Source organism: Sycon ciliatum, chromosome 1 (assembly GCF_964019385.1).
Source record: "Sycon ciliatum chromosome 1, ocSycCili1.1, whole genome shotgun sequence".
Lineage (NCBI taxonomy): Eukaryota > Metazoa > Porifera > Calcarea > Leucosolenida > Sycettidae > Sycon > Sycon ciliatum.
In genome coordinates, this window is record NC_088643.1 from 92,751,799 (window position 1) to 92,861,870 (window position 110,072).

The 110,072-nt window shown below is 47.0% G+C and overlaps 3 protein-coding genes and 1 long non-coding RNA gene across 5 annotated transcripts; 2 read left to right on the top strand and 2 right to left on the bottom strand.

The window, feature by feature from the left end:
* The first annotated feature begins 589 nt into the window (after window positions 1–589).
* LOC135806539 (protein transport protein Sec16A-like) lies at window positions 590–24,893 on the top strand. 2 transcript variants are annotated; one of them, XM_065320735.1, is made up of 28 exons: window positions 590–829; window positions 2,414–5,328; window positions 5,947–6,086; window positions 6,565–6,617; window positions 7,337–7,460; window positions 8,022–8,168; window positions 8,741–8,835; window positions 8,989–9,070; window positions 9,929–10,040; window positions 10,237–10,339; window positions 10,595–10,643; window positions 11,466–11,519; window positions 11,792–11,845; window positions 12,187–12,273; window positions 13,059–13,154; window positions 13,628–14,240; window positions 14,482–14,549; window positions 14,908–14,959; window positions 15,187–15,281; window positions 16,013–16,114; window positions 16,607–16,660; window positions 17,238–17,316; window positions 20,178–20,288; window positions 20,863–21,006; window positions 21,303–21,413; window positions 21,709–21,902; window positions 23,086–23,124; window positions 23,631–24,893. In XM_065320735.1, exons 2-27 carry the CDS (start codon window positions 2,430–2,432, stop codon window positions 23,089–23,091), a joined length of 5,724 nt encoding a protein of 1,907 aa, XP_065176807.1. In that variant the 5' UTR covers window positions 590–829; window positions 2,414–2,429; the 3' UTR covers window positions 23,092–23,124; window positions 23,631–24,893. The 2 variants fall into 2 exon arrangements, with proteins under 2 accessions (XP_065176807.1, XP_065176808.1); XM_065320736.1 differs by having other exon boundaries at window positions 2,417–5,328.
* A 3,328-nt stretch (window positions 24,894–28,221) lies between these two features.
* LOC135808769 (proteasome activator complex subunit 3-like) lies at window positions 28,222–28,893 on the top strand. The gene has a single exon (XM_065321998.1). The coding sequence runs from the start codon at window positions 28,222–28,224 to the stop codon at window positions 28,891–28,893; it is 672 nt and encodes a 223-aa protein (XP_065178070.1).
* A 3,201-nt stretch (window positions 28,894–32,094) lies between these two features.
* Window positions 32,095–75,078, bottom strand: LOC135806540 (1-phosphatidylinositol 4,5-bisphosphate phosphodiesterase eta-2-like). Its single transcript, XM_065320737.1, has 28 exons — window positions 74,737–75,078; window positions 70,939–71,076; window positions 67,981–68,187; window positions 66,207–66,339; window positions 64,546–64,609; window positions 63,931–64,021; window positions 63,548–63,665; window positions 61,911–61,996; window positions 61,094–61,214; window positions 60,103–60,188; window positions 55,972–56,057; window positions 55,358–55,573; window positions 54,855–55,014; window positions 53,316–53,495; window positions 52,799–52,962; window positions 52,353–52,491; window positions 51,507–51,653; window positions 50,525–50,610; window positions 50,268–50,318; window positions 46,159–46,209; window positions 42,187–42,258; window positions 41,016–41,240; window positions 40,081–40,134; window positions 39,053–39,088; window positions 38,123–38,179; window positions 37,783–37,878; window positions 37,407–37,475; window positions 32,095–34,121 (listed from the first exon to the last, which is right to left on the bottom strand). Exons 1-28 carry the CDS (start codon window positions 74,804–74,806, stop codon window positions 34,116–34,118), a joined length of 3,009 nt encoding a protein of 1,002 aa, XP_065176809.1. The 5' UTR covers window positions 74,807–75,078; the 3' UTR covers window positions 32,095–34,115.
* Window positions 75,079–103,985: 28,907 nt separating this feature from the next.
* On the bottom strand, window positions 103,986–105,753 carry LOC135807170 (uncharacterized). The gene is made up of 3 exons (XR_010551496.1): window positions 105,343–105,753; window positions 105,085–105,250; window positions 103,986–104,548 (listed from the first exon to the last, which is right to left on the bottom strand). It is a non-coding gene; the product is annotated as an uncharacterized LOC135807170 (long non-coding RNA).
* Window positions 105,754–110,072: the final 4,319 nt, after the last annotated feature.

Sequence of the window (110,072 nt, forward strand, 5' to 3'; positions counted from 1 at the left end):
TGGTTAACTTACCTGTACATGTACTTGGGCCTTGAACTTGAAGTACTACACTTTTTTGTAGTATTGTTGAACAGATGTCTACCGTTGATGGGGAGTCCCTGACTTGGCAGGTAATTATTGATTGACCACGTAGTTCCCACATTTTCTTTTATTCACTGCTCACATTGAGTTTTCACATTACATTTACAGAGTTGACATGCAGATTTTGACAGTATTACCAGCAGTACTGAGTGCAATGACAGATTGACAGTTATCATGACCAGATGCATGACTGAGTCTGTATTGTTGATGCACGTGGGTGTACCTGGTACGAGATCTGTCGAGATGCATTTACGTTATGTTACGTTGTTTGCAATGACGTAAGGACAACGTAAGACAAGGTTCCGTGACACGTCACACCAAGAGTTCACAATAATTTTGCAGTTTTGAACGGATACTGTGCAAGTAATGTTTTTGAGGAGGTACCATCTGAGCATGTTGCCATGACCATACGTGCGACGCGATATCGCCACTCCAGCTGGGATTTCACCTCTACAAAAGGCTCCACGTACTGTAGCGTAGCGCGTTTACCATGTTTACGTCGTAGCAAACTGTCGAGATGTCCTTGTTCGACTTGAACTAGCTTTTCTGCTGCAATCAGATTTCAGTCATTTTGCCATTGAACAAGTAAGTTGAAGTAACTTTGAGTTGAAGATAGTTGAGTAATTACTTTCAGAATACCAAATCTCCGTTGAGAAGAATAGATCCAGTTAGTTGTCTTTCTGTCTAGCGGATGGATCTTTGACAAGTTCGAAGGTGGCTCGTCCGTCCAGTTCTGCGACGGATGACTGTAAGTTGTTGTATCTTCTTCATTTGTTCAGAAGAGAGATGGACACGTCGTTTGCGAATACCACATCATAATCGGAGGTTTCTGCATAGAGCAAGGGATAATGACCTACAGTAGTGACGTAATGGACATCTTTATAGTTGATATCATATTGAAATTTGATACCGCGCACCGGTCTGCTTTCGTTTTGTATTCAACCTACTTCTAAGTACATGTAGTTCAATTTGAAATAACAGTTTCCTTATATACATGCAATTACTCTGGACTCCGCAGTGCGTGTTCTCGTACACAGACTGGGGGGATGGGGGGATGATAATGATCAAGCTGGAAACTGAGGCCATAGCATGTTCTGGGAATTTTCCTAGAGGGCACTATTGTGCATGCACCGCCACATAGGCATGCGGCGGGCTGAGTGCTGTGTGCACGCACAGGAGAGACCTGCCTCGAAGTGTTGCCATGTTCTCCGCGTCATTCTCCTCAGAGAGTGCAGTCGTAGCTGCTGATGATGATGTAGTGCAACGGTCGAGTAGATAATGACTGCATGCCTACATTATCATGTTGTAATGCTACTTTACTCAATGTGTGCAGCAATGCACATTTATAAAACAATGCAAGAGATGACCACAATAGTGCAGTTCACCAGCCTTACACTGTTCGATGTGTAGAGCTTAGGCACAGAGTAGAGGGCGCACAGTTATACAGTATTCATAGCTCTGAGTTTCACGAAAGAACGATTATCAGACGATTGACAGTGACTCATATGCGGTTTAATGTATGTTGGCAAAACGTGGAAAAGAAAGTAACACAGCGTGCGAGGTGAGGCATAGCTTCTCACACAGTTGCTAGATACAGCATTCGTAAGGATATAGTCACACAACAGCGCGGTAAGATGTCAGCATCTAGCAGTCAGTAACAGGCGAGGGATTATCACGCACAATACGAAAGGTGCGTGTAAGAGCTGACCCATGGTTGTATATTCAGCCCGGTTGAGGGGCATAGTTGCACACATGGTGGGTACTCACTCTTGTGTTACTTTCCACTTGGTGAAGGATGCTGATGATCAGTTTGCACCATGGATTTCCAGGCCAGCCTGGCTGATTAGACTACACCTACACAAGTCAACTCTGTGTGGAAGTTTATCAAATGTAGGCTAAATGCATTGTGTAATGCTCTACCTGCGTTGGCCACTTTGGTCCAGTACCTGCGAAGGGGAGGGTTGAACCAACACGAGCTGTGTAATAATTATGATATTTACACAGCTTGTGTACTGTCTGAATTGAAACTTCACACCTTTTTTATTATGTACAATATCAAACTTAGTCGGAAGGAAAGATATTTGCACACAAAGAGACGAAGCCAGTTGTAAATCTGATGAGACCTTTCGTACCATTACTTCTCAAATCAGTACATCAGGTACATGGCGATCGTGTACTGATTTGAGAAGTAATGGTACGAAAGGCCTCATCAGATTTACAACTGTGTACGATATCATGTGCATTCCACTGGAATGTAGATTGTAGAGAGTTCATTCAACTTTGATTACTAGTACACGTCTTTGTATTGGCTGTTTCTGTGTACAACCTTCAGCAGCGCTAGCAGCATCATGGACTTTCCAGGATCAGCGCAGCCCCCGGCGACGGATGGTGTATCAGCACAACCCCCAGTGACGGGGGATGTGTCAACTCAGCCTGTGCCTATGCCATCAGGGTTTTTCACCTCGACGCAGCCATCAGCAATGGCATCAGGGTTTTTCACCTCAACGCAGCCATCAGCAATGCCATCGGACTTTTTCGCGTCAACGCAGCCATCAGCAATGCAATCAGAATTGTTCACCTCAACACAGCCGTCAACGCAGCCATCAGGGTTTTTCACGTCTGCGCAGCCATCGGCAATGCCATCAGGGTTGTTCACGTCTGCGCAGCCACCAGCAATGCCATCAGGGTTTGTCACGCAGCCATCAGCAATGTCTGTATCAGCAGTAACCGGACCAGCAATGTCAACAACAATAGCAGCAGCACCAACGATGCAAACAACAGCAGCACCACCGCCTTTGCAAACAACAGCAGCACCACCGCCGTTGCAAACAACAGCAGCATCACCAATGCAAGCAACAACAGCAGCACCAGCAGCGATGCAAGCAACAGCAGCAGCACCACCAATGCAAACAACAGCAGCAGCACCACCACCAATGCAAACAACAGCAGCACCGCCGATGCAAACAACAACAGCAGTGCCAGAATCAGCATTGCCAGAACCCGTGGTGACAGTTCCAGCAGTGCCGGCAACCGCAGCAATGCCATCACTAGCAATGGCAGCAACAGCAGCGGAAGCACCAACATTTCCAACAACAGCAGTGATGGAACCAGCAATGCCAAGAACAGGAGCAGCACCATCAGCAATGCTCACAACAGCAGTGATGGAGCCAGCAATGCCAAGAACAGGAGCAGCACCATCAGCAATGCCAACAACAGCAGTGATGGAACCAGCAATGCCAAGAACAGGAGCAACACCACCAGCAATGCCAACAACAGCAATGATGGCACCAGCAATGCCAACAACAGCAATGATGGAACCAGCAACGCCAACAACAGCAGCTGCACCACCAACATTCCCAACAGCAGCAATGATGGAACCAGGAATGCCAACAACAGCAATGATGGAACCAGCAATGCCAACAACAGCAATGATGGAACCAACAACAACAGCTGCACCACCAACATTCCCAACAGCAGCAATGGTGGAACCAGCAATGCCAACAACAACAGCTGCACCACCGGCAATGCCAACAACAGCAGCTGCAACACCGCTAATACCAACAACAGCAGCGGCAATGCCAGCAACAGCAGTGATGGAACCAGCAATGCCAACAACAGTAGCGGCAACACCATCAATGCCAACAATAGCACAGACAGTGCCACCACCAGCAACTGCAGCACATGTCATGCAACCACCAGCAACTGCAGCGCATGTCATGCAACCACCAGCCACTGCAGCGCATGCCATGCAACCACCAGCAACTGCAGCGCATGACATGCAACCACCAGCAACTGCAGCGCATGTCATGCAACCACCAGCAACTGCAGCGCATGTCATGCAACCACCAGCAACTGCAGCGCATGCCATGCAACCACCAGCAACTGCAGCGCATGTCATGCAACCACCAGCAACTGCAGCGCATGTCATGCAACCACCAGCAATGCCGGCAACAGCAGTGATGGAACCAGCAATGCCAACAACAGTAGCGGCACTGGCACCAGCACCGTCAATGCCAACAGTAGCACAGACAGTGCAACCACCAGCCACTGCAGTGCATGTCATGCAACCACCAGCAACTGCAGCGCATGTCATACAACCACCAGCAATGCCAGCAACAGGAATTCAGCCTACACCCATGGTAGCACCATTAGCCGCCGGGCCAGTAGCAGCTCCAATACCACCAGCAGCAGCATTTCCACCAGCGCAGCAGCAGCAGCAGCATTATGAGAGCGAGGAGCAAATCACGAGGCAACGCATTGAGGCATGGCGTAAGGATGCTGCAAGCACAGCAGGTACAACACCAGCTGCTGATGCTATGACACCTCTCGCTGAGCAGCAACAGCTGACTAGTGCCAAGGATGGGTTTGAAGTACAGCAGCCACCAGAGGACTACCCAAATCGACCATCATCGCCGAGCACCGTATCTCAAATTCCGTCTTATCGCCATGATCCACGCTATAACAAAACACTGCCAGCCGCACACCATCCACCTCATCCAGGTGCTGGCTATCCACCTGGTGCTGGTGCTCCAGGAATGTATGGTGCCTATGGTGCTGCTGCTGCTCCTGGTTATGGACATCATGCTATGGGATATCCTATGTATCCCGGTGGACCTCCAACAGCACCCATGCACCATTACCCAACCATGTACAATGCGTATGGTCACATGTACCCTGGTATGCATCCAGCTGCTCAACAGCATCACCACCACCACCAGCAGCAGCAGCAGCAGCCTGCTGCTCATGCTCCTGGTAATCCTGGCCAGGCATCTAGCGTGTATGGGGGAAATGCGTCTGCTGTCGGCCCTGCCGATTTTCAGTCACAACACCAATACTATCAACAGCAGCCGCAGCATCATCATCATCAGCAGCAGCAGCAGCAACACCAGGCGGCGAATCATGGCGGAGGTTCTTTTGCTCCAGGTTATGGTATGAATCCAGCAGCTCAAGCCGCCAACAATGGCGTGTTTTATGGTGTAGGAATGTATGGGCCTGGCTACTATGATCACAGTGGTCAGTTCTATGGCTATGAGGACCCGACTGCCAACCAATATCAGCAGCAACAGCAAGAGCCACAGCAAGAGCAACAGCTTGCATCACAACCGCAGCAAGCCGCCTCTGAGTTTGATGCCACTGTGGGTTCGATTGGCAATCTGGGTGCTGAGAACACGCAGTATCCTGTTGCTGAATCCACGCGTCACCTGTTCCCTGATGGGCTGATGTCAAGTCCGCCACCTGTAGCAGAAGGTGAGTTGCATAGAAATTGAATTCCCACTTCTCGTATATTTCTCCAAAGGTTGTTTGTCTAGGTTGCTTTCCTGGGACATCACACCCAAATATTCTTTGTGTCATTTCGACACACTTCCCTGTACTATAGATGTACACTGTGCATTCAGCTGTGTTTGAAAGTCAGTCATGACTGCATGTACTGGCATACATGTATGGACTTGCAACCTTGGACACAGTCCCTTCCCTGCATATACTGGCATACATGTATGGACTTGCAACCTTGGACACAGTCCCTTCCCTGCATGTACTGGCATACATGTATGGACTTGCAACCTTGGACACAGTCCCTTCCCTGCATGTACTGGCATACATGTATGGACTTGCAACCTTGGACACAGTCCCTTCCCTGCATGTACGAGTATGCACTACCACCACCATGTAGTTTGTGTGTGCAGCGTGGTTGCGCAGAATGGTTTGTATCTTGGCAATGTGCAGCACTTCGCCCATGTTTCTTTCATGCCCTGGCCACACTATCAAACTATGAAGTATGTGCACCGAACGTACAGTGAATCCCATCTCGCGACAAACTGACGCCACCATCCATCTCTTGTGTGTATGTGTTTGCATTCTTCTCAGAAATCACACGAACGGACCCGATGGATCGTTTCAAGACTGTCTGCAGACCGTGTGTCCGGTTTGGATTTGGTGGTCAGCTGACAGTGGTGCGGCATGATTCACTGACAGCGCGTCCACATGTCTGCGTCATGTCTGTGCCAGTAAGCCAACCACAGTACAGTACAGTACTTGTAGTACATCTACTCTACTGTGTTGCCTAATATAGCCAGGCATGTCTTTTGGTAGCATTCCTCGTATAAACATACTTGTTCACTCATGTGTGAAAGGGATAAAGTTGAATGAGTGGGGCAAGTGTTGTGGATAGTATATAGTACCCTAGTCAGAACACTCACTCACGTATGGTCTCTAAAATTCTCTCTATATTGAATCACCAAATATCGGGCATCACTGTTTTTTAACCACATCTCAATCCTGGGGCTTATTGCAGGGCATCACTGATGAATCGGTAGTCGACATGGAAATGGGTAAGGTACTAGAGTTATGGTCATAGCGTGAAACTGCTGTAGTTTCTATCTTATGAGGTGCTTGTCTGTGTTGTGGCCACACATGCATGTACTACTTGTAGTATGCTGATTCTTGCTGTGTGTATGTGTGTGATTGCTCTTGTTTGCTACATAGGCTACAGCCACAAGGCAAGAAGAGCTGGAGGGTTTCCCTGGACCGCTGACCCAGTAAGTCTTCCTGACCTGATTTGTGTCAACCCAGACCGTACCATTCTCCCCCAGAGCACACTCATCCTCACTGCTCATTAAGACTTTGCTCTAGCCACTACTGAAAGCTTCTGTAACTACACTCAAGTACGTAGAAATACAGGATGCTGCATGGTTGTGTGTATTTCTCATATATGATCAGGTCTCTATTTTGAAACTCCCTTGTTTGTTTGTGTACTCTTGAGTTGGTACTCTCTGTGTAGCAACTGATTGCTTAGGGATCTCATTCTGGATCCTAAAAAACAATAGATAGGTCAGGTGGAGCAAAGAGACCACCTCCCCCTGGCCCCAGTAAATCGTCAGACAATGCCTGGCTTGAGTGGTGTTGCAGGTGAGCGGAAACATAGGAGTAAACACTGCACTGCACCCCTGGCCACTCAGTGACAACAGTTCCGGGATGGAATTGGGGAAGTTGGCATATACTGTAATTTCACAAATTTTCGGTGTACTTTTATTTTCGGTACTTTCGGTGCGTCTGTTTCATACCTAAAATTTCAATACACCGAACAAACACTAACACACATAATCCAATAGGGAACTGCTTGTCTGTACCGAAAATTTCTGTTCACCTAACCTAGCCTGTTGCCCTCATACCGAAAATATTGAGCACCGAAAATTTCTGAAATTAGAGTACTTGGAAGTCAATTTGTTGTTGCTGCTGCATTGCTGTCTCTCTGTAGTGAGTCAACTGCTGCAAGTGTCGCGGAGTTCACATCTGCTCGGGCTTCTTGCTGTGCGTCTGAAGATCGTGCAGATGAAGATATCTTTTGGCGTATTTTGGGAGTTTTGGCAAAGGAGAAGGAGGTAGGACTAAGCACGATACTGAGATTGTGCAATGTACATGACATTGCACCAGGATTACTTCTTGATTGTGTGCTTTCCACATTTTTGGGGGCTGGTAAAACAGTGTTTGCACGAGGATTCAAAGCCAGCATAGCATGACTGCATACGTATCTGGAGCAAACGTTTATCTACTACTTCAGAGTGTGACACTGTGAAGAAGCCAATGTGCCCGAAGTCTAATCAAACTGCAGAAGCAGAGGTCACTGATGTGCTCATGTATCGCCCGTACTGTGTACTCTTCCTACATGCGTGCAGTCTATATACTTAGTAGATTATTTAAAGCACTGTGCATGACTTGTGGAGCTCCTCTTCCAAACTGGTACAGTACTCCCTAACCAGGTCACTGACCGGCTGGCCTGGCTCTGGAAAAGACACTACGACGGTCTAGGAGAGCATGAGATGTATCATGTGTGCACTGTGTCCGTGCATACCAAAAACGATTCTTTGCTTGCAACATGTGGCATATATGTGCGTCGGAAGATGTGTGTGCGGCTTGTTTGTCTGTGTGTTGGTCTAATCTAGTCCCCTGTATCCGATAACATGGCAAACAGCAAGGTGTTGAAAGTTCTCCGTGCTCAGTCGGAGTGTAAGGAATCGCCAGAGCCATCGCGTGACTATGCAACCGCTGTTTCTTCCATACGGCAACTCCTATTGGATGGAGACAAAGAGGTAAGACGCTATGGTTATTTTACACTGTTTGTGACCTTGTTCCTGCCCTCTTTTGTTTATTTTACTTTGTTCACAACCACGTGGCATTTGCCAAGGAGGAGCTGATAGGGGCGATAGCCAGCCGTTGTGACCAAGGGGAAAAAGGAAAGTGGGAACAGATTTGTACGAGAAGCACGGGGAGCTAAGGCAGAGCAGAATATCAACTAGTATGTTGCATTCTGCAGTAGCTGTACGAATGTCTTGCAGCATTGGCAGGATTTTAGATCTTGTAGCAAGAAAGATCAGTGACGGTAAGTAAGAATAGAGTTGATGTTCGCATAGAGGCAGACTGCGCAATAGGGAAGCAGAGAGATGCATATGTGCACTGGAAGATGATGAAGCGCACTTCCTCTGCATTGTAGCTGTTGTACTATTGTACTTGTACTTTGAAGTAGCTACCGGTATGTGTGGATATCACGTGTGTTTCCTAAGCTTTCCTTTTGGCTTTGTGGCTGTGCTCCTTGTCTACTATTGTGCTATATACCCCCGCTAACTGTCACTGCTTGTGTTTGTTTTTCTGCCACACTGCTCAGGGTGCATTTGATCAGGCTATCTACTCTGGCCTGTGGGGCCATGCATTCTTCCTAGCTCGATACATTCCCGACGGTTCAGAGCGTGTTGCCAGAAAGTAAGTTTGGCGTGGCCACCATGTGCTCCTGCTTTGAAATACTTGTACTAATAGATAGTTTCGCCTGGTATATGCTTGCTGGGCCACTGCTTGTTTGTTTGTTGACTTGGCCCGTGCATCGTGAATTAAGCCACCTGTTGTCTCTCTCTGCAGGTTCTCGGAAAGCCTCTCAAGTAGTGATGTTATGCACACCCTCTTTCAGCTCATGGACAAGAGAACTGCAAGCGGCTTGGCGGTAAGGTCACCACACACTCTAGATTCTGCTGTCTGTTGCTTAGTGCAGTGACTTGTGTTGTGGCTGTCCACCTGTTGATGTTGCCACGCTGCAAGGGCTGGTCAATGGCTGCTGGTCGAGTTCGTAGAGTTTAGGGCGCTGAGTCGAATGGTCTTGGTCCAAGTTGACTACTTCGAAGCACGATGCACCGTTCATCAGAGGCTCCCAATTGAACTTGCACGCATAGTGCACCGCCGCATTATGGTGATGTAGTCAATGAGGAAAGGCAAAGATTCACACGTAAATTTTGCATTCAAAAATGGCTGGTTTCAGCGCCTGCCCGATAGAGGAACAATGCATTTCACAGCTCTCGGAGCGAGATCATTCAACTCACTACATCAAGGACCACATCTTCTTTAAAAAAGTATTATTGTTCAGAGGAGGCAGCGACATGCACTGCTGAGATGTTTGAGTGTACCGTGGTCTTTTGAGGCAATGACTTACACACACATGCAATGTTTTGCCAAGTTTGAACAGTTTGAAAGAGGGCTACTGACATTCTAGAACTTGTAGATGCGTAGTCTTTGAGTTACTGAATCGAATGGACTTGGTCCGAAGAGGCTTCAGTGCACTGTTCCCCAAACATGCTCCGAAACCGGCCATCTTTGCACTCTAAATGTATGTATGGACGTCTGGCCTCTCCCAGTGGTGTCATCACTGGAAACGTGTGGAAGTTTTGCAACATGCTGCTTGTGAGGAACCTGAAACTTGTACATTTTCATTTTCACACATTGCCATTGTGACCAAAGGAGTGTAGTTTCTGATGTCTATACTGCTGTATCTGTTATTTTCATGTGTGTGTGTGTGCATTTCTGACAGGTGTGTGGAGAGCAACCAGATATGGAATGGTGCAATCAACTAGCAGTCATCATTGCAAACTTTTCCATTGCTGCTCGCTACAAGGCTGTCACGGAGCTAGCTCGTTCACTCGGTATGTAAATCATTTGTGTCATCTCTTTGGTCCCCCCCCCCCCCCACTCCCACACACACACGTACACACAATATACAATCTACAGTACTTGATTAGTTCACTGCTCTGCTGCTTTCAAGCCTCTGCACTGTTTGCAGTCTATAGATTTGCTGAGAGAATGCACTGTGTTTTCTGTGCTATGTGTTCTGTATTGCAGAAAGCTGTGGTCGTGTGCATGCTGCACATCTGTGCTACCTACTCGCCGGTGAAGTTCCTCGATCGACCGGTGGACGTCTACATCTGCTTGGTGCTAATCACAGGTGAGTGAATGGTCGTTGATTATGCTGATTTACTTCATGCATGTTGGTGCTGCATGTCGCACAATGGCATTAATTGGGATTGTTTCTGTTCTACGCCCTACGTAGATGACAGCATGTGTCTACATGACAGTATTGTATTACTACTTGTAGCTTTCCTCTTGGTGAGACAGAAGATGTAAGAATAATTGACTATTGTCATTTTCTATTTGTTGCTGCTGCTGCTGTTGTTGTTTTTGTTGTGCCTATGCCTTGCAGGTTACGGTCTTCTGAATTTGTAACACCATTGGTGTTGCAAGCAACGGAGGTAAGTATTGCTAGTCTCCTTCTTCTGTATATCTCCGTTACGTTTCATTGATCTCGTTTTCAAGAAACAAGCAGAAACTTCAACAGCTTCCCTGGGTTTATACTGTTCAGGCTGATGGACCATGCCCGAAATTTGGTGAATCTGAAGTAAAGTGACTTTTGCAGCAGAGAGACCATGTTTGGACTGTGTAAACGAATGTGTAAATGGCTTCCCCTGTGTAATCGAATGTGTAAATGGCTTCCCCTGTGTAATCGAATGTGTAAATGGCTTCCCCTGTGTAAACGAATGTGTAAATGGCTTCCCCTGTGTAATCGAATGTGTAAATGGCTTCCCCTGTGTAATCGAATGTGTAAATGGCTTCCCCTGTGTAATCGAATGTGTAAATGGCCTCCCCTGTGTAATCGAATGTGTAAATGGCTTCCCCTGTGTAATTGAATGTGTAAATGGCCTCCCCTCCATAAATGTAGTACAGTCAACTTCGCTAATAACGACTGCGGATATAACAACAATTCGCGAATAACGACACTTTTCTGGTGCCCCGCCGGGTGTCGTTATAAGCGAAGTTGACTGTACAGCTTTCAAATGGTGCGGACCTTAGACCGAGCACTCTGAAGTTACCTATGCCTCGCTTAGTGCGACTAAATCTTCACGCAGTGACTGTTGTACTTTGGACTACATGTATTAGATTCTCATGACACCTATGCAGGACTTTGAGGTACACGGTGTGCTTTGATGGCTCCAGTAATTGTATCCAGCTTTGTTGAGCATGTGTATGTGTGTCTGTCTCTGTCTGTGGGTTTACACATGTGTGCAATCTTGCAGGTATATGAGTACAGTTGCCTTCGAGCCACTGGTCGCATTCATACATTCTACCAGGTTAGTGTGAAGAAGTGTCTCACCCATGCCAATTAACGATGGCTTCTAACCTTCATGATCTCACTGCTTTGGTTTTGTTCACTTTCTTCATCTTATGTGCATTTGAAACTCATGTCTTCCTTTTTGGATGATGATTTTAAAATCATTGTCCCTGATTGAGGTGTGTGTGTGTGTGTGCGCGTGTGCGCGCGTGTGTATGTGTGTGCGTTCTTGCATGTGTGTATGCTTGTGCACACGTTGCTAATGTTTTTTCTTCTTCTTTTTCTTGGCAGACATATCGTCTCCTGTATGCACACTGGCTGACGGATGCACACATGACAACACAGGTGTGTACTGTAGGTGTGAATCACCTCCACCTCTCGACTGTTGTCTGGCTCAGTTTTACTCAAGTACTAGTAGCCATGACTGATGTAGTTTTGTGAAGTACATGCATGTAGTTGATTTGCAATGCTAGTGGTGAGTACCGCTTTTAAAATGCACTGGTACAGACAGTATGTATCCAAGTATAATACAATGTCATGTAGTTTTGTTGGTGATAGGCTGTCCTGAAATCACTCTGGTTCCACAAGTACTGCAAGAAGCAGCAGTACAGCATAGCTCTCTTTGAATGCTGGACTGTGCATGAGTATGCTGCATGTGTTTGGTCGTGTTTTCTATATTCACCTAGGCACTCGACTACTGCAGGAGCATTAGCAAGTATGTCATCAGCAAGCCACAGGCCTTCTCTGCGTCGTTTAGCCAGCACCTGACAACGGTTAGTCACAATACCATTCCATTCAGATCTGCAGTCTTTAGAATAGTTTCTACATGCTGTTTAGACTTGTGCTTCATATATATTTCTTCGGTCATTCTTTGATCTGTCATTTTACTGGTGTCCTGGTCTGCCTTCCAGTTTAGGTTCTACAGTGAAACCTGTCTAAGGCGACCCCTCAAGGGACGAGAAAAAGTGGTCGCTGTGGCCAGGTGGTCTTCTTATCCAGGTTCAGTGGGTCACGTGACCATATCCACATGTGACACATCATGTTGATCAGTGTATCACAGTGCACCCACCTATGGCTACTCCAGCACGACTCATGTGCCTGGGGTGACTGGGGTCCTCAGACCTGTCGTGCATGCACCATGTACATCTACACTTCCTGCACTGATGTGTAGATCTACCATGCATAGTGCACCATGCAATGCATACATTTACATGTACTAGCACTGTGCAACGCGGTTGTGGGTGGGTGGTCGCCGGTCGCGTTGAGCGAGTGGTCGCCTTATCCGAGGTGTTTTGAATGTGAATGCGTCCGTGACAAGGAAAAGTGGTCGCCATATCCGAGTGGTCGCCATGGTCGAGCGGTCGCCATTACAGGTTTTACTGTACCCTGATCTGATGAGTCACGATTTATGGATGATTTTGTTTTGATCTAGCAGGGCATGTGGTGGCACTGGTTAGATATTCACTATGGTACTGAGTCCTCAGTGAGTGGAGTCTGCTAACACTGTACAGTGTGTGTATCTGTGTGTCCATGTGTGCTGGTTGACGGTGATGTGCAGTTATCAACACGTCTTGTGCATCATTGCGCCAAGGATCTTGGTAGTGACACTAGGATGCCTGCATGGTTGGAGAAGCTGAGCTCCGCCGTACCCACGGTTAGTATTGTACTGTACTGCCACTGTACTGCCACACTTGCTCCAATGTTCTCACAACAGCAACGGAACATGCACGTAGGGGCCAAGGTAATATGCACTTTGGGGCCAAGGTATTATGCACTTTAGGGCCAAGGTATTATGCACTTTGGGCCGGACTTCACCTAGCACAACTATACATGCATACATGAACAGTTCTGCTGGGTGATATCCGGCCCAAAGTGCATGTTTGGCACCCTAGACTTGCACGGCTCTTGATGCCCTGGAAGTGGTGTGAATGCTGCTGGACATGCACACGTACAATGGTGACAGTGATGTACCTAATCGAAACTGGTGCCAGCTTTGCACTCCATATTCTACCCTACCCTCAGCCCATCTCGCTCTGGTGCCTCATTTTACTACTTGCACCGTGTTGCTGCTTTGCTTACTGCTGTCTGATTGTCTGATGATGCATACATTGTGCTGTGTGTACACAGACTAGTCATGGGGACAGCGGATTGGCCATGGCCACAGGAAGAGTATCTGTGATGAGTGGTGCGGTGGGTAGCAATGGTAGTGCGTGCGGCAGCACAGCCAGTCCGGCATTCAGAGATACCCAGCATGCACAGGCATTGATGTCTGGCAGAACGCAACAGGAGTCTGATGCTGGCTACACGAGCTCACTTGCCATGCATGGCAGCGGTACAACTGCAGATTACTCCGAAGCCGTCCAAGAACCTGCATACTCCACCTCACTAGCATCGCAGCAGAACCAGGCTGTATCAGCTTTCACAGATGTTGGAAGTTCTAGTAACACTACTGCTCACCAGTATGGAGGTGAGGATCAACCAGATTGGGCGCAACGGGATGATCAGAACGATCAGAACGTAGCTTATGCAACCCAGCAAGCCAATTCCATTGCTGGCAGCTGGCAGCCTACACAGGAAGAATCAACTCGTCACCAGCAACAGCAACAACAAGAGCAGGGGCAATGGCAGCAGCATCAACAGCAACAACAAGAGCAGGGGCAATGGCAGCAGCATCAACATCAACAGCAGCAGTGGCAACACCATCAACAACAACAACAGTGGCCGCAACAGCACACTTCTGGTATGTTCATTATAAGAAAACATGGAACTATTTGAAGTATAACTACTTTGGTTATCAATGGCGCTGACTACAGACATCTTGTCTGTTACACTATTTCTGTATAGCCGTTCTTTATAGTATGACTGTGTTTCGGATTTAAATGTGCTCTGGCGAAATTCCTTGAAGTGTACACTTATGACATGTTGTCAGTGGGACTCAATATCGCTCTGTAACCACATTCTGCATCATTTGTTTTCTGCAGACGAGAACGCTGGATCTTTGGATAGTGCAGACCCTGGTGATGACCCATTCGGCGTTGGCCAACGTGCTGTAAGACAACATGACTTTCGCAGAGTTCACAAATTGTGTGTGTGTGTGTGTGTGTGCACGTGTGTGTGCACGTGTGTGTGTACGTGTGTGTGTGTACGTGTGTGTGTGTGCGTGCGTGTGTGCGTGTGTGTGTGCGTGTTGCTTGATGGATGTACCTACTCATAGGTTGCATCACTTACATTGTCAAGGGCTTTGGTGAAGACTCTTTTAGTTTGAAGATGCTGCATGTACACGTATATGCATCAATGTATCTGGCAGACTGCAGTACCTGCAAAAAAAGACTGCAGTACCTGCTACAAGAAATAATAGTGAACTGTTGAGCCGTGTACTGACTTTCTTCTCTTTCTCTTTTGCAAAGGTGGACCAGGGGTCCTCTCATCCCAACCACTCCACTGGATGGGATCAGAGCAGTAAGTTGCCATGATTAGATGATTCACAAACTATGGTTCGCATTCTACTTCCAAATCTAGGGTGGAGACACCTGGCTATGGGTGGGAGGGTAGCGTGTCGTTTTTCTGCATGCTGACTCCCTGCTATATACTTGTACTTACATAGTATGCACCAGAAATCATGCTTTTGTACCTACGCACTTAATATTTTCTCTCACTCCTCGGTTTGTGTATGCGTTTGTTTACAGATCAACAGCAAACCAGAGCGCCTGTTCAAGAGGACTCTGTTGAGGATGAATCACCACCAGCTGCTGCTGAGAACAAGTCAGAGCCAAAGAAAGAGGTATGCCCGCATGCTGCTGATGCTGATGCATAAGTAAAATGATCTAGCTGTGCGTGTGGTGCAATTGTTGTCAATGGCCAGTCATTCACAGTTCTTGGTTTCAAGAGTGTCTAGTTGACTACAAGTATGTGCACACAATGTACTGCTGTAACAATGTGCTGTGTCAGCTAAAGCTGCAAAGACTTAGCACGTACCGATATTCGAATGGAGTAGTGTGATTACTGCACTCGCAGATCAGTGCTTGGTCATACTGTACCAACCAAATACTTTGGAGTGCATGTATTTGACATTTGTGTAAGTCAGTCACCAACAATACATGAAAGAGGTTCTGCGAAGTATCAAGTCAAGTAAACATTCACCTTATTTCTGGAAGCATTGCACCTTGTCCAAACTGTCGGATTTCTGAATAAGGCACGAACTGTCTCTTGTCTTTTCACAAACTCAAGTGCCTATACTGTAATTAGTTCATCGCATGGTAAGGACTGCCCTGTGCTTTCTTACGGTGACATAGGACAGCGTTTTTGTGAGAGGCATCGCATTGTTTTGAAGTTTCTGGTACCGATATTTCTGCAGAACCTCTCCACTGTACCTGTGTATGCGTGTGCGCGCACGCGTGTGTATTGTTTGTTGTGTTATGGTTTTCATTATTTGGTGATGTCTTATTGAGTTGCTCTCTTTCATTGTCACCTTTGTGTATGTGTGTTTCATCTTTGTGTATGTCCTTTATGTAGTCTAAGTCAGGACTGTTCAGTTTCCTCGGCTGGGGTAGTAAGAAGAACGAAGGGGGAGCTGGACCAAAAAATATGATTCTTCCTGACGACAAAGATCCGCCGGTAGGGAACAGTAAACTACTGTTGTCACAACCTTGCCTGTGTTAATCTGAGCAGCAGGGTTCTCTCTTTCTCTCTCTCTCTCTTTCTCCTTCTCTCTCTCTCCTTCTCTCTCCCTCTATCTCTCTCTCTGTCTCTCTCTGTCTGTGTGTGTGTGTGTGTGTGTGTGTGTGTGTGTGTGTGTGTGTGTGTGTGTGTGTGTGTGTGTGTGTCTCTCTCTCTCTCTCTCTCTCTCTCTCTTTATCTTTATCTTTCTCCTGGATTATTGCAATCAAAATCAATCGCGCTCCTCTCTATCTCCTGCTTAGACCTTAGAAATGGAGCAATCTTTATACCTACCATAGCCTCTTGAAACATCTTCTTTTGCAGCACTACCTGAATCCTCCAGGAATCTGAGGTGTTTCCACAATTTGTCACTACCATGACTGCATGACTGCATGACTGCATGTGTTTTGTTTGTCTTTTCTACTTGTTTCCCGTGTCTGTACTTTGCAGCTGGTGTATGATGAGAAGAAGGGAATGTGGATTGACAAGAATGAGCCAGACAAAGTATGTATTGAAATTGTTGCTCTACCAACATGAGCGTATGCACTACCGCCATGCTCAATGGTATCCATTGCCATGGAGAAGTTAGCTTGCGCCCTGTAGACCCGGCTGCAGAGCCCAGTGTTCACTGGCCAGGGGCTGCACAGCGCACGCTGATAATTGACTCATGCAATTAGATTCACTGAACACTCAATACTCAATAGCCATGTACATGTAGTGCAATACTTTCAAGTACATGTAATAATGGTGTCCTGTGCAACTCTTGGAAAGTGAGAGACATTTTGTCTGGTAGAGCAGCACCAAGCTGTATTCTCCACCATCTGAGGACTAGTAGATTTGCGCTAGCATATTCCCCAAGTCTACTGATACTTCCATACTGGAAATTTACCACTACAGTATTTGAACATTCTTTTAAAAATTGTTGCTGGATCGAATAAATTCACATGATTCAATATTGGCAACATCCCTACTATTCCCTAGTTGGTGTTTACTCCATCCCTCTTTCTACTTGCTCCCGTGCTTTGCAGAGACGGGGCTTTTGTGATCATTTAGTCTGTGAATGTGTTGTGTTGTTCTTTAGCTACCCCCTGGAGCTGAGCCACCACCTCCAGATGCATCATTCCACCAACCAGGGCCTACTTCATCGCAGATGCATCCTGGTAGGCCCTTCAGCAGTGTTACAGCTCTCGTACCTATCTCTTTCTGAGTTTCTTATAACAGTTACCTGCTGTGTACTCGAGCTCTGGCACCTGAAGGGCACAGAAATCTGTCCTGCTGTAACTCTGTGTTTCGCGCAAATTGATCATCAGACTGTGTCGTCTGATGAAAGTTAGAGTTTCAGCAAAACAAATTTCTTTGCCCTTCTAGGTGTGTGTGTGCGTGCGTGTGTGTGTGTGTGTGTGTGTATGGCTTTGCACCCAGGTGTGTTCAGCACTCTCTCTCTCTCTCTCTCTCTCTCTCTCTCTCTCTCTCTTTCTCTCTAGCTGCCACAACTCACTCCGAGGGTAGGCTTTGCAATGCACGTGTAGATGAAGATGCTGTAGCTCCCAACGCATTCAACCTGTGTAATGGTGTGAGCACTGCAGAGTGCAGACACTGAGTCTTACACGAGAGGACACTAGTGTGAGCACTGCAGACGCTGAGCCTTACACGAGAGGACACTAGTGTGAGCACTGCAGACGCTGAGCCTTACACGAGAGAACACTAGTGTGAGCACTGCAGACGCTGAGCCTTACACGAGAGAACACTAGTGTGAGCACTGCAGACACTGAGTCTTACACGAGAGAACACTAGTGTGAGCACTGCAGACGCTGAGTCTTACACGAGAGAACACTAGTGTGAGCACTGCAGACGCTGAGCCTTACACGAGAGAACACTAGTGTGAGCACTGCAGACACTGAGTCTTACACGAGAGAACACTAGTGTGAGCACTGCAGACGCTGAGTCTTACACGAGAGAACACTAGTGTGAGCACTGCAGACACTGAGCCTTACACGAGAGAACACTAGTGTGAGCACTGCAGACGCTGAGTCTTACACGAGAGAACACTAGTGTGAGCACTGCAGACGCTGAGCCTTACACGAGAGAACACTAGGGTGAGCACTGCAGACGCTGAGCCTTACACGAGAGAACACTAGTGTGAGCACTGCAGACGCTGAGTCTTACACGAGAGAACACTAGTGTGAGCACTGCAGACACTGAGCCTTACACGAGAAAACACTAGTGTGAGCACTGCAGACGCTGAGTCTTACACGAGAGAACACTAGTGTGAGCACTGCAGACACTGAGTCTTACACGAGAGAACACTAGTGTGAGCACTGCAGACACTGAGCCTTACACGAGAGGACACTAGTGTGAGCACTGCAGACACTGAGTCTTACACGAGAGAACACTAGTGTGAGCACTGCAGACGCTGAGCCTTACACGAGAGAACACTAGTGTGAGCACTGCAGACACTGAGCCTTACACGAGAGGACACTAGTGTGAGCACTGCAGACACTGAGTCTTACACGAGAGAACACTAGTGTGAGCACTGCAGACACTGAGTCTTACACGAGAGAACACTAGTGTGAGCACTGCAGACACTGAGTCTTACACGAGAGAACACTAGTGTGAGCACTGCAGACGCTGAGCCTTACACGAGAGAACACTAGTGTGAGCACTGCAGACACTGAGTCTTACACGAGAGAACACTAGTGTGAGCACTGCAGACGCTGAGCCTTACACGAGAGAACACTAGTGTGAGCACTGCAGACACTGAGCCTTACACGAGAGGACACTAGTGTGAGCACTGCAGACACTGAGTCTTACACGAGAGAACACTAGTGTGAGCACTGCAGACGCTGAGTCTTACACGAGAGAACACTAGTGTGAGCACTGCAGACACTGAGTCTTACACGAGAGAACACTAGTGTGAGCACTGCAGACACTGAGTCTTACACGAGAGAACACTAGTGTGAGCACTGCAGACACTGAGTCTTACACGAGAGAACACTAGTGTGAGCACTGCAGACACTGAGTCTTACACGAGAGGACACTAGTGTGAGCACTGCAGACACTGAGTCTTACACGAGAGAACACTAGTGTGAGCACTGCAGACACTGAGTCTTACACGAGAGAACACTAGTGTGAGCACTGCAGACACTGAGTCTTACACGAGAGAACACTAGTGTGAGCACTGCAGACACTGAGTCTTACACGAGAGAACACTAGTGTGAGCACTGCAGACACTGAGCCTTACACGAGAGAACACTAGTGTGAGCACTGCAGACACTGAGCCTTACACGAGAGAACACTAGTGTGAGCACTGCAGACACTGAGCCTTACACGAGAGAACACTAGTGTGAGCACTGCAGACACTGAGCCTTACACGAGAGAACACTAGTGTGAGCACTGCAGACACTGAGTCTTACACGAGAGAACACTAGTGTGAGCACTGCAGACGCTGAGTCTTACACGAGAGAACACTAGTGTGAGCACTGCAGACACTGAGTCTTACACGAGAGAACACTAGTGTGAGCACTGCAGACACTGAGTCTTACACGAGAGGACACAACTAACCTACTGTAGTAGTGTTGGCAATGTCACCCGTCGCTTGTGACAACTGTAGAATCAAGAGATGTGTATGGGGACTGTAGAGTGTGTAATGGCTGCTCTATTCTAAACCATGTACATGTAGCTATTTGCTATCCCCATGCTATGTCCAAGTTTGTTGCTCAACATTGCATGGTGCTCACTGTGCTGAAACAGCCATACAGTGTAACTCTGATAAGACATACCCCCATGCATGGAGAGCAGGAAAGTGTACTTAGTATCCAAGGTACATATTACCTGATCATATTGCAATATGGAGGAATACAACAGCCACCCGGACAATATCCATACTTGTACTAAGTGAGTTCTACTGTATGTAGTGTGCATTGAGCAGTGCTGTACACTTGTGTGTGTGTCTGTGTGTGTCTGTGTGTCTGCGTGTATGTGTGTGTGTGCTATGCTATGTACCTGTACTGTGTTGTCACAGCTTCTTCTGGTCCTACACCTAGCAGTAGTGCTAGTGTGCCTTCAGAGCAGTCTTCTAAACCCGGTGCTGCCGCTGGTGCTACTGCAGCAAGACCATCTAAAGGCCGGCTAGGTGAGTGAGAATTGCTTGATCGAATGTCTGAGTTTTCTAGAAACACATGTACGACTCGGGATGTTATTTCCACTGTCTTTGAGTGTACTTACTGCTGGCTGAGAATAAGTGTATTGCTGAGCATTCAGCTGTACGTATACTATACTGCTGCCAAGTTGTTTTCTACTGCATCCAGTCTACTAGTACACTGTACTCTGCTCCTCAATGAAATCCGATGGAGTGAGTCAGCTTTGCACCCTGCACCAGTGAACACCCCAGTGTTCGCAGATCTAGGTCTGCACAGCCAGCGCCCCGCTCGTACTTGACTCGCACAATCAAATTTCATTGAACAGCACTGTACATTTCCTGATGAAAAGGTGGGCGTTTGCTAATACGCGCATTGTGCATTTTGGGGATGCGTTCTTCCCTGGATGATGGAAGACTAGATGTTGTAAGTAATAGCTTTTACCCATCCCTTGCCTGGCCACCCATCCCCTGTCTTGCTTGTCCTGGCCCGTTTACTAGTAGTTTGTGACAACTGATACCAGTATGTGCTGTGCTGCTATCTGTTCTTCTATTTTCTCTCTCTCTATAGCGAATAAATACGTTGATACATTTGGTAGTGGGAGTACACAGACGGATTCAGCAGCCTCAATACCACCTCCTGCCTTGCCCGCACTCCCACCAATGGGTGCAGCTCCTACTGCAGCCGTGTTTGCACCTCCTATGCCTGCTCCAGGTATGGTGCTGCTGCCTATGCCATCACTGGCACTGCTGCTACTGCTGCTACTGCTGCTGTTGCCACTCCTGCTGCCGAAACTGTTGTGGTAACTCCAGGCAGGGATTTTGTGTTGCTCTCTCTCTCTCTCTCCCTCTCTCTCTCGGTGTGTGGTGTATTTCGTGTCATATTTGGTTGTCTGACTGTGTGAGTCCTAGTACAGCATGCTTGCTGCTATTGTGCACGTGAAAGATTGACGTCGACCCTGTCTCTGCGCATGTGCATGCTTGCTTCTTCTGTGTCCGGTGCATGCATAGGCGGTGCTGGTTCTGCGGAGAATGATAGCGGAAACTCACTGCCTGTAGCAGCAGCAGCAGCTCCTCCAGCCACCGGTGCGGCTGGCCCTGGAGTATTCAACCCGTCAAACAGTAAGTTGTGTGCTGTCCAGAGAACAGTAAGTTGTGTGCTGTCCAGAGAACAGTAAGTTGTGTGCTGTCCAGAGAACAGTAAGTTGTGTGCTGTCCAGAGAACAGTAAGTTGTGTGCTGTCCAGAGTTACCATACTTACCATACTTGCCTTGTTATTGATTGTTGTGCAAAACATTAGCATTAACAATGCCTATTTGGCATGCATTGTTGCATAATATTGTGTCATCCCAGTAGGAGTGTGTTTAGTAAATGCTAACTTGAAAATGATGGCTGTGCACACTCTTGTCTGCTGTAGTCACTGGGGACTCTGCTGCTGGCCAGACAAAGACATTTGCAGAGGAACAAGCACTTTGGCAGCAGAAGAGAGAGCAACACAAGAGAGAACAAATGGAGAAGAAGCGCTTGCGCACTGAGCGTATGAAAGCACAGCGTCAAGCACATGGTGGGCAAGGTGCTAGCGGACTTGAAGACGGTTTCGCTAACATGCAGGTATGGTCAACACGCAGTCAATTTCAGTGTTGCTGCTTTGTGATATGTACGGTGCATGACGATACCGTCATTGTCCATTGTTGGTCGCTTGCGGCACAAGTGTACTTTAATACTTGTTTTTGGCTTGATTGATTACAGTCAACTTCGCTAATAACGACTTCGGATATAACGACAATTCGCGAATAACGACAGAATTTCCATGCCCAGAGCAAAGTCCCATCCAACTGTAATTAATGAGACTTCGGGTATAACGACACTTCGCGAATAAGGACACTTTTCTGATGCCCCGCCGAGTGTCGTTATACGCGAAGTTGACTTTATATTTGGAGAGTGATGACTACACAAACACCTGCCTTGCTAATAGACTAGACCCACTCAAGGAAGAGGAAAAGTGATTGCATGAAAAATCAAGAACAACACCAATGAATGAATGGGGAGCAACGGAGTTACCACAAACATAAATGACTGTTGAAGACTCACCTGCAAGGTGCTCTGACAGTTGAGGGAGGTTATTATCAGGACCTCCCTATCTGGAAAACTCCATCAACTGCAGATACCTTGCGGGCAGATACCTACAGGCAGGTCTTCGACATTTTTTTCTTCCTTTCTGTGGAAGTCGGTGGGGTGACTTCCCAGTATATAAGACCATGGCCCTCAGCTCCTACGGTGTATACTTTTTTGAATGGCATTGTGTGTTGGTTTGGCGAGGCGAACTGCATCCACTGTAGTCGCAGTGTGTTTCTGAGTGAGGCTACAGGTGTAAGAAAGGTTCTAGTGCAGTTCAAAGTACATACACTGCATACAGGAATGATTGGCAATATGCAAGTTGAGAAACTGAGCACTTGGACTCTATTAGAGGTAGCGCTGTTGAATGAACACCAGGTTTTGAGGCAATGATTTCCTCTAACACACAGCATTATATATGCAATGATGTGTGCAGAGTGAAGTAGTCTGGTTTACACATTAGCAGAGTACACTAAGACGACGAGCAAGAGCCACATTTACAACAGTATTTGAATTTTTTTACCAAAGGACATTTAGGCATGTACTGCATGCTGTCCTGTGTTTTGAACGTTGGCATCAGTACATGTACTTGGAAGACACTGCTTTCTTTGTATAGTGCAATATTGTGCGTCACTCGCTCTCTATCCTGTTGGTTGTTTCATGCTCTCGCCCGCTACAGTTCTAAGTGGATCATCCAGTGAGAGTTTCCTTATTATTGGTAAGACATAGTGAGCATTCAAACAAGTTTTGTACAACACTCATCAGGAATCTTTGCTGTACTAATGGACAAAGCAACACAAATGAACTCTTATTGAAATCCGAAGTAAGATTAGTGTCACGTAATAGCCGCACTGAAATATACAAAATGTGACTTGTAACAATGAAAATGGGATACAACCAACATGCAGTATTGCTAGCGCTCTTTTTCTCTGCATTGCAGTTTGGGTCTGGGACTGCTTAACGTGAATGACTTGTACGAGTGTCGTTTCCTTCTTGAAACTTTGGAGCCATTCCTGGCGTTCTTATTGACCACTCGCATGTTGCTTGTTTGCTGCGGTTGCTCAAAATATGCTTTCTTGCCCGGTAAATTGTCGATGTCCTCTTTCGGCTTTCGTTGCAGTGATGCTGCTGTCAGTGCAATCTCCCATGATCCACTTACACAGTGCTTGTATTCTGTGCTCTCTCTCTCTCTCTCTCTCTCTCTCTCTCTGTGCGTATGTGCAGCGTATCAATGACTAGTGTGTACACTAGCATGCACTGTATTTATCTATCTATATACCGGTCCGCTGGTCGGGATCGTACTGGTAGCGCTCATCTCTCTGCAATTTAGCCCACATTATCATTGTTGAAGCTCACTGAGTGAGTCATTGTGCCACAGAATGCGTCCGCTGTGCCTCTGCTCCCACCACCTTGTCAGGACATGGTGTAGGCGGTGGTTGTGACAGCTCTTCTACACGTACGTGTGTTCTAGTGCAGGTATGTACACTGGCACCTGCTGCTGCTGCGGCTTGTACATGTACATTGTATTCTGGTATATGCCGGGTGCTACTGCGTTGATTTATATTTTATGTTTCCTATCCAATTTAGCATCATCTTGACTGCTGTTCACAATTCACACTGCTGCTCCCGCTGTTCACTATTGCTTTCAATGGCCAAGCACTGTTCCCGAGCCATCCTCTCTCGTTTACTTGTACATTGTTTTACGCTGTTTTATGCATGGAAATCCATCATGCATGTGTGATATGTGTGATATGTGTGATTTGCTGACAATATACTGTGCTGCTGTAGTCCTCGGTGGCTGGGGCAGATTTGCTTGGGACCGTTCCCTGCACACGCAGTACTGCCTCCAACAATGCTGGGTGCTGTCATTCTGCTGTTTAGACGGTGATGATTATTAGCATCGGCTTGTTCATCTAGGTCAGCTCATCAGTACAAGCTACCCATTTCTTAGTCTGCGCTCTGTTGTTGCTGCTGCTGCTGCCAATTTTTAAGTATTTATGTCTGTGACTTTTTTGATATTACTTCTTTTCCCAAGTACGTTTAACAAAAGTATTCAATTTCCAAGAACTGCTACAACATCCCTCTAGCCCACACTAAGATCATTTTAGCAATTCCTACAAGTAGTTGTATTTTGTTACAGTACTCATTCATCATTATCGACGTTTTAACTGGTGAAAAAGCCGGCCACCTACATCGTACTTCTGTTGTTTGATTATGGACTGCTGAGTGCTGACACTGATGTCTTCCTGCCTTATACATACAGTAGACCCTCTGTAGTAGTGTTGCTTGGGCTCTTTGGTAGCATTTTGCCGCTAATGAAGTGTGTGCAGCTCTCAATACAATCAGGGAATGTTATTACTAATATTAAAATAGCAGAAGTTTTTTTTAGTACTCCCCGATTTCAAAGCACCGGCTGTTAAGTTCACCAGTTTCTTGTTTTGGAATGTTTCAATTTCTTTTTTTCTGAATTCTAAACCATGTACATGTGCACATTGGTCATTGCTCTCTGCAGTGCAAGTGCCAGTGTGCATGTTTGCAAGTACATGTCTTTTTCGTATGTGCTGCTGCTGCTGCTGCTGCTGCTGCTGCTGCTGCTGCTGCTGCTGCTGCTGCTGCTGCTGCTGCTGCTGCTGCTGCTGCTGCTGCTGCTGCTGCTGCTGCTGCTGCTGCTGCTGCTGCTGCTGCAGATGTACAGGGCACAGCTTCTTTGAAAGTACCCGTTTCTCATTCATGTACACCGTCACAGTTATGCATAGCACATCAATTGAAATGGGTGTAGTAGATCAGTGCTGGATCGCTTCATACCGGTATGGTCCCAAGAGCTACACGGGTGGAAGATCTACTGGCACTGCTACTGGCACTGCTACTGGCACTGCTACTGGCACTGCTAGCTAAGAAGGAGCTTATGTACATGTACTCTGTGTAGTAGATCAAGTTTTCACAACACCCAATTGCGTGAAGCCATAAAGTAAGAGTCAACTCAAAGCAAAAAGACAACCCAAATTCGAAAATACATAGAAAGCTAGTAGTAGTAGTAGATCTACCGAGAGGGCGGTTATAATCACGGAGTCGTAAAATACTTTACGACTCCCTGGTTGTAATCAGGGGGTATTTTTGGATCATCAGCTTGCATACTGCTGTAGTACCAAGACTCAAGAGCAAAACAAATACTAGTACCAAGCTGGGAGCTTATCATTACATGTACCATGATGACTGATAGACTCTACAATGGATATGGTGCATGCATGGCCATAGCTAGTACAGCAGCATTCAGGGAGTAGCACTTTTTTTAAATGTATTTTATGTTGCAAAAGAAGGATTTCCTCTGCAGAGGGTATACGGTACCACACAAGGTGACCCTCTGTCAATGGTTTTCTATGCCCTCGCTACATTACCATTCGCACAGCACCTCCGCACTACCCACGCCAACATCCGTCAATTGTGGTATGCCGATGATTCAAGTGGTGCAGACAAGCTACAGGCCATTCGACGCTGGTGGGATGATGTGGACGAGACCGGGAAACCTTACGGTTACCATGTCAACGCCTCGAAGACTCTCCTCCTCGTCAAGCCGGACCTGCTCAACCTGGCCCACAGTGTCTTTGCAGGAACTGGCATTGAAGTGGTCACGGATGGAGCACGCTACCTGGGTGCCGCTATAGGGACACCGGATTTCATCGCTGGCTATACAGCTTGGAAAGTTCAAGACTGGCAGCAGGAGCTTATGCGACTGCCCGAGATTGCCACTACCGAACCTCATGCGGCGTATGCCGCCCTCACACACGGATGGCGTGGTCGATGGACATATATCCTTTGTACACTGGAGTTCTCAGCTGAACAGCTGCAGCGCCTGGATGACACGGTCACGGAGCACTTCCTTCCGGCTCTGACAGGGAAACGCACGTTCACGGCGGATGACCTCTCTCTTCTACGGCTACCTTGCCGGCTCGGTAGAATCGGTCTGCCATACTTCAAAGAAATCGCTACCTCCCAACTGCAGGCTTCCCAAGTCATCACGAGCAGCCAGGTTGACGAGATCATCCACCAGCACGATAGAGAGTGACAGCATCATTCCTGCGACTTTGTGGATCAGCTAGCCCGACGTGAGAGAGCATCTGCTGCCAAGTCCTCCAAGAAAGCTAGTGCTGCCTCTTTCGCTGCTCTCCGAGAAGCTGCGGACCGCCCCTTGGCCCGTCGTATGGATGAGCTGTCCCGCAAAGGTCCCTCTTCCTGGCTCACTGCTCTTCCTTTCAAGGAACATGGTTTCCACCTCTCGAAGCAGGAGTTCAGGGACGGCCTTGCATTGCGGTATGACTGGCCTCTCCTCGATGTCCCCACGAAGTGTGCCTGCGGAGTTCTGTTCTCCACTGCTCATGCCATGTGTTGCCCCCGGGGTGGCTTCCCTACAATCCGCCGATGATAACGAAGTCTGTGACATGGTAGGGGAGCTACTCACGGAGGTCTGCCACGCAGCGGCAATCGAGCCTCAGCTAGACCCACTCTCTGGAGAGGTGTTTACTGCTGCATCGGCAAACACCGCCGAGGATGCCCGCGCTGATGTCCGTGCCCGTGGCTTCTGGACCCGAGCACAGGATGCTTTCTTTGACGTACGCGTCTCCTGATGCGGCGTCCTACTCGGCCCAACCACTGGATGCCCTACTGCTTCAGCACGAGCGCCAGAAGAAGCTGCAGTACGGAGAGCGAATCCTCAATGTGGATCGTGGCACATTCAGCCCGCTGGTGTTGTCTACTTCTGGTGTTGCCTCCCCTGAATGTGAAAGGTTCCTTTTAAGCGCCTCTGTGGCTTGCTTGCCAGGGCTGACTTCAGCATGCCCTATGCACACCATGTTGCATATGTGCGCTGCAGGCTGTCTTTCGCGCTGCTCCGGCGCTGTCATGTGTATCCGTGGGTCTCGGTCGGCATACCATCGTCCAGCTAACAGGCGTCGGAGCTCAGGGAGCTGGCGGTGGTTGAAAGCCGGATCTAAACCAGTTGTGTTTTAGTGTCATTGAAAACTCTCGCCACTCCGGAGACATATTTTCCACATCTGTGTACAGTCAGACCTCAGTCGCTTATCCGGTCCTCTTTTATCCGGATCCCTCGCCATCCGGACGAAAATCGTTGGTTACCGATTTACAGCATATGTCATGTATACATACAGTATGCGTGTTCGATTATCCGGTTCCCTCGCCTATCCGGATATTTTTGTGGAAAACGGTTGTGTGCGGTTATGCAAGGTCTGACTGTACTATTTTATATTATTAATAATATTATCTTCCTATCATACCCTGGTTTCTCATCATTGCCAACGGTGTTGCTTTTGCCCGTTAGTAAAAGAGGCAGTTCTTCATCATCAAAAAGAAGGATAGTCGACCGGTCCTTCATATCATGCTCAGCTGCGTTGTCATAGAGAATAAAATGGCGTCGCCACAATCGCCAGAAGATCTGAAAGTTTATTTTGAACTTTTTGCTTGCTTTTCCTACATGTAGTGATTTGAAGCCAGAAATTAGCTACATGTAGAGGAGAGATTGTACTACTGAGCTAGCGCAAACCTTCTCTGCAGGACTCCCTGGTCTAGTAATAGTATCTACTACTAGGCTACAGCTTCCTAAACAAGTCCCGTAGTCAAGCAAGGTGGGCAAAACTTCCTTCATTCCGATATCGATAGGACCAGTCCTAAAGAATTTTTGCTTTATTCCCTTTGTTGTATAGCCGTTGCGAATTTTAGTGCAGACTACACCTTGCTGTATAGCACAGCTACAAGTACTGTCTGCCATTAGCGGTTCCTGTCTAACTCAGTGTTACTGGTGAATATGTCGAGTGAAACGGCGGAGAAATTCAAAGCTTTTAAGGCTGCTATATCCGAATCTGCTGAATCGCACCTTCGTGAGCTGTTTCCTCGGAAAACATTGGAACTGGAGAAACTGTTAAGAGAAATTTCGTCTACAGACTTCTCCTCAACTCAGACTGAAGATGTTATCCGTGGAGCTCATAAAGCCAAGGAAAGTCAGAGCGTAACAGGAGTTAGCCTTCCTGCCATTCGTCCTCCATGCAATGTAGCAGTAGTGAAGATGATGGAGAAATTGAAGCCTGAACTGATTGATGTCCTTGAACAGCTGAATGGTCTCAAGATGTGGATTAATATGAATATTCCCAAGACTCAGGATGGTAACAATTTTGGTGCAGCCATTCAGTCAGAAACGTTCTCGGAGCTAGCACGGATCGAAGGAGATGTTGCAGCTCTTTACGAGAGCATCCCATGGTACTATGCTAACAGGGCAAAGTTGATCGCACGCTGTATGAAATACCCGCAAGTGGAGGACCACCTTCACACTGTTAGCGAGCTGGACAACAAGCAAAAAGAAGCCCTGTACATGATGTGTGCGGAGCTTCGGAATATCTACTGCTGTCTCAATGACATGGTACTGAAAAACCTGGACAAGTTGCAGAAACCTACATCTACAGGACCGAACATGATGTACTGAGCTACTGAGTACGTCTGAGTACTAGCTCTAGGCTTATCACCACCATAGCAGTGCATTGATGTTGTCATGACAGTATAGCACTGTTTTTTTTAGCTACACTGCGTTCATAAAATTGTATGATACACATTACTTTATGATACACATTAGCCATTCTTGTGTATCAGTGTGGAGTATGTCAGTGTATCCGTGTGTCCGAGTGTCAGTGTGTCAGTACAGTGTGGAGTATTGGAGTGTGTCCGTGTGGATACAGGTATATTAGTGTCACCATAAGAGCGACTTCATCTAGTTCTTGTTCCTATTGTTCTATTTCATGTGCTATCCGCACCTGTATATTGTACATGCTGGTTGGTGTGTCAATGACAATGTCTCGGGCAAGGCTTACAAGAAGTTACATCATTTTAATACATATACCGTTGTGCTTTCTGTAGTCCTTTTATTTTGATCTTTTTGTTTGTTCAATAATGTACTTGCATTGAAAAATTGAATGAGATGAGAAGAAGAAAACGGTGTGAAATTGGCGTAGTCACAATGCGTAGTCGCAATGCCTCATTTCAAGCCATTTGTTTCCTTAGTACGTGATGGGAGTTGTGGAGCCAGCGGTTACCCAAAGTTTATTTCAAACGTCATGCGCGAGTCCGCTTGTTCCGTGATTTGGAACATGTGCACACACTTCTTCACACACTTGTGCTAGCCTGCACCCACCCTGTTGTGCACAATAACATTTAAAAAGTCATGCATATACTGGTACAATACAAAGGTCAAAAAGAATGGTTTCACCAATTATAGAAACATACGTTGTAACGCTGCGTTTCATGCACGTAGCTAAATGCTAAGGCAATCATCAGACAACTAATGCTTTTGTCGCGGGATAGCTTGTTCTTATTGTGGGGGATACGCATGGGCATGTAGAGGAGGTGTGAGTTATCAATGCAGGGCATGCATGGGAATATATAGCGAGTGATAATAATTACATCACTGGATGGGCATGCGCAGTAGGCGCGAACTATGCATGGCAGGCGCGTGCTTGGCGATGGGCACGGGGGGGGGGGGGCACGTGCACCCCCCAAAAATTTTCAATCTGGGTAATTGCAATTGCAATGTATGCAAATATGCTCTAAAATTCAAGAAAGGTTGCAAACAAATTGCAGAAAATTGCCGGGGGGGGGCTCCCCTCGGCTCCCGTGCACCCCCCTAGTTGGGGGGCCGAGCACGCCCCTGCATGGAGCGTGCGGAGGCGGAGAAACCACCAGGCAGGACAAGGGTATGCCATGGGGGCACTGGGCAGGGGGTGTGATGTGTGGCGGTGGAAGCACACTGTGGTGTCCACATTCAACAGCCGCGGGTATTCAGAGGATGTGGCGGTGATAGTGGTAGCACGCGGTGGCTATGTCACTGCAGAGTAGGTGGAGAGGTAGAACTTGTTTTGGTGTCTGCACTTTGATACCAACTCCGACCTCTTGTTGAGCAGAGTGTGAGGCGTCTTGAAGGTGATGATGCGCAACTTTTCTGCTAAACACAAGCAGCACCTTTTGGATATGTTGCTGTAGGACTTGACCCGATCTATGACTGCCCATTTGATACTGTATTCCTCACCTTGGTCAGCCAGCGCCCATGTGTGCTTGGATAGCTCGGTCTTGGTACGGTACTTTTCATGCCGCATACTGGTTAGATGGTTGCCATAGCGCACCTTGAAGGGCGTCTCGCACAGGCCGATGTATTGCCTTTCCTGGTACAATACATATGTTCTAAGTAATATTAGAGCAGAAATATTGTTATCACCAATAAATCGGATGTGGTGATAATAATAATAATACTGTATCGGATATTGCAAAGGTTGCCAGAATCAAAACATGCGTTACACACTACAATGATAACGCCAATGATGGTATGTAATATTGCCATATTTATATGTGGAAAAGCAGACTGCAGGGCAAGAACTAACCACACAGATCCCCACCACCACACCATATGCACCCACCACGCACACGCACATACACACTTGAATTGCTTACTGCCCTTGGGAGAGGGGAGAGAGATCAAAAGGAATCTTATTTTCTTGGAAAGATGACTGAATTGGCTATTGAACCGCTCCAACAGCCGGCACCCCAAACTCTGAGTGAACTTGGAAATGATCCCACTTATGAGATCACCGTATGCACTGCAAGTGGGTCAGGACCAGGGAGGGGTAACAGGGCAGGGGTCACAGTTGCAATCAGTGTGGGTGGCTAAATCAGAGAAGGATATGATGCAGGCTTCATAGTTCATACACACGCACACACACGCACACACACACACACACGCAAGCGCGCACACACACTTGTTCTTGTTGCTCACTGCCAATACTGGTCACGTGGGTCTCCCCAGGAGAGGGGAGAAAGACTCAAAAGGAATCTTGGAATGATGACTCAATTGGCTATTGAACCGCACAACGGCCGACACCCCCTGAAATCCCCCAAACTCTGGGTGGACTTGAAAATGATCCCACTTATGTTATGGGCTCACCACACCTCAGTAAGTAGGTGAGGACAAGGTGCAGAAAAAAGATTGACGGCATCAGGGTATCCGTCAAGGGATCCCAGGCGCGTGCGCCGCGCCGGTGCCCTTCAAGGGGGGTTCCGGGGGCCTCCCCGGGGAAAAATTTAAAAAAATGAAGCAAAAGCCTGCATTTTGAGCGAAAAAAGGGGGGTTCCGGGCACCCAGGAACCCGTACGGGGCACGCGCCTGGATCCAACTGCAGTTACCCCTGCCCCCAGTGAAGGTAATACTTGCTACTAGTGTGGGTGGCTAAATCAGAGCGCACACACACACACATACACACACACGCACACACACACACACACACACACACACACACACACACACACACACACACACACACACACACACACACCATTGGACCATTGGACGCCCATCGCCAGAGGCGATGATAGCGATGCTACAGCAGAAGCCATAGCAGCTTGTGCTGGGATTGCACCATTCAACAGCTTGCAAAGCTGAAGAATTGACCGCCACAATTCAGCCTGGTCTACACCACACAGCTATGAAGTGGATTTATTCTGGCCACACACACACACACACACACACACACACACACACACACACACACACACACACACACACGCACACACACACACGCACACACACACACACCACACCACACCACACGCATGCACTGCAGCCCAACTCTGCAAGTGTTAGGAGTTCAGCTGAACAGATTCTTTCTCTTCGCACAAGATAGGACAAGGTTGGAGGCATACACAAATCAGAATACACAGGCACAAGCAGCAAGTGAGGAGTAAAAATGATGATAAAAGTGCTTTCAAACACAAGCGACTTTGAAACACCTAAAGTCATCAAAAAATTGGCGGGAAGCTGATAACAAAATGGCGAGGATAGCCATCATAGAGCAGCTGGTTAGCAGTGAGGAAAAGAAGTTGGTGTAAGGTAAAACAATCAGCCACTTAAAAGCTGCACACCTGAGACCATATTCAAAGGAGAATATCCAAAGGAGAAAGAAAGAGAACCCCTAGAAGAAAGTACTGGCAAACATGAGAAAAAAGACATAGCATCTTTTGCGATCTTGACGCAGAGTGCCTAGAGATATGTTGGGTAGTCTTCTTGTAGTGTAGCGTGTGAGCCACGAACATACAGATCGAGGTAAGCTGCCATAAAATAGTATCATATACGGCCTCTAGCTATGGTGCTGCACAATAAATTAGTGTGTAGCAGTACATGTACTATGGTGATAAAAAAAAGCTGTACCGGTAAGAAAGTATTGGAAAGTGTTGTCTGACAACTAGTACAGGAATATTGCCTGAAAAATCAAAAGGGAACAGCTGAGGACTTCACGGCAGAGAAAGCCATGTCCCGCTCAACCAAAGACTTGCACATTCGAGTGAAATCAGATGAATAGTAAAAACAATCGAGCACTGAAAGAAAAAATAGCCCTTGAACGAACATAGACCTCAATATGCAGAAACACACACACACACACACACACACACACACACACACACACACACACACACACACACACACACACACACACACACATGCTCATACACTCAAGCATACGTGTACACACACAGGCACGCGAAACGTCAGTGTCTAGTTGGTTGTGGAGGTGAGAGCGGGTACGAATGGGCATACACGGGGGCAGCAAAAAAACAGGCAAGGGAGTGTGTGTGTGGGGGGGGGGGGGAGGAAAATGCAGAGTAAGGCTAGCACAGCTAGCGTGTACGACCAGAGCATCGGGCCTAAGTGACGTTATTCAGTCAAGGTTAAGAGAGGCTAGATGCACATGCGCACATGCATACATGCACACATACACACAGATACACTAAACAGCATAGACGTATAGATGTATAAGTAATGGTCCGGTAAATGAACAACAATGTTCTTGCCTTGGAGTCCAGGGAGTGAGGTCGGCTGTTAGCACTAACAGGGTCAGAACACACTGTACACAGCCTGCACAGGGCTAGGGAAGCAGATGGGTGTTGTCGTGACAATGTCCAACGTCCAACGCTAGTAGCACTATTACTCTGCTGCTACGCTATAGGCTGGCACCACAATGTACAACTGTAAACACAAACATGCCATCACGCAGGCTGTTGTGTTGTGTTGCAGAGCACGATAGAGTACAGTGTTACAGGACACGATAGAGTGCAGCGTTGAAGGGCACGGCGAAGCACGGTGCTATATGGCACGATGTTGCAGGGCACGGTATGGTAGCACAGTGTGTGTTATACGGCACGGTGTGGTAAAGTGTTGCAGGGCGCTATGGTAAGGTACAGCAGAGCACAGTGAAATAGTGCACGGTGTGGCAAACCGAGTTGTAGGACATCGTGTCGTAGCACAGTGCTATATGGCACGGTATTGCGGTATTGTAGGGCACAGTGCACAGGTAGCAGTAGCCGAAAGTATCAAGAGCGACGAGACAGGATGAGAACACTGCAGAAAACTGGCATACTATGCCATGTCCTCAGCGGTGTTCTCCCACCCGGCGGCTTGCAGCAGCTAAAAGTATTAGCCATCCACAGGACTAGCAGTGAGTCTGCAGTGAGCCTGCTGGGGTCAACTAACCAGACATCACTGTGTAGCAGGGTAGCGATGCAGCCATGCAGCAGCCATGGTTGTGAGTGAGTATTGTGCACATGTCCAGTGGCACGTAGCATTGATATGCAGGTGATAGGCAGGTGATAGGCAGGTGGAATTAGCCGACATTAACTCTGCAGTGATGACAAGTAAGTACATACACACATGTACACATGTTGTCATCAGAGACTGCATACTTACATACAGCAGTGGCCAGGTGAAGGAATCGAATGATGGAATCGACCCCAGCTGCTGTGGAGTCAGCAACTATGGTATACGGATCAGTGCCAAGCCACCTCGGAGGTGGGGTGGGTGAAAAAGGCCCAGGTGCCTTGGTGAGAAATTGTGAAGATAGGTAATACATCTATAAAACTGTGAACGTTACCATTTGGCCGTTAAATAATGCAACCCTGTGTCGCATTGTTCATGAGTTTGGTTTCCATTGGCCAGTATTGAACCTACATGAGTAGGTGGCCTAGTGACCCATTGGGCCACTGGTCCACTGACCCGCGATGTACTCATCATATCCGTAATATGATGGCCTCACATCAGAATTCGTCAGAAGACTGCATAGTGTGACATATGCATGGACGACTCACTTTACCTCCCTAGGCCCTGCTTCGCGTTAAAGCAATAACTACTTAACGCACTCTCCACATACAGGCATGCACCCGGCTCAGAACACATTGTTTTCTGGTTGGCATATCAGGGATATTGGGCGGAGCAGCTGGCGTGCATGAGAAAGACAGGTCGGCCTGCTCTGCGCAGGAGCTGAGACCCGGTGCACACATACTGTGTGTGAGAGAGAGAGAGACAGACAGGTTGGCCTGCTCTGCGCAGGAGCTGTGACCTGGAGCACACAGAGTGTGAACGAGAGACGGTCGGCCTGCCGTGGGCAGGAGCTGCGACCGGTAGTGATTGAAATGAGCCAGCTGCGGAGATAGACAGCCCTCACCCGATATAAGTATATTGACAAGAGTTGTACTGACACTGTTATTGAGGAAATTATGGTGACAGTGACGGAGAGATAGTGATCCCCAGTCGAATGGGGTTGGGAGGGAAGGGGAAATTGACAACTGACGGACAAACCAGTGAACAGTCAAGTCGTCGGAAAGCAAAAGTGACAAAGGAGTCTCTCTTTTCTCTTTCTCTCTCTCTAAAGCAAGATTTGGAAAGCACGCGTGGGAGAGTGGCGCGCGCTGCGCATGCGCATGTATAGCAATGACATCATAATCAGATGCATGATCATCAGACTAAGTATGAGTGGTAGATGTTCCACGTTCGTTAACAGGGCTTAGCGCACACGCTAAACCACCAATAATCATAATCTTGACTAGTTTGAGGGAAAGACACAAACGGGAAAAGTCTGAAGAAAAAATTGACTGTCACCACCAGGACTCGAACCAGGGATCCTCGCTTGTATAATCATAATCATAATCATAATCATGTGACTAAAGCTGTGTTCACAACTGGCGCGTGGACGCGGTACGCTTGCGGTTCAGGCGCCCCCAAACGCGCGCTCAGCCGTTCACAAAAAACAGCAATCCGAGTCGTATTTAGCGCGTGCGACACCTTCGAGTACTAATTTTTTGACCCCGCCAGTCAAAGTGACTGGCATGTACGCTGATACGCGCGCGTACGCGCCTGATACGCGCTGAAAATTCCAACATGTTGGAAGTTCCATTTCGGCGCGTTTCCGTACGCATGGCGCCCCAAAAGCTAGCAAAAATACGCACAAATGCGTGGTTTCACGCGTACACGCGCCAGTTGTGAACACAGCTTAAGCCTTCGAGAGTACAGTACTGTCGGGCGCCGAAGAACGGCCAGTCTAGAATGCCACCAATTTGTAAGAACGGTTTAGGCTGGATTTTGTGTAGGTAAGAACGGAACTATGATGTACACTAAGCAGCATAAGTCTGCATAGGCTTGGATGATACATTTCCGTAGTTTCATGGCAAGTCAAAATATGCGAAGTGGCAGGTGTGCATTATTTTTATCAACAGTCATGTACCAGTACAGATACATGCATGTACTGTTTTGTAGACTTTCGTACATACCTAGGGGTGAAACGATTAAGGGATATTCCTTAACGGTTAATCCAAAACTTATCGATTACTTATCGACTATTATCGATTAAGCACCACTGACGACAAAACTCACCATTTTGCATCAACTACAATCAATTTTGAAACTTCAAAGAGAACAAAAATAATGGAAACATCGACCGTCGCACAGGCACAAACTGATTCTGAAGGCTACTTCTCCAGCACAATGAGTTCCGTGAAGCAACCGGAACGGAAGTTCGCGGGTACGAATCAGTGCGCGGTGCAGAGAAAAGAGCCGCGTGTCACACAACAGATCTAAAGTACATCAGGTAGATCTACCAGGTACGCATGTAGTGTGTATCCAGAGCATGAGCAACTCGCTGTGCGTGCTGCACGCGTTGATTGACACCTCCGTTCACGCGTGCATCGACTCGTACTCTGGTACATGTGCTGCATGCAGTAAAGTGACTAAAGTCATGTAGACACACTGCACCTGCCGGATATTTCGTCGTACCGTATAGTATGTCGTACGAAAATGCTGTAGCGACTAGAAAAATCGTAATCGACGAGATTTTTTCGACTAATTAATCGACTAAACCACATAATCCTTTCACCCCTAAGGCCATCATTTTTTATAGCTATGTTTCGCGTCGTCCGCACGCATACGTTTTGACTTTTTTTCGGAAAAAAAAATCGAACATGCACAGTGAGTGTACGATCGTGCGAGTCATCAGTGTGGACTGGTTGCGATACGGCGAAGATGGGATTCATAAATGGCCTCTAGGCCAGCGTTGGTAAATCGTTTGTTCGGCATCTGGGAGCAATATTCTATGAGCTTACACCAGACCGCATTGATCGCCTCAAGCTGAGAGGATGCGTTGTTCCGGAGCTCTTTGCACCGCTGCTGAAGTCTCAGTACAATAATCCAGCGAAGCATGGGCACCAACGGTTGCCTCCTCTGTCCAAAGTGAATATTTACTCATGCTGATAACCCAGATGTTGTGCTTCGATGTACGATTTTTCTCTCGAATGTACACCATGCACGAGCTATTGTGCTATGTACAGTGCATACACCTCTGATGGGCCTTTTTTATTATTTTGCAACTTTTTATTTTTTTCCACCTCTCGCATATGATTCTGGAAGTTGAACTGACGCGAAACATAGATATAAAAAATGATGGCCTAATACATATACAATGTCATGTACTTCAGTTCTGTCCGCAGATTGAGTACATGTACACGTACTTCAAAAGTATGACTGTACATTCATTGAATAAGAACGAAATTGCTGTGTTCGTTAAATTTAAGAACGGGCTAGGCTAGAACCCTGACCCCCAGTTCTTCGGCGTACGACAGTACTGTAGGCAAACTTACCCCATCTTCCACAGCAGGTTTGTCTTCTTCCCAGTCGGCCAGTCCTTCCACAAGCAGGCATTCGCCAATCTGTGTACATGTACATAAAATAGCAGAAGCAATGAAGACGGCACTGCCATTGTTACAACATTCAGTTTCTTTAGGAATTGTGTGCTGCTCCCTACGTGGGAGCTCGCGCTTTTCCTGTCGACTTGAATCTCACTTGACTGACTCGCGACTGCAAACCAGAGCACACGAGATGTCCATCAAACCTTCCACTCGGCAACCTGCAAGAAAGCAGCACTCCCTGCTCAATACACAGTGTATTGAGAAAGCTGATGCAAGTCATAAACTGTGGTGGTAATCAGTGTGGCAAGTTGGGGAGAAAGACACTTACCAAATTCATAGCAACTTGCAGCCGATACACAGTGTCTTTGATTTCTCCAGCTTCCATTTCTAGCAGGCCCACATTCCAATAGAATGCTACCAATGCCTGTTAGGACAAGCACGCAGGAAAGGGAAAAGACAAGAACACATACAAATCACAAACTAATGAAATGTGCCAAACACATATGCTGAGTGTCAAGATGTGATTATGACTGAGATCTGCAACTCCAACAACCCTCCAGCGCTTCTTAGAGCTAAGTCCTGAGCATGCACGCAAGCACGTACATATGCATGCACCCCCCCCCCCCCCCCACACACACAAATACATACAAAAGCATCATCTTAATTACCTTCTTCTGGTGTTTAACTTTTAAATCTGTACTTCCCACTGTCTGCTTGATACATGGCTACGAACAAATGTAAATACAACAGCAGACAGACAGAAGCAGAGACAGACAGACAGACAGACAGACAGACAGACAGACAGACAGACAGACAGACACCCAGACAGGCAGATACACACACACATACATGTAGTTAAACATACATAATGTGCATGCACACACAGAAGCCAAGTTGAATACAAGTCACTGTCAAACCTGCCCCACTTCATGTCTTCTCTGCTGCAAACACTTTCCATGATGGATCAGATTATCAAGCACGATTCAAGTTCATGCGAACCTATTAGGCATTACCAGCCGAAGGGGAAAAAAACGATGCCTACACACAACATGTTCACCCACTTGTCCCCTACCCTGCGGTCTGACTCTACAGTCATGGTTGCAAGAGACATTGTAGAACAGCAGCAAGTACCGTAGAATCCCCCCCCCCCCCCCGTCTAATTTCCGCCCCTGCTTGAACTTCTATCTGTGAGGAGACTTCAACGTATACGTCGAAATATGGAGTTGAGCCAGCCTATGCACTGCTGTACACAATAATTGCCAGCACAGACAATATGTCTGCAGATGAAAATGAGCACAATCTAGGTAAATCTGATCTTTCATGTCATTGTACATCGCACTGCACTTGACAGCCTTGATCTAATTCCTGCCCCCTGCCCCCCCCCCCGACCAAGGGGGGGGGGAGGTATTGTTTGGTATCTATGACTACCATGGATGGGTGGTGCATAGCTTCATATCTGGCCACACTTAGAGAAAAAGATCCCGGCCGACCAACCCTGTTACCAACCCTGTTGCAGCTGAGAGATTGTGGCCCAAAATCAAGGAATAATTCTGGGTGGCCAAATCGTACTACAGTCAAACTTGCGAAAAGAAACCTACCCATTTTGCAGACGTTTCTTCTAGCAATGTTTCAATCTGCAACAACAGCAAGTCAGACATGCAAACACATGTATTGACACACACACACACACACATGTACCTGAAGCGCAGTCCTGGCCAGAGAAACTCGACCTCATGAATATAATACCGCCGGGGGTGGGGGCTACGCAAAGCAAAGCCTAATAACGAAGTTCACTGTACACGGTATACACGTCAGTTGAGTGTGCATGAGCAGGCTGTACTGGCCAGTTCAGTGTTTGTGGAATCTGCGTGCAAACCGCGTGACAACGTGCGAGCATTTCGACATACATGTATGGTCGGTACATGTTTGGATAATTAGAAGTTTTCCAGGCATTTTGAGGTTCGAATTACAGTGAAACCTGTCTAAGGCGACCCCTCAAGGGACGAGAAAAAGTGGTTGCCGTGGCCAGGTGGTCTTCTTATCCAGGTTCAGTGGGTCATGTGACCATATCCACATGTGAGACATCATTTTGATCAGTGCATCACAGTGCACACACCTATGCTACTCTAGCACGACTCATGTGCCTGGGGTCCTCAGACCTGTCAAATGTCGTGCATGCACCATGTACATCTACACTTCCTGCGCTGATGTGTAGATCTACCATGCCTGGTGCACCATGCAATGCATACATTTACATGACTAGCACTGTGCAACGCGGTCGCGGGTGGAAGGTCGTCGGTCGCGTTGAGCGAGTGGTCGCCTTATCCGAGGTGTTTTGAACGTGAATGCGTCCGTGACAAGGAAAAGTGGTCGCCATGGTCGAGTGGTCGCCATATCCGAGTGGTCGCCATTACAGGTTTTACTGTATCAGGATTCTACCTGCAGTGTGAGCACTGCCTTCATACCTACAACGCTATAGCAACTATGGTGAAGACAGCACTAGCATACCCAACATACAGCAAAAGTGATGAAACTTTCTGCATCTCTGAGCATAGCACTAAGAACAGCAAGACAGGCAGAACAGAGTATCAAGCTGAGATAGAGATGAATGGGTGGCAGCCTGTACCTCTTCCAGTAGTGCCGGGGCGTTGAGAAGACAATGACGAATAGCTACCAAGCTCTGTATAGGCCATAAACACGAACAAACAAACAAACAAGGAGCATTGATGCACAGATTGCTACACAAATTGCAGCAGTACATTGTACATGATCAGGGTAGACTGTGAAGAGAGAGAGAGAGAGAGAGAGAGAGAGAGAGAGAGAGAGAGAGAGAGAGAGAGAGAGAGAGAGAGAGAGAGAGAGAGAGAGAGAGAGAGAGAGAGAGAGAGAGAGACACACACACACACACACACACAGAGAGACAGAGAGAGAGAGAGAGAGAGAGAGAGAGAGAGAGAGAGAGAGAGAGAGAGAGAGAGAGAGAGAGAGAGACACACAGAGAGAGACAGAGAGAGAGAGAGACAGACAGACAGAGAGAGAGAGAGAGAGAGAGAGAGAGAGAGAGAGAGAGAGAGAGAGAGAGAGAGAGAGAGACAGACAGACAGACAGACAGACAGACAGACAGAGAGAGAGAGAGAGAGAGAGAGAGAGAGAGAGAGAGAGAGAGAGAGAGAGAGAGAGAGAGAGAGAGAGAGAGAGAGAGAGAGAGAGAGAGAGAGAGAGAGAGAAAGAGTGAGTGAGTGAGAGAGAGAGATAGAGAGAGAGAGAGATAGAGAGATAGAGAGAGAGAGTGAGAGAGATAAGAGAGAGAGAGATAGAGAGAGAGAGAGAGAGAGAGAGAGAGAGACAGACAGACAGAGAGACAGACAGAGAGAGACAGAGAGAAAGAGAAGAAAGACAGACAGAGAAAGGGAGAGAGGGGAAGGGGGTGGGGGAAGAGACCACTGAACAATAGCATACATATCAGCATTCAAAGCCAGTTCACTGCACACAAAACACAACAGGGAGGAAACTACTAAAACTGACTGCGAAACAGGAAACAAAGAACACCGATATACTCACTTTGTTCAGGTTTATTACGAAGTTCTTAAAAAAGTCTGATGCAGTGTCCTGGCAAACTTCGACGATCGGAAATAGTCCATGCTCAATCGACAGTTTGGATACAGGCTGCTGCTGGTCCTTCTTGCCACCACCAGCAGCAGCATAGTGAGCAGCAGCATTGTTATGAGCAGCCAGACTATGCACTAAGTTAGGTATTGAAGTCTTGCCGGAGAAATGGCAAGAGTGCTGGGAACAAAGCAAGGCAAACGCAGATACAGATAGACACACACACACACACACACACACACACACACACACACACACACACACACACACACACACACACACACACACACACACACACACACACACACACACACACACACACACACACACACACACACACACACACACACACACACACACACACACACACACACACACACACACACACACACACACACACACACACACACACACACACACACACACACACACACACACACACACACACACACACACACACACACAAGCATGCTTAATCAACAAGAGAGAGAGAGAGAGAGAGAGAGAGAGAGAGAGAGAGAGAGAGAGAGAGAGAGAGAGAGAGAGAGAGAGAGAGAGAGAGAGAGAGAGAGAGAGAGAGAGAGAGAGAGAGAGAGAGAGAGAGAGAGAGAGAGAGAGAGAGAGAGAGAGAGAGAGAGAGAGAGAGAGAGAGAGAGAGAGAGAGAGAGAGAGAGAATGCAGTTACACATACGCATGCTTGATCAACGAGACAGGCATAGGCTGTGTTTACGTTGGGATTTTCCACTCGGGTTGAAAGTCTGCACTGCGGAAAATTAGGTGAGAGTTTGAATGAAGAGAGTTGATCCAGGTTGACTACTGATACGCCGACAGAAGTCCATTTCTAGTGTCCAGTGCTGTGCTAACCTGGTGGGAAAGACGCAATTACGTACGGTAGTAAGATTTCTTGATTTCTTGAATCAACCCAGGCCAAGCGTAATGTGTCATGTTAACGCTCCAGTCAATCCGTATTCATGGCATGTTGAAACTCGACCCAGGTAGGTCTCATCCCCAGTTCACAACGGCCTTTGGTGTAGCAGATTACGTTGCATTGAGCACCCATGCATGTGCACTACATGTAGTACATGAGTGCGTGTACAGCCAAACAATGTGGATAATGCACACCTACCTTCAAGTCATGAAGTGCAGCCTCAGCAGGGTAACACAGATCAACTGCATTGTTCAGCAACATGTTACATTTCTGTGTGCAAATCACAAACACACATACCACCAGCAAGTCAAGAATTACTCCTTTTTTAAAGGATGTCGGGACAGTTTTCGGCCTAGATTTCATCAATAAAATCTTCTCCTCAAATTCAGTAGATGCGTAGATAATCGTGTCTTTCTGTGAAAAAAACAAAAAACAGGGTCACCATGTTTTACTACTGTACTGGATTTCCAGTACAGTTGTCCAAAGGTCGTAAATGTTGCTATTTTGCCCAAAATTCCAATGCTTGAACCTCACAAGGAACGGATATGAGGACTCCCAAATTTTATTGCAGAATTCAGAATCAGCATGATTTTCTTTGCTAGTCCACCAAAAGTGAGCAAATTATCACATTGATTTTGGTGAAAACTGAAAAGTGGCTACAAAACTGCGTGGCAATGGCTGAAACTGTAATGAACTACCTAATATCCCGCACACGATACACAAACCCACAAGCACCAAAGAAGACCACCGCAACAGCACCTACAACACCAAGATCAACAGCGCCAGAAGCATCAGCAGCAGCAACAACAACACCACCAACACCAGCAACATCAGCAACACGACGAGCAATGGACTACAGTTACCAGCCGCAAACTGAGAGGTTCTCTTGGTTCCCTGCGAAAAGTATACTTTGTTGGAAATATTGATGACAGTTGCGACGCAGACTCCATAACGTCACACTGTGTGCAGAATGGCATCACACCCACAGCGTGCCGCACCTTTCCTTCTCGCAAGCATGTACGCACAAAAGCTGCAAGGCTTACAGTCCGAGAAGACCAATGTGCAGCCATCGAGGCAGATGGGTTCTGGCCAGCGCCCATTCAGGTTCGGCCATGGGACTTCAGCGAGGCAAATAGGCCCACAGCCACCAACTAATCGACCGTGTTCCCACTCAATCCCCATGCACCAGTCTTCATACCTCGCACCTATCGTGCCCAACCCCAGAGCACCCACAGAAGTAAACATAGGTCACATTAACATCAGAAGTCTTCGGAGTAAGGTTCTTGATATTCATAAAATTCTGCATGATCATAAAATCTACGTCCTCTCTGTCAATGAGACCCACTTGGACAGCAGCATTAGTGATTCTAATTTGAGCATACCAGGGTACAGGATCTACCGCAGCGACAGAAACCTCCATGGGGGCGGTGTATGCTTCAATATAACCAACCAGTTCCATGCAACAGCACTCCCCACTCCTAGGTATCCAGATCTTGAGAGTCTGCATGTAGTACTTCAGCCAAGCAACAACATCCGTTCCAGTAAACCCGTTATCAGCACTGTGTACCGTCCCCCCAGCGCGACAGTTGAATTCTGGGAGCGTCCCTCGCAACAGCTGGACACTCAAGTTACACGCATTGGAAGGCGTGTTGTTCTTGGCGACTTCAACACCAATGTACTCCAGCCCCGATCACACAACTACGCCCACCTGCAACAGCTTTGCTCCAGCCACTGATTGTCGAATGTCGTTAAAGTGGTTACACGAACCCCGTCCAACACCTGTCTCGACTTAGCCCTCGTAGAAGATGTCCTCACAGTCGGCCATGTATCTGCCACGTCACTGCACGCTATTACTGATCACCACCTAGTTAAAGTGACTGGAACCCCCCACCTGAGCATAGCTATCGCCTCGTTCGAAAGCCGGGAATTTCCAGTATTGACTATGCCCAGTTCGACAGAAGGCTGCAGGCCAGGTTGGAACGGAATCCTCCAGATTGTGCGTCTCTAAACAGATACACTGAACATGTGATCGCATCCATCACCACCACTACTGATGAGCTAGCACCCATCCAACGTATCCGTGTGTCCAATTGTCCCAAACCTAAGCCTCACCCATGGGTCACACCTCAGCTAAAGCATTTGACGCAACAGAGAGCAACTCTGCATCGTAAGCTAAAGCGACAACCTGACAGCGCTGTTGTCAAACAGCAGTACAGAGCAATACGTAGGGAAGGAAAACTCCTCAACCGAAAGCTGAAGTCGAATTACCTGATCCAGAGATTTACTGCACTGAAGCTCGACCCTCGTGGGCAGTGGGCACTGCTGAATGCCCTCTCCGGTAGACGTAAAGTGAAGAACCAGCCTACTGCATCTCTCGATAATCTGACAGCAACATTTTGTCAATATTGTACATGATCCAACCCGCCCCACCAGTATATGTCTCCGTCCGAGCACTCATCAGCCATACCATGCTGCTCAACTTTCCCAGTTCCGACCTGTTACTGTAGAGTGCATTACTAAACTGCTTAAGTCAATCAACACAAGCAAATCACCTGGCTCTGACAACGTGCTACCGGCAGTGCTGTAACATGGCCGGGAGTCCATCACTGCTTCTATCACGGATATAATCAACCAATCGCTCCGCACTGGCCATGTTCCGGACTTATTTAAGAATGCTACGGTAAGCCCGATTTTCAAATCTGGTGATTCCAATTGCTCTACCAATTACCGCCCAGTTTCGTTGCTGCCTCTTTGTAGCAAAATATTAGAGCGTGTTGTCTTGGAGCAGCTCAATGCATTTTTCAAGTCTAATGACATTCTGCATGTGCCGGACAACCAGTTCGCTTATCGTGCCAACAGCTCCTGTGAGGACTGCCTGGTCCTAGTTGTTGATGAATGGCTGAAGGCTCTTGATGAGAATGAGTACTGTGGCGTAGTATGTGCCCACATGAGCAAAGCATTTGACAGAGTGAACCATCAAGGCCTAATCAATGAACTGCAGAATGTTGGGATAGCTGGCACCGCCCTCGCATGGTTTGCAACATACCTAACAAACCGCATTCAGAGAGTTCGAGTAGGACAGGCACTCGGTGATGCCCGTCCGTGCACAAGAGGCGTCCCTCAAGGCTCTGTCCTTGGGCCACTGCTCTTTTGTATATACATCCGCGATGCACCACAATGCTTCAGGCATTCATCTAACAAACTCTTCGCAGATGATATAACCTTCCATATCCGTAGCCATTCGTGTCAAACAGTAACTACTCGACTGAGTGAGGACCTGGCTGCTCTCGATGGCTATCTTGAAAGAAAAGGACTGCTATTGAATCCATCTAAGACCCAGGTTTTAATACTTCGCCGCCCTGGTAAAGAGCTGCCACCTGGTACAGCAGTTCTCTGTCATGACACCCCCATTGCCCACCTCTGCTTCCGGCCGCTATTTAGGAATATTAGTTGATGAGCATCTATCCTTTTCAGACCAAGTGGCAGCGGTGTGTACATCTGTTAACAAGAAAGTAGGAGCCATTGTGCATGCAAAACAGAACATCAGTATCTTTGGCAAGCGACTGTTCTACCTCTCTATAATTCAGTCTACGCTTGAGTATGGCAGCACGGCATACGTACACTGTCGCAAGCTCTTTATAACAAACTTCTTGCTGCCAGCCGCTTGGCGCTAAAGAGAATTTTTTCCTTGGATAGAATGACCCCAACTGCCCTTCTCTACAGTAACACCAATGTATACACCCTTGAACAACGCCTCAATTTCAAGACCTATGTATTTGTGTATCGCTGCCTGAATGGCCTTGCTTGCTCTCTCCTACAAGACCGCTTTACTCTTCGTGCTCACACTGCTGCCCTTATCCGTGGTCAGGTGTCTGTCGCGCTTGTTTTACCCCCTGCTAGCACACGCTATGGTTTCAGTGCAATTTCTTACGTAGGCGCTGACCGGTGGAATGCACTGCCACCTGCTCACCGCCTTTCTAATTCACCTGCTGAATTTAGTTCATCCATCAAGACTTTCTTAGGGTTCCCTGTAAGAAGGCGATGACGACTGTTGGGAATTCCCTAATAAAATAAAAATAAAATAAAAAGTTGAGCAAGAATCCAAATTTATGTTTGTTTCCTCATTTCCCCACACATCTGAATAGCGATAATAACAAAGAGTCCACTTACTTTGAAATGCGAGTCCAACTCATGTAGTAAGGTCAGTTGACTCGTCAATGCCTGGCCAATAGCACATAGAGCAAAGACATTACACAGGAATTACACAGGAATTACACAGGAACATCATGTTACGCTCTATGTGATGTCATGGCACTACACACACATGATGTCAAGCAACCACTACACACACATGATGTCAAGCAACCACTACACACACATGATGTCAAGCAACCACTATAGGAAGTTCATTCAATGTGTGCCAACTACAAGATACCTGCAGTGAGAAATCTTGACTTCCATAAGTCACGTTTCTCTGTTTCTTCTTCGTTCGTGATTTGTCATCTGTGTATGCTGGTTCTTTTTCCAGCTTCTCTTTTGTTCACCTCCCATTCGCTTCTCATTCTACCTAACAGGCGAAGCGCCAGCACCCCAAATCAAGACTTTTTTTATTTTCCGTGGCGGGAAATCGAGCTTTTCCAGGTATCTACAGCCCGTAGAAATTCAACGCTGAGAATTTCCAACTATTGTCCGGCTTTGGTCCTCTGCCACCGACCTATCCTTTGAAGGAGAATGCTGAAACCAGTTGATTGCTCTTCAGTAGTTTTTTTCCCTATCGTACACATATTTTTGTATGTCGACACATGCCGTGTGCGACGACGTAGACACTTCTCAACACTTGAGTGACTTGAATTTGGCCATGATGACCGAATGTCATTGGACCGTGGAGTCGAGTAGAGGGCTCAGGCTCGATCGGCACAACGGGTACGTATAGCACAAGGGTAGGGCTAATGATATATCAAGTTGTTTGCTGTGCACAACCTTGGGGCGGAATTCGGCACGAAATTCTCTGCTCGCCAACTGTTGAGTATACCATGCAATACGTAGGTTTAAACTCATGTTGCAGTGCTATCACGGTTGCAACCCTCTTTCAAATGTTGACATAGCCAACAACCACATAATCCATATCAAATCTTGCCCCTTGTTTTCTTTCTAAGTGTGAAAAATAGAAATAATACCAGTCCTAATCATTGGAAAATGCAAATCACAATGCAAATCACAGTCTATATGGTGTTACTCCTCGTCGAGGTGGTAACAATGTAACTTAATTTGCTCACTATGTTGTTGTCACTATTATTATTTTCCTTCGAGTTTTGTGTCGTGCTTAACTTGATAATTTTCCACCTTGTCACGAGTGTTGTTATCTAATTATCTTTACGCTATATAAGTTTTAGTCTTTCCAGCTTGAGCCATTCCCTGTATAATCCTTGATGAGAAGGGGCCGAAAACGTTCGGATACTTATGACAAGTGCCTTATTATGACTGGATGTGTGTTTGCGTGGATATTTGCGACCCATAACTTACCTTCGTTTTAAAGTATTATCCGCCTCCGACCTCTTTTAAAAAAAAATAATAATAATAATAATTTTTGAAAGGATTGGGAGAACTTCAAATACAAAAGATAAGCAGGGTCCCAGGTTTGAGTCCTGGTGGGTCTGGCGTTCTTTTTCTCTTTTCAGGCAGTTCACTTCTCCAACTGATCCTTTAATAATAATAATATTAACTGGTTTGAGGGAAAGAGACAAACGGGAAAAGTCTGAAGAAAAAATTGACTGTCACCACCAGGACTCGAACCAGGGACCCTCGCTTGTAGCCAGCGATGCTCTAACCACTGAGCTATGGTGTAGTCGTCATCCCAGCAGAGGCCGTTCAACATTTTCTTCAGACTTCGTAATAATAATAATAATAATAATAATAATATTAACTGGTTTGAGGGAAAGAGACAAACGGGAAAAGTCTGAAGAAAAAATTGACTGTCACCACCAGGACTCGAACCAGGGACCCTCGCTTGTAGCCAGCGATGCTCTAACCACTGAGCTATGGTGTAGTCGTCATCCCAGCAGAGACCGTTCAACGTTTTCTTCAGACTTCGTAACTCACACTTCCTGTGAATCCACACAGGCGGGTGGGACGCAGCCCTCACTGTAACCCACACACTTCACGTACAAACTAGCACGCGGGGAGCCCAAAGTCATAAAATATTAACTGGTTTGAGGGAAAGAGACAAACGGGAAAAGTCTGAAGAAAAAATTGACTGTCACCACCAGGACTCGAACCAGGGACCCTCGCTTGTAGCCAGCGATGCTCTAACCACTGAGCTATGGTGTAGTCGTCATCCCAGCAGAGACCGTTCAACGTTTTCTTCAGACTTCGTAACTCACACTTCCTGTGAATCCACACAGGCGGGTGGGACGCAGCCCTCACTGTAACCCACACACTTCACGTACAAACTAGCACGCGGGGAGCCCCAAGTCATAAAATATTAACTGGTTTGAGGGAAAGAGACAAACGGGAAAAGTCTGAAGAAAAAATTGACTGTCACCACCAGGACTCGAACCAGGGACCCTCGCTTGTAGCCAGCGATGCTCTAACCACTGAGCTATGGTGTAGTCGTCATCCCAGCAGAGACCGTTCAACGTTTTCTTCAGACTTCGTAACTCACAATAATAATAATAATAATAATAATAATAATCAACGCAATAAATAGAGTAAGCTGCGCACTCAGTACAAACACCATAAGCAAAACTTGTTTTCATGTAAATAAAGAAGCTTGTTCCTAAACGTTTTCGTCGCCATCTCATCAGAGGATTACTGGCAAATCAACAAAAGCTCTTAACTCAATATATATACGCACAATGCAAGTAATAATTTAGACCCTAACTAGCGCGATAAAATGAGAGCTGAAAGAAACATTACACCATTCAACGATATCAGGTGACAACAGATGCGATAAATTCACCACTAGAAAGTTACCATGCAACCACAAACGAGAACTACTGATCTAAATTCACAAACAATTTCAATTCATTGCATTCCCAACTCCTCACAACCACGCGCTCTTCAGCCGAACCATACAGACACCAGCAAGGACACTTCCGTTGAGAGATAATATTCCTCCACGCCTCTAGACAGCTGTTTCGCTCCCTGTAGAAAGTTACCATGCAACCACAAACGAGAACTACTGATCTAAATTCACAAACAATTTCAACGTAAACAAATTCTTTTCTGCCTACACAAAATCGGCTTAGTGGTAAAAATGTAAATAGACTCCAATACACGCAAATACCTTTGACCTCTCCCTCCTCCTCTTCATCAACATCAACAGCCATTGGAACGTCAAAGGGAGCATCATCGCAGCAGGCAGTGCCAGTAACGGACGTGCCTTTGGTACTGACATCTACATCGGCCTCGTCTGGATTGGCAGTAGCGGCAAGGAATGTCAGGTCGGTTACATTGTCACGTAATTCCAAAGTATGTACTGGTTCTAGTAGCGTTGTTAGGGTGTATGAATCTTCTATCGCCAACCATCTTGTTCAGAATAGTGATTGTCGTTCTAGTTATGCTGATGATTGCTTTTCTGTTTGGTCTCGTTCACGTAGTCAAAGGTATTTGCGTGTATTGGAGTCTATTTACATTTTTACCACTAAGCCGATTTTGTGTAGGCAGAAAAAGAATTTGTTTACGTTGAAATTGTTTGTGAATTTAGATCAGTAGTTCTCGTTTGTGGTTGCATGGTAACTTTCTAGTGGTGAATTTATCGCATCTGTTGTCACCTGATATCGTTGAATGGTGTAATGTTTCTTTCAGCTCTCATTTTATCGCGCTAGTTAGGGTCTAAATTATTACTTGCATTGTGCGTATATATATTGAGTTAAGAGCTTTTGTTGATTTGCCAGTAATCCTCTGATGAGATGGCGACGAAAACGTTTAGGAACAAGCTTCTTTATTTACATGAAAACAAGTTTTGCTTATGGTGTTTGTACTGAGTGCGCAGCTTACTCTATTTATTGCGTTGATTACATTTTTATCTCCACGGAAGCTTAATAATAATAATAATAATAATAATAATAAGTCACGCCGAAAATGTCTTGTCTCCACTAAGGCACTGTATGGCTGATAAAGCTGCATCCATGGTGCCCGCATAGGTGAGGAGTGCAAAACGCTTTAAAGAAGGTCTTCCCAGTCGAGTTATAGTGATGTGGAAGACATTTGCCGTCTGAAAACGAAGAACCCAAGGTGAGGTGAGCGGGAAATCGCCACTAGAACACGGTCACACTCACCTCTTTACGACTCTTCGGCGTGCTGCGCTTAGCAAAGTTAGAGTAGCAAGGCTGCAAGAACCACAAGATCAAAACAGACTAGCATGATGCATGCACACACAGGGAAGACATTAATCAGAGAACGAGAGATCCGTCCTCAACTTCAAAATTACAGTCTAGATAGGTCGTAAACCCCTGCTAGCAAACACGGCATCCAGCATCAATGGTTGCCAGTACATGTGTTTATGTGTCTATGCATGCAGACGACAGTGACTTACCACCTTCTGACAGGTAATGTGTACAAGAAGGCTGGCATGCTCCAGGAAGCGATCGTCAGGTGATTTTAACTTGACATGACGATAGCCTACGAGCACAGGCGTAAAGAAATGTGAAAAACATCGTTTGAACACAAGCGGATTGAGCTTGCCTAGTCAACAGGAGCACCCAGCTTGCAGTGGTACAGGACCAAGAGAAGGCAAGCAACACATAAGCCGGTGCCACCTGAACACTGTTAGCACATGCCAACTGATATACTGATATCCTGGTTGGTATAGCAGCTAGCAGCAAACTTGAGGTGTGCTTTAAAATACTTGATGCACAATGTGAGGATTATTGCAAAGATGAGCCGTGAACACACACCTACTCGTATTCACCGGTTACGCCAAGAGTCCATAAAAAAGAGCATGCAACTGTGATCTCTTTTCTATGGGCCGGATGCGCGGCGCGCTGCCTTTATTACATAATTCAGCTGCAGTCCGCGCACTGTGGAAAATCAAACACCACACTTTCCCTGTGGTTTGAAATGAACTTTCGTACGGAACTGGAGTTCATGCGCCAACATTTAGAGATCACGTAGGTACTGGAACGAATCGAGCAAAAACGGATGGGCCAGGACGAGAAATTGTGGGGTTTGAGTGCATGCTTTCAAAGTGTGATGGAAGCAAGTTACATAATGAAGGCAGCGCCGCACACTGACCCACAACCACAGTTGCATACTCTTCTTTACGCACTCTTGGTTATACATTCAAGGTAGTGTACAGCGTGCACGTCAGTAAGCGGAAAAAACGGAATGCCTCACGGAACAGTGTGTGTGTTGTCCAGTATGAGTACACGTCTGCCTTTGAGGTGTATGTAGAGCCAAGCATGTACACTGTACAACAGTCAACAGTGGCATGTGTAGGGTTGAGGGGTTAGTGCAGGTCATTCAGCTGACACACTTCTACAGTGTCCTCAACAGCAGCTGTAGATTAATCAGCTTACCTGTTTTCATGCACCTCAGCGGAATGGTCAGCTGTCCAATGAAGTCCGATCCAATTGAGTCAGCGTCAATGACGTGGAACCGTACCAGTGCGATCTCAGGAAACTGAACTTTGAATGTCACTGATTCATCCCACCTAGGGGAATCCCCTGTAATCCAGAGAAAGACAGTCAGACAGACAGGCACAATCAGTGTCAGTCTTTCTCCTATTGTCTGTGTGGTTCATCTATCTACTGTCCTGTTGTCTGCGTGGTTCATCTATCTACTGTCCTGTTGTCTGTGTGGTTCATCTATCCACTGCTGTAGTGAAACAGGCAAGTAAGCAAGCAAGCAGGGAGAGATAGAAAGATAGATAAGATAGATAAAGTCAACTTCGCTAATAACGACTGCGGATATAACGACAATTCGCGAATAACGACAGAATTTCCATGCCCAGAGCAAAGTCCCATCCCACTGTAATACATATAATGAGACTTCGGGTATAACGACACTTCGCGAATAAGGACACCTTTTTGATGCCCCGCCGAGTGTCGTTATAAGCGAAGTTGACTGTAGATAGAGAGCGAGAGACAGAAAGAAAGAGATAGAGAGATAGAGAGAGATAGACAGAGAGAGAGAGAGAGAGAGAGAGAGAGAGAGAGAGAGAGAGAGAGAGAGAGATAGATAGACAGACAGACAGACAGAGAGAGAGAGAGAGAGAGAGAGAGAGAGATAGAGGGAGAGAGAGAGGTGCAAAAACTCATGGTGACTCTGTGATAATTCTCTAAGATACAACTTCCACCATTGGTGTCATGCAACGCACACCATTACGGAGTCGGCAGTATGAACTGGGTGCACACAAAACGTACGGTTGTTGCGGCAAGGCCGAGTCTTCCACTCATCATTATCACAGCTAGCACCATTGATAGTGACCTTGACAAACGGGTCCAAGCTTTCTGACATGTAGTCAGACATGAAAGGGTCTGGCAGCGATTTCCCTGAAATTATCTGTGCAGGGATAGCAAGCAAGTATCAGTCACACCAACACAGAAGAACAGTTTATTTTTATTTTTTAAATCAAACTGATCACCTCATGATAAGAACAGTACTAGCATCATGCTAATTTCCACATGTTACTGTACCAGTGTTCAATTTTCCACACCTCAGTCCATTAGCAGTTTATGACAATGCTATGAAGCTCACACCATGGGCATTGTTACAAGAAAACTATTCTTCAAATCTGAACAAGTAGATGCCTGGTGTCCATTAGTTTGAGAGATTGAAAATGGAATGTCACCGGTATGCTTATCCCTACCTTGATTGTCAGCTCCATCGGAGTGACACCATGCCAGTTTGGTGCTGTGGATACACCCTGTGTTAGCGCACGGGGCTTCAGAACGTAGCCGCATGCGCCGTTGTCGCTAAACATCCCCACAGTCAGGTCCATCTCTGTGCAGATTGTCTGCCAGTTCAATGCCACTAGTACACAACATGGAGCACAGGACAATGTCAAAGAAGGAGATAAAACGCAAACCGTACACAAAGATACAAGAAACAAATGGACAATGTCCGTAGGTGCCTCACTGCAGTGCAATGAAGTCGTCTTACAGAGGTTACGACAAGCTGGCTCATTTTCTATTCAGAAATGTACAGCACCAAGTCAGGCCTCAGCTATGTAGTGCGCATGTCTGAAAGCAGCTGGCTGAGATTGAGTACGTTACTACATGACTACATGCCATTGCACCAGCAGCTTTTCATGCAGCATAACAATGTATTCTCTGCCTGGCAGCCTGTCTCCCTGTCTGTCTCCATCAAAGAATGCAAGTTCTTACCACACTGAACACCACATGACCAGGCGGTTGTGGGCAAGTAGTTGCTGCTGTCATCATGAGAGCTAAATGCAGGATATGCACGACTTATTGCGGTCTGGTGATGCTGAACCATATCGCTCATCCTGTGTGTTTCCAGCTCGCACAGTAAGTGACTGTTGAACGACCAGAGTGACCGTGACACTACACGCAGGCACACAGACACGCAGGCACACAGACACACAGACACGCACAGACACGCACACAAGCACATACAACAGAGGCACATTGTAACGGACACAGACATACGCACACACAGACACAAACACACACACACCATTTGACCATTTGACGCCCATCGCCAGAGGCAATGATAGCGATGCTACGGCAGAAGCCATAGCAGCTTGTGCTGGGATTGCACCATTCAACAGCTTGCAAGGCTGAAGAATTGACCGCCACTATTCAGCCTGGTCTACACCACACAGCTATGAAGTGACTTTTTCTGGCCAGTGAATCCCTACTTTTTGGTCTTTTTCATTTTTTTTCATGCACACACATCACACCACATACTCCGGCATGCACTGGCTGTTGGTAACCACCCAAGGAGAATGAAAGAAAAGTCAGGAGGAGTCTGAGAAAGAGAAGAAAGACGTGTGTGACCATAATCGTCGGGAATCGAACCCGCAACCTCTCGATTGGAAATCGCTGCACATACCACTGCACCATATGGGACACATATAGCGTGACACACACACACACACACACACACACACACACACACACACACACACACACACACACACACACACACACAGACACACAGACAGAGACACACAGAGACACACAGACAGAAACAGACAGACAGACACAAACACACACACACACACACACAGACAGAGACACACAGATAAACAGACAGACAGACAGACACACACACACGAGAGCAATATAATATTCCGGCGACGGAGGCACTGCACAGCACGCCAGTAAGTAGATAACTTTCAGCAAGAGTACATAACCAAGAGTGTGCAACTCCTATCTTGAGCTGCGATGGGTTCACCCACGGCGGAATTTTTTTATTGCGTCATTCTTTGGCAGAAGTGTGATGAAGTGGGTATGCTTTCCCGCGCTTGTTTTGTAGATACGGTGAGAGTTCGTCAGGTTCAAGACACATTGATCTATCGTCCGTTGTTCTGCTTCGAGTACCGTAGCTGTAATGTACAAATTATTTGTACTTTGATCTCTGGCTACGCATGATGGCATCAGTGAGCCAAACTGCTGCCAAAGACTGATGTCATAAAATAATTCCGCCGTGGGCTGGGGGATCGTCGAGTTGCACACTCTTGGTTATGTACTCTTGCTTTCAGCCTATGTAGCATGCAGTACTACCGTTATCTGTCTTACCAGACAGCCTAGCAACTTATCACTCCAGGCCAAGTAGTTTGAAAAATTGAAAACATGACAACAGTAACAGCAACACGAGAGGACTGCATGTAGAAGTCGCAGCTCAGTGTCAACACAAAATCCAAGTTAAGTTGACTTAACGTGAGAGAACATCCTTACCTCTTGGCTCAGTTAGTTCTGTCTCAGAGAATGTCCTCAGATGTATGATGGATGAAAGCTGCACTAACTCAAATGCTGTCAGAATGGGCACGCTTGGCTTGCTTGGCCCATGTGTTGTAAAGTGTCTTTCTTTGGCTTTGTCTTGAAGCGGCCAGCTAGCCTGCACCATCAATAGACCAAACGCCCACAAAGAGAAAATAAGGAGGCCATCCAACTACATACTACAGTAGACTCCACTAAGTGGAGTCGACTGTTTTAACCCATACAAAATTGGCCCTTTGTAGTAAACCGTTTTCATTTATAATGAACCATAATATTATCTTGCAAAGCGAGCATGAGAACAAGTGCACGCGTTCAGTAATGGGCAGGAAAGCATGCGCACACACGCACGCACACACACACACACACACACACACACACACACACACACACACACACACACACACACACACACACACAGTGAAGATGATGTCATGTTACAGTCACAGCGAAGATGATCTTACCAAAGATGCACACCAGGAGTTGTTCCGCGAAAGCGGCGCTGTTTTCATCTCCGCGCTAAACGTGGAGCCTCGCCGTAGCGGTCGCTTTTTGTTCTTGGGCGATTTTTCACTTGCTGAAGCCGATGCGGAGAAAGACAGTTCAAACATGTCATCGTCTTCACTCACAAATCCGTCAGCTTTCCCGCCGTCGCTGTAGGCAAACGGTAGCCGCTTGGTCTGAAGCAAATACAACAAGCGACCAGCCAGTCACATAGGCCTAGATGTCAGGTCTAGTATTGAACAAGCTATAAAGTTTTTCTTCTCTAACCATCACTCATGCTAATGCTGGTTACGTCAGCACACCTTGGTTACCATAGTAACAAGTGACATCAGTACAGTTTAACAGAGCAGAGCCCTTGCCGCCGATTGAGACCGAGATGATAGTAAGCAGAGAAGGACACAAGTATCTCAACAAACTCACAAAGACAGACAAATGCACCGACAGACAAACAGAACGCACAGAGAACGCACAGAGAACGCACAGAGAACGCACAGAGAACGCACAGAGAACACACAGAGAACACACACACACACACAATGTGTTGGAAGTCACTTTTAAAAAACGGAGCCCTCACCACAAGAATGATTTTTCCTTTCAGATCCACAGGAGATGGAAGATGCCCCTGCAGCATATTGATACTCTTTGTCTCAACCAGGAATTCTAGGCACAGGAAACATCACAAACATCAATGGAAACATCAGCAGCTGCAGTGGTTTCGTTGAGATCGCATAGATTAGATCTGTTTACAGGAGTCAGGGCTTTTCTGATTTGTAAAGAGCTCCCAGAGCTCCCAGCTCACGATTAGAAGTAGCATGTCAAAAAAGGGAAGAGTGATCTACATCGTAAACCATCTACAGTTTCGCTAGGTGAAGTCCTACCCAAAGTACAAGGCTGGCACTCAGGAGTGGGCCTGGACAAGTTCCAATTACATCACTGCATTTGCACATCCACTATCCCTGGCGGCACTGTCTTTGGAACTGTTTTGGTATCTGCATCTTCATTTCTCTTTGCTTGCACGTATTCTGAGGGAACATAATTATTATGCTGGTCTATATTCGTGGACCCCTATATTGCATACAGTACTGCCGGGGGCCGAAGAACGACCAGCCTAGAATTTCACCATGCACAGCATACCCATGTATACACGGCGACTCTGTGCATAGACTGTAATACATGAAAACAAGAACCGGCTCGGCTACCCCCCCCCCCCCCCCCCCCAGTTCTTCGGCGACCAAGAGTACTGTATGGCACATGTACTCATCCGGCGGATATGTGTGAACAATAATATTATTAAATAATTTGCACGATGGCAGACTCCAAGGACGCGACTGCGTACAGGGACCCTGCAAAGCTAGGAGTGGAGCGGCAATGGCAGCGAGAAGCAGCACAGCAGGAGCGTCAAGCGCAGGCGGCCGATTGTTCACCACAGCTTAACGAAGAGATGGAGGCATTGGAAAGGGAGCTGCTTGGCGATAATGATATAAACTCAATAAATAAGACCGAATGGTCGAGCCGGCACGACACAAGCGTACACACGCACGCACACCCATGTACCATGTACCATGTATACGCCCGTCGCAAGAGAAGCACGCAAATCTGCAAATGCACTGGATGTGCACCCACAGATTTTCTCTTATAGCAACAATAGCGAACAAGATCTGAATGAGACAGATCAAGACCTGCGCCAGATAAAATCGGTTGTGGCAACAAACGCGATTAGGCCGGCTGCAGGGACGCCGTAATGTCGCACTCGCCCCAGCACCATTCAAACAATTCCCTTTGGCAGTTCACGGCACGAACTTCAACAAAGCCTCGTGAATGCGTACCAGGGGAAGGCTAGACAGCATGTCTCTAGACATCAATAGGCATCGTATGAAAAGCCAGTCAATAGCACTAAAGAGCGAAAGCCTTTGTCACGGTTCGGTTTCACTCGCGCACCGGGCCCGAGCTGGCAGCACAAACAAACGCCGGACGCGAGCTGGCAGCACAAATAAACGCCGTACTCACACGAGACCGTTGGGCGAACGGATGGCCACAGCCATCAAAAACAGGAACAAACCCATCCACGGCTCTTTCTCTTGCTAGCTGTGCTGCTGCGTGCATCCAACTGTTTTGCAATTTCTCCCTCCCACCCACGCCTCCTGGTATTTATTATCGCTCTACATTATCCTACGTCTCGTGACAATGAGTGCCACTCAGCATGATGGTACTCCAAGCTACATTGTATTTGGTCTGTCCTAGCTCACTATTCTGGACAAAATATTAATTCAATTGCAATGAAGCGCCGGGGGCCGGCGGGGGCATTCGGCGGCTTGGTCTGATTCCTAGCTTGTTGGTAACCGGCTTGAGATTTCAAAGGTTGCTATGACAACGTGCAGTCATGCGCAGGGCCACCCAACATGCATTTGGGGGCCCAGGAAAGACAGAAACGCGTTGCTAGGCAACAGCAAAAGCGCTTGGCGAGTATCACGCTACTCATGCAGCACGCACGTTGGCGTAGGGTATCACGCTACCCTTGTGCTGCGTAGGGTATCACGCTACCCTTGTGCTGTGGGGTACCACGCTACCCTTGTGCTGCGTAGGGTATCACGCTACCCTTGTGCCGCGTAGGGTATCACGCTACCCTTGTGCTGCGTAGGGTATCACGCTACTCTGTGTGCTGCGTAGGGTATCACGCTACCCTTGTGCTGTGGGGTACCACATTGCCCATCGCTGAAATCAGACCCGCGCCCCGGATACCTTGCGCTGGCGCAAGCGCGCACAGCCACACCCACATACACGCACCCGCATACGCATACACACGCACGCACACCCCCACGCATGCACACACATATGCATGCACGCGTACGCGCACCCGCAGTCTGACACCGCGCAAGCACGCATGCAGGTACACACGCTGGTACGCCCATTCGCGGACGTATGCACTCACGTTCTAGCACTGACTGTGCACGCACGCCTCTGATACTTATGATAAGTTACCTGCACCCTCAGTTGCTGTGCTATAGCTCCCACCTAAGGCATCATGCCACCCATTGCTTTTGCCGACTACATGCGATTCAAACCCTTATCAGTGTCACTAAGGGAAAACAACCATACGAATGGCACGCATTTGAACTACGTACATGTAGCTGAAGCGCTTGAATACCACACTAAGGTCATTCAGCTGACCAACGCAGAATTTGGGGGCATTCGGCGGCTTGGTCTGATTCCTAGCTTGTTGGTAACCGGCTTGAGATTTCCAAGGTTGCTATGACAACGTGCAGTCATGCGCAGGGCCACCCAACATGCATTTGGGGGCCCAGGAAAGACAGAAACGCGTTGCTAGGCAACAGCAAAAGCGCTCGGCGAGTATCACGCTACTCATGCAGCACGCACGTTGGCTTAGGGTATCACGCTACCCTTGCGCTGCGGGGTACCACATTGCCCCTCGCTGGAATCAGACCCGCGCCCCGGATACCTTGCGCTGGCCTCCTGACGGCCAAACTCAACCAACTTGTGCGCTGTGACTGGGGTTGTGCATGTATTAGAAACATAATGTGGCCCAGGTCGGCAGACTTTCAATTAGCCAAGCGAGCTACTCAGGCCAGGGTGCATGATCACTATTCGCAGCACTTATCGTCCATGCAGCAGTCGGGTTAACTGTCTAATCCACACAACTGGCGAAGCCATGTGAATCGACCACCAATGCACACCTGGTCTACACCACACGGAGTACATGTGCATCGGCATAAAACGGCCAAGACACTTACCTATGCACACCCTACACTTGCTGGGGTAACCAGTATAGACAGCACGCTGCTTTGATAGAAGCAGACACTAGATGCGCTGGCACCTGGAAGTGAAATTGGAGTTACTTTACCAACCAGCCTCGGCTACTGAGTGCTGGGAACCCAGAGCCAACAGACATACCAACAACCTCAGCCATGAAAGCTATATAGTAACGACACCCCCACACATACAGTTAACTTCGCTAATAACGACTGCGGATATAACGACAATTCGCGAATAACGACCGAATTTCCATGCCCAGAGCAAAGTCCCATCTAACTGTATACATTTAACTTCGGATATAACGACTATCTGAATAACGACAATTCGCGTATAGCGACATGCTTTTAGTGCCCCGTGGTCATATTCACTGCTTGAATAACGACTTTCTGGGCTTTTGACAGCTATTTCAAGTACCTGTCAGTCAAGTACAATACCTGTCATGCAGAAGTACCAGAACCTATGGTGCACTGGTGATGGATATTATTGCACACATGCAAGAAAATGCAGCCAAGGGGGGGGGGGCTTTTTCTTCCTTTTTTATGTTGGCTTCAAAATTGTTGGATTTACCAGCACACCTATATGTATACAATGTACATGTAGTTGTACATGATTGTACAGTAATCATCATACATGTACATGTCCCTGGCCCTGTAGATGGCTCAAAAAGGCATATTTTTCAATTGATTTCCCTTGCATATTGAATTTTTAGTTCCTTTCAACTGCAATATGAAAATAAAGTACACATTGACATAGAGCAAGAAAAGAGTTTCATTTTGATATGCATATCATACTATACAAAATATGGGTTCACATACATTCAAATGGGACTTCGGTTATAAGGACACTTCGCGAATAAGGACACTTTTCTGATGCCCCGCCGAATGTCGTTATTGGCGAAGTTGACTGTACGCATACAAACATATTTTCATCTCACCAGCGAGATGTTCTTGGAAGATCTGTGCTGCTCTCTTCTGCTGCTGGACAGAGCAATGATGTTCAACTCTGATGATCAATGGAAATCTACACAGGAAAGGAGAGAAAATACACCACCAGGGTGGCAACAGTTCTGATAATCTTTCAACATTCCTTTCCCACCGCCGTCAAAGGACCTCAGTAGTAGAAAAAAGAGTCAGAATTGGGACAACCAGGCCGTGCGGTGTGCGTGCATGTGTGTGTGTGTGTGTGTATGTGTGTGAGAGAGAGAGAGTGCATATATGTGTGTGTGTGTGTGTGTGTGTGTGTGTGTGTGTGTGTGTGTGTGTGTGTGTGTGTGTGTGTGTGTGTGTGTGTGTGTGTGTGTGAGCGCATGTGTGTGTGTGTGAGCGCATGTGTGTGTATGAGCTACACATGTGTGAAAATTGTTGCAAAACACAAAATACGAAATAAATGTGACACTTGCCAGCCCAGCCGGTGAGAGTGCACTCTCCCAGTGTCTATAGTGCTGAAGAGAGCTCTTCTTGTTTGAAGTTTTAGAGAGGCAAACGGTCAACCCAGGCTACACAAATGTAGTGGAATTGACAGTTCCTACTACTGTCATCATCATGTCTGAAAACAAGGTTATGTAAGCACCCAGGGGTGTGCAACTCTGTATGAGTTCATTATGGGGTCCGCTGATGGTGAAAACTCGCATCACACGTCGTATGTTCCCAGCCTGTTTCTAGCGAGCAGCAAAGTAGTGAAAATAGCACTGCCCGAATGAAACCCACTCGGTTGATGCCAGGCATCAACACCATCAAGACAGATATCCAGCCTGCGCGCAAGCTTGCCTTCGTTGAACGTTGTATGAAACATACTTGGAACATATGATGTGAGTTTGCGCCAAGTTGCACATTCTTGGTAGCTTATGTACTTTTGTTGACATGGCCTGCTTCTGGGAGATCTAATTAGGGTAATGAGTAATTAGTAATTACATCGTCATGACTTACTCTGACACCAGAAACGCATAGCGTGCAATCATTTGCACTAAACTGGACAGTTCCAATGGCCCGCCAGCACAGCTATTATGTCGCACAACAGGCTCCTTGTTCACTCCGTCCCAGAGGTCAACTGAGAGAAACACACGGACACAAATACGCATACGTACGTGCACCCATACACTCACACACCCACATTCACACATGCATACACACCCACACCCACATACACACATGCATACACACCCACACCCACATTCACACATGCATACACACCCACACCCACATTCACACATGCATACACACCCACACCCACATTCACACATGCATACACACCCACACCCACACCCACATACACATGTACACTCACATGCACACACTGACATTGTCACATTCTAGAAGTTGCCATGCATCCTTATTTCCAAACCTGGGTGACCCTAAAGCAAGTTGATAACAGTGAGGCCATCCACGCCGTGTCAGAGAATGCCACAGGCAAAGTCAAACCATAGACATCTGCATTCTGTGGGGCTGAGCACTTCACGAGCAATTTCAGGTTCAACACAATTTATGTCCTGACACTTCATATGCTGTGAATTCATCGGAGTACTTGCTATCTACCCTCCCTTCCCAAGACAAATGGAGGTGATCTCCAGACAAGAGGGGAATGGTCAATCAGTTACTGCACACTGCATTATCATTGCTGTTTGGCTAGAGGCTTGCCCTCATCCCCAGCCCTACATTGCCCTCATCCCCAGCCCTATATTGTCCTTATCCCCGGTCCTACACTGGCTGCTCTATTGGCAACTCTGCAGTGATGTACTAAACTTACTTTCGACGTAGCGACAGCCCTTCATGATCACACGCTGGAAAGCAGCGAGTGAGGACACTCCCTCGCGTTGACTTGTACTCAGGTATCTAGAAGCATTCCCGTTGAGAAATAGAGAGGAACAAAACTAAACTCAATTATATGTACATACATGTACTCATCCTGTACTATAAAAATGGCAGGTAACTTCCTGATGACTAGAGATCGATTCGTACTTCATTTGGCGTACGGGACACAATGCCCGCTACGGCGAAAGCATTGGCTTGAGTTCAATTAGTTTGGCTCATCGCACGTTCGGCGATTTACGTGCGTGAAATGAAGTATGAATCGGACTTTTCAAGCCAAACTAGAGATGCCTATCCATATCATCTGAAGTAGTAGTCTATCACAGAGCGAGTACACCATCCCGAAGGAGTATGTATCTTAGTGAACCGTCCACCCAATCAGAACACAACAAATATAGACTACCGTACTCCCCCGATAAGTCGCGCATCCGTTATCAGGTTTGCCATTTTGTTTCGATATATTCACTTCAGTAGTAAGTCCAGCCCGATTGTGAGTCGCATCCACTTTTTCGTCCTTGAATTTTATTGTAAGAAGGCGCGACTTATATTCAGGGAAATACGGTACTTCAACGGTCTAGTGCAGTCATCCCTCTTTAATCCGGAACTTTATAAACCCGCATCCTCTGTAAACCAGCATAACTTTCAGTAACCAAAATGTCCTTTTCATGAACATTGCAGCAGTAAATCAGATCTTCTAATCCCGCACCCTCCTTAATCCAGCAGAATTTCCGAAGTACAAATGACGCCGGATTATGAAGGGACCACTGTGTAGTAGACGGATTTTCTACCGTATCATACCGTATATCGATAGACGTACCATATCGTATATAGTACGTTATTTTGTGTACGTCGTGTGTACGTTATGTTGGTGCATGCGCGTGTTGCTGTGGTATGAAAAGCAGTCTTCGTCTTGAGTACATCATGTCTTCGTCTTGAGTTCGTCATGTCTAGTTGTGTTTCGTCGTCGTGTCAATAAACAGTCTTCTAAGTGTAGTTATCGTTGTCCCTTTGAATAGGTGTGGAGATGGCACGAGACTGGGAGCAGGTGGAGAAAAGGCAGTTACTACATTGGTGGCAGAGGTGGGATTCAAACCCACGCCTCCGGAGAGACATGTACCTATACACACCACCTAGGCCCTAGGCAGCAGGGACAGTAAGCCACTAAGTACATACCACAGTTCCCTAATTTATAGAGGGAACAGGGATGTCTCCCAATCCTAAATTCTGAACGTCACCTCCTTGCATTCTCATATACCCCAGCGTCTATGATGTTTATATGCATGCACTATACACATTCGCTCTCATTTAATTGGGCTTGCTGCCCGTTTGATTCGGCGAATTAAAATAAAAACAACAACAACAGCAGCAGCAGCAACAACAACAACAACATCTCTTATTGGCCACTGGCTATCGTGAGAATAAAGATTTGAAACAACAACAACAACAACAACAACAACAACGACAACGACAACGACAACAACAACAACAACAACAACAACAACAACAACAACAACAACAACAACAACAACAACAACAACAACAACAACAACAGCAACAGTACACTGGGCAACTTACGAGTTATGTGATGATGCAATGTAGTAGTTGCAAAGAGGTTGAGTCATGTCCTGATAAATTTCTCTTGTATTTGGGTTGACCACATCACCATGTTTGCTGTACAGATAGTTCACTAAGCCTATCACATAAGAAAAAGGTCAAGCAAGGAACAGTCAGTTTCTGGAATGATATAAAGACACAAATGATGGCAAATGAATGTAGGAGTAAACATTGCATTGGACGATTACCGGCAGAAATGCTTCCTGTGAATGCACACATTTCCGTCTATCATCCAAATCTGACTTTTACATTTTGGCAACAGTTGAGTATCGTTTGGAAAAGGGTGAACAATAGAACTAGAAAGAAGCTCAAAGACTTGATAAGAAAGTGACCATTGGACTAACCTTGAGCAGAAAGCAGTAGTTTTTCTCGATTTTCAGGTGCTGGTTCATTTTCGCAGATGAGCCATGCGCAACTTTTCATAGAAACATCCAGCTGATCGCATAGAAAGAAGGAGAATCATAGACAAGTACCATGATGAGAAACACATGATATGAATTTTAGCGCTCTGTGTGCCACTACCCCTACTCCACAAGGACATGATGAGGATGAGACTGTAGTATTGTTAAATACTGATGGCCCTCGCCCTCTCTAATCTCTGCCCCTGTCGAAATTCTGCCTGTGAAGCGACTTCAATGTAGAGAGCAAATCACGGTTTCAAATTGATGTCTGCACTGCTTTACAGCAGGGAGTGCTAAAAAGGTTGTTGAGTAAACCCTGCTGTATACCATACATGCAAGCGTATGAAAGTGTGCACAATCCAATACAGCTAACACAGCAAGTAATAGTTTGATCTTTCGCGTAGTTCAACTTAGTACTACACTTCACAGCCCTGATCTAGTTCCCATCCCTGCCAAAAACCAGCTGAGAAGCGACACAGCATGGGGGGGGGGGGGGGAGGAGGGCAAATTGTAATAGAGAACTGTAATTCCACACAAAGAAACACAAAAAAACACTACCTTCTGCTCAGAAATGAGAAAATGCCGAAGTTGTCGGGCCGTGAGAACCCAACCGTTTCCGTATCTGCACGAGAAAAGTGACAAATAGTGACTGAATCTTGAACACAGCTACACACTGCACATATGACTAGTACATAACTACACATGGTGCATAACTAGCATAATGAAATACGTGATCAGACCGCATCATTTCTACAGGACGTGGCCCATGCTGTTTCCGTTGAACCACCTCTCCAACGCCTGACTGGTGAAACCTTCCGCCTGAGATCTGCTGTTTGGGAGGATGGTGCCCGCTTGGACATTGCAGTGAGCAGCCTCTGGGGCGGTAGGTTCGAAAGGGCCTTCCTGGATGTGCGAGTTTTCAACCTGTTTGCTGTCTTTAATTCGTCCTCTCTTTCTGCTACTTACTCTCGTCACGAGAAGGAGAAGAGGCGGAGATATGAGCAGCGTGTTTCTGCTGTCGAGCAGGAGTCCTTTGCTCCTGTAGTTTTGTCCTGCGCTGGAGGTCAAGGCAAGGCAACTTCAGCCCCTCTACAGACGGATCGTGGATAAGAAGGTGGAGAAGACAGGTGAACTCTTCAGCGTAATACTTGCCACAATGCGGTGTAAGTTATCGTTCGCTTTGCTGAGAGCAGCGTGTATGAGCCTGCGAGGATCACGTGGCCGATTCAGCCCCAGTAACAGAGAGAACGGTGAAACTGCCACCATGATGGCTGCCGAAGCTTGCATCCAAGCTTGAGTTGCTTCGGTCGGTTGCTCTCTTGGCTTTAGAATTGTCATGCTAGGTGCTGTGAAGTTTCCCCTTCACCTTTTCTTTATCTCTTTCCTATCTTCACACTGATTCTCACTCTGTAGAACATTATGTTCTGTTGCCCGTACAAGAGGCCGATTTATATATTTTTCTCCAGAAACACATACTTGCCAACCCCCGGCAAACAGTTTCCTTGACACTGATGACGTTTTCCTTGATTTTGCCCATTTTTCCTTGATCTGCAATTTTTTCATCATAATCGTGCAAAATATTGTATATGACATCATAGTGACGTCACCATGACCACAAAACATTCGCAAATAGTACAGCATGTACGACAAAAAGTACTTTTTCATGCACTAACTCAAAGGTTCTCGCTCGCTAGATCTTCGTTTTGGGCACAGCACTGCAAGCGAGCGTCCAAAACACTGAAAATCAACAAAAAAGGTGTTGACGGACATTTTTCGAAAATCCGGTAGATGTTATAACTTTTCCGGTGTGCCGGGATGAAAGCGAGTTTTCCTTGATTTTCCCGGAAATTCCGGTAGGGTTGGCAAGTATGGAAACATAACTACACATAGTACATAACTAGCATAATTATAAGTATGCAGATGCATGTACTGGAGGTACTGTCCAAAACCTACAATACCCAACACTTTGAAAATGTACAGGATTACTACTACATGACTTGTATCAGAAACATTCCAGCAGACCCCAATATCCCCTCCCCGCACCTCCATTGGTCGCTAAAACGAGCTGGGAGCATACAACGGGAAAACTACACCACGTGATGTGGGTTTCGCCATCGGCGGACCACATAGAAAGGGTATCAGGAGTTGCACACTCTTGGGAGTTGCACACTCTTGGGAGCTTAAACACTCTTGGGAAACACTCTTGCTACATTACCTACCGTGCTACCATGTATTGAACCTCTGCGTTGACCACACACATGTTCTTGATGAAGATGTCCAGTTGAGAGCGAATTGATGTGAAATTAACCCCACCTCCACTGACCTGACTAATGTTATCTTCATCCTTGCCGCCTGGGGAGTAGAACAATGAAAGCATGCACATGTACTGATTTACTTCAGTACTTATTTATTCCCGTAGCTATGCAGAAGACGTTACTTCAGTAACGTCTGGCGCTAGCCAGGGTCCACACAGCTTTAATTTGGTGTTCGTTTGTTTGTTTGTTTGTTTGTTTGTTTGTTTGTGTCACGCCTGGCGCTATCCCGTATCTGTCCCGTACCGTACCGTACCATCAAACACAGCTGGCCACATACAGCTGGCCGCAATATTCAAATAGGGCTTTCAAACGCAAGATCATAACGTGAAGCAACTTGGAAGAATGAGTGTGAATGCGAAGTGTATGGGGGAATGCATGTAGGGCGATAGTGCGGGTTCAAATCCCAGGTTATGCCTGAAAAAAATAGGAGAATTGAAAAATTTATAACATTCCTATGCTTTTTTTGCCTAGGTCATCAAGGCGGTAGACGGTGTCGTATTACCCTCGACCGTACCTGTCCCATACCGTACCGTACCATCAAAGACGGCTGGCCGCAATGCATATTCAAATAGGGCTTTCAAATGCAAGATCATAACGTGAAGCAACTTGGAAGAATTAGTATGTATGCGAAGTGTATCGGGGGATGCATGCAGGGTGATAGTGTGGGTTCGAATCCCAGGTTATGTCTTTAAAAAAAAGGAGAAATTTATAAGAATAACCCTATGCTTTTTTTGTCTAGGTCACCAAGGCAAAAAAGCATAGCGTAGGGCCCTGAGCTTCCAAGCTCTCTCCTTTCGTGTTTGTTTGTTTGTGCCATCGACATGCCTGGCGCTATCCCCTACCTGTCCCGTACCGTACCATCAGGGTGTGTGTATGTTTGTTTGTGCCAGGGAGTACTACTCCCTGGTTTGTGCCGTCGGCATCCCGTACCTGTCCCGTACCGTACCATCAGAGACAGCTGGCCATGGCCACAATATTCAAATAGGCATTTCCAATGCAATAAAAATATCATAACGTGAAGCAACTTGGAAGAATGAGTATGTATGCAAAGTGTATCGGGGGAATGCATGCATGCATGCATGGTTTGTTTGTTTGTTTGTTTTTCTTTATTTCAATTCGCTAAAATCAAACGAACAGAACTGCCCAGTGACAAGGGAGCGAATGATGAGCGTCATAATCACTATGCATCAAAACATCTCAGGGCAAAATGAGACAGACTATAAGGAGGGTTTGCATAACACTAGTTTATTTCACCTTAGTCTGATGCGAAGTACATACACTGATTCTCATGTTGTCCTAATTCTGAAATACCTTACATGATTGCATGACTAAACAATTCCATCAATAACTACCGCAATTCCCCGATCATAAGTCGCACCCCACTTTTACTTTTTTTAGGTTTTGTGTTGTATTTTGTATTAATGGATTCTCCACAGGCCTTAGCCTAAATCGAGGAAGTCTCCGGTTTGAGCAATATTGTTTCAATATATTCACAGTAGGAAGTCATACTCAATAATTGTAAGTCGCATCCCCTTCTTCGTCGGAGAATTTTAGTATCAAAAAGCTGCGACTTATATTCAGGGAAATACGGTATACTAGGACTGCAGAAACAACAACAGCAGCAGCAGCAGCAACAACAACAGCAGCAGCGGCAGCATCAACATGCTAAAATACTAACTTTTTCTTCGCTGGAGGTTGCATAGAAAGATTAGTACCGACTGCCATATACATGCTTCCTCCTCGGTCTCAGCAACTAGATCCAAGAATTCAAAATCAGGACCATGAACGATGGAGAAAGCATGGCCGTCCGATATCTCCAATCCAGGATCGAGCAGAAGAGGCGAGTTCCTACCACATCGGATTTCATGAATATCCTTGATGAAAACTGAAGCCATGGATAAAAAAGAGCAAGGATAAACTTCAATTCATATACTGAAGTACAGCTCTACTCTCCACTATAGCGTAATCTCTGGGACCACACATATATTATGTTTAGGGGTGAAAGTTGACACTGAGAACCCGAGTTCGAGTACTCTGATTTTCTACGATCGAATATTCGAGTATTCTTGATATCCTAAAAATCGCACACCAACGGCCTTAAAAATCACATGATAAAACCCTGATTGAACCGATTGGCAGTCCTTTTCTCGGGTGTATTGGTTGGTGGGTCATTTGGGCTCTCTCTACTCGTGTACAAGTGTTCACCACACAGTCTGCACATCAATATCTGCTGACTGCTGCTCTGAAATGCAGACTTCTCTGGCAAATGCATGTACCATGTATGAGCGAGTACTCTGATTTATTCCGAGTACGATTATATTTGAAAAATCCAAACGAGTATTCGAATATTCGGTATAATTGTTTCACCCCTAATTATGTTATATCAAGAGTCACGTTATGTAGAAAACCGTGTGCAAAATACAAGATGTACCTCAAATGAAGGGTATTACAAGGCGGATTCAACCGTGCAAATATAATTATATACACTGTACTACCATCGACATCAGATGCAATCAATACCGCAGAATATATGCACAATAGGACTAAACTGGCTAGCTACAGCTACAGCTTGATTGTACCGCGCACGTGAATCTACTTTGCATCGAGAGTGCCCACGTTGGGACCTCACCGTAGCGTGCATTATGCCGAGGTTTACGTTATGTAGGACTAAACTGGCCTAAATTGGCTAGCTACAGCTACCCCTTGATCGTACCGTGCACGTGAATTCACGTTGTATCGAGAGTGCGCACGTCGGGGACCGCGCCGTAGCGTGTGTTATGTCGAGGTTTACGTTATGTAGGATTACGTTGCGTAGAACAAAATTTGTATGAGAGTGATGCTGTTTCGGCGCGGGATTTGATTTTTTTTACGTACTAGCGAGGTTTATGTACAAGTGAGTTGTTATATCGAGAGCAGACATGTACCTGTATGCCATGAGTCACCATCAGCTATCATTCCTGAGCGATTGTTCGCAATCCACGTTGGTTGCTTTCAACTGCATTCATAACTGTGTCGTGTTTGAGTTTCACGCATTAAAAAAATGTCAGGAGACAAGCAAGTGTTGTCGAGGTTACTGTGCTCCGTGAATAGCTCATTCGAAACGCTGTATGAAACTCGACCATTCATGCCTCATGACCATGATAGACACCCATTGGTACGGTAAATTTTATTGATGAGCATATGTACGTTTGCCATGGCGATCAGTGGATTCAAACTCTTGAATCAAAGACGCATCATGCATGCTCTGGCCGGCCGCGAACAGAACCGCTTTGGCAGAGTGCAAACGATGATGCATGCACTCGAGTTTGTAACATCAGTAGGGAAAAGGACATGCCGTCCATCTTTCCGTGGCCAACAACGGAGACCGAGCTAGGACACACCACTTCAGCTATTGTTCCCCGCTCGATAAATGCATATTACAATGCACCGATGCTAGCCAGCAGTACTGCAACGGGATCACCTGCAACTTGCAAGCCATTTAGTAGTTACTACACCATCGCTGTTATGTGAAAAGTGCCCATTAAGGAACGTTTCCATACAGTAGTATGGTTCAAAGACTCCAATGCAGCATCACATATTGGGCGCGTTCGATACACACATTTCGGTCAATTCTAGAATTAGTTATGGTGGATGCACCGTTCGATTACACAAATTCCGTCGTCGATTCCAATTCCGCCAATTCCGTTGATTCTGAAGAGAGGGCGGAATTTGTAATTCCAGAATTGCGAATTCCAGAATTGACACACTCGACGTAAGCGCCATGCTAGGTCCACGTGCGCGCGAGGGTGCACGGGATCCCACGTGATCCGCTTTTACGATTTTTACGTGTAGTCGTTCGCTTACATGGCCGCAATTCGTTCATTCTGTTCATTCGAGAATAATAAAACCTAGGCCCAAAAGTGTAATCGAAAGCGCCCATAGTAGAGTAAGAGTGGCAAGACACTCCAGGGATACTCCAGGCGAAACGACGGTAAATCCACGCCTGCCTACACAACACTCTCTAAGGGGCAAAGTTCTGGCAAAGTGCCCTCCGTCTCTCGCCATCACCATCATCAGTTGCCATCGCCGCACCTGGTCAATGCATGATCGGTGATGTCTCCAAATAGCTGGCTGTGTGTCAGTTAGCGCCTGGTGACATCACCTATGCGTCAGGCGCTAACTGATTTACTAGCCAGCTATGCAGATATCACCAGCCATGCAGATCATATCACCAACGATGCATCGACCAGGTGCCACAGATGCAAACTGATGGTGGTGTTGAGAGGAAGAGCAATCTTTGGCAGAATCTTGCAGCTTAGTGTTGTGTAGGCAGGCGTAGCCAGGCGTGTAATTACAGTACCACCATCACTCTACTTAGTATTGCTTTCCATGAAACAATCACAAAATTTGATCAGATTTCATGATGTATACGACAGTGAAGTCGTGAGGTTACACTATGTAGGGACCGGTCCCTACAATCACCAAGGTCTCCCTAGGCTGCTAAGGTTTCTCGGGCTGTATTGCGCATTCTTAGAAAAGGCTCTCCTGTCATGGCTAAGTGCCGGAATACAGCCTGTGTCTGTGCTATAAATTACAATACTAGTACTCTAGAGAATTGCAAGTCTCCAATACAGATAAATCCTTCCATAACACATACCTCGACCAGACTTTGCACTTGGCGACCAAGTCAATGTGGTGAAATCGTCTTCGAGTTTGAACAGCCTGGGATAGTGGCACCTGGATCGGACCTTGACGAAACAGGCACCCTCCGTGAGTAATTCAAAGCAGCCATTCTCTGCATAACCAGAAGGACAATCAATCGTTCAGATAATTGGCATTCGGATATCAGCATCTGGATAGTCGGCATTCTACTGTAGTAGAGTATTTCCCCGATTATAACCTTCATTTGATTATAAGTCTCACCCTCACTTTCAGGTTTGAGCCATAATGTTTCAATATATTCACATATTGATGTCGCACTCGATTTTAAGTCGCACCCCCTTTCGCTCTTGAAGTTTAGTGTAAACAGGTGCGACTCCTATTGGGGGAAATATGGTACATAGACCAGAGCATCCATGTCCTCTTAGTAGAACACATCCAGCTTGTCAGCAAAAGAAAATCCAGCTGGTTCGTATACTCTTCAGCAGATATCAAAGTTGGATTTCTTTGGTGACAAGTGTAGCTATCTTGTAACAACCTTTCTGAATGTAAGTCAGCCACCACCCTGGTCCCAGTACTCAGTTGGCTACAGCAAATTTGCATGGGGCTTCTTCAACAGTCATGCCTAGTTGGCTACTTTTGCCAACAAGAGAAAGGAGCCCTTCACAGGGATATGTTATGTTGTACAGCTGTGGTCCTGTGGAGGTTCTAACCATGTTCATGCCCTTATTTTCTTCTTGCAAAATTGCAGCGGAATGCGCTGCTTGATCTGCATGATTTTACACAGAATTTCTGGTGCCATACTGTTTTGTATATACATGTACTTCGAAGTAAGTGTGTCTTGGTACAGACGCCTGTGCGAATACAAGCGTGATGTTGAAGATGGACCGTTGGTGCAAAAGCCTGGCTTCTGGGTTGATGTACATAGAAAACACCTGGCTTGAATACAGACCAGATTGGAATAGATGGCTGGCCATGGCACCGACTTGCACACGCTATACGGAATACGCCTGATCTGGGTGCACACGCCTTTCAAGTTATTTGCATTACAACACGACCAACACAGGCAATCATGCTAGGACTATGCAATGATTATGCACAATTATACATACACACATCACTGTACATTATACCTGCTAGTACATAGGCAGAAGTGCACGACTGCTGGGTGCTGGCTGCAGATCACGTGGTGGGGCACGCTGGACATTTGTGTACTTGTGTATTGACAGCTTCATTCGTGGACTTCGACTGAAAATGTAGAGGACCGGTGATGCAAAAAAATAGCGCTGTTGCATAGTCATGTGAAGGAGGAGAGTGCAGGAATAGGACCGGTTTTCATTCACAGCTTTATGGCATTCTGCCGTTGAATTCACCAGGAACAGAAACAGTATCCGTGGCTGGTGAGGACAACGCACCTGTACAATCTTCAGTCACTTGGCATGCATATCCAGAAAAGCAATGACGTCAGGACTTTTGATACACAGCGGGCATGGATCAGAGATGCACAGCCTAACGTTAGGAAGCTATGCTACAAGAGCAACCCATTACAATCCCCTACAACGTGCATCTCTGAGTATGTTGCACCCTCATATCTCTCTTATCTGGACCTCCAAGTTAAAGTTTTAGAGGAAATAATACTCCTTTGCCATTTTGTGGAAATAGTGACATCATATGTTAGTTCTCCAGCACTTCCGCACCAAAATGTGAATGATTTAGGGTGCGTTCTTATATTCTCTAGCTTCTAGAAGAAGAAGAAAAGAGAAGTCGAAGAAACTGGGATTACTCAAGAACGGGTCTCGAAGAATTCGGAGATATTTTGCACATGTCAAGCAAAATGAAGCGTCAAAGGGGCCGTGATCTTGAGTGATGAATGTACGTGCGTATGCGAAAAGGGAAATGCGTACACTCATGATGAACACGTGGCTTTTAGTCGTAGTTCGCATGCGCTGATCCCAAACCGCGGGAATCTCCAAGTTTCAACCACCTCTGAAGCTTGGAGAGCTTTGGAGAGCCTCCTAAAAGTCTGAGAGGATACCGTAAAAGTCCGTAAATAAGTACCTGCCCGAAAGAAATACCCCCTTCATTCTTTTGGCTCTGTCTGTTGAAGTCAAGTCAAGCCCAATAAACATACTGCCCGAAATAAGTACCGGTACGGTGCGCACATGCAGCACGTACATTGACATGAAAATGACTTCTCCACTACACACAAGTCAGGTCCGAAAGTTAGTTCGTGCACGAAAGTCAGTACCCGCCCGAAAGTTAGTACGGGTGTGGTCACTAAATTCGAAAGTAAATACGTACTTATTTACGGACTTTTATGGTATAAGAACAGCTCTTGAACTTTTCGGAGAGTCTCCAACTTTTCCGAGAGGATTTAAGAACGCACCCTAAGAGTCACGGGCATTTTCTAGTTATGGGCAGTGTCCAGTGCCGGCCGCCTGGATAAGGGAGATATAAGTGTACATGATTATACTCTTCCTCTCTTCATTAGCTCAGTAGTGTACATGTACAAAATGTCGGCATCTCACGATTTTCGACATTTCAGCGATTTATTTTCGGCACAGGGCATTACTACAGTCCATTTCAAAACTATAGACGCGCAGTGTTTTTGAAATATTTCAAATTTGGCTGGAACTTTTTGAAAATAGTTTTCGGAATATTGCTCAGGTCCGCTCCACAATTACTCTCATATTATAGTTTCTAAACGATTGGATAACAGACGCCTAATTTATGCACAAAGTGATCACAGATTTTATGTGGTATAGATGCTGAATATTGCTCAGGTCCGCTCCACAATTACTCTCATTATAGTTTCTAAACGATGGGATAACAGACGCCCAAATTTGGAAAAAATTATGCACAAAGCGATCACAGACTTTATGTGGTATAGATGCTGGCATAATGGTTTTTGCCTAGGTACGCGTCTATAGTACATCGCCAAAGCCGATGTGAAAAAATCATCAGCCGAAATTAAATAGCTGCCGGATTTTTGTATATTTACAGTATAACTGTTATTTCGTAACGTATGCATGTGCTTTTATCTTACTGTCTGTAAACTCCAACGCAGCCACGTACACATGATGAACTCTTCGCTTCGCTAACTCCATAAACGTCCCTTCACTGTAAATACATGTACAGTCGTGGCCAAAGAAATCCGACCCGCGAGTCAAAAGTAGCGCTGCGTTTCCATTTCAATGACATCATGCATGTTCCCAAAACTGATCCAAGGCAAGTTGCCAAGGGCCACAGCGGTCGCATGAGCCTTGGCGCTGCTTTCGGCACATGGTTTGGATTTCTTTGGCCACGACTGTACATGTGCCTCGATGTTACATTTCACCAAATGTTTGCTCTGATGATGGGTCAGGCCTGAAATTTTGGTGAAATATAATGCTAAGCTATTCGCAGTGAAGAGACCATTTCTGGAATTGGAGAAGTGAAGAGATTCAATCATGTGTGTTTTTTATGTTCTGAATAATTCCACCGTGTCAACTTGCACTTCGTGACGCTTACAGTCACACTCACATCATAACTTGCAAGACATAAGTCATGATTTGGTCGACCCGAAAAAGATCGAAAATGATATTCAAAATATTCCCAAATTTTTTCCCGAGAGCTCTAGAGGTAAAAAAAAGAAAAAGAAAAGTAGACGACATGAAAACTATGCATGTTTTACAAGTTCCTGGTATAATCAAGAGTCCATAACCCTGGGTTATGGACTCTTGGTATAATGTATGTGCATGGCAGCCGGACTCTGCTACAAGAGTGGCATCATTCTAACAAGATATTTACTGCTCACCGCGACGAAGTCTTGGACAACCCTCGTTGTCGTCGAAGAAAGAAACACGCCTCCTGCAGCTTTCACTCATAGTGTGTTGTGGCTTAGTACATCATCCAGGGCAGGCAGGGGGTAAGCCATATGCATCCTGCCTCGACACACTCGCCTTTCACTGTTGAAAAGGCCGCTCTACGGGCTTTTACACCATACACTTTGTCTTTTACAGGAATAGTGAAGATACTGATTCCAAGGACAGGGAGAAAAAGAAGTTGTCCACTAAACTCAGTCAGCAAATTCGGTGACGTGATGACCAGCGGACGGTCACCACGAAACTGTTGAAAGTTCTGACACCGCACCTCCTGTAAAAACCTTTTGAGAGTTTTGTCTTGACAAAACAGTCCACGAAACTCCTTCTGGGACGGCATGCATCATGCACCCATAGCAGGCCAGCCACACTGCACATGGCCAAGCAAGCCGAAAATATTCCGCTTCAGTCAAGTTCAGAGCCAAGTACGGCATACCGTAGCATCGATCGACATCATCGTCACCATACAAAGCCATGTCGGCCGCATACGGTAGAAGCACCGTTAGTACACAGAGTACAAAAAGGTCACGCATTTTGTGATGCACGCGACAACACCACCATGATTCTTTGGCCGTTGGCGCATGAACACAAGGACAGTTACACTGACGATCCAGTGCAGTTCTTCCGCTGTCATACCAGTTACACCTTCTTGTACGAGTGCAAGAAGTCGAAAGACGCGGCCTGGGGGATCTTGGGGGATCATCGGCTTGGGGAGTAGCAGAGGGGTAGAGTAATCTGAGGCTGCGTTTACACGACAACGATTGAAAACGATTTCCGTTTACACGACAACGAAGTAGGAACGAAATCGTTGCGTTTACTACTATCGTTTACACGACAACGCCCGAAAACGATACCTAAACGGAACGAAATGGAAACGCACTTCAAAGTGTTTTGAAACGTTTTCAAAACGTTTTCGTTCTCGTGTAAACGGCGAAAACAGTGAAAACGATTGGAAACGGAGCGCGGTCATGGAAACCATTCCGCGCGGGACTATATTTCGCGGGAAATACCTGACCTTTGCGACCACCATGTACCAGCACGTACCAACTCCAACTACAATTTTTTTTTGTAACGTGTTACTTTTTTTTACCGAGAGAAAATGAGCTGAAATGGCTGTGAAAACAGTCTTATACTAGTTATAGTTATACGGAGGAAGCTACAATGGCATGTGAAAACAGTCCAATAAGGAGGGAGCTAAAATGGCTGTGAAGACAGTCTAATGCGTAGCAAGGCGAGCCTCAGCCTGGACGAGGTCGACAGGCACAAGGTTGATGTGACGGCGGCGAACGGAGCGTGATCCTCGAACGCACCGGATCGCAGACCTAGCAAGAGAGAAAGCCAAGCAGCAGCGCATCCAGCAAACGACTTTGCTGTAGCTCTCCTTGCGCTTAGAAGCCAGAGCATCAGCAATCCGCTTGACGACGATGGCTGCCTCTGGACCCATTCCGCCGCAAGAGGAGAAGACCAGTGGTGTGAACGAGCCATGTTCAACTTGGTTAACTCTTTCGCCATACTCCCGCTTCTTGGCACCTTCCAACTTGCGATAAATAGATGCAATGGGCTGGGACCGATAGCTCGCTGCGTGGGGATAGAACACCCTCGTATCGAAAAATGCATTGCGGCTATGGTTCCAAAAGCCCCGCACCCGGATGTCCGCTCGCGCATCGGGCTCAACATTGGCAGTACGATAGCGAAAGGCTTCACCGGTGATGGGTTGGAGTGTCGGCTCAACTTCCACATCGTTGTGGATCTCTTTCATGCATGAGGCTAGGAAATTGGTGACCTCATCATGGCGCATGTGAATGAAGCCCGACAGCTTACACATCTGGGCATGGTCCACAGTGAACCGCTCTCCACAGGGACAGGTATCCGGCAGCCTATCCAAGGGCCAGCCATAGCGCAGGTGGACATGATCATGGAAATCGGCTTTCGCGTCGAAACACAGCCCATGTTCCGCTACTGGGATGGACGTGAGCGTACTAGAGCCTCCCTTCTCTCTGGCTAATGACATGGCTCGCTGTTGGAGTGGCGGCAGCCTGCTCTGCACCTCATTAGCTCTGGTTGTTGCGGATGCTCGGTTACGCTGGTGAACAACTGCCTTTTGCTCTCGGTCGTGCGCAACACTATCCATGACATCAGCGTCCGGTTCGTTCTTCACAATCTGCTCTGTGAGGTGCGCTGTGCATTGCAGTGAGTCCGCATGCTTGCGTTCTGCTTCGGCCATTGGATCATCAAAGGACATACCTCCTAACCGAGTCGGGAGCTTGACCAAATCCATCTCCACATCATTCAGTTGATGCTTCATCAAAGCAGGGATCAGTTTGCTGTCGATGGCCTCCTTCAGAGGGTGCAAGTGGTCCCCGGCTGTCGGCATCGTGCGCTGGATGAACGTCCAGCGATGGCGTAGCCCGAAGACATATCCAGCGTACGCGGCATGCGGGTGAGTGGCAGCAAGATCGGAGAGACGGGTCACCTCTCCGGCCCATGCTGTAGCCTTCTCATTCAGGTAGGCAGCGATGTAGTCCGTAGACCCGACAGCAGCTCCAAGATGACGTTGACCGGCCTTATGGGCCAAGTTTTCGCCCTCCTCCGACAGCTGGATGCCAGTGCCTCCAAACACCCTCTCTGCTTCTGCTCTGCTCTCTGGTTTGACAACGAGGTGGGTTTTTGATGGCTTCGGAAAGTATCCATAGGCCGGCCCGTGTTGCACAAGCAGATCCCAGAACTGTCGTGTAACGTGTTACTTCCCGCCCTTGCCCAAAGCCAACACGTGCTAACTCCAGCCTGATCACCCGTTTTCCGTTTTCGTGTAAACGGTTCAAAACGATTTGCCGTACTCGTGTAAACGGTTTCAAAACGATTCGAGGCCAGCCCGTTTTCGTTCCGTTTCGTTTCGTTTCGTCTCCGTGTAAACGCAGCCTGAGTATGATGTCCACCATACGTACCAGCAAGAGTACATAAACCATTTTTTTATGTACTCTTGGTACCACGTATCGTAGACTCTACTACTCCATGGTGTTCACTGACAGCACGTCAACGATAGGACAAGGTAGTTTCAGGGGAGTAGAGAGAGGGTCCCTGCCTCCCTGGGGGGTTTATTTGTTGCAACTACATTATCTGCCTCATCAATGAGAAGAATTTCATCCTTCGAGATGAAATGCTTCCGCCGACTCTTAGGAGTAACACACCACGACCGGCGTACCAACCAATCTATCCTGGAAGAAATCAATGACATCATCGGAGCAAGGATGCGGCTAGCAAACGAAGTCAAGAAATTTAAGTTGATGTGGTTTGGCCATATTACGAGACATGACGTTTTCTCCAAGCCCTTCCTGCAAGGATCAACTCCTGGATCTCGACCGAGAGGAAGGCCCGCAACATCATGGATTTCTAACATTAAAAGTTGGACGGGTCTTCCCTTGCATGCTCTCTCTCATGCAGCACACGATAGAGTTGGATTCAGAGACATCATTCACAATTCTGTCGCTGATTAATGCCTCTACGATCACCTTGTGATTATGAGTTATACATACACACATACATACATGACTGGGGAGAATGAAGTTGAAGACACCACTGCAGCTGTACTTATGGTTGATAAATATGGTGATAAAGACACACCTGGCAATATGGCGGTAAACACACGCCTGCCCACACACGCTCTCTGGGCTGCAAAGTTCTGGCACAGAGCTCTCCTTCTCACCACCACCACCATCATATTGCCAGGTGTGTCTTTACCACCATATTTATCAACCATAAGTACAGCTGCAGTGGTGTCTTCAACTTCATTCTCCCGAGTCAAGCTCCGTATGAAGACATCCAAGAAGAAGATTGCCTGATGAGTCCAGCGTGGACGAAACGACGTACGTCGCAATCGAGCTATGTCGTTGCTGTGTCATCATCTACTTTATGTGCCATGCGCTACTTGATATTTATTTATTTATTATTTATCATATATGTTATATATGTTATTTCTGCACCTCGTGGCATGTCAAGACAGCCAATTGAATTGAGGAGAGGGTGAGACCAACCACGGAAGAAGAGAAAAAAAGAAAATGAAGAGCACGTACACAAAGTGGGAAGGGATTAGCAACTTAAAAAGCAATGGGATGCTCAGCGAGCTATGCAGCGGAAGTGGTGACTGTGACTTTGTTTACTGGGAGATACTGAAGTGCTGTCTGACGAGGGTACGGAATTTGGGCATATCTGGAGCTTGTCTAACACTGGGAGGCAGTTGGAGCCACGTGGAGTAGGAGGAAAAGAAAGGGGAATTTACGAATAGGGTAGACCTAGCTAGGGGGAGACGAACGCAGCTTCGGGTGGTGCCACCTGAATTGAACCAATTAAGGGACTGTAAATGAGCAGGGTGCTTGTCAAGAAAAATTGAATGTGCCAGGGTGCACTTGGAAGCATCAAGGTAATGTTGCAGAGTGGTAGTGGATGCAGCAGCATACAAGTCTAGATTTGTGATATAACGATCAGTACGAAATATGATGCGCAGTATACGGCGATGGAGAACTTCTAATTTACCTATGTGGGTTTTGTTAATGGTGGACCAGGCAGGGAAGCCGTACGTGAAGAGGGGAAGAATGTATGATTTATAAAAATTAATCCGGCAATTTTGGGGCAAATGGGACAAGTGACTTGACATTATGCCGACAGATCGGCATACTTTGGACGACACATGATCAGCATGGTGAGACCAGGAGAGGGCGGAATCTATGACAATGCCAAGGTGTTTATGGTGGGGCGCTACAGAGATAGGGTGACCGGGATCATCGGGAAAGTGGAAGATGGGCACTGGATCTGTGGGAGGGGGAAAAAGGAGGAGCTCGGTTTTGGTCACATTTGGCTTAAGGTACCAAGTGCTCATCCAGTGAACAATGTCGTTGATACAGGTCTGAACTTTGGGGTACAGGGTGGCGTGAGATGGGGAGGAAGCAAGGACAGTGGTATCATCTGCAAACAAAGAAATATTGGGAATTGAATAGGGGAGGTCATTAACGTATGTGAGGAAGAGCAGGGGACCTAAAATGGAGCCCTGGGGCACTCCGGATGTCACAGACTCGGGGTCAGATAAGGTTCCATTTACTGTGACGCATTGATTTCGGTCCAAGAGGTAGCTAGTTATCCAGGCGAGTAGGGAGCCGGAGACACCATGGGCACGAAGTTTGGCGATCAGGCCCTTGTGCCACACGGTGTCGAAGGCCTTGGAGAGGTCGAAGAAACAGATGCAGGAAACCTGCCGCTGGTCTTTTAGGGAGCAGAGGTCTTGGATTATGCGGGACAATTGCAGGGATGTGTTGTCCTTACGGCGGAAGCCAGATTGTGCGGGGTGAAGAACAGGGGAGATATGGTCGTACAAGCGGTCGTACACTATTCTCTCTAGCAGTTTGGAGACGCAGGACAGGAGGGAGATTGGTCGGTAATTAGACGGGTTGTTCTTGTCGCCTTTATTTTTGTACACTGGAATGACAATGGCTGACTTCCATCGTGACGGGAATGTGCCGGAGGAGAGGGAAAGGTTAAAAAGAATGGAGAGTGGGCGGGCAATTGAGTAGCTCAGTTTCCTGAGGATCTCATTGGTGATCCTATCAGCTCCGGGGGATTTGTTCAGAGGCAGTCTTGCAATATACTTGTGAACAGTCGATGAGGTGATGATCAGGGAGTGCAATGTAGTAGTAGTAGTAGTAGTAGTATTCTTTTATTTTCCATCGGAAGCCTCAACAGTGATGAACACAACTCTTAAGAGGGCCGATAACAGGGTAGAGGGGTGTGGGGTGAGAAAAAAATAAATAATAATAATAAGAGATATTTAAACTAAACTAAACTGATACTTGGAACAATAAAGCAGCAGTAAGCAGTAAGCAGTAAACACAGGTATACAATACAAGCGATGCAGATCAATGAGGCCGTTTGCTGAAAAGAAGATCTAAATACTTCTGAAAAGACGCTGCGTCTTTAAGCATGGTCATAATGGGATAGTGCAAGAATTAAGGAGATGTTTTTAAAAACGAATTTAAACTAGGAACGCAGTAAACACAGTTATACAATACAGGCGGTGCAGATCAATGAGGGAGTTTGCTGAAAAGAAGATCAAAATACTTCTGAAAAGACGCTGCGTCTTTTAGCATGGTCTGAAGGTGCTTAGCAAATGTAGTGCGGTGCTGGGTGCGCCACTCCACAGGCAAAGAATTAAAGAACAGGGCAGCACGATTTGAAAAGGAATTGACACCGTCAGTCGTCCGGAATTTAGATATTGCAATAGCAGCATTAAAAGAGCTTCTTGTTGTCCTAGGGCCGGTTGAAACTTGAGGGAAAAGGTCCGTCAGATTTGGGAGAGGGAAAACGACATGATTAACATGGATAAATTTAGCAATGCTACGAATAAGGTAATGTTCAAACGGATCAATCGACAATCTAGCTAACAGCGGCATGACGTCCTCTTGTAGTTTCGTGCCACAAGCAGCGCGTACAGAACGACGATAAACGGACGAGAGTCGCTGTCGGTCCTTGGCGGATAGCTTCATTGCAAAGCAAGAGCAGCAGTATAATAAGTCAGGCAGGATAACCGAGAGGATAAACTGCCGTGTTGCCTTCAAACTTAGTTGCCGAAAACACCGTCGAAGAGCGCCAACTTTTGTGCAAGTCTTCCTAACGATAAAGTCTATGTGACCAGACCAAGAAACATCACTGTCTACAATGACTCCCAGGATTCTCGTGCTAGACACTTGAGTCAGAGGCTGTTGGTTGAAAACGATTGGAGTTGAGAGGGGTTGAGAAGACTTAGAAATCATAAAAGTTACAGTCTTTGTTGTATTAATGCGCAGCCCAAGCTCGTCTAGATCCACAGAAATTGCAGATAACGAATCAGTAACGGTAGCGACGGCCTCAGCTTGTGTACGTCTGCTGGCATACAACGTCATGTCGTCAGCGAACATCGGGAGCTTGCAAGAAAAGGCCTCTGCTGTCAATGGGAGCTTCCGTACATATATGTTAAATAGCACCGGACCCAGAATGGTGCCCTGTGGCACGCCACTAGTGATTGCCACCAACGGAGATGTTCCAGTGTGGGTAACCACCCGCTGTTGTCTGGCACAAAGGTATGATCGGAACCAGGCCAGGGCCACTCCCGAAATACCGACAGCTGCGAGAGCAAGAAGAAGCTGTTGATGCTTCAAAATATCGAACGCTTTTTTCAAATCAATACAGACAACCGCCGTATGCAGTCCAGCGTCGCGCGAGACAAGCCAGTCGTTCGTAACCTTGGTGAGAAGCTGTCCGGTAGAACGGTGCTTCCGAAAGCCAAACTGGTCCACATGGAATGGGCAACGATCATTAAAAAAAAGATGTATACGAGAAAACACAAGCCCCTCCAGGAGCTTGGCTAGGATAGATGTTAAAGACACTGGGCGGTAGTTAGAAGGGCAGTCGTGGGGCCTTGAGTTGACTTCAGAATTGGTGTAATGTTTGCAATTTTGAACAAGGATGGGAATTGACCAGACGAGAGGGAAGTGTTGAATAAGATAGCAAGTGATAGAGCAATTACGTCTTTTGATATTTTAAGTAGACACGGAAGAATGCCGTCCAGTCCAGGGGCTTTATTACTTTGGAGGTCACCGATCCGAAGCTTCACCTCTGCTACTGTAACGGCTGAAAACGTAGTAAGGTCGTCGGATTTAGCAGGTCCCATTGGGAGCTTGTAATTCGCTTCCTTATCTGTGACAATCGAGTGAAAATAGTCGTTCAATCGCTCAGGTGGGATGGTAACCGTTTGCTTCGGAGAGGAACGCTTTGTGATCATATTCAAGGCTTTCCAGAACTGCCGAGGCTCCCGTTCATACCGCTGGCACTGGTCTGAAAAGTAAAGATTCTGTAGGTGTCGATACAAGTTATTGCACTGGTTGCGCAGCCGCTTGAATTGTACAGATAGGCTCTCGTCTCGAAAGTTAGTAGCTTTTAGTTTCTTGAAGACCGATTTGCGCTTTCTAATCAAGGCAAGGAGGGGCGAGGTCATGAACGGGCAATTTTTCCGACGGGACTTCCTGTGTTTCCTGGTTACGTACGGTGCGATGATATCAAGCACAGCATTGACTTTCCCTGTCCACTCGTCCAACATCAGGTCTGGGGTACGGGATGTAAAGATATGAAGATCGGAGGACAGCAGCATATCGCAGAAACGCTGAGCGTTGAAGTTCCGGTAGTCTCTGCGTGTTTGATGGGTAGTAGTATTGCTCCGCGCATCCATGATGGGCACTGGGACGGAAGTAATGACGAGGCGATGGTCTGAAAACTCACAGTCCACGACAGAGGCTGACGGAACTCGATCAATGTTTGTGAGAATACAGTCAATGGATGTACGGGTAGAGCCTGTTATTCTTGTTGCTTCAGTTACTTTATTGGCCAGTCTGCACGGAAGTAGCAACGTGTCTTTGAGATGGTGGAACGCACTGGACGTCTGACGCAGAAAGTCCACATTTATGTCACCTAGCAACACAATATTCTCGCCGTCCAGCTGCTCCGTGGATGTAGCGAGCCGATTCCAAAACTCTACCGGCTCGGATGGGGGACGGTATATGCAACCAAACAAGGTACTATCTTTGCCTGTGCCAGCTCTAAGCCACATCAACTCTAGACTGGAGTGTGAGTGGTCCAAGATGTGCTTAGCCTTAACATGTTCCTTTACGAAGATGCAGATCCCGCCTCCTTTACGACATGGAGTGCAGGAGGATAGGCAAGTGCATCCATCAGCGCACGGCCTGTCTCGACGTAAGAGAATTGTGCCTGGTACAGAAACCTCGGTGTCCGAGATGCTTGAGTCGAGCCACGTTTCCGTAACCGCCAGCAGATCTAGGCAGTGCTCATCTATTAGCTTAGTTATAACATGGGTTTTATGTCGTAGGCTGCAAATGTTTATGTGGCCAACATTTAGTCGGTTGGATGGATGAATTGTAGAGTAGAATGCTGGGGTTGAGGGATGTGGAGACGAAGGGGTGAACACAGGAGCATGCGGGTTCAGGGGCTGTGAATACCGGTAGGTGGTGTGTGGCATTATGTGAGTGCTGGAGCTGTGCCGTCAGCACCAAAGCGCCATTCACGAACTGCAAAACCGAGCGAGTCCGGCCAAAATGCTTTGTCCTGTACGGTGGTGGCGTCCGACGCCAGCACTGTGACCCTGGCAAACCCTGTTCGGAAGCGCTCCGAGGTGTACACAACACTCTGCACGATGTGTACATCCTGTGCCTGACAATGCTCTGCAATTGATTTGGCATCACATTCGGGGTCCACGTTGCCAACGTAGAACACTTTGACTCTTGGCTTACCCGTTAGTGCACATCGGGTGGTGCTCTTTGGAAGCTTGGGTGCCAGCCAGCGAGACGATTCCTGTCGCCTGTACGGCTTGGGAGGCTGGCGTTGTGGCCTTTGGGCAGCTGGGGCAGCTGCAGGGGCAGTATTTTTGGGCTGCAATGCTGGTTGTTGGTGCAAAGTTTCTGCATACGTGGGTCGATGTTGTGGGGTGGAGGATACGGTTTTGGTAAAGCTTGGTTCAGTGGGGTCATTGTTCAAAGTTTGAATCACCGTATCGTACCTCTCAACTTACTTTGGCATGCAGGTCGTTCCTAAGTTCCCGTACTTCCGTCTTCCGCACAACACCTCTCTGGCAGAATCGTTGAATTTAGCTTCTATTTCTCTCATGGCGTGTAACTCAGTCTTCAACTCTCGGACGACATTAGTGAGTTCAGACAGAGCTGAGCACAGGCTGGCAACAACACCCTCATTAGCAGCCAGGGGGCTCGTGCTAGTAGGTTCACTTACTTCTTTGTCCTCATCCAGCGATGTTCTGAGCAGGGCAACAAGATCGGGTCTGGTGGCTTTTCGTGGGATTTCCAGTCCACGCTGCCTGATGAGGTCCCTCAGCTCCCCGTCGATCAGGACTGCAATGTCCACTTCAGCAGCGGGCTTATTAGCCATTTTATTACTAAATAAAGGACTTTTCCGGTGGCCTAAAGCCCAGGAAATTACAAAAAAGGCCGCTTTTCGGGAGCCAAAAAAGGTGCTGCCGCCCGTACGAAAAATCCGGGGAAAAGTGTAGTTGCTGGTGGAGGTAGGGAGGAAATAGTGGGAATAGGAGCATCGGGGTCAACCTGTAAGCCAGCACTGACGAAGTGGCGGTTCAATAAGTTACCAATGGATGCCGGAGAGGTGCTTGTTCGACCATTGGGGCCCACCATCTTCGAAGGTATGACCCGGGCGCTGGTAGGATTTCGCAGTTGACGAATGAGCACAGGGAGGGATGGGAGGCGAGGGTTTGTGGGAGATATCGTAGCACGGAGGTTGCGGATGTAGCAGCGATGGCAGGATCTGGAAAGGCATTTTACATAGTTACGTTGGTGTTTGTATTTGTTGAAATTTGTAGGGGATGGGTATTTCCGGTAGATGCTGTAGAGATCGCTCTTGACTTTAATAGCTGCTTTCAGTGATGGAGTCATCCAGGGGCAGGGTTTGTGGCGTGATTTCCGACGAGGAGGTGAGGATCTTCCTATATAGGTCCATATACCAGCCTGCTATGCCGGATACCGCCAGCCATGCATCGGCCAGGCGCCAGGCGCGAACTGATGGTGGTGGTGGTGAGAAGGAGAGCTCTGTGCCAGAACCAGGGAGTCGTAAAATACCGGTATTTTACGACTCCCTGGCCAGAACTTTGCAGCCCAGAGAGCGTGTGTGGGCAGGCGTGTGTTTACCGCCATATTGCCAGGTGTGTCTTTACCACCATATTTATCAACCATAACTACATGACTGTACAACGACTCTTGGTTATAATTATCATAACCGAGAGTCCATAACTCCACGGTCTATGGATTCTTGATATAAGTAACCAAGAGTACATAAACCTTTATGGACTCTTGATATAACCAAGAGTACATTGGGGGCTATATACTCTTGATAACTATAAGTACGGCATAAGCCCCCATATTACTCTCAGAGCAATGCAATGGCACACTGATCATCATGATCACACAGCCGCGAATGAATGTCTCAACCAAGTTCTTTTCCGCCGCTACTGAGTCAGAGTCTAACTCTGAGTAGCGGCGGAAAAGAACTCCGGTGGCAGTTGAGACATTGCTGTGTGACCATTGTACATGTATTACTGGCTCTGTCCACCAGACATACGTCATGTAGTCTGTAGAGCACTATGCAGCCTGAGGACCTACATGTAAGTCCTTACTCCTTCAGTATTCCTTAGACAACTGTCTCTTGTACGGGCAAAATACCATCTTTATCAATGACAGAAATGCAACTCAACTTGAAAATCCAACACAATTCAAAACAGTCAAGTAAGCCAATTTGGCAACCGAACGTTTTCCGAGTCGTTCCCTTCTCATCATGGGCAAGTACAGGGAATAATGGAAAAATGTCAAAATACAGCAATTTATAGAGCTACAGCAAAAGCATAGATCGAGAACCTCACACTATACATGTGTCATGCCGGACATACACAATGCCGATCTCAAGGCTACAACATATACATTCGCATTGCCGTAGTAACCCCACCAGGTCATCAACCAATATAGTTGATCCAAGTATCCATTCAGCCACACACGCTCACCTTGGTCATTCGAAAAAGGTTGAGAGTAACTATGATTCCAGCTCGATTCAAGAGTGAAGGTCGAAGGAAGGTTGGTACTTTTCATCAGAAGCAGCAGGGGTTATATCGAGAACAAAAAGGATTGAGTTACACAAAGGAGTAGCAAAGGCGGGAAAACCCAACCAATCAGACCATAGAGAGCTTGTTGCTATGCAGAATTGACCAATGGGAGAAGACAAGGAGAAGTGCGTATTATTTATGAATTAACTAAACAGCCAGCGTATACGATAAGACAGTTAGCAGATACAACATCCCGCGGCCCATGCATTGATAAAAGTGACAAGTCGATACAAAAGACAACTGCCGTACAAACGCGCGCTCATGAGGGGAACACGTTCACCCAACATGTAAACTAGTACCGGCAGAGTAGTTAGTTCGTCGTACAACCCGGGGAAGTTTGTCGTACAGCCCGGGAGAACCCGTCAGCTGCCGAAGCCGATATGACATCTCCCCGGCCTTCTGGGAGATTGCGTCCCGCAATCCTTAGCCGTACTCCAGTCGTTGGGGTGGTCTCCTTCTTCGAACTGGACGGTTGACACCAGCCGGTGCTACTGCAGTGTTAGCGGGAGGCAACGGTACTCCTTGAACTGGACGATTGACATCAGCCGGTGCTACTGCAGCGTTAGCGGGAGGCAACGGTACTCCTTGAACTGGACGGTTGACATCAGCCGGTGCTACTGCAGCGTTAGCGGGAGGCAACGGCACTCCTTGAACTGGACGGTTGGCATCAGCCGGTGCTACTGCAGCATCAATGGGAAGTAGCTCTACTCCTCCAAACTGCTCGTCACGGCCACCTGCTCTTTCCGCATACAACAAGTCTGTGGTATCAGGCGTGTAGGAGCTCGGTTGTGGTGGCGCAGTTCTGATCGGGTTCATTGTCGGAGATGAATTCGACGCTTCCTCGCGTACAACCGTAGCGAGATGTGTTGGGCGTACACGACACTTTTTCAAGCGGTTCACGTGCACAACTTGGCATGTAGCCGAGTCTGATCCCATATCACGGACGCGATACACAACATCAGACAACCGGTTCAAAACCTTGAACGGTCCCTTCCACAATTTCGCCAACTTGGTGCTGGTTCCAACCGGAACAGCGGGTACCAAGAGCCATACCAGACTTCCTTCCGCGAATTCCACCGACACAGCCCTATGATCATAGAGATGCGCCTGATGTCGATGCACTGCACCGAGCTTGTGCCTCACAATCGTGTGCACATCCGCCAAACGGGACCGCAATTGACGCACATACGTAGGTTCATCCAACTGTTCAGCTGGCGGTAAACCATACGCAACATCTTGCGGGAGACAGAACTCTCTGCCGAAGAGGAGATACGCCGGCGTGTACCCTGTGCTGGCTTGGGTGGTAGCCCGATACGCCATTAATGCTGCGGGTAATTGGACATCCCAATCACGCTGGTCTCTCTGAACATAGTGTGAGAGCAATCGCTCTAACGTCTGGTTAAATCTCTCTACCAATCCGTCACCCGACGGATGGTAAGCCGTTGTCCGCGTTTTCTTGATACCAAGCAAGCCGCAAACGTTCTTGAACAGTTTCGAATCAAAGTTTGCACCTTGATCCGTATGCAAGCTATCCGGTGCTCCAAATCTGGACACGAATTCGCTCACAAATACCGATGCAACAGTCGCTGCATCCATCCGTTTCAACGGATACGCCTCTACCCACTTCGTGAAGTAGTCCACAACGACCAAAATGTGACGATTTCCACCTGAAGTCTCAGGCAGTCCTGGAATCAAATCCATAGCCACACGTTCGAAGGGATACCCCGCCCAGGACACCTGTAAGGGTGCCCCTTGTCCTCGACCAACCGGTCGGGAGCGTCGACAACATGACGTGCACGTGCCGATCCAATCTTCAACGTCACGACTCATTCCATGCCAATAGAACCGAGTGCGAAGCTGGGCAATCGTCCGCTTCATACCCACATGACCAAGGAAATCGTGATACTCCTTCAAGATTTCAGTCCGCAGATCAACTGGGATCAAAATCTGAAAACGGTTGAGCGCTGAAATCTCAGGCTCAACCCATTCCCTTCCAATCACTCCGCCCTTCACAGAAAGATGCTGGCGTCCCCGCCAGTACTTCCTCAAAGTCGGACTGATTCCGGTCAAGTCAGCCGACTCGCCGTCATCCATTAGCCACTCAAAAAGCTGCCTGAGGTCAGGATCAGCTTGCTGGGCAATCGCCCAGGTCCCATATGTCCAGTCCCTTCGCTGAACCAAGGGTCCAGGAACGGTAGGAGCCACTTCTGTAACATTCATCACAGGTTTGGTCTTCTGTCTGGACAAGCCATCTGCGTTCGAATGAGCCTTGCCCTTTCGATATTGCAGATCATACTCGAATTGACTTAGGAACTCCAACCACCTGGCGACAATCGGCGCTGGTTCTTTGAAGTTGTCCAAATGCTGCAATGCTTTGTGATCCGAGCGGACCAAGAAGCGCTTGCCGAGCAGGTAACACCTAAAGTGATTAAACGCCCAAACTACACCCAGCAATTCGCTTTTGGTAGAAGCGTACCTGCGTTCCGATGCAGATGTCAATCGACTAGCAAAGGCAATGGGTCGTTCGACCCCCTTCTCATCTTGCTGTGACAAAACAGCACCCAATCCCGTACCACTGGCGTCAACATCCAGAATGAACCTCGGGGCATCAGGTCCATATTGTGGATATGCCAGGGTTGGTGAAGAAGTCAACCGACTCTTCAACGTAGCAAATGCCTCCTCACACTCCTCGGTCCATACGAACGCATGGCCTTGTTTAGTCAACTGAGTGAGGGGTTTAGCAACATCCGAGAAGTTCGGTACGAACCTTCGATAGTAGCCACAGAACCCCAAAAATGCCCGAATTTCCGCTACATTCGTAGGGTGCTCCCACGTAGCCACGCGGTGAGTCTTTGCCTCATCAGTGCTCACACCCTCTTCCGAGACCACATGGCCCAGAAAATCCACCCTCGTACGCAGCAAGAAGCATTTGGATGGTTTTAGACGCAACCCTGCGTCCAATAGCCGTTCAAACACCGCCTCGAGCCGCTCTAAGTGTTCATCAAAAGTCTTTGCAAACACAATCACATCATCGAGATACACGAGGCAAATCTGCCACTGTAGCCCACGCAAGACAACACTCATAAGTCTCTGGAACGAGCTTGGACCGTTACACACACCGAACGGCATGACTGTAAACTGGTAGTGCCCATCTGGAGTGGAGAAACCCGTTTTCTCCTTGTCTTCTTCTGCCATAGGCAGCTGATGATAGCCGGAACACAAATCCAAGGTGGAAAAGTACTTCGCGCCACTCAGCGCGTCCAACGTATCATCAATCCGTGGGAGAGGATATGGATCCCGCTCCGTAACGGCATTCAATTTGCGATAATCAACGCAAAATCGAGTTGAGCCATCCTTCTTCTTAACTAGCACTATTGGCGAAGACCAAGGACTAGTAGAATCCTCTACTACCCCTTGTTCCTTCATGCCCTTCACTAGTTCACGGGTGGCTTCCCTTGAATTCCAAGGCAATCGCCTAGGAGCCTGGAAGATAGGACTTCTTCCCTTGGTGTTAATGTTGTGGTGTTGCACAGTCGTGCGACCCAATTCAGCAGAGTTCATCGCGAATACCATCCGGTAGCGACAGACGAGATCACGCAAGCGTGCCAATTCCTCATTCCCAATTGACCCTTGCCCACCAGGCTGAACACGAGACGTCTCCCGGTTCGCCTCCGCTGTGCCCTCACCAGGTTCATAACCGAGCTGCAGCTCGTCATCCCCCGACACAGACTTCCCACTCACAGGACCTTCTAGTCCAATGTTGAGCGCCGACCATAAGTCTTCGGAACTTCCCGAATCCCCCGTGGATTCCACTCCTATATGATCGCAATCATCCTCGTCTTCGCCCATGACACTCATCACGGCTGAAATAGGTAGCAGCTGTCCCACTCGGGCACCTCTTCCTAAAGATACTGACTCCTCTGAGCAGTTCAATACCCGAACGGGTACACCCTCATCTGTTGGACAAACAACCGCTCGTGCCAACAAAACATCCCCACCATCGATCAGACAGCCGTCTGGTTCGGTGATGCCACATGAAGGAACATCCTCCTTGTTCTCGATAACGGCAGCCACCGTCATCTCACAGTAAGGAGGTATAACTACCCTATTCTTCAATCGAAGATTATGGCAGCGTTGTGATGTTCCCACCGTTGAAACTTCAGCCTTATCAGCCTTGAAGTTCAATTTCCCATCATTCGACGTGATCTCGCAAGGTATCTGCGATAGTACATCCCTCCCAATCAGGCAATGATACCGCAACCCTCGAATCACCTTCATCTCATGGACACAAATAGCATCCTGTATTGCCAAACATGCAGCGACCGTGCCACACACATGCAACCTCTGACCATCCGCACCGCAGAAGCCAGTCGACTTCTCTGGTGGTTCCAGGTCGCCCAACATGTAGCCCAACTGCTGCGAGAGGGTCTCAGAAATTAGACTTACTGAGGAACCCGTATCTACCAGTAACTCTACTGGCAGCCCATTAATCCTTCCCTCAATCATCATACCTCCGTGGCTTTCTGCTGCCCTGCTCAAGGCAGCGACCACTTCAGAGTCATTCTCTAGAGCATCCGAGACAATCGCCTCAGTTTCTGGACCCAGCACAGTTTCTTGATCGCAGACGCGGCCCGCCGTCTCGATCAATGCCCGTTTCCCGCCGGTCGGCGAGATTGGTACTCCCTTCCGGGTTTCATCAAGTCTGGACAGTCAGCTCTTCTATGTCCCATTCGGCCACAGAACCAGCAAGTCAAACCCCTCGATTGTTCAGGCCTATAGTGGTCAACTCTGTCCACTTGGTCCCCTCTCCTGAATTGTTGGTTCGGCCTAGGAGGGTGGGCAATCCTGTCCACCTGATCACTAAGCTTCTCCACCAACTTTGCCAACGACTCCAAGGTAGGGAGCTCTGACGGTGCAACCGCAGCCGTCACCAATTGACGTGGTACGCCATACGCATCGTCCATTCGGCCGTGCGTGCCCTCGTTCCCCCACACCCTCTCCAGATGGTTAGCCATCTCGATCGTTTCCTGCACCGTTCGTGGTGCATTTTCCTGTAAGCGCAATCGCAACCTGTCAGGAGTCATGGAATCAATGAGCTGATCCCGCACCAACTCTTCTTGTACGTCTCCACCCATGGTCGGGTAAGCCCTGTGTACAAGACTACGCAAGTCGTCAGCCAATCGACTGACGTCTTCCTCAGGCTTGCGCCTTCGCGTTCTAAATTGCGACTTATATTGGCGGGCTGTCTCTGGTGGTGCAAACCTCCTCGACAAGTCCTCTACGACCTGAGGCCACTCCATTCGGCGGGCTTCAGGTACAGTCGCAACAAATTTTTGTGCAGCCCCTCTTAGCCGTACGGCTAAGTATTGAGCCTTTTGCACGTCATTCCACTCGTTCACACGAGCACATTGGTTGAAGTATTGCAAGTACTCCACCCAATCCCCCACGCCATCATATGCTTCAGGCATCACTGCCGGCCGTACCACCATCGCCCCACCATTGGCACCCCCTACAGCAGCGTTCGCTGCTGCATCCGGAGCCTGATTGTGAGCCATGATAATCAGAATCGAGTGCGTTCGCTCTCAACAGGATATCTTTGTCTTTTGCAATCGCAAGACTGTGATACCTTTTCCTTGCCCAGTGGCGCCTTATATTCCCCACTTGCTACTTCGTACGGTAGTCCTCCGACCAATGAGAGCTGTTCAGGTCACAAGTACTGCACAGTACATACGTTCGTATGTACTACAGTCGTCATCGGATCACACCATTCGCGTACGGGTCAGCAAAAATCATGGTCAAACTGGTCTGTAGTACGGTATGGTGTTCAACCGATCACCAGTCCGCGCCAGTTCAACCCTCCTCATCATCAAACTACAAATCTGTAGTACGATACGGTGTTCAACCGATCACCAGTCCGCGCGCCAGTCCAACCCGCATGCGCGAGAGTGTTGGCAGTTCTGTCAACACTCTCGCCTAGCCACATCCTCTCCAAAATAGGCAACTCTGCCTTCAACAAAGAGCAATCGCTCTACATTGCGATCATTGTTTGCTGCACGGCCGTCAAATCATTCGATCTGTTCGGTTTAGACAACAGCCCATCTGACATCAACCAAACATTCCAGCTTGTGGAGGCCTTCCGTAAGCAATCGCCTACAGAAGAACCGTGAGCTGAGAACTTGGATCCTGGTCACAGCACCAAATATGTCATGCCGGACATACACAATGCCGATCTCAAGGCTACAACATATACATTCGCATTGCCGTAGTAACCCCACCAGGTCATCAACCAATATAGTTGATCCAAGTATCCATTCAGCCACACACGCTCACCTTGGTCATTCGAATAAGGTTGAGAGTAACTATGATTCCAGCTCGATTCAAGAGTGAAGGTCGAAGGAAGGTTGGTACTTTTCATCAGAAGCAGCAGGGGTTATATCGAGAACAAAAAGGATTGAGTTACACAAAGGAGTAGCAAAGGCGGGAAAACCCAACCAATCAGACCATAGAGAGCTTGTTGCTATGCAGAATTGACCAATGGGAGAAGACAAGGAGAAGTGCGTATTATTTATGAATTAACTAAACAGCCAGCGTATACGATAAGACAGTTAGCAGATACAACATCCCGCGGCCCATGCATTGATAAAAGTGACAAGTCGATACAAAAGACAACTGCCGTACAAACGCGCGCTCATGAGGGGAACACGTTCACCCAACATGTAAACTAGTACCGGCAGAGTAGTTAGTTCGTCGTACAACCCGGGGAAGTTTGTCGTACAGCCCGGGAGAACCCGTCAGCTGCCGAAGCCGATATGACACATGTACGTGTGGAAAAAAAATTAAATTCAGCAGAACAGGTCAAACACAGGGTGAAGCCTTGAAGGTGAAGAAATGACTAAAACGTAATGAAAAGATCAGTGAGGAGAAGCACTCCAGACACTTTCACGAGGATTAGCGCCAAACAGGAGAATCCATAAATATACCGGTAAATACAAATCGTGACAAATACAATACAGGTGGAATCTTGACAATTCGACCCTCCAAATGCCAGAAAAAAACTTCTAATTGTCCGGACATTCTAATTATCCAAACATGAACCCACAACACAATCATGTACAGTCAACTTCGCTAATAACGACTGCGGATATAACGACAATTCGCGAATAGCGACATAATTTTCATGCCCAGAGCAAAGTCCCATCCAACTGTGACACGTATAATGAGACTTCGGGTATAACGACACTTCGCGAATAAGGACACTTTTCTCGGATGCCCCGCCGAATGTCGTTATCAGCGAAGTTGACTGTATGGCTGTGTTTACATGAGAAATTTCAACCCGGGTCGAGTTCAGCCCGGGTTGAAAGTCTGTACGACAAACAAAAGAGGTGAGCGTTTACATGAAGACAGTTGACCCGGGTCAAATACTGATATGCCGCCAAAAGTCCACTTCTACAGTCCTGTATGGTCACGTGAATCCTTTCGCGCGAAATTTGCATCTGCAATGCTGTTCAAACCTGGCGCGAGATACGCACAGAAGTACGTTTGTACGATTTTCTTGACCCGGGTTGATTTCAACCCTCCCCCCAAGGGGAGGGTTGAAATCAACCCGGGGCGAAATTTCAACCCGGGTCAAGCGCAATGCGTCATGTAAACGCGCCATTCACTTTGTGCACATGGCGGGTTGAAATCTGACCCGGGTCGAACTCAACCCGGGTTGAAACGCTTCATGTAAACACAGCCTATGTCAAAATGCTCCCATGGTCACGCAGAGTTGCGCTATGGACCTTAGACATAGATCTCACGGATACTGAACTGACAGGCACAGCCTGCTCATGCAAACTGTACTGACCAGTACAGTGTACAGTGAACTTCGAATTACACGTTGCTAACTTCGAATTATCAGCACAAATCCCACACATTTTCTATGTAAGTGGAATCCGTGGAACTTCGAATTAATCGGACATGTCCGGTTCGAGGTTCGAATTATCAGAAAACTTTATGTGGGAATCGTATTGACAGAAATCGGTCCTGGAAAAACTTCTAATTAAGCGGTATATTCGAATTAAGCCATATTCGAATTATCAGGATTCCACCTGTACAAACAACTTACTGCAGTGACAAAACATTGTTCAGCACCTTGGCGCACGATCGAATTCATCAGCACGTAGTACCGTTGTGGTTAGTCCCGGTACACGGCTACTACACGCACGTGATTCTCGCCCTCGACGTGGTCGTCCTCCTAAATGTGCGTCTACTCAGTTTGGGTCACGTGAAGCTACTGGTCGGGATCCAAGAGGCCCACCATTAATTTTCTCGATCGTTGTCGCCTTTTATCAATGTAGCCGCCTTCATTATCCATATGTTGGCCTATTCCATATTCAATCATTATATTGGCATGTTCTGCGGATTTGTAGGCGTGCTAGGCAATTTTTTTAAAACATCCTGCAAGCAGCAACAATAAGGTGCGTGACTACTTCATGTACTGCAATTCGCACATGACAAATAATAGCCGTCTGGCATGGTACAAAAAACCTTTTCTTCTTCTTCTTCTCTCTTTTTTCATCAATGGCTTTTCTTGTACCTCGAATGGTTCGTTACAATTTGTATCACAATTTGTGGGTTCAGCACTGAATAAAGGATATGTGACTGGTCGGGGTCCACAGACGGTCTATGGCTGTGTTTACATGAGAAATTTCAACCCGGGTCGAGTTCAGCCCGGGTTGAAAGTCTGTACGATAGACAAAAGAGGTGAGCGTTTACATGAAGACAGTTGACCCGGGTCAAATACTGATATGCCGCCAAAAGTCCACTTCTACAGTCCTGTATGGTCACGTGAATCCGTTCGCGCGAAATTTGCATCTGCAGCGCCGTTCAAACCTGGCGCGAGATACGCACAGAAGTACGTTTGTACGATTTTCTTGACCCGGGTTGATTTCAACCCTCCCCTTGGGGGGAGGGTTGAAATCAACCCGGGGCGAAATTTCAACCCGGGTCAAGCGCAATGCGTCATGTAAACGCGCCATTCACTTTGTGCACATGGCGGGTTGAAATCTGACCCGGGTCGAACTCAACCCGGGTTGAAACGCTTCATGTAAACACAGCCTATGTCTAGTACTGTCTACCCATGTACAGTGCGTATCGGTTATAGTGTGGTCGTATACAAGAATATACTGCTTACAAGAATGAACACTCATTTTTTCATAATCATAACACATATTTTATATTTATTCCTACAAGCAGTATTATCGCATAGTAGAATATATCGGCCCTAAGAATGGATTTTGTGTAGCAAAATATGCCAAATTAGCGCAAAGTGTATCGCCTGTAGTAATAACATCTGTGCTCTGTGCATACTCAATACAATAATTCAACACAAAAAGAGAGTTATGTCCAAGGGAGCATTGGAGAATCACTTTTTCTGTCCAGTTGGACTCTTTCTTCCGACTTCTCTCGTATCCGCTGCTCCGCAGTCGCCTAGCACGACCGCGAGTCTGATTGATCCGTGTGTACGTGTCCACATGCCAAACGTGCGCGCAATCGCGCATATATGTCACACGTGATTTATCGTGTGTAAGAAATATCGGCAATAAGGCTGTGTTTACATGAAGCGTTTCAACCCGGGTTGAGTTCGACCCGGGTCAGATTTCAACCCGCCATGTGCACAAAGTGAATGGCGCGTTTACATGACGCATTGCGCTTGACCCGGGTTGAAATTTCGCCCCGGGTTGATTTCAACCCTCCCCCCAAGGGGAGGGTTGAAATCAACCCGGGTCAAGAAAATCGTACAAACGTACTTCTGTGCGTATCTCGCGCCAGGTTTGAACGGCACTGCAGATGCAAATTTCGCGCGAACGGATTCACGTGACCATACAGGACTGTAGAAGTGGACTTTTGGCGGCATATCAGTATTTGACCCGGGTCAACTGTCTTCATGTAAACGCTCACCTCTTTTGTTTGTCGTACAGACTTTCAACCCGGGCTGAACTCGACCCGGGTTGAAATTTCTCATGTAAACACAGCCTAAGGCTGTGTTTACATGAAGCGTTTCAACCCGGGTTGAGTTCGACCCGGGTCAGATTTCAACCCGCCATGTGCACAAAGTGAATGGCGCGTTTACATGACGCATTGCGCTTGACCCGGGTTGAAATTTCGCCCCGGGCTGATTTCAACCCTCCCCCCAAGGGGAGGGTTGAAATCAACCCGGGTCAAGAAAATCGTACAAACGTACTTCTGTGGGTATCTCGCGCCAGGTTTGAACGGCACTGCAGATGCACATTTCGCGCGAACGGATTCACGTGACCATACAGGACTGTAGAAGTGGACTTTTGGCGGCATATCAGTATTTGACCCGGGTCAATTGTCTTTTAAAATGATTATGTAAACGCTCACCTCTTTTGTCTATCGTACAGACTTTCAACCCGGGCTGAACTCGACCCGGGTTGAAATTTCCCATGTAAACACAGCCTTAGAATCAAATGTCGTTTTTCAAACACCCACGCTATAACCGATACCAAGAGTAGATAAACAAGAGTGTGCAACTCGCGGATGGGTTGGCCCACGGCGGAATTTTTTGTTGACGTAATCTTTTCGACGACGCACGCACTGCGAGCCTTTTGGAGAGGTTTCCCTCGTGCACTTGGCCGGGCTTTACACTACAAGGTCGGTGCCCAGCACGTGCTCTCACACTGCTCTGCGGCAAAGTCCACGTTTCTGAAAAAAAAGGTGACGTCAACAAAAAATTCCGCCGTGGGCGGGGGTATCTGCAGATTGTGCAGGAGAGATCCGGAGTTGCACACTCTTGTTTATCTACTCTTGCCGATACCAAGAGTACATAACCCCCCAGGGTGTGCAACTCCACTATGGGTGCTGTCCCGACAGAATTTCAAGTTGACGTCATTTTGATGATGCAATGCGCACTGTACACGGATTATCAGACGAATCCGGAACCTGTGGTTGACCGAAGCCGATCGATCTTGTACAAATTATTGCAAAGAAAAACGTGTGATGCGCTGACACCCGTACATATGTTGTAAATCACGGGTGCAAGGAGCATTGCGTCATAAAAACGACGTCAACTAACTTGACAGCAGGGTATGTGCACACTCTGGGGGGTTATGTACTCTTGCCGATACCTACTGTAGTAGTATGATGTAGATCTACCCAGCGCCCAGCGGTCAGCTATGTACTCCCCTGCTGCAGTAGGCTAGTACTAGTAGTAGCTAACACTTAGCCATCGGCGTCAGCCTGAACCTACCGCCCTTCCAAAACTCCCAGGAGTTTGCTCTCATTCGGCTCGAGATCCATGGACAGAGTCGCCAAGTGAAAGCAGGTAGCCTCTGCCTTCAACGATGCTGTGTTGGCTTGCCCCAAGGCCAAGCACCTTCGAGATACTGGGTCTGTCCAAGAGTACAATACGCCCAGGGTTATGTCTAGTCTGTCGCCAAGACCTGCCCGTAGTGTAGATCGATCTACCAACTATTACAGTTACAGTAGTCCGAACAACGAGGGCAAGACTTGGCCCTGCCTGGGGCCGTGGGGGTGGCACCGCCGTCTATCGTGCGAAGGCCAGGCACTCAAAATCTGATTATCACCATGGTGGCATGGTGCACCAGCAGCTTTTAGTACTACCGTCCTACTCCTAGTACAAACGGACACAATTTCTCAACTATTCGAAAATTCTGGACGCTACGAACGAACGATCCTGGTACGAACGAATGTTGCTTTTGCTGGGTGTTGACTACTGTTGTATTACTGTAACGTTTCGCAACCGCATTGCACCACTGTGCTGCACTGTGGCAAGTCCATGAGTTCACTTCCTGTGACCAGTCCGCAACCACGCTTTCATTGATGTGTGGAGTGTACTCGTACTAGTACTAGTAGATCTACGCCGATGCATACGAGTCTTGACATCAATTGCTACATCCTGCATCTCCTGGTCGCAGTGCTCTCCAGGATAGGTTAGAACAGGCATATCCGTGATTCGGTGAAAGAGAGTCGCACCAATCAAGCCAAAGCAACCGAGTCGAGAAGCAAGGCTCTTATCTCGCATCTACCAGACTACCACCAAGCTCCTGACCGAAATGTGGACGTCGCATTCGCAGACCTCGTCACCAATGGCAATGGCAAAGTGAGCTCAACCTTACGAGTGCTACAATGTAGACCCCAACCAAAATGGTGGAACAGTGCGGGATTCAACATACAGTCAACTTTGCGTATAACGACACTCAGCGGGGCATCAGAAAAGTGTCGTTATTCGCGAAATGTCGTTATGCCCGAAGTCTCATTATATGTATTCAGGTAGAATGGACTGTGCTCTGGGCATGGAAACTCTGTCGTTATTCGCGAATTGTCGTTATATCCGCAGTCGTTATTAGCGAAGTTGACTGTAGGTCTACGGACCATGGAAGCCAGAAGGATAAGCATCCAGCAGCGCCACTGTATGCAGATTCTGATCATGATGCACTGCTATGCGGGATGGTGACCCCTTGCATGCCCCCCCCCCCTCTTACCCGGTCAGGTGTGAATGTGCCTTACCAGGGGAGAGATCCGGAGAGGCACACACAACACCTTTGGAGCAGCGGGCATGTCTGGAGTGGATGGCATTATTGGCATTAAAGGGGAAGTGCATCGATTTTTCAAGTAGGGCTCAGATGAAAGACAATTGGATGTCGGTTCCGATGGTATATCTCTCGCTTGCGTACGGCAAGGGAAACTTGCCATATCGCCGATTTCCTGATCCCGTTTCCATGGCGACTACAGGTGATGACGCACATTCTGCTTAGCTCCGTGAGAGAGAAGGTCGATCAGTGAAGAATGGTGTCATTTTCAGTTGTCTTGTTGTATTCACGAAGTGAAAGAAGTACTGTGTTCAAGGCTGTTAGTGCCGTGAACTGTTTATTAGTAGTCCTCTCCGTTGTGTACTGGGACGTGACACCGACAGAGGAAAGCTGGAGTGCGGAGACGTTAGCTGGCAAGCGAAAATCGTGACGAACCAAATGCTGAAATCTTGGTTGGGACAAATCAAACGTTCAGCATTTACCTCAACCAAGGACCATGCCGTTTGCTCTTTCCACTTCCTGAAGGTGGATGCGCTGCCTGCTGGAGACTCTCCTATCTCTCGTAACATCTTCTGAAGCCAGGTGAGACGACGAGTAGCGGAGATTAGCGAACGAAATAATGTCGTATGTTTTGAAATTTTTGCTGAACATTTCTCAGGAGAGATGGCGAATACCAAGCATCTTCTCCAAGTCTAGAGAAACCATTTCGTAGGCTACATTCCGCCTAGGGAAATGCAGGAGATGGCCTGGCTGGGGAGGACACACTTGGAGGAGACCGAAGTAAGTGATCTTGTTTGTTGTTCTTTGGTATTGCAATCTTATGTTTGACGAACATACGGCATGGTGCATAGTTGGTCGTTGAGTGCCTGCATGTGCATGTATAAGTGTGTGCTGATAAACACTTCCTATGCAAGAATCTGACACTCATGCTCTCTTTATTTCTTGCAGTATGTGCGCACGTGTGTGTGTGTGTGTGTGTGTGTGTGTGTGTGTGTGTGTGTGTGTGAGAGAGAGAGAGAGAGAGAGAGAGAGAGAGAGAGAGAGAGAGAGATAGAGAGAGAGAGTGTGTGCAGGAGCAGCGTGGAGCATGCCAGTGTGATCGCTGTGGCCGTTGCTTTCTTAGCTGTGGCGTTCTTGCTCGTCACAAGTGTGTGGCTCAGCCCCCAACGACAGTGGAGCCGTGTTGTGGTGAATACTGTGTGTCCTGCGACCGCTGCTTCCGTTCGGTCCAGGGCAGGAATAGACACCGCTGCTGAAGCTCTCCCCGGCCGTACGTCAGTCTCGTGGCAGATGACCCGAACTCTCATTTTGTGTGTGTGTGTGTGTGTGTGTGTGTGTGTGTGTGTGTGTGGTGTATGTTTATGTATGTGTGTTGCTCCCTACGTAGACAAACTCTTGTTTTTGTGTCCCGGGCGCCATGGGGCGGCGTTCTCCCATTCTCTCTCCACTGCCCCTCCGGGCCCACGTGGCAGTGACTCGACAGGGCAAGTGTGTGTATGGTGCATTTTGTGTGCTGGCATGTCTGTATAAATATGTTGGACAGAATTTGTTCACCCACAACGTTCACGGAAAACCATGCTAGGTGTTGCTGGAACGTATGGGGTCTGCGAGCACTTACAATAACTTACGTCATGTCACAACAAAGAACGGTGCAGTGTTTGACCCTCATGTAAACATGATGGTGATGGTACCTCATGTAAGCTACCCATGAAGCTAGAAAGAACATCAGGTCAACAGAATTGTACCAGAGGAAAGCATCTATTGCCCGAACTTCTTCATTTGAAATGAACAATACCCTTCCCCATAGAGACAACATGCAGATGATGTGTATGGACAAATAATATATAAATAGGCCATTCACCGAGGGCATGGAATGATCTCTACGTGTAGATTGGATAGACACATGCACGTCTGCAAGGAAAGCATTTGTTCATGGGTTAGTTCATGGGCTGATTGAGTTCACATGGACTAAGTTCATACATGCCATCTCTCCTGAGATATGTTCAGCAAAAATTTCAAAACATACGACATTATTTCGTTCGCTAATCTCCGCTACTCGTCGTCTCACCTGGCTTCAGAAGATGTTACGAGAGATAGGAGAGTCTCCAGCAGGCAGCGCATCCACCTTCAGGAAGTGGAAAGAGCAAACGGCATGGTCCTTGGTTGAGGTAAATGCTGAACGTTTGATTTGTCCCAACCAAGATTTCAGCACTTGGTTTGTCACGATTTTCGCTTGCCAGCTAACGTCTCCGCACTCCAGCTTTCCTCTGTCGGTGTCACGTCCCAGTACACAACGGAGAGGACTACTGATAAACAGTTCACGGCACTAACAGCCTTGAACACAGTACTTCTTCCACTTCGTGAATACAAGAAGACAACTGAAAATGACACAATTCTTCACTGATCGACCTTCTCTCTCACGGAGCTAAGCAGAATGTGCGTCATCACCTGTAGTCGCCATGGAAACGGGATCAGGAAATCGGCAATATGGCAAGTTTCCCTTGCCGTACGCAAGCGAGAGATATACCATCGGAACCGATATTAGACCGATCCCCTTATTATTGTCTGGGTTCGAGCAAGGGGGCAACTCCGCAGTCGCGTGAGATCCTGCTGCACACACGCGACCAACCTCACCTCGGCCGTGCGCGACTTCTCGCATTTAGAAAAGCGATCCTGTCAGCTTTTCTATTATTAGGCACTTCAGGCGGTTTTTTCAAAACCAGAAATACTCGTATTTCTTTCTTGTATCCGATTCAGATAGGTTTAGGAAGACTCCACAGAAAATTTGAAGCAAAAAGAATAACTTGGCACAGAGATATAGCCATCCAAAGTCGGAGAATTGAATAACGGCAATTTCAGTATTTCGACGGCACCAGCAGCATATCAGAAATTGGTAGGACTTGCTTCAGTGTCTATAGTGGCAAAATACCAGGCTCGCTGGAAGCAGGTCAAAATAACCAGATGAATGCAGAAACAGCATGGTTTGGAAAAACTTCGTATTTTTCATCCGTCCGGCAGCTCAGACGAAGATATCGGGTGTGGTCACCATGGCAACTCCATAGCAACTCCATCGCAACAGCATGAAAACAGTGCAGAGAAGCCTTTGGAAAAGCATAAGATGAGACTTTGAGGTAAGATAAAGTAACTACAATAATTCAGTGCCAGAACACATTGTTGCTACATGTACAGTACTGATGTGGTGACGTATACGGAGGAACAATGAGCCGAAGACTGAGCAAACTAGAATTTTACCGCGTATTTGACGGAAAGAAATGACAAACTATTACATGTAGAACATCGTTTGCAAATGTTTGGGACTACTGAAACTTCAGCAACTCCAGCATGAGAGATTTTGTGCATAGAGTGTGTGCTGGATTCTTGGTATAATATCACCGTCAATGCTTTTCTTGGTCGCTGGAAGCCACCTGCTGATCAGCTGACGATTTGTTCCAAGCAGGCCGTTTTGATGTCAGCTCTCTTGGTCCAGTCGCCGAAGTATATACTGTCCTACTCGTCGCCTGCAGGAGAGGACGACTGCTCCGATGCGACTCCAATATAATTATAACACCTGGCAATATTTCTTCTTGCGCAGCCATGCGCATGGGCTCCGACGAACAAGGACTACTGCCGGGAGGATGCCTGTCGCGGCTCGCTTTCAATAACACCTCGCATTATTTCTTCTTGCGCAGCAATGCGCAAAGTGTTGGACAAACGAGGACAACTGATTCCGAAAGGAAATACGACGCTGAAGACGATGAGCTACATGGCAAATGCGTGCAATCAAGTGAAATGCCCGAAAAATCCTTGCCGATTTTACTCGAACTGTACGTGAGTTCAAAAAATTGCCGCATCATGACGTATGTGGGCTCAAACGAAAGCTGAGGGCCTCAGCTAGCTACACGCTGCGCCACACGAGAAGGCCATGCGCAGCTTCCGTGCAGCTACAGATCGATCTATGCATGCGCCTTTCCGTGGTGCCACGCATGTACGCGATTCAGCGTTAGCACTTTTTGACAGGTCGTGTCACGTGACTGAAGTGCCTACTATGGGGCTGTTAAGTGTGACGTCACGGCTCCTTCGATACGCATAGCAACGGAGAGCACTGGGGACAAACAAAAGTCGCGTCCTCTGGATGGAACCAGATGTCAAGGGCAACAGCATCTAAATGACTGGAGAGACAGTTGTTTTTCTTTGCTTTTTCTTCAAGCGATTGTTGTCGCTCTTTACTCATTGTTTTTTCCTCTACAAAACTCCTGTAGTCGTCGAGTGCCTTCATGATGGCTGTGAAATTGGCTGCCCACAGTAAAACTCCGTGTTTGAGAGTGCTTTGAAGATGTTTCGCGTCCTGATGGATCAAAGTATGAGCGCTCCTTGTGGATTCGATTATATATAGGTGAGTTGTTCAAGAAATCAGTGTCTTCTTTCTGTCTCTGCCCTCACGCTGGCACAATATCAGCCTCTATATCCATGACAGCTCGTACCTCCCGTAAACTGCATGACTTAGATATATTTTCGCCCTCCGTGGTGATTGAAGACCCATGGAAGAATTTATTATGTTCAGAATGATGTCCTAAGAATATAAAATAAAATAATTCTAGGGAATTGTCATAGGGTATTTTTGGAAGGATGGAGACAGAGAGAGAGAGAGCACTGTTTGAAGCGTTTGTCTCACTGTAATTACTCCAGATTATTGAATGTTGTATGATCTACTCTATATTTTCCATAATGGCTTTTCCTGATTTGCGGGATCTCTTCTTTTGCTGTTTGCGTGTTTACAGGAAGTGGCTGTCTGGTGTAACTGCACCAGATCCTGGGGAAATTAAGTCAGATGCAGAGGCAGGGTCGTCCAGTGATGCAACACTGCCGTTCTGTGTGCAACGTTACCGCTAATACCCCCGGCGAAAACACAAAAAAGACAAACACGTGAAAAGACTACAGTATTGACCGTTCTGCTAATAAATGCATGACTGCTCCGACAGTCGATAATCGAAACACAGAGCACCAGCATGATGTTTTCATATTGGGAACCATACAACAGCTCAATTCTCAAGCCCAAAAATTGATGAATACAAATACTGAGCGACGCAACAAGAGGTCATCCGGCAACCAAACAAACCTGGGTCTAATGCACTGAATAGTCCTGAAATACGCAGGCCAGACAAAGCAGTGCAAGCACATAATGTTACAAGGTACATGCATTGCAGAACAAAGTGTAACCAAAGATACACAGGGTTATAGCTGCACACTTGTGCATGTGCTCGCTCAGCCCAAGAACACACGATCATGATGATAGAAACAATCCGGGGGAAACACGCTAACACCGAAGTAAGCATCAACACGTAAATAGTGCAGCTCTGAAAAAATTACATTGACATGAACATTGGTGTGTCGAGTAGTATCAGGCTTGAATAATCATCCAACCAAGACTTCATCAGGTCCCAGACGCTGAGATCGCACGCCGAATGTGAAGTTCGTCTAGCCTTGAACCTGTCGCACAAGGCACACATATATGGCAAAATGACATCCACTCTGATTATTTCCAGAGGCCAATCATGACAGAACACAGAAATGAAACCACGGGCTCAACCAAGTAAACGCAAAGGAAGTTAGTCAAAATAATCCATGCAGTGCTCTTTTAATTGCAGCGCTGATTGCAGTGTTGCGTCGTAGCCCGATACCCGCTGAGCACAGACACAACTCCATTCGTCAGGGGCAAGACATACTCTTTTGGAATAAAGTCATAAAGTACAGCGTTCCAATGACATTACGGACACCTCGTGTAAATGCATGGTCTGTTCATCTGGCCGACTCGGCCACGCATGAGAGTGTGTGCATGTACATGCGCGCGCTTGCGCGCGCGCGCACACACACACACCATGTATTCGGTGCGTATGGTGTACCAGTTGCGGGACAATGAAGATGGAATCATTATCATGATGTTACATGTACGTCTACAGTGTATGTTTGAGTGTAAAGTAAATTTTATTTTATTGCACATTTCTTCGACACAACTAATTACTTACTTCACATGTTCGCATTTCTCATAATCGATCCACCTGCACTCCGTATCAGTCGAGGAAAAATTCTCCCAGATATACACTTGTCACCACAGCCATGTGATGACATTGGGATGGGCCCCAAGCAGTGCACGATTGCACTCTCTAGTTACAATAAATTTGGCCAGATTATCTGTGAAGACAAAATGCAATGCATAGCGCCAATCGATGGATGAAGAGAGAGTTTGTAAATACCCATATCTTTCCACTTGTTCAGGAGCTTACCTTTTGGAGTTCACATCGTTTACACGATCTCTCATGCTGTCTTGCACCTTGGTTTTGTTGACCATGGATACGCCAACCCAGAAAACATTCTACAGGAGCTACTAATGCAGAGCGTTTTTCACGCTCGATCTCGGCGAACTACCTTGTCACGCCAATAAAATCCTCCGTGACACTTGCTACAGTCACAAGAGACGTCTCAGTAAGGTAATGAGCACGACAACATCGTCGAGATCAAGGACAAAGAGAAAACAAAACACTCACTGAAAACAGCAAAGAAGAAACGAAGAAATGTACACGATTCCTATATGTTGCCACTGACAACTGGGTCGGTGGAGACGACGCTACTTTTGTTTGTCCCCAGTGGGATCGTTGTTATGCGTATCGAAGGAACTGTGACGTCATCACTTAACAGCCCCATTATTGTGTTCACATGGCGCTACCTAACGACACCGCTATTCAGACACGTTGTCTACGTAGCTACGTAAGTTTCTACGTAAGATGCTCGGTACCTGGTCCTGAACCAGGGAGCTACTCCATGGCTCCTAGATCCTACCATCGCGCGGCCGGCTGGCCGCATGCGTGGGCATTGCAGACTTTTTGTTGTTGCCTTTTCGGATGTGCATGCACGAGGAACTTCCTTCCTTGGAACTGCTTCTTGCATGAGCTGTTTCGGATATTTCGTCTCCTGGCCTGGCTTATTTCGTTTCGGCGCTGCTGAGACCTCCTTTCGCGGAATATTACTCAATGACAGGTGAGTTGACCAGTTCCCTTTGATTCATTTGCTTGTGTTGACTCTTTCATTTACGAAAAGTGTGCTGATTTTGGGCGGAATGCAATAAATAATGGAAAAGCTGACAGGATCTCCTTTCTAAATTTAGCTTTTCCGCTGCCGAGGCCTCCTTTTACGGAATACTCAATGACAGTTGATCTCTGAGTTGACCAGTTTCCTTCGATTCATTTGCTTATGCTCACCCTTTCATTTACGGAAACGTGTGCTGATTTTATTCGGATTTAGATCCATTTTTATCTCTTTGCCCTTGCCTACAGTGTGCGAAGAACGCGAGTTCACCTTCTTGACGGTAAGGCTTATGTTAGATGTGTTGTCGAATTACTCATATTCATTGCACATTAGTACGTTACAAGTAAGGCACTGGTCAGTGGCATACTATCGTTGGCATTTCCCAATCTGGAGGGAAAGGTTCAAGGACTCATTGACCGAGTTTGCCAAAATAAATTCGCGTATCAGGGAAAATCTCCATTGTGGAGAGGTTCAGTAACTTGTTTGCTTCATACGAAACAAGCCAATGGGTGCAGTCTCGTCTCGTGAAAATCTCGTACTTGTATGATTGGATTTGTTTACTCGAGTCTGGGCTGTTTGATTTGTGAGTACCGCCGAGATTGCACTGCCCCAAATAAAGTTTCGTGCCGCCAAAGCAAGAATTACGATCTGCAATGATCTGTTTGTAGTACCTGCAAGAATGTGCAGTACATGTATCGTACTTTCTCTGTTGCTGTTTCAGTTGCCGTCATGTTGCTAAAGAAAGGTTCAGAGTCGGTGTGGCTTAGAATCTTTCGCTGTAGAAGAAATCTATTCGTATGTCTACTGGAGAAATAATTGTATTCACTGGTTATAAAATAGGTTAAGACAAACTCACAGAATAAATACCATCGGTCCCTTGGTGTTCGTCCTAAAGAGGTTCGACTGGATATCATTCATACTCACCAAAAGATGTGTAAGATTTTATTATCATGGAGTGCCTTGTTTATCTCTCAGTATCAGTACCTCCAACCATAGCCTTGACCCTTTTATCCTCAGAATCAGTGTAGTTGTTGGAACGAGGTGTCGGACTCAGCAATGTATTTGTTTACATTTTAATACATGTTTATTGTTCCTCCTTTGCTGTGTTGTTTTAGAAAATCGTGGACTAACAGTTTGAAGTCATTGAACTACTTCCAAAAGTTGTATCGACATCAACAGGATTACGATTTCAGTGCAATATGATGCTGGATGACCTTATCACGATAACCCATGATTATAAACCATTATAAACACAGAATCAACAAAAACATCTGCGACACGCACCTGGCGCATGGCTACATTTCTCAAATAAATCTGATCGAGGGTGGGGAAATCTGAAATATCTGAAAGGCAAGACAAATTTATGACAGTCATGAAATTCTGCGACAGCAACATGCACAGAATGACCTCCGTATAAAAACCACCACTACTCACATGTTTCCCCGCAGAAGAACATGCATTATGCTAGTGCCATTTTCTGCAAGAAAAGGCTTGCACTTCAATGCGTATAATACGGTATTGCTATGATCAAGAGTACATAAACCTCTTGATATGATGTGAAGGCCATCGTTTACATAATTATTGATAGGGCATTCCATTGATCACTGTTGATTGGTGACAGAAAAACAAAAGAAATTATAGCAATAAAAACTGCTTTATGGCAGTTTTCTAAAAAAAAGTTATTGTGTTCTAGTCCATGGACCCCGTCTAAAAAGTAAGAAATTACCGAAATGTGATAGCTGAAAATTAAAATTTCACACAAAACCTCACAATAATCACACACAGAATTAAAGGCTACATGTAGAAGACCTTTTCCCCTCGTGATCCTCTTTCCTATGCGTGCATGTTGCCAATTGTTGGTGCAGTAGTATTAGTAGTAGTAGTAGTAGTAGAATTTATTATTTTGATAGGGAAGGCCCTACAGACGTTGCTGTCTTAGTGCAAGTTAAAGTTGAAAGCAGCATTTCAATTGTTGTGATTATTGTGAGGTTTTGTGTGAAATTTTAATTTTCAGCTATCACATTTCGGTAATTTCTTACTTTTTAGACGGGGTCCATGGACTAGAACACAATAACTTTTTTTTAGAAAACTGCCATAAAGCAGTTTTTATTGCTATATGCGAAGTGCAGAGCACGCGAAATCTACATGCAGTGCAAGCCTGTCTACAAAAAATGTCACAAGGACTTTTGATTTGAGCTGTTTCGTTTTTGTTCAGACGTCTTCCTTTTTACGACTTCAGGATGCCTTCTCAGGATCATTGCTGCGTTCCTCACTGTCAGAACAGGAGGACGATGCAAACAAGTCATTTCACTCCTTTCCTCGTGTGGAGCCACAGCGGCCTGGAGCAGCGGATCCAGGCTATGCCCCGTGAGGAAGGGCGTAGTTTTAGGGTCACTCTGAATAGTTGCAGCGATCATTTCGATCCCGAAATCGAAATCGTTTTGCCCAGCTCTACAAGGGCAGGATGATTCCAGGAACCCGAACAGCTGTCCTACGGTACCAGGTTTGCTTTTCGCAAGAGAGTGGAGTCTGGACGCCCTGCTCCCCATGCTCGCAAAACAGTATTTGCTGAGCCTAGTGCAGTTCGGTCATGGAAGTGCAGCGTCTGCATCACGAGCTCCCCATGCTCCCAAACCAGTATTTTGCTGAGAGGCAACGGTACTTTGAGTTGGAAAGGAAGCTGGCTTAGTGCAGTTTGGTCCTGTAATGGAAGTGCAGCATCTGCATCAGGAGCTGGCAGCAAGTAGAGCTCGTGTACAGAGTCTCCTGGAGCAGTTGGACGATGTGAGGACTGGGGTGAAGAAAGCCGAAAAACAGCTTACGTACAGTAACATAAAGAAAGACTCTGAGCCGCTCCAGTTTCTGACTGGTTTGCCTTCAGGTGTTTGGACTGCTCTGTGGGACTTCTTTGAGCCTAGCCGAGAAAATGTACTGCGCCGCGCCAGATCTGCGAAGACGGAAACTGAGGGACGGCGGATACAGTTGGAGGTGGCCGTAAATCGCCAATGAGCATGTAATGGAGGATCAGCTGCTATTGGCATTGATGTGTCTAAGCCTGGGCCGAATGGAACAGAAGCTGGCATGCGTGGCACAAGTTTATCATCCGTTTCACGGTATATAGCTAGCTGAGCTGGAAAGATGTCTTGTTCCTCCGTTTGGGCATGATCCCCATTTGGGCGAGCTGGCGAGATGTTCAGTCATCAATGCCATGCACCGCAAGACATTCTGCATTGTGGATGAAACAGTTCTATTTTGCCATGCACTTAGGGTTCTCGCACCGGCACTGCACAACAAGACCCAACAGATCCTTGCGCTCGTATTTTCTCCCATGGTAACATTGCTGATCACAACACCCAGTAGCCAGTCGCAGATGCAACCAAATCAACCAGGTTCTCTTACTCTTTTTTTCCAATACTGAAACCAAGGTATACCAATATTTGCATCGAATGCAGTGATGATTTCAATACTGTCCACCAGTACAACGCATTACCAGACTGGCATATAATCATGATATTATCCATTTCGCAATCACTGTCATTGCTTTCTTAGATCTCCAATCATCAATATCGGACCATAAACCGTCTATCATCTTATATTATATCCTGCTACTATCCTCCTCTAACGATGAGCTCGAAGAAACGAAACAGCTGTCTTGAGGCGTAAACAATATCTGTCAACGGAAGTGTCCTTGCTGTGCTGGTGTGTTTATGCTTCGTGCATTAGTTCGGCCAAGAGCGCATGGTGGTGGCGGGTTGAGGATGTAGTACAGCGGAGTATGACCGAAAGCTCTGTCACAATGTATTTTATTAGGAAGGTATAGAAACAGAAAAAAACTGTATCTTGATCTTGGGCGTAAACAGCCCGTCTCACATTAAATATACTAGAAAATAGTTCACTCTGAACATGCAGTCTTCCTAAGAGAGAGAGAGAG

Coding starts and splice junctions, on each gene's coding strand:
- LOC135806539 (XM_065320735.1), top strand. CDS start 2,430: ATGGACTTTCCAGGATCAGCGCAGCCCCCGGCGACGGATGGTGTATCA. Junction 14,550..14,907: donor TCGGCGTTGGCCAACGTGCT/GTAAGACAACAT, acceptor TCTTTTGCAAAG/GTGGACCAGGGGTCCTCTCA. Junction 21,414..21,708: donor AGTATTCAACCCGTCAAACA/GTAAGTTGTGTG, acceptor TGTCTGCTGTAG/TCACTGGGGACTCTGCTGCT.
- LOC135806540 (XM_065320737.1), bottom strand. CDS start 74,806: ATGAGTGAAAGCTGCAGGAGGCGTGTTTCTTTCTTCGACGACAACGAG. Junction 55,574..55,971: donor AAGGAAAAATCATTCTTGTG/GTGAGGGCTCCG, acceptor TATTTGCTTCAG/ACCAAGCGGCTACCGTTTGC. Junction 53,496..54,854: donor AGAACTAACTGAGCCAAGAG/GTAAGGATGTTC, acceptor GCCTGCGTGTAG/TGTCACGGTCACTCTGGTCG.
- LOC135808769 (XM_065321998.1), top strand. CDS start 28,222: ATGTCGAGTGAAACGGCGGAGAAATTCAAAGCTTTTAAGGCTGCTATA.